At 42.4% G+C, this 144,179-nt stretch overlaps 1 pseudogene; it reads right to left on the bottom strand.

Moving 5' to 3' along the window:
• Positions 1–41,699: 41,699 nt before the first annotated feature.
• On the bottom strand, positions 41,700–119,681 carry LOC133385753 (eukaryotic peptide chain release factor GTP-binding subunit ERF3A-like; annotated as a pseudogene).
• Positions 119,682–144,179: the final 24,498 nt, after the last annotated feature.

Raw genomic sequence — 144,179 nt, 5'->3', positions numbered from 1 at the left:
ATCAAATTTTATTATTATTTATTATTATAAACGTTGATGATTGGCCCATTCTCCATGAATTTGTCAAATCCTTTTTAAATGCCATTTAACTAATAACCCCAATCTGCCTTGTTATAGTTTTGTAATTTAAAACATAATCATACTTTTTCACATTTGGGGTGGTGTTAAAATGGACCTGAAAATATAAATGCGACAACTATAAAAATTTGGAAAATAATTGTAGAGAGTTACTGAGAATCATGAGCACCATTTAATAAATTTTGGCAGATAATCTTCCATGCAGGGATACCATAAAGGACAACATATCATGATTTATCAATATTGCTGCCCACCTCACTGGTCCTACATTCTAAATGACTGTTTTTGAGCAATAAAGGTTGCACTCTTAAGCACACTTTCCTAGGAATAAACCCCCAGTGACCACAGTGAAACTTAATTCTGAGTGACACTAAAGTCAGGATCATTCAGACCATGGTATTCCAGATCTCTATGCATGGATGTGGAAGCTGGACAGTGAAAAAAGTGGATAAGAGAAAAAGCAACTCTTTTGAAATGTGGTGTTGGAGGAGAGCATTGCGCATACTATGGACTGCGAAAAAGACAAATAATTGGGTGTTAGCACAAATTAAATGAGAACTATCACTAATTATTATTTATTATTATTATTATTATTATTATTATTATTATTATTATTATTATTTCTTATATTTATATTCCACCCTTCCTCCAGTAGGAGCCCAGGGCAGCAAACAAAAACACTTTAAACATCATACAAACAGGCTTTAAAATGCATTAAAACAAAACATCTTTAAAACCTTTTTTTAAAAAGCTTTCAAGATTTTTTTTAAAAAAGGGTAAAAACATTGTGTGGTTTTTTTTAAAAAAAATTTTTTAAAATATATTAAAAAGCAATTCCAACACAGACTCAGACTGGAAGCTAAGAGCACTAGAAGCTAAAATGATGAAACTGAGGTTATCACACTTTGGACACATAATGAGGAGACATGATTCATTAGAAAAGACTATAATTTTGGGAAAAACAGAAGGGAGTAGAAAAAGAGGAAGGCTAAACAAGAAATGGACTGATTTCATGAAGGAAGCCACGTGTCATGCCAGCTTGCCAGCCTTGCCCTGGCCTGCATTCAAAATGGCTGAACACCAAAGCCTTTTGGGGATTTTTCCCCTTGACATCTTTTTTGTTAACCTGCTAGCAAGCAGTTAAACATTTGATTTTCCTTCATCACTGTGACTTGGTGATTTTACAACACAGCTGTATCAGCTTACAGTTAGCTTCGCACCTTCTTATCAGTGGAAGGGGCCTGGTTCCGTCAAGGCCGTAAAACTCCTTGCTTTGTTATGGAGGCACCAGGTGCTGTGGGAACATCATGTTTTCATCCCTTTGATGAAAACGTTAATTGGTTAATTGTCTCCGGCTGGGAGGGAGATTTCATCCATAAGAAGATGCTCAGAACTCTGGGTTAGTGTCTCACTTCGGAGCACCACCTTGTCTCTTTGGTGATGTTCTGTTGTGGCTCCATTTCCATCCTGACTAGGGTTGCCAGGTCTCCGGTTTTCTGCCAGAGTCTCCGGCAAAAGGGGGCTGTCTCCGGCCTCCGGCAATACTTTGTTTAAACTGGAGGATCTCCGGCTTTTCATTGGCCCCCTCAGCCACGTATGCGTGATTGACACACGCATACTGTTGGGCTGTAGCTGGCCGCCTTCCCGCTTTTTCTCAGTCAGGCAGCAGGGACTGCAGTGCAGACAGACAGCAGGACTTGAGCAGCCGCCGCCCCTGCAGGGACCCCCCCAGCAGTAAAAAGTAAAATCGCTCACTCTCCCTGCCCCCACCCCATTCCCTTCCCCCGCCCGCCTGCCCTCCTAAATGGTTTAAAAGTAAGAGATCGCTCACTCTCCCTGCCGTCCACACCCATTCCCTCCCCCTGCCTGCCCTCCTAAATGGTTTAAAAGTAAGATCGCTCACTCTCCCTGCCGTCCACCCCCATTCCCTCCCCCCCGCCTGCCCTCCTAAATGGTTTAAAAGTAAGAGATCGCTCACTCTCCCTGCCCCCACCCCATTCCCTTCCCCCACCCACCTGCCCTCCTAAATGGTTTAAAAGTAAGAGATCGCTCACTCTTCCTGCCCCCACCCCATTCCCTCCCCCGCCTGCCCTCCTAAATGGTTTAAAAGTAAGAGATCGCTCACTCTCCCTGCTGTCCACCCCATTCCCTCCCCCCGCCTGCCCTCCTAAATGGTTTAAAAGTAAGATCGCTCACTCTCCCTGCCGTCCACCCCCATTCCCTCCCCCCGCCTGCCCTCCTAAATGGTTTAAAAGTAAGAGATCACTCGCTCTCCCTGCCCCTACCCCATTCTCTCCCTTCGCCTGCCCTCCTAAATGGTTTAAAAGTAAGATCGCTCACTCTCCCTGCCGTCCACCCCATTCCCTCCCCCCGCCTGCCCTCCTAAATGGTTTAAAAGTAAGAGATCGCTCACTCTCCCTGCTGTCCACCCCCATTCCCTCCCCCGGCCTGCCCTCCTAAATGGTTTAAAAGTAAGATCGATCACTCTCCCTGCTGTCCACCCCCATTCCCTCCCCCCGCCTGCCCTCCTAAATGGTTTAAAAGTAAGATCGCTCACTCTCCCTGCCGTCCACCCCCATTCCCTCCCCCCGCCTGCCCTCCTAAATGGTTTAAAAGTAAGAGATCGCTCACTCTCCCTGCCCCCACCCCATTCCCTCCCCCCGCCTGCCCTCCTAAATGGTTTAAAAGTAAAATAGCTCACTTTTACATGTTTAATGTTTTGCTTTTTTAAAAAAAAGAAATGAAATCCTGCCTAGCCTAAATGAAGTTATTTATTTTAAAAACAATATCAATCGTTATTTTATTTTGGCGATTTTTCCCGTCAGTGAGAGGGCACTTCCGGTGCTCTTCCGGATCACACGACGCCTCAGCTGAGGCTTCCCAGCAGGCGGGTGGGAGACTCAGCGCGCTCTTTCCTCCCTACCTGGGAGAAATGGGAACGGGGGCGATTTGGGGGAGCAGTGAGTAACCTAGCAAGAAAAGCCGGCGGAAGAAAATAATCGTTACACGTTCCTCTTTTGCGTAGATGGAGCCTGTACTAATTGACAGGTTGCCTGCCCGTTTATTATTATTGAGACGGGAGTTAGAGCAAAGCCACACACCTTTTCCTCAGTCCAAACCAGCGGTACTGGTTTTTTTAAAAAGGCAAGCAGCAAAGAAAATGCATGTACCAAAATATAGAAAATAGAGTGGGAAGGAACAAGACCTTTTAAAAAGGGGGATTGACTGGAGAGACTATGGAGGTTAGAGGAAATGAAAGGCAGGTGGAGGATCTGTAGGGTAGAACCAGGACAATAAATAGCCACTGTACTTGTATCAGCTAGAAAGTATTTGGACAGTAACCGGGATGATTTTTGTTCAAAGCTTCACACTGCTATAAAAGTTTCTTAATGATCTTGTGCCAGTCACTGTCTCTCTCTCAATTTAATGCACCTCAAAGGGTTGTGAGAATAAAATGGACATGAAGGAGAACTATTTATGCCTTCTGGAGTTCCTTGGATGAAAGTGAGCCAATAAATATATAGATTTGGTAAATGTCTGTTGCAACAGAAACATATTGTTATTAATGCAAATATGGAAACGTGCAAATTATTATTATGCAAATACAAAGCAGCTGTAGCATAGAAAATATTTTTTTTAATTGCATGATCTGTAGATGTGGTTGTAGCTTACTTTGCTAGGGTGGAATACAAAATAAATAATGGCAAATTCTTCTATATGTCTGCTTGTAAGTAAGTCCTAGGTAAGTGCATAAGATTGCATCCTAAGGCAGAAAATGTAAATAGGCAGGGAAGGTAATACATAGGTAGAGAGATGCAGATTAATAGTTTGTTTGAAAGGGGGGAAACAGTCTGAAAGAGGAGGTATCCAGCTACCAAAGGTAAGATGCATGATCTTGGAAAAGAACAGTCTGGATTGGAATGTTAAAGCCTCATTGCAAGGTACAGCAGGCACATAGTCAGTCTAAACATTTGGGAGGCACCAAAAAGCGTAGGGAAGCCAGAAAAAGTAATACATTTAATTATTTTTAATACATATTGTGGGCAGAAAAAAATTAGGGGGATGGGGACCAGTAACCTCCTCCAGCCGAAGCCCCTGGCTACTGGCCTGGGCTACAGTAACTTAGAAAGTCATAGGGTACAGTGATGTTCTATATAGCCCATTAAACTTAGTCGTCTTGTGGAGAAGGTATTGAAGAAGAAAGGCAGTGTACAAATGTTTTATGTAAGTAAATAAAAATACTAGCTCTTACGTCCAAATAAACAAACATGGGATTATTGTTTATATATATATAAACAGCACTGTAACACTGCTTCTGAGATTTGGCATCTGGGAAGAGGAGGCAGAAGTGATTATTTTACAAGCTGCTCTCCCCTTCCACTTCTACGTCTTTCACTACTTTCATCCCAGCCAGCAAAAAGTTAAAACACAGAGAAGAAAAGAAATGCTGGCTGTTACTCATTCGCATTTGGTAAATTGCCTGTTAACTAATAGTAAATGTTGGAGTTAAAAGCAAGTGAAAATGGGGATAGGGAGGAAGAAAAAACAAACAAGACTTGGCATTTCCTTGCTGCTGTAAATGCATGCTTATTACATTTATAGTTTCCACCAATAAGATCAGAGCAGGATTATAGCTTCACATCAACCCTGTGAAGTATTGTTAGGCTGTGAGAGAGCATGTGACTTGCCTATCAGAGTGAGCTGCACAACTGAATGGGATTTAATGTTTGGATTTCCAATCCCATCCTGCTAGCAGGAAAGCACTCCTGAGGTATAGAGCCTGATCTGTCATTTTGGGATGGGTGGCTCGGTGGGATTGTTATATGAAATCCTTTGCTCACTGTCTCCCTGTATATAACATGCTGCCTCCCACTTACCTTTGCCTCTCTTCTCTTTTGTACCTTCCTCTGCTTGTGCGGTGTTCCTGTTGTTCAGATCTTGTAAGTTCAGGTCTGTGGCTTCCTTGATGTCAGAGAGCCCACTACCTACCTAGCTCTCTAAGGTAATTGGTTCCATTGCTGTATGGCTCTAATAGTTAGGAAGTTTTGCTGATGTTTAGTCGAAATCTGGCTTCCAGCGTTATTGAGCCCATTATACCATGTCCTGCACTCTGAGACGATCAAGAAGAGATCCCGGCCCTACTCTGTGTGACAACCTTTCATGTATTTGAAGAGTGCTATCATATCTCCCCTTAGTCTGCTCTTCTCCAGGCTAAACATGCCCAGTTCTTTCAGTCTCTCCTCATAGGACTTTGTTTCCTGTCTCCTGATTATCCTCGTTACCCTCCTCTGAACCCATTCTAGTTTGCTGTATCTTTCTTAAAGTGTGGTGTCAAGAACTGGACGCAGTACTCAAGATGAAGCCTAACCAGTGCTGAATAAAGGAGAACTAGTACTTCACTCACTTTGTTAATGCAGCCTAAAATAGCATTTGCTTTTTTTGCAGCCACATCACACTGTTGGCTCATATTCAGTTTGTGATCAACAACAATCCCAAGATCCTTCTTGCATGTAGTATTGCTGAGCCAAGTATCCCCCATCTTAATAACTACATTTGGTTTCTTTTTACTAGGTGTAGAACTTTGCACTTATCCCTGTTAAATTTCATTCTGCTGTTTTTAGCCCAATGCTCCAGCCTATTAAGATCCCTTTGAATTTTGTTTCTGTCTTCCAGGGAATTAGGCATTCCTCCCAATTTTGCATCATCTACACGTTTGATAAGCATTCCCTGCCCCTCCTCATCCAAGTCATTAATAAAAATGTTGAAGAGCACTGGGTCCAAGACCAAGCCCTATAGTAGCCAGCTAGTTACCCCCCCCAGGTTGAGAAGAAACCATTGATTAGCACTCTGAATATGATTGTGTAGCCAACTGTGGATCCACCCAATAGCTGTTCCATCCAGGCCACATTCAGCTAGCTTGCTAATCAGAATATCATGTGGCATTTTGTCAAAAGCTTTGCTAAAGTTGAAATATATTGTGTCCACAGCATTCCCACAGTCTATCAGGGAGGTTTGTTGTTGTTGTTATGTGCCTTCAAGTCGATTATAACTTATGGTGACCCTATGAATCAGTGACCTCCAAGAGCATCTGTCATGAACCACCCTGTCCAGATCCTGTAAGTTCAGGTGTGTGGCTTCCTTTATGGAATTAATCCATCTCTTGTTTGGCCTTCCTCTTTTTCTATTCCCTTCTGTTTTTCGCAGCATTATTGTATTTTCTAGTGAATCATGTCTTGTCATGACGTGTCCAAAGTATGATAACCTCAGTTTCATCATTTTAGCTTCTAGTGATAGTTCTGGTTTAATTTGTTCTGACACCCAATTATTTGTCTGTTTTGCCTAGAAGGCCCTCCCTTGTCCTTAACATGGCTGCAAATGGAATCTACATTCAGAGGCTGTATACTTCTGGTTGGCACATCCTGATTTGCTTATGGGCATTTGAAGTAATTTGTTTGGCTGCTGTTGAAGACAGAGTAGTTATGTTCAGATGTAATGCTAAACCATGGTGGCATATTGTGTGAATGAACAGCTATAGGTCACATACTCTCTTGTCCCATGCAATCAGAAGCAAGGGACACATTTGGGAGCTATTTGGGAGCTATTTGTTGTTGTTATGTGTCGCCAAGTTGACTACGACTTATGGCGACCCTACGAATCAGTGACCTGCAAGAGCATCTGTCATGAACCACCCTGTTCAGATCTTGTAAGTTCAGGTCTGTGGCTTCCTTTATGGAATCAATCCATCTCTTGTTTGGCCTTCCTCTTTTTCTACTTCCTTCTGTTTTTCCCAGCATTATTATATTTTCTAGTGAATCCTGTCTTCTCATTATGTGTCCAAAGTATGATAACCTCAGTTTCATCATTTTAGCTTCTAGTGATAGTTCTGGTTTCATTTGTTCTGCCACCCAATTATTTGTCTGTTTTGCAGACCATGGTATCCGCAAAGCTCTCCTCCAACACCACATTTCAAATGAGTTGATTTTTCTCGGGGGGGAGAGGGCAGAGAGGTGCCGGGGCTGAAGCGCCCCTGAGATCACCAAGGTTGCCTGGCCCAGAAGGCGCTGGCGTCGAGGCTGGGTGGGGCGGCTTCGGGGGGAAACGGAGGCAGGTGCTCTGCACAGTGCAGATGCTTATTGCTTAGGAGGAGGCGCTCTCTTCCTTTATTTTTATTTTTTTTCTTTTTCTGGTCCTCCCCTCCCTCCTGCTGCCTGTCGGTCCTATGTAAGGCCTCGTAAAGTAGAAAGGCAATTGCTGCCTACACTCACCCTGCTCTTATGGCCATAAATATTAGGGGACACCCACTGCAGTAGCCAGCCAACACATAAAGTTGCAGTGCCTTATGGATAACTTTGTGGATGATCCCCAGTCAAGTCTTAGCAACAGCACAATGCTGACAGGCAGTTGCCAACTGCTTGCCTAGAATGCCCTCCCTTGTCCTTAACATGGCTGGAACCATATCTACTCAGAAGTAAGTCCTATTGAGTTCTATGGGGCTTAGTTCCTTAATAAGCATGTTTACAGTTGCTGCCTTCAGGGGCATCCATCTGTGCTCCCATCTAACATCTCTGCAACACTAAGCTCCTTTCTTCCAATAATGGCCTGGCCTGAGGGCACGTAAACCCTTCTTGCCAGAAGCAAGTAAGCTAGATTAAATGTTCCCTAAAGGCATTGAACTGTGACCTGGCAGACCAAGGTTGGAATCCCCACACAGCCATGAAGCTCCCTGGGTGACCTTGGGCCAGTCACTGCCTCTCAGACTCAGAGGAAGGCAATAGTAAACCACCTCTGTCTGAATACTGCTTACCATGAAGACCCTATCTGGGATCAACTTGAAGGCAGTCCATTTCCATTTTGCATCACCCTAAGCTTGTGAGAAAGAATGACTTTGTCACTTCAGATGGACCTAGGAACACCCTATTTTAGGTAAGATTTCTATTTTAATCTCCAGAGAATTTTTTTTGAATGGTATGCTCCAAGCAACTGTGGTTGATACAATGTATCATGTTTAATGACATCACTAGGGCCCGCCCCGTGACGTCACTAGGGCCCGCCCCCATTTTCTCAGGTTTTTGAATGGTTCTGACCTGGCAACCCTAATCCTGACTCGCAATTCCCTGAGGGGAGAAGACTATCCAGCTAGAGATCCCATGGTCTGTAAGTATAGCTTAGGCCAGAAAGCTTTGTTATTTTGATTTGTGCCAAGAACTTACTTTACCATTTTTCTTACCAAAACTTACCCATTTGGGCGTATGGTAACAGGATTCAATTTGCTGCTAAAACTTACTTTTGTGCACCTCTTTGTTCTTTGTAATATTTTTATGCTTTTCTTATTTTCCTTTTTAATAAACTTTAATTACTTTAACCAACGTGTGTTCATTCCAGAGAGAGGGGTCAGTTCCTAAATTCAGTCCTTGCCATTCGACTACAACTACTGTGTAACACAGAAATGTTTATACCTAAGACTTTAGAAGGGGCAAAGAGTATAGCTAGACTCTTGCCCTGAGAAGCTCGGGTGTTTAACTAGGCTCTGGAGTTCCCCTCGCCCCAGAGTAGCAAACCAGTCTGAGGGTGGTGGCAGTTACTACCTTGCAGGGTTGGTGTGTGCATGCACAACCTTGGCAAACCAGGATTTGCTGCGATCAATTGCCCAAGGCTGGGGATTGACTCCCTGGACAGTGAGAGCAGATGGGGAAAGGTTCCCCGCTTTCACTACACCACAGACCTGAACTTACAAGATCTGAACAGGGTGTTTCATGACAGATGCTATTGGAGATCACTGAGTCATAGGGTCACCATAAGTCGTAATCGACTTGAAGGCACATAACAACAACAAACATGTATAGGATTGCACTGCCAAGAGGCCATTATGCTAGGTATGCAGTATGTCAAAGGCAAAAGTCCATTTTAATAATAATAATAATAATAATTTAATTTGTGGGTCGCCTATCTGGCCAATGGCCACTCTAGGCGACGTACAATTTAACAACAATACATTACATCATAATAAAATACATCATAAAATACAATATAACAATAAAACAATAAAACAGTTCCAGTACAGAGTAGTAGGCTATTGGTCGTAAAAATTTAACCCTCCCCGTAAGTCCCAAAGGCCTGTCTGAAGAGCCAGGTCTTCAAAGCTTGGCGGAATACATTCAGGGAAGGGGCATGTCGAAGGTCATACGGGAGGGAGTTCCAGAGAGTGGGGGCCACCACTGAAAATGCCCTCTCTCTTGTCCCCGCCAACCTAGCTGTTTTAGTTGGCGGGATTGAGAGAAGGTCCTGTGTGGCTGATCTTGTTGGGCGGCATGGTTGGTGGCGCTGGAGGTGCTCCATCAGATAAACTGGGCCGAGACCGTATAGGGATTTAAAGGTTAATACCAACACCTTGAATTGGGCCCGGAAAATAACTGGGAGCCAGTGTAGGTCGAACAACACTGGGGTGATGTGTTCCCGGCGGCGACAGTTTGTAAGTAGTCGAGCCGCAGCATTTTCATTGATAAAAAGGTGACTTGCATTGATGATACTTCTGTAGTTATTAAAATATATAAAAAGTAACCATATAAAGTGCTTTTAAAGACCACTGCTTTTAATATATCCAGAAGAAAGCCTTAGAACCATGTAACCCTTGCTTTTCTCCTATGCACCGACGCTGAAATATTCCTTGTTGCCTCACCGCTGAAATCTGTAATTGTACAACTGCTTTCATGGGTTGCAGATAGTAGATCATTATGATCACTATGAAATCATTTAGGAGTTAAGATATTAGGATATAATCAGTGTGGGCTCAAAGGCAATAGTTCTATCAGCACAAGGATTTCTCCTTGCACGATGGAACAATCTCCCCTCTCCTCCCTCCATGTGCCCTCTAAATCTGTTCTGGGGGTTCCCCCAACCTTCCATAGCAGATTTGTGGATGGCTCAGGGCGCAGAAGGGGAACACCGATACACTATTGCTAACTATAGTGCTAGCACAAAAAGTTAGTTGAATATCACCCACTGACCACAAGTTCATTTTTATAGGTCCACAGTTGTGGCTCTATGTTAATGGTGAGTTGCCTGAATCACATTCCAGAGTTGTAATAGGAAATCAGATGATGCATTCATACAGCATTTGTCCTGATTTGTTTGCGGCAGGTTAGATGATGTCAGCTATTGAGCATTCATTCTGATTTATTTGCAGGGAGGTTAGATGTCATTGCATCAAGCAAATGTTATCCCACACTTTCCACTGCATTTTCCCATCACTCTCCTTATGGCAAAAAGTCAGATATGCGGGAGGAAGAGGGTTTATTGTTCAAGAGCTCCAAATCACCTTTAATTGCACAACCTGAATATGCCATTAGGTAGTTGAATCCTACTTTTGAGAAAGTGTATTAGGTCAAGCGGAGCATCTAGTATGTGTGTTGTTACCACATGTTTGTAGTTGAGTAGAAAGGATTTTTTGCTGGCCATTGTCAGCTCACGTGATTTCATAAGGGCATCCCACACACTTGCTTAGTATGAACCTGTTGTGAGACAAGGTTAAGTAACGGGAGGAGGGATGGAATGGAATGTTGAGTGAGAATGAGTGACAGGCAGAGAGGGTTGTTTCAAAAATCACACAATTTGGTTGTATGCAGAAATCAACTGGAGTGATTGCAGGGTATGAGAACCAACTCATCCCTTGCTAATATCACCTAATGAACTGGTTTTTTAGAGGCAGAGCAGCAGCAGCCAATCAAAGCTGGCAATCCCATTAAAGACACGAGCCTGGTTTAGAAAAAAGAAGACAACCCTTATTTCTAACCTTATTTTACTTAATAAATTAGCTGCTTAATATGCACAAGTTAAATTAGATGTGAATTCTTGCCCTTCTAAATGGTGTGTAATGGTTTTATTTATCAGAATTTTCCCCCTTCCTTATTTCCTTATTTATTTATTTACAGCATTTGTACTTGTTCTTCTGCCAAAAAGACTTCACAGTGGTTAACATACAGTCAGTTAAAATAAAGAGTCCCTATCTGCGGGCTTACAATCAACAAGGCACAACACATAAGGTAAGAGACAGGGAGGGAAAAGAAAAAGAGCAAATTCAGTTTTTATATTGACCAGATTTGCTGGTCTTGGACCGAAATAAATTTATTTATTTATTGACCAGGTGGAAACAGTTCAGGAGCAGGATATGCCTGATGGTCTTTCTGCAGCACTGATAGAACAAGCCCTGCTTCTCATCTTTCCCACTATGTTTTCCATTGAGTTTCCAATTTTCAATATCTTCTTTGCCTGATGAACAAGTTGTCGACATAGCCTTGTCAAAATGTGACCAAATTCAATTAACAACAACAAAAAATACCCTTTCACTTTAGCACCTTGGTACACACCTCGGTTGCGAGGTCTGAGACAGGAGGTGAGACAACTAGAGCGCCGGTGGCGGAAGTCTCACACTGAAGACGATCGGACACTGGTTAGAGTAGCAATAGTGGCCTACCATGTGGCAACAAAGGCAGCAAAGAGTGATTTCTTTGCTGCCTCTATTGCGTCGGCAGAATGTTGTCCCAGGAGGTTGTTCCAAGTGGTCCGAAGCCTGGTCGGTCCAGTTGTGCAGGAACCCATGGAACATTCTAAAGCCTCCTGTGACATATTTGCTAAGCACTTTGCCGATAAAATCGAGCGTCTGAAGTGCACGATTCCGCTCGCCGTGGGTACAAGTAGTGGGCCAGAATCGGCCAGTTGCATTCCGGTCCGATAGGAGCGGTTTCAGCCTCTTCTCGCTGAGGAAGTGGACAAGGTGTTCTCTACTGTGAAGCCAACCACTTGTCTGCTCGATCCTTGCCCCTCGTGGCTCATTGTGAGCTGCAAGGAGAAACTGGGCGAAGGGATCAAGGTGGTGGTAAATGCATCCTTGGAAGAGGGTGCAATGCCATCAGCCCTCAAGAAGGCAGTGATAAGGCCCATCCTGAAAAACCCCTCCTTGGATCCCCAAGAGTTGAAGAACTTTTGCCCAGTTTCTAATTTACCATTCTTAGGCAAGGTGATAGAGCGAGTGGTGGCTAAACAGCTACAGACGCACTTGGATGAAGCGGATTATTTAGATCCATTCCAATCAGGCTTCAGGACTGGACATGGAACTGAAACAGCCTTGGTCGCCCTGGTAGATGATATGAGGAGGGAGTTGGATAGGGGAGAATATACCTTCCTCGTCCTCCTGGATCTGTCAGCGGCTTTTGATACCGTCGACCACGGTATCTTGTTAAACCGCCTAGAGGGATTAGGGATGGGGGGGCACTGTTTTACGGTGGTTCCATTCCTAACTCTCAGGCAGGTACCAACGGGTAGCATTGGGGGATGAGGTTTCAGACCCTTGGCCTCTTACTTGTGGAGTGGCACAGGGTTCTATCCTCTCCCCCATGCTATTTAACATCTATGTGAAGCCGCTGGGGGCCATCATCAGGAGGTTTGGGCTGCAGTGTCACCAATATGCAGATGACACTCAGCTCTATCTCTCATTTAAGTCCTCACCAGAGTTGGCTGTGGATACCATGTCCAAGTGCCTGGAGTCCGTTAGTGGACTGATGGGCGAGAACAGGCTGAAGCTAAATCCCGATAAGACCGAGGTGTTACTCGTGAGTGATAAGAGAAGGTTGGAAGACATCGACTTGGTGTTTAACGGGGTGAGATTACCCCTGAAGGATCAGGTCCGCAGCCTCGGGGTCATTCTTGACTCCCAGCTGTCCATGGAAGCTCACGTTTCGGCAGTGAGCCGGGCAGCTTGGTATCAATTACATCTGATACAGAGGCTGCAACCCTACCTTCCTGTACAGCTACTCCCACAAGTGATACATGCCCTGGTCTCCTCTTGCTTAGACTATTGTAATGCACTCTATGTGGGGTTACCCTTGAAGACGGTCCGGAAACTCCAGCTGGTGGAGAATGCGGCAGCACGCTTGATTACGCATAGCCGTCGCCGGGAACATATCACCCCGGTGTTGATAGATCTTCATTGGCTACCAGTGGTTTACGGGGCCCAATTCAAGGTGTTGGTATTGACCTTTAAAACTGTATACGGTTTCGGCCTGGTTTATCTAAAGGACCGCCTCCAGTATCACCAATTAAGCCGCCTCACAAGATCAGCCACGCAGGATCTCCTCTCTGTCCCACCGGCCAAAACAGCTCAGCTGGTGCGGACCAGAGAGAGGGCATTCTTGGTAGTGGCTCCCACCCTCTGGAATTCTCTCCCCTACGATCTTCTCCTCCCTGATGAGTTTTCGCCGAGCTTTAAAGACCTGGCTATTCAGGCAGGCCTACAGGAACTTCGAGCTAGATTAGTTTGTAATGTATGATGTTAGTTTTAATTGATGAATGTGGTTGTATTTTATTGTATTGTGTATTGTATTTTGTTGCTGCTGTAAGTCGCCTAGGGTGTCCGTTAATTCGGACAGATAGGCGACTAACAAATAAAATTTTATTATTTATTTTATATAGCATGTGTTAAGGGCTTTACATGTTCTCTCAAGCTCCAGCTAATGAACCAGCACTGCAATGAACCAGAACTACTCGGCCCATACTCCAGTCCAGGTATATGGCTCACATTTGATTAAGTTTGCATATGCAATAAGTTACAATGTAATTCAATAACCTAAGTTATTGAATAAGTCCAAAGCTTACACATTTTCTGTGTCATAAACTCAGTTTGTTTAAGTAAGACACGGTATTTCTTTCTGAGTTTTTATGCTGATTCTCCACTATGTTGAAATATTCACTAATGGGCAAAAAACCCTTGTAGTTTAAGAATGTACCTACAGCCAACAGATATTTCTATCAAACTTTAAAAATCAGGGAAATTGGGCAGCTTTAGTGAATGTACCAGGGGAGCAGGAGACCTGACCTCCTTTCTGAGATAGTTTACTACCCTACAAATTTGTCAAACTGCAAACACAATTTGGGTTGGTCTTTCACAGTCCAATCCACTTCCTGTGTAGCTTGGAAGAATTTGGTAACATGTGCCTCTGAGCATATGGTGAGTGGTGGCAAAACCTGCAATCAGGACCACATCTACAAAGATGGAGAATTACATTTTTGTATGTTGGTTGGTGTTCATGTTTTGCTTCTTTCCTGTGTTACTAATGTTTCTACAAAGAATCTAACCTAGAAAATTGTATTTCTCTCATTATTCATCCTAGAAATCTGTGTAAAATTTATTTGTATTAATTTTAATGCAATTGTTAATGTCATATGATGGTGAAGACAGCCTTTTGTGCTTCAAACTGGTGGTTATGCTCTATTTCTATTTTGGGTACATTAACAGTTGAATCTGAAACTGCACTTTCATGTAAAATCAGACTGCTTACAGTATGTTCCTACTTAAGCAATGAATCTAGTTGAAAAAAACAAACTTGGCCTGCCCAAGATGAATGTTTCCAGCCTGCTATGTTTATACTACTCCACTTAATGAAAGGTGAGCATGGTCAATTGAAAACATAGAGTACACCTAGAAATTTGCTAGAATATATTGCACCTCCCACTGTTTCATCTTGCGCAAACTGAGACAATCTTCATGTCCATTGGAGACTATTCTACAGAAGTCACTGCCATTATTCCACAATGGTTTTTGGAGTTTTTTTAGTTTAAATTATGTAAAGTGTTGCTGTACTTCACATATTCACAGAAACAAAAGCAAAAGAAAATGATTTAGTATAGGAAACGTCACTAAAATTGCAAAGTAAATCAAGCATATTTAAAGTGATTATCTGAACTATATCAACTGTCTTAATGTTGTTGCTTCCTCCCTGCTAAAACAAGATAAGCACAGCACATGTCTTGTTTCTGTTCTTTGGCCTGATGGCAGGTATTGCCACCACTAACCATATGCTCAGAGGCACATGTTAACAAATTCTTCCAAGCTACATAGGAAGTGGATTGGTCTGTGAAAGACCAACCCAAATTGTGTTTGCATTTTGACAGATTTGTAGGGTAGTACAATATCTCAGAGAGGAGGTCAGGTCTCCTGCTCCCCTGGTGCTTTCACTATAGCTTCCCAATTTCCCTGATTTTTAGAGTTTAATAGAAATGACTATAGGTATGTTATTAAACCACAAGGTGTTTTTATTTTGCCTATTTGTGAATTTTGCTGCTTTTTAATCTGGGAGGTAAGCAATGGGATTCTGTGCAAGTTTGCTGAGGATGGATTGATTGTTTGCATGATTATTTAGTTCAACAGGATTTACTCCCCTGTAATCATGCTTAGGATAAATTAAACTGACCATGGGAAGGAAGGGCTGAAGTGGCCAGGGGAGGAAGAAGAAGAAAGAGGGGAAGGGAGGAGGAAGGGAGAGGAGATGAGAAGGACGGCAGGTAAACGAGAGAGGGGAAAGAGAGGAAAGGGGAGGGGAAAGGCATGTCCGGTCATTTTCATGCTTATTGAGTTCAGTGAATTTACTACCTGTGTAACCATGCTTAGAATAGTTAAAAATGACCATGGAGGAAGGGGAGGGGACAGGAGAGGGAAGGAGGAAGGGAGAGGGAAGGAGGAAGGGAGAGGGAAGGAGGGGGAGCGGATTGGAAGGGAATAGGGAGGAGGGAGGGAGCAAAAGGGAGGGTACAGGAGGGAGGAGGAGGGGAGGGCAGGTGTGATAATTTGCATGCTTTTTAGTTCAATGCAATTTACTCCTGTACAATCATGCTTAGGACAGGTGAAGCTGACCTGGGGGAGGGGTGGGAAGGGGGAAAGAAGGGGAAGGAAGGGTAGGGATAGGGAGGAAGCTAGAGGGGAGAGGTAGGGGAAGGGAAGGAGATTGGGTGGGTAGGCACTGGTATAGGAATGCTTTCTATATAGAAAGTCCTTTTCCAAAAGGAAAACATTGTGAACAGTATCATTCTTTTCAGAGTTTCCCCCACCTTTTTGTTCTACAGCAGGCACATGTAGTTTCCCATCCAAAGTTAAACCAAAGCTATCGCTGGCCACATCCACACCAGACCTTTATTTCACTTTAGACAGTCCTGACTTCCCCAGAAGAATCCTGGGAAGTGCAGTTTGTAAAGGGTTGCTGTGAGTTGCTAGGAGACGCCCTTTTCCCCACAGAGATACAATCCCCAGAATAGGGCCTGACTGTTAATCCACTCTGGCCACTGGAGCTCTGTCAGGGGAATATGAGTCTCCTAGCAACTCTCAGCACCCTTCACAAACTACATTTCCCCGGATTCTTTGGGGGAAGCCATGACTGTCTAAAGTGAAATAAAGGTCTGGTGCGGGTATGGCCACTTGATTAGCCAAGCCAAACAGCTGTGAGTCTGGCTTTTAGAACACTGGCAGTTGGTTCTTACTGAGCATGCCCAATGCTACAATAGACTTCAATGTTAAATTTCTTAAATTAATTAAAAATGAGCCAGGCATTTTTAAAACTTTTAAACTGAAGAAGATGAAGGTCAGAGTATAGGGCAAGGTCAGTAACAGGATGCAGGTACTCTGTGGACATGGCTGATTTTTAATAAATTTCAACAGATTATGATACTCTGACAGAAAAAAGTCCAAAAGGGGTCTGGTTTTTCTTTCCCTCTTTTTACACTTTGAACTCTCGATTCTCTCTTACTGTTTTATGTATCACTGTGAAAATTTAGAGTGTTGTTAAGCAAGCTTTTCTGAGTTCAGGACTTTTATAAGGTTTTGTTTTGAAATGAGCTTATGGGACGCATCAGAATGGCATGGGGATATTTTCAATTTAACATTGCGGAATGCGAAAAATCCATGCTGGTTATAGTATACAGCCACTCTCGTCGCTATATAATTAATCCACCATACAGGATTTTTGTTTCAGGATTACGAAACTAACCAAACCCCTGTGTGGAAGAAGCGCAGGAGGAGTAAAGAGGAATGCTTCACCTGTAGCAATCCTACACTAAACAGGGAGCTGGACCAGGTGACCTTCATGGGTCCTTCCAATTCTGTCATTCTATGTGGATGGATGCCAGCTGGGTAATGGTGGAATGGTAGCTTCAGTTGCATAGACTTGTCCATGTACCTATTCCAGTGAACAGACAAATCCGGGACTTAGGTCCACCCCTCTGCCACTAACAGCCATCCACCTCCAAAGCAGTGGTGAAGCTGTAACTAACCACAGGACAGGAAACCATACTGTATCCATAGCTGTAATTTCCCTGCATTTTGGAGTTTAAGTGAACAGAGAAAGCCCTAGCATGACCTGTTAAACCAAAAGGTCATGTGTTAATTGAATTAATTACTTGGACAACAATTGGGATAATAGGAATAGAATTCTAAACAAATTTTTTTCCTAGCTCCATCTTTCTTTCTTCCTTTCTTTCTTTTCCCACTTCTGGTGTATGTTGAATGGGCTCTGTGGGCAAAGAATCTTCTGGGCCAATTCCCAAGAAACAAGACAAGTAATGTAAACCTCCAGTCTAAGTTATTGACTCAACATTTGATATGAACTGCCAGTGAAAGGATGCTGTATAACGGAGGCCTTTTTGGCTTTGGGAAAGAGGTCTTTGGACAGCATGTTAAACACCCTGAGGAATTTTTGATTGGCATTCTCTAATGTATGAGAAGAGTTTTCTAATGAAAAGCAGGAAATATAATATTTAAGAAACAGCACAGGAGATAGCAATTGAAATTCATCCCAAGCAACTAGTCTTTGTACTTAAATATAAAGGCTGGATGAACCACATAATAATAGCCATAATGAAATCTGCACTCATTGGTAAGGATGAATATAAAAAGCTAATGGAGCTGGACAAAGGTCAGCCTTGAAGGTCTTATTCTAGATACCCTCAGACTTCAAACATTTCTCCCAACAGAGCAGCCTTTCTTACGAGGAAAAGCAGGTTATGTAGGAGCTACACTAGCACTATTTGGTAGTAGATGCAAAATGCTCAGTCAATTATTATCATTTATTTATTACATATGTATCCTACCCTCCTCCAAAGGAGCCCAGGGTGGTATGTCAGAATGCAGCAGTCAACCATCCATTCCCTATTTTCTTTCAAAAACCATACCCCATCTTTCCACTAAAAATAGTGCCAAAGGTTATTAAAAATTAAAGTGACAATACAAAAACACCACCATCAGAAACTTAGATAAGTAGTAGCTTAAAAACCAATAAATCAATTTTAGCAGCATTGTTATGTGATATTAAAAGCAAACTTTGGTCTGCTACCTAAATGGTGGTCATGATGGCACCAGGTGAATGTAGGCCTTTACACATGGGTTTCTTTGTAAGAATTGTGTTTTCAGTCTTAAGTTCTGTATTAAGGACCAAACTACATGTTACACTAAATGCATGGTTTATACATCTGACTATTCATATAGACAGGTGTCATGAAGAGGCAAGTTTGATCAGGAGCAGAGCAGAGTGGAAGGGGTTTAATCCTTTTCTGCAGACCACTGTCCAAACAGAAATTCCCTACCTCCTCAAGCCACTATTTTCCCTGGAAGAGATGCTTCTGTTGGCATCTCTCCCTTTGGGATAAAAGGGAAGCACTTCACATTGATACAGCTGAGATTTGCAGTGTCCCTGAGGAAGACTATTATTAAACATGCCAGACAATTTTCTTTTAACAAATTACAACTTTTGAGCACCAATTTGAGGCTGTGACGTTCCTTTGTTTCCCCAGATTTGAACAGAGGCCTCATTCCCTGTGGAGTAGGCACATATTTTTTTCTTGGGGAAAAAATCTGAAATATGCATTACAAGAAACATGGGGCTGTTGCCAAAAATGGCAGCTCCCACACTCCCCTTAGTAATATGTAGCATGACTTCAATCGTGTTCTGATGTTATTATACTACATCAACCTTTCCCAACCTTTGGGTGCCCAGATGTTCTTGGGCTACAACTCCAATCTGCCCCAGCCAGCATGGCCAATAGTCAGGAATGATGAGAATTGTTGTAGCAATTCTGGGGACCAAAGGTTGGGAAAGGCTGCACTATTTGTTTCCCAGCCAATACACCACATGATTGAATAATGTTCTTGTTTTTATGTGTTTATAGTTGTAGTATTTTGTCTGTTTGCAATGGTCTGTAGACTTTGCAATAAAGATTTGTGATTTAATAATGGATATGGAAAGCATGAAGACGACTCAATGCAGCCCAGTCATTTTCCAACGCAAATCTATATGTCTTATAACAAATAATTAGGACCAAAGAAAGTAATGAGATAAATGTGCACATCTTTGGCATCAGCATTGCTTCGTTGACTGTCCCGTATTTACATTTAGGTCCTACCCTTCCTTCAAAGAGCTTAGTGGGGCATACCAGGTTCTGCCACCATTTTCTCCTCACAGCAACTCTGTGAGGTAGGTTAAACTGAGAGATGGTTAGTTAGTTATTTTATTGCACTTATAAATCGCTTCCCACAACAGCAAGCTGCACACAAGTGAGTTTTCTAGTGAGCTGAGCTTCAGAACTGAGTGAAGTATTGGAAACAAGGTATCCCCAATCCTAATATGATACTTTAACCACTTCACTATGCTGGTTCTTGCATGCCACCTTCAGTTCTCTGGGTCATCTCTCTCCAGCCAAGAAAATATTATTTAGGTTCACTTCAAAGTTACATAGGTACACATGTGCAGCAGAATTATTTTCACAACCAATCCACTAGGAAGATTATTTGCATGCCTCAAAGAGCTGAAAGGGAACTGCATAAGAGCATATTGCAGTGTTCAGCTTCCATTCATTTCAATGATGCCTGCATGGGAGAATTTTACAGGGCATTATACTCGAGACATCTAAACGAGCAATACATATTGAGCAGATTTTGAAAAATCCAGAGCCTTTTTTGATCCCAGACAATTTCAGTTTATATTTCTAAATGGTATAAAATTAAAACAGACCTCTATTATTTCCTATAATGTACTATTCTCTGTGAATATATTATTTCTGTGAGCAATTATCTTTTTTTAAAAAAATAACTTTTTGATTGTAAATCAATGGCAAAATTCTGCTGAAACCTATCTTGTAGGTCTTATTTCATGTTTCACTACAGAATACTTACAGTGGGACATCTGTGTTATCAGCCAAGGCTGTTAAATGTCATTTAATAGTATGAAAGAGCAAGAAGTTTTCAAGGGTTTGGATTGCCTAGTTAATCTTTGAAAAGCTATGCAATTTATTCATTTGAGAGCTGACTCTTACAAAACTATAAACCTGGGCTACCTTGAATCCAAATTTTGGATTCTTTTTTGTGTGTTTTCAGTGTTGTCACGTCTCAAAAACTAGGGTAACGTTCAGCTGCAGTTTGTTTTTGGGCTACAAAAGTCTAATTCAATATCCCAAAATGTATTTTGAAGAGATAAAATACTGATTCTGGTCTGTCACATTATTCCCTGAATCCTTTAGCATTTGATGGCATTTCATTTGAAGGTTTTCTTTACAGAATGTCCCTCACTATTAAAATTCAATTTTAGAGCACTACTATGAATGAAAGTCCAGTTTAATATCTCACAAAGGACACTTGAAAGCTGGATCTTGAAAGATGCCACTGCCATCCAGTGAAATTTGTAAGATTTAGCAGGAAAAAGCAGAAGATTAAAATCATTATATAGCTCTGTTCTGACTTACATTTTGGGTTTTGGGGTATAGGAAACTGAATTCTGGGTAAATACTGCAAGAAATACTCTAGATATATAGCTTTAAACCTAAAATACATTTAACTAAGGTTTACTTATGCAAATAGTCTACTATTGTCTTTTACTTGCAGAAGTGCTTTGTTGGATTCCAGAGACACCAACTCAGACAAATCCTTTTCATGCAACTTAGTTGCTCTTTAAGAGTGTCATGCTTTTTAAATCCAGTGCTAGGTGCTCTTATTATCATTACTGTACATGGAAGTAACCGAACAGCTCACAGTTTAAACTACTGTTCCCAATCACCATAACCACCTTTAAGGAAAAGGAAGTGTAATCTCCATCGCAGAATGCCAGAATCATAGCTGCAATAATGAGACTATAACAATCTTCAAAACAGGAGGAAAGCATTCACACCCATTTTCCTTTAGAAGAAAAGTCTAGAGGTATCGATTGACTGTTCCTGTTAAAGAGGGCAGAATGGAAATGCAGAACAGAGACACTTGGAGCCCTTATTTTTTTCCAGGCTTCTATGGCTTTCCCTCCAGGAATTCTTTATTTGAATGTTTTCATTCCTTTCAATGCAGCCATACAAATTCAAAAGTGAGCCTGAGCCAGAAGTGCAAGATGCTTTACAAGCCCAGGATGCAGATTGTTAGTGTGAAAACTTGACTCATGGGTTCTCTATCTAAAACCGCCACTGTGGAAATGAATGTAAAATGTCTGCCCAGATTGAAGTTGGTTATTCAAAGGGGAATAAACAACATAAATAGACAAACAAAATTTGGCCCTGATTCAACTGTGTATGTCTCAAATCCTTTTTTAAAAAGCACCAGTAATGCCAATCAACTGCTCCGCAGGGAAAAGGAACAGCGGAGCTAATTCCAGCCTCCTTCTTTTCTTTCCTAAACGGCTGATAGGTGAGGCTCAAAGTAGGCATGACATTAATTGGAGATGTGATTTTTTTACAGGACTATGGCAGGAAGAGAAAAAAACCCCTCCCCACAGTCCCAAGGCTGCTCAGACTTCCCCACGGCTACTATTTACATAACAAAAAATGTACACCTTTAATGGTATCTATGTAATTAATGTCATGTCTAGTCTAGCTCAGACATTACTGATGTTTTTTCAAGAGCACTTTGAATGTACAGTCCAAGCAAGCAGGCTAGGACGATGAATGGCATGTGCAGCACCTATTTGCTTACATACTTCCTCATCTCCCTAGGGATCTGAGTGAGGAAGCCTTCATCCATTTGTGATAGGGTCAGGGCCGGATTAAGCTGAGGAGGGCCCCTAGGCTGATTGGTGTTTGGGCCCCCCTATCTCCACGCTTCACCTACCTTTCCATTGTTTTTTGCGGCGCGCGCAGGTTTGCCATCAATAAAGATGGCAGCCGAGGTTTCCCTAAGGAGCTGAAGCCTATGCAGCCATCTTGGTTGATGGCAGCAACGTGTGCGTGTAGCATGCATGCCATCAGCCAAGATGCCGGCAGAGGCTTCAGACCCTTAAGGAAACGTCGGCCGCCATCTTTATTGATGGCAAATCTGTGCACCGCAAAAAACAACGGAAAGGTAGGTAAAGCAGGGGGGATAGCGGGGGGATGGCAGTCCATGGATGCTTCCGCAGATCACGGAAGGAGAGTGGAAGGCCCGCTGCAGCTCCAGGGCCATTGGGCCAGTGCCCCACAGGCCCCCAATAGCTCCGGGCCCCTAGGCTTCAGCCTACTAAGCCTAATGGATAATCTGGCCCTGGATAGGGTGACTGTTTCTAGTTGGATCACAACACATTATACTTATTTACATCATCCCTGAATAAACTATTGTGGTTTGATTCTGTAATCAGGGCAAAGCTAGGGTCCCCCCCCTTATCCATGTTGTTCTTATTTCACTTTAGATGAGGGCTGGCTACCTTTTTTTGGTCCGAGGGGCTCATTGCCTCATTGTAACCCATCTAAGGGCTACATTCTAGTGGTGGATGTGACCAAAAGGTGGCCACACTCACACACACATCAAAGCACAGATACATCAGAGGACACATGCACCCAAATCAGCAAAGCAGAAAATAATACTCTGGTGGCAGCGGAAGCTAGGCCCTTTGCTGCTATGGAAATGGGTGAAACCAGCGACCACTGAGAAAGACAAAGGTTATAGGAGTGGTGCTTGAGATGCAAGTGATCCAGCTGTTTTTTGTGTTGTTATAAAAATATAGAAATGCTGACAATACATGTAGAAGGATGACAATGACCTTTGGTAAGTTGGCAACATTAGGTCATTGACCATTTGCTAGAAGTCAGCAAACTGAAAAGTATCAAACAAATGAACAAGCCAGTAGCTTCATTTCTTATCTGTAGTACAGAGTATGACCACCCCCACCTTTGGAATGTATGCGAAACAGCCTGGAAACAAGAAACTATATCTGTGTTGCTATGTTACTGTAACTTTCAGAACTCACAAGACTGACACGAGTCTATGTGAGTTCTCCACTTGCAAGTGACAATAAAGCCTTGGTTTGCATTTTTTATGAGTCTCCCGTTGAATGATTATTGGGGCCTTCATCCAGCGGAACGAACCTTAAATTCTAGTGTAACAGTTCTGGCGAGCTTAGCAGCCAGGAGTCCTTTTGGTTGTCCTTGCAAGTGCTTGCGCCACGCCGGAGAGCTGGGGAAGTGCGCACCAGGCCGTTTTGGCCTGCCCTAGGGCCGGGCAGATGGAGAGCAAGCACTACGCAAGTAGTAATCGAGGGCTCCCATAAAGACTCAGACGAACCAACGCTTATCTAGACGTGGATTTCCTCCTCTCCTGTTAGAAGTATTGCCAGTATATGTGGAGAGGGAAGTGTGGATGGCAGCCTGCTGAAAAGCTCAGGGGATCCTGGGGAATGTGGAACCTCCCAATTAACTCTGAGTGGTGAACACAAGATGAGTCAGATTTTTCTTGAGGAAACAGGTGAAAAACCCAAAAAAACTGAGAGCAGGCGCCATGTTGAAATGGGCTTTAGTTAAATTTTGTAACTAAGAAAACTGTGTGAGCTTTGAAATGACCTGAGTGGGGAAACCCTGGATACATGGGATAAAGTTGTTGTAAATGTTTGTATGAAATGGTCCTGCGCTTGCGAGAAAAAGAGAAAAAGGATGGTTGGGCATAAGAAATGGAATGGAATGGAATGGAGTCAGTTGTCTGGCTGCCGTGTGTGTAGCATTTTCCCGGGAAGTGAGAATGATATTTGTTTAAACAGATGTGTATGAATTGAGTGTCTGTGGGAATGGTAGAAGGGAAATGTTTCCACCCTGTATTGTCACTTCCTAAAATATGTTGTTGTTGTTTTTTCTTGCTGTGTGGATCGGCTGTGCCGTTCAGGCGTTCTATTTCTGTTTGATGCCCTTGTTTGACACAGGATTCAAAGAATTTAATTTGTTCCTTAAGTAGCGTTTAGTAATCTTTTAAGTTGGTATGAAGAGATTTGCTTTGTTTAAAGCAAGGCTTGAAGAGAGGAAAAGGAACAAGAGATTTTTGCCAGACTTTCATGCCCTCCTTGGCAGGAGAGGGAGAGGGGAAAAAAGTATTTTAAAACTGAGGCTTGAAGAGAGATAGAGGAAGTTTTGAGCTTCCTTAAAGCAGGCAAAAGCATAGTGACATCACCCCTTTAATGAAGGGTGGTATGTGGAAGGAACCCATAGTTTTATGGGGCCAGTTGTAAGATTGAGGCATACAGGATGTAGGTAGCAGGTTTTGAGATACATAGAAAGACAGTGAACAGGTTCAAGAGTCAGTGACTATTTGTGATGTTTTGAGCAAATTAGTGAGTTGTTTTTAGGGAGAAAAAAAAAGGAGAGAATAAGGTTAAAGTCTTTTTTCCTTTGATCCACTATGGGGTTTAGTTCTAACACTGAAGCTCGTTCTTTGGGTATGTGTGTGTCTACAACCCCTCCTCTTTCCCCCACTTGGTGGGCATGCAGCCAAGAGAGCAAAGCAGCTCCATGCAACCTGATATAATTTTGTTATATCTTTTATATGCATTTGTATATGATCAAGAAGTTTTTTTTATTGTTTGGTTTAAAGTATAAGTATATTTTAGTAATTTAAGAAAGTTTTATAAAGCTGTTTTCTCCAGTCTGTGTAAGAAGATACAAAGCCCACCTTCTCCTTTTAAAGTAACACAGTGGATTGATTTTTATTCTGCAGCTGTTGAGAAATTAAAAACAATTGCTTTGTGTAGAATAACATATAATGTTTATATTCAGGTGTGTTCCTTGTTTGTCTTGTAAAGAGAACTTGTGTTTTGTATGACTTTTGAGAACACTTTTTTTAAAGGCTGGCAACATTTTCCTTTGTAATGCAGTCTTTGATCTGATGCCATCTGTATGCAAATGGACAAGTTGCAAAGCCCTGATTCTAACAGGGAGTTGCTTTTTTTTCATTATCACACTTTGTGTGTGCAAAATTTTGGCACTGATGTAAATGTGTTATTGCATGCAGTCCTTGATAAGTTGAGTAACAAGGAACCCAGAGCAATTACTTTGCAAACAGGATGTTCACTGGTGAAACTCCCTGACATGATGCAAATGGAGCACAATTGTATTTGGAATGTTATTTACTAACTGTGCTTTGTTTTGCATCTGCAGTAAGAGAAATCTAAAAGAGAAAGATCCCATACGTATTAGAATTAAGCACAAAATTAGGGAATGGAATTTTAGATTCAAATGGATTACACAAAAGGATGCTTGTAGAACTAAGTATTTTCTTTGAGCCTCACTGAAGGTACAAGTTCTTGTAGTCAAGCAGTGGAAGGACAAACCACCTGATGTGCTTTCTTCCTCCAGTCTTAGTTGTGTGCATGCATCCCAAATTCAGGACTTCATTGCCCAAGATGTACAGTAATATGGTATTCTTCAATGGGCACAGTTTAAATGGTGTGATAGGCATGTTTTGTTTTAACTATGCCAATTCTTTTCAGCCAAGTCATGACCAACGGACAGTCCAATTGTTTCGTCCAGAAGCCTCAGCTGTGGCCATAAATGTGTGTTGTTTTTATATTTTCCTTCCTGCACGCAATGATTTGTAAAGAAAGCATTTTCTCTCAAAGCAATGTTTTCTTTTTGCATGTGTGTCACAGGAGATTTTATTACAGGCGTTTTGACTGGAGCCTCACAAATTATTGATATCCTTGCCAAAAATATTTAGCGGTAAGGGAAAAGTGGTGGTGTTTGGCCATCTGGCAGGTGGTACATTGCAATGGGTATTATTCTTTTTATGTATATATGTATACCCCCTATGAGTTTTGTGCTTGAGTATGCTGTTTTGCCATAGAAAAAGGGTAGGCAGGCATATATGGTATGTACAGATGTATGTAGAATATTAATGATGTGGAAAAACAACATTATAACTTAGTGTTTGGCTATCTATGTGAGAACATGCATGAATCAGACACATGTTTCCATATCTCATTCAAATAATGAGTGATTCTATATCGGGTCTTATAATGTGAGAGAATGTTACAGATGCCATACAAGATTTCACCCAGATCAACTATAAAAGAGTGTTTGAAATAGGGTTTGCCTTTAATTATGACCAAATGGATATGTATATCTCTGAGGCTAAAGAAAAAGGTCCTCAGGGAAAGATATCAAGGTTATTTATATTGTGCATTGTATTATATTTTATGAACTTTATGAATAGCATTGTAATCAGTTAAAGCAAAGAAACACAGATGCTCTCTCAATCATGGGACCTTGATGCTTTGTTTTCATCAGAAGGACTGTTTTTAAAGGATTTGATGAATTCCCACCCCAATACACCAGTGGGACTTGGAGATTTTTCCAGGAGCAGCAAACCAGGCTGTTATTATGCCAATGGGAGAAAAGGCATTTTTAAAAGTCACACGGGGAAAGGTGGGTTCTGAGAAATACAATCTCCGTACTTTTCCTTCCAGAAAGTAAGCTGCTGCAATAAACTGTTTTCCTCATCATTTGAATTTCTGATTAAGCATCAGCAACCCACAGACTGATCAATTAAGCTATCTGATTTTTTGAAGATGAACTTTGTACAAACCTGCAGTGTGTTTAAAGACCATGATTGTTATATGCATTGTGTTTTATGTGACTATTTAATCATTGGCTGTTTTTCCTTACATAGTTTAAGTGTTAAGAATGTTTTGCTCCTAAGATTTTTTGCTTTGAGATTGTTTTTCTCTCAAAATGATTACTGTATCTTATTGCTCTTTTATGCTAAGAAATGAATCAAGTTCAACTATTGTATATTTTGGACATGAGTGTGTGTGCCTTAGAACATTTTGTGATTATGTTGTTATTGATAAGTACTATATACAACCTATGCTAAGATATATCAATGGATGCTTTGTGGTATTGAGGAAATAGTAGGATGTGATTTTTCATTTAAAGTCCCTGTATGGACCATCCAGAGAATAGATCTGTTTCAACATCTCAAACCCATTGCATTAGGTTATGGCCTAGCTGATCTCCAGAAGTTACTTTCTCATCCTATGTTACAGAAACAATTAGAAGCAGTTAAACAAATGAGAGAACAAGCTACATGTCAGATAGCACGATTGCCATACAGTCACTTACATTATAGATAAGTTCTTACAGATAGAGACACACAGATGGTGGAATTCTCTCTTTGGTTGGGGTAAAGACGCCAAAGGAGGTTTAATTCTTATAGTGCACCCCATTGTGGTGATTTTGATGTTTTAAATAATTCTGGTCTTCGTTTTAAGAGCCCTTATGATATGGATTTAAACTCAAAGGCACAATTACACCGAATGGAAGTCAGCATTGGAGTCTAGGGGCAAGATAAGTGACTGAGAGGTGAAAGGACATCTGTATGAGTATGCCCTTCACCGGGGGAAGTGTAATAGCTTGGCTAACCCTATTTTGGTTCAAGTGGAATCTAGGAGGTGCAAGGCCAAGAGCTATAGCTTCCACCCCAACTCTCATACATACCCCCACTTGATGACTGGTAATGCGTTCCAGAGGTTTTGTGCAAAGAAAACAAGGCCAGAGTTAAATGCTGTTGCATAAATGTTATCTTATCCTTGGCGTGTACACTCTTTACCTACAGTGAATCCCATTGTTCGTTAGAAAGAGCCTTAGTTGTTTTAGTGCCAATTAAAAGCATACATGCAGATATACTTGCACGCATATGAAGTTTTCTGGCCTAAATTAATGGAAAAAGCATTCAGGACAGTGAAACAATTCAGAAGTAACCTTCCTGTGTTAGCCATTTAAGCTAAAAGGTGGTTCAAGCATTTAGTGTAGCAAAGCTCTCCACAAGAGGAAATTAACGGTTTCACTGCCCTGAATGCTTTTTGAGGGAGGAATTGTTATAAAAATATAGAAATGCTGACAATACATGTAGAAGGATGACAATGACCTTTGGTAAGTTGGCAACATTAGGTCATTGACCATTTGCTAGAAGTCAGCAAACTGAAAAGTATCAAACAAATGAACAAGCTAGTAGCTTCATTTCTTATCTGTAGTACAGAGTATGACCACCCCCACCTTTGGAATGTATGTGAAACAGCCTGGAAACAAGAAACTATATCTGTGTTGCTGTGCTGCTGTAACTTTCAGAACTCACAGGACTGACACGAGTCTATGTGAGTTCTCCACTTGCAAGTGACAATAAAGCCTTGGTTTGCATTTTTTATGAGTCTCCCGTTGAATGATTATTGGGGCCTTCATCCAGTGGAACGAACCTTAAATTCTAGTGTAACAGTGTCACTGCTACCACTGTCACAGCCTTTGACAGCATGGTATGGTCTACAAGCAGAAAGCCCTCAACTTTCACTTCTGATATAATTGATTGATTTTCCTTCCTTACCTACTGCAGATTCCACCACCACTGTAAGGCAAAATCAGTACATTTGGGGGAGGGGGAACCAGAAAAAATTGCTGGGGAGGGACTAGACCCAGCCTGTAGGCCAACCAATCACCACTCCTGAGGGGATATACATATTTTGCCTAAGGAAATAGGCATCGTTTGAGCTATTATCTGCCCCTGCAATACAGAAAACTGTTGGATGACCCCCTAGGCCAGCAAAGAACTCTGAGGTTAGCCTCTTGGCTCCACTGCCAGAACTACATTGAACTTCACCCCCTGACTCTGAAGACTCTCAGGCCCTATTTAGGTACCAGATTTTTTGTTTGTTTCAAGAGGTGGCCACACTATCTGCAATGATTTACAATTAAGTAATTCTACATAATTAATGAGTCTTTGAAAACAAAATAGTCACTTGTAAGTTTGCTAAAAATGCTTTTCAGTTGTCTGTAGAAAGGATTATCATGAGCATGTAAGGATTACACCTAAATGTTGAACCTTGAAGAACATTTGATATCATAGTGCATATTATGGTACCATTGTTACTAATTTAGATTTTTTTTATTGAGCTACATATATTCAGTGAGAATTGAGATGAAAAAACCTAGATAACTGAGAAATAAAATGCAAAGTTTAACATGGGAGGAAAGTATCATGTCTTACGTATTACCTTATAATAATGATCTAGGTATGAAATTTTAATTCAAATTTGATATTTCAAGACTTCCAGGCTGTAGTTTACCACAGTATATCTCACTATTCAGCAGCTGCTGAACATCTCACTAGTGAAGCATGGTTATTACGTTTCTGTCATGAAGGTGAAAGAACCATAACTCAGAAATCCCCAGACACAAGAGTTACCAAGGTCTTTCATGCAAGCGAAAGAAATATCATTATCACTCTTCACAGGTGAGATAAAATTTATTTTTGGTGATGGAAAGAAGGCTTGAATCATTGTTTTGAAATACATATTATGAATTCTCTCCAACTTCTAAGAATGCCTATATAATTAATTAGAATGTCAACCTGGAATTAACACAAACTGCCGCCCCCAAAAGACAAACTGGAATTAAACTTTTTTATATAGAACAAATGTGTGAAAATCTGAGTAAAATGTATTTCTTATAGATAAAGATATTACTAAGATGTAGGGCTGAAATAGCTGCGACATGGGAGATCCACGAGCATATGGATCCTCCTGTTTATTTTCACTGAAAATCAGTTGTGGGTGTCTGATTTTGATTGGACCTGTGACACTGGAGGAGGGGTGGGTTTAACACTTCCCCACACACGCACACACAATTTTCTGGATCCAAATCATCCTCAAAACTGCTATAAGCCCCTCAGTGGAAAAAAAACACTGTATAGTGTCTGCATTTTTATTTTATTTTTATTGGGAGGCTCACAGCAGTTTCAAGGGGCAATACAGATCTAGAAACTGGCTGAAAAGAAGGGTTAAAATCCCTTTCCCCCAGTCCCACTGCTCTGATGAAACATCAAAGACCCTCATGGTTGATCCAATCACTGATTTCAGAAGCCACATCTGCTTTGGCCCCCAGTGTTCTAGGAATATTAGGTATGGGTGGTATAAGATAAGTTCATGTATTTGCCACTTGGTGGCCAAAAAGGTAAAGTATTTGCAGCTCAGGGGTGAAATAAGACACAGACACAATATATATTGGGTTAAATAACGGGCCACTTTATTTTAGCCAATTCACATTGTATAATGAACCTGCAGAGGGGAACATAAATGTGGGATTCTCTTGGTGAGTCAGGCAAAGCCTGCTTGCAGCTATTGGGGCAATTCTACCCCTGCCAGGCAAGGGGGTGCCAATCTGCCATATGGTGTTTAGTGAGGCCAACCTGCGTCACCGCCTCCCCCCGGTGCCCTGAAACTCCGACTGGGTGAGACATGTTGGCCCCAAAGGCAATCCGTATCCTGCCCTTGGGCCGTATAACCCTGAGCTGCAGGCCTCCGGAACTGCCTATCACCTCCAAAGGTGCCTAAAGGTGTCACCTAGCTGCCCTTCACCTTTAACCTTTCCTGCATTTCCTTGCCACCAAAGTGGGGGCAAACCTCAGTTTAGTCCCCACTTACCCCACATCTGAGCAACAACTCACGCAGACCCCCTTGCAGGTCCCCTAAAAGGATGTCATTACCCATATCTGTCATATGAACTCCATCTGACCTATATAGTTCTATCCTACTGCGTCTTATCTCTGGATGGTGAATAGTAGAACCACCAGAGCCCAAAAGAGCCAGCCTGAGCTGTCTATTAACTTTCTTGCGGGTCCTATTTATGCCCCTAGGGTCACCCATGCAATTCCATTGCCTACGGGGTAAAATATCTGACCACACCAAGTGCACTCCTGGCCAGCGTCCTTCGACGGCCTGGAAGTCAGCACACGCCTGCTCAGGTGGGCAGGGGTGAATGGTGATTGCCTGGCCAGAAGGTGGCCACTATCAGTCCTGTCACCGGGCGATGGCCTCAAATGAGACATAAACTGTAACCACAGGTCAGTCTCCTTCTTGTCCCAGGGGAGGGAAGTGTCATACGCCGCCCTCATACGAAAAACTTCATCGTATGAAAGCCAAGCCATACCCTGGAACCAGAGCTTGGAAAAGTTACTTTTTTGAACTACAACTCCCATCAGCCCCAGGTAGCATGGTGTTGGCTGGGGCTGATGGGAGTTGTAGTTCAAAAAAGTAACTTTTCCAAGCTCTGCCTGGAACTCCGTGTATGCTCTATAGATAATGCCAAGATATTTAATCATGACAGAGCACATAAGTCAAAAACGCAGGGAGCCAGTTGGCCCAAGTACGCTCAATCCTGCGTCTCTTGGGCCTCTCCCTGTCCTTGTCATCCCCTTTATCCTTGTCTTTCTTGACCGGTTCCCTATACAACAGGGAAAAGAGGTCAATGTATTCGCCTTTCCATATCCTTTCCCTCGTTGTCAGCAGTAGGTGAAATCCTAAAGCGGCAGAGGTTTCCCCAAAAGGAATAGCTCCTCCGTTAATATGCCCTAGAGGGTCAGCTGTGGCCACCATTGGAGGGACCCCAGATGATGTAGCGGGATGTGGGAAAACTGAGTCCCCCGCTGTGGTGTCTGTCTGAGCAGATCCCCAAATGTGGTCACAAGCCTGTAGTGATGTGGGTTGCTGGCCCTGAGAGTCAACCCCCACAGGTTCAGATGCCACCTGGCCCTCCTCATCAGCCCCAATCGGTGCTGAGAAGGGCCAAGCCTGCCCCAGCCCCCAATACGGATAACGCCATGGCGGCCAGCCCCATGCTGGACCCGTCCCTTGAGAGCCAGCCTTGGCACACTCACCCGAGCCACCCCCAGATGCTGTACCCGGTGATGACTGCTGAATCGAAGTCCCTGCCTGTTCCAAGGCAGACGCTGCTCCAGGCGACCTCCAGAGCATCCAGCCAAGCTAGAATCAGAGTCAAAGCAGCATGGTTAGCAGTATCTGAAACAGGAGCCAGTTGGTCCTTGGCTCCTGAGGTCGCCTGTGGCGTACCCCTCCCCATAACCAGCTGAGCGGCGGGATTATTAGCCATAACAGCAACAATCGGATCCGGGGTGGATTGGCAAGAGGAAGATGCAATAGCTGTGTGGACAGCCACAGCAGGTTGGCCAACAACTTCAGAGGTCGCCTTCTGCTGGTGCCTGCCCCTAAACTGCTTAGCATAGGGATTGCTAGCTGTGGCAGCAACAACCCGAGTGGGGGTGGATTGTTGAGATGAAGAGGCAACAGCTGCATGGTTATTAAATCCCACACTGGACACCTGCCGACCCCTCCCCCTGGTTCACCATCCTGTGGCCTGGAAGCATTGGGAGGAGGAATCTCCCTCACCAATCTAGGAGCCCTACCCTTTCCCTTAGGCCCCCCTTGCCCTTTCTTGGGCGGCATTGTAAATTTTAGTGTATGCTATGCACACCCTTAAAGACAAAAACTCCCCACCTGGCCTGACTAGGCCTGAGAATCCCAGGACCAGCCTCCACCAAGGCCAATGGCCCCACTAACACCCTTGTTGGGGGGGGATGCAAGGCCCAACTGCCCACTGGTCACTCCCTGTGAAGGGAAACACCAGGACTTGGCCTAAGGGCCTGAAAGTGGGCCTCTTGAATATTTTCAAAGATGTCTTAATATATTTTAAAGTCTGTTTTTATGATGTTTTAAAGTGCTTTTAGTGCTTTTGTTTGCCGCCCTGGGCTCCTACTGGGAGGAAGGGCGAGATATAAATCAAATAATAAATAAATAAACTTCATTCACTCAACCCAAAATTCAGAATCATGCCTCTTTAGGCTGTTTTCCAACTCTTTATTCTTGCTTTATGGTTATTGGATTTTAAATGGCTTTATTTCTTGTTGTGAGCTGTCTTGGTTTCCAACCCTACCTCACAGGGTTGTTGGAAAGACTACACACACACACACACTGCAGATGTATAAATACATATAGCCCATATAATAGTTTATTGTCAAACCAGTTGGTCATTGCAAAAAAATCAGTATTAGTTTAAAAAAAATTCAGTATTAGTTTCCTACAGAATAAAAATTGTAATACCTAAGTAAGCCCTGCCTACTTGTTTTAAAATAGGACTGGAGAGGGGGGAGGGCAGAAAGAGAACACAAACACAATTTTTTACATTCACTCCAAAGTCCCATTGATTTTCAGCACATTCATAACCATGTCTACTCAAAAGTAAATCCTATTGAATTCAATGGGATTTACTCTGGAGATACAGAATTAGCAATGCTTTTACCCCCACAAAAGCAAGTATTGGGAAGGTTTTGAAAACACTGCCCAGGATCTGACTCCTACACACAAGAGGGGGGAAAACTGAAATATATACACTTACCCAATTTATGAGATTTTCAGATAAACAGGGGGGGCACCATTTTCTGGCCTTGCAATGAGGTTTACTAGACACTGCCACAGGTCAAACAAACACTTCACTGATTGGCTGCAATCCTGAACAGGCGGGGTTAAAGCTACGAAGTGCTATACAGTAGTTTAAAAAAAGATTTAACGGGTGGGCTGACGTTTTTATGTATATCTCGAGAACCGGACCACCTAGAAACTTAATTTTTTAAAAAAATTAAAGCTGAGAATCACCCCCCTCTGATGGTGTCACCTGGTGTGGTCCACACACCCCACACACTCCTAGTAACACCACTGATTTCAGGGTGTGGTTCCAAGATGGATTCAAAACTGAGAACTGTGTGAAAGAACCTAAGAAATAAACTCAGTTATTGTTTGCATCTTACTGGTGTAGCCTACATATATTATAGGTGGGTTATGATGTATTCAGGGATTCCTAAGGGAGTTCTTACCTCTCTCTGTACTCTGACACCTCCTAGCAGTCACTACAAAGACCAGTTTCCCTGGAAATCTAAATGCCCCACTTGATATTGGGATTAAACCAATTATCGAGATTCAGAAACCACCAACCCACTGTGCCTCATTGTGCCAGGATTCAGAGTCAGTTTATTGGCCCTCATCCAGTCCACCACTGAGTCCAGGCACGGGTTCAGGGCTTGCATGGCCTCTCCTGATTCAGATGTTCTGACAAATAGAGGGGGGTATCAATGTACTGCTGACACTCTAATAACCATTCCCAATGACTTCATATAGATATTAAGCAGCATTGGGAAGGTGAAACCCACCCTAGTGATAGGATCAGAACCTCTGTAAAACAGTGCCTCCAGTACCCATCTCACCAATTATACCCCTGAACACGTCAGCAATTTCCCCTAATATAATGCATTTTGCATGTTATTTTCACATATATATGCATTTTTATCATATATTTGTTTGGAAAAATATATCATACAATTCAGAGAAGTACAAGTTTCAAAGTATAGTTGAGGGATAGGGAGATATTTGATTCAGTTTGACCTGTCAATATGCAAATGACACCCAGCTCTACTCTGTTCCATCTGAATCAGGAGAAGCAGTGAGGTGTTGAACCAATGCTTGGATTGACTGGATGTGGGCCAATAAATTAAGGCTGAATCCTGAAAACAGAGGTGTTATGTGTCCAGAGATCTCATGTCCAGGAGTGGAAAGATAGCCTGTTCTGGATGAGGTTGCTCTTTTCCTGAAGGAGCAGGTCTGCAGCCTGGAGGTACTCCTTGATCCAACACTGTCACTGGAGGTTCAGGTGGCCTCAGTGGCCAAGAGTGCCCTTTTCCAGCTCTGGTTGGTTCACCTGCTTCAGCCCCTTATGGGCAGAGATGACTTGACCACAGTGCTCCATGCTCTGGTAACTTCCAGAGTGGATTATTGCAATGCACTCTACTTGGGGATGCCCTTGAAGACGACTTGGAAACCTCAACTGGTCCAAAATGCAGCAGCCAGATTACTGACTGGAGTTCCCTTTAGAACTCATATAACCGCTATTTTAAAACAGCTGCATTGGTTGCCAGTTCGTTCTCGTCCCAGTTGAAGTTGCTCATGTTAGTGTTTAAAACCCTAAATGACTTAGGTCCCAAATATCTGAAATACCACCTCCTTCCCTACAGACCCTCTCGTGTTGAGATCAGCAGAGGGGCCCCTTGCGGTAGTTCTGCCACCCTCAGAAGCTCAGGGGGTGGCCTGGAAGAACGCTGTAGAACGTCCTCCCCATAAAGCTGCATCTGGCAACTTCATTGTACAACTTTTGGTGAATGCTGAAGATGCACCTCTTTACCCTGGCCTTCAACACCTGAGGTGTATCTTTTTAAGACCCACCCTTTTTTCTGTGATGTTGTTTAGGTTGCTTTTAATTATGTGTTTTGAAATTGTTTTAACCCACCCTGGGACCTTTGGGCAGGTAATAAATGCTGCTGCTGCTGCTGCTGCTGATGATGATGATGATGACGATGATGATGATGAAGATGACGATTTAAACTCAAATGTATCAAATCTACACTACACTTTCCAAAACCATATGACAACCAAAACACAGCCATCCTTTGAAATTAGCATTCAGCCAAATTTTATGATAGAGTTCTCCAACAAAGTAGTGTTTACAGAAATGCATATTGTTGCGCACCACCCCAATCTCTGAGTGGTGAGAGATCTCCAGGGGTCCCTGCGCTTACCCAGGGTTTGGTTTCCTTGGAAAGAAGGTCAGTGGAGACTGTGGTGTCTTTATGAAATATGGTTTATTTACACACATTCCAACCTGAGTTTAAGATGGAGGGGTTCAAAGCATCAGCTGTCCATTAGATCTTGCTTTTCCATCAGGCTTGCAGGAGGCACCCTAAAGCCATGGTGCAAGGAGCCAGCCTCTCTCCCTGTCTCCAGTTCTCAGCCTTTCCTCAGACTCAACTAAAAACACAAGCCTCTCTAAGGTCCCAGGAGGGGGGAGGCTCTCCTGAAGAGTTTCAGTAACAATGGGGTCTCCCTGGCCCAGTTAATGGGCACTTCATAGACCTCACCTGGCCACTCTATTAGACTAACTAAGGGGACTCATCTGACCAGCGGAGCCCACCTCCAGGTGCAGAGTTCCAAATGAGAGGCTGGAAGAGGACTCAGAAATCATCCATCTCAACCCCCAAACCCATAACAATATATTAGAGAAAAGTGTGCACAATATGAATATAGGTGAAAATAACATACAAAATATGCATTATATTAGGAAAAAATGTTTGCAAAAAATGTGCAAAACTGCATACAAGAATGTGTTTATTAGGATAAATTTCCACTAAAATTCTGAAGAATTTTCTTGAGAATTTTTGTTTAAAAAAATCTCACATTGGTGTAGAAATGTGGAGAACCAAATTTAGAAAAATGAGAAACTGAGAGAACAGAAATTGACAGATCATTCCATCCCTAGTATAGCTGTATCGCAGGAAATATGGATTAGGTAAATTTGCATTAAAAATGTGAATTGGACCACATTTTTCCTCCATCCCTAGTCCCAGTTCATCAGTTTTGCCTTCTGTATGGAAAGGTTGTCATCCAACGTCCGAGTCCCAGAAGGACATTCAGAGCTGAAGACAAAGAGGATAACATCCACAGCCCAGATTCACTAACAGCCTTTATTAGTATTTTCTGGCAGTCCATGTGCTATTCACCTGAAAAACACTATTCATCTCATCAAAACTTCTTTTTGCATCCCTTGAAACTTCTGAATGTTTCATCTGAGATGTTAAATGAATGCTAGTGACTACAGTGGATAAACAGTAACCCTTTTATTGCATAAAGTAACTACAGAAAAACCCTTACAAACTCACGAATGCATCAGTCCTTGCATTCATATAAGACCATTAGGGACTGTGCTCCACTCATCAACCCCCTGACACTCCCCCATTAACCCTCCAGAGCTTCCCCTTCCCCCCCAGTGCAACTATTAAACTCCCTTTTCACATTCCCAACCCCATTTCTGAAGCCACTTCTATTCTGCAGCCACAATTTACCCTCCTCTTTTCACTTTCATCCCCATATCCGTGTCTCCTCCTCCCTCTCCTTTTATGCAGTGCCCACTTGCACACAGACCACCCCCATGGTAACCTCCTGCATCTTCCTCCTCTCAAACATTGCAACTACTAAGCATCCTTTTCACCTCCCACCCAATTATGAAGCCACTATCCTCTCCTATTCTGCAGCTGGTTTTGTATGCCCACTTTCATCTTTACCCCTATCTCTCATTTTTGCAACCCCCTTTGCACCCCAGTTTTCACCTTCTCCCCCTCCTCGTCTTCCTCCTCCCGTTTCTCAGCCCACTTGCACATGTTGTTGTTGTTATGTGCCTTCAAGTCGACTACGACTTATGGTGACCCTATGAATCAGTGACCTCCAATAGCATCTGTCATGAACCACCCTGTTCAGATCTAGTAAGTTCAGGTCTGTACCTTCCTTTATGGAATCAATCCATCTCTTGTTTGGTCTTCCTCTTTTTCTGCTCCCTTCTGTTTTTCCCAGCATTATTGTCTTTTCCAGTGAATCATGTCTTCTCATGATGTGTCCAAAGTATGATAACCTCAGTTTCATCATTTTAGCTTCTAGTGACAGTTCTGGTTTAATTTGTTCTAACACCCAATTATTTGTCTTTTTTGCGGCCCATGATATGCGCAAAGCTCTCCTCCAACACCACATTTCAAATGAGTTGATCTTTCTCTTATCTGCTTTTTTAACGGTCCAACTTTCACTTCAATATGAGATCGGGAATACAATGATCTGAATGATCCTGACTTTAGTGTTCAGTGATACATATTTGCATTTGAGGACCTTTTCTAGTTCTCGCATAGCTGCCCTCCCCAGTCCTAGCCTTCTTCTGATTTCTTGACTATTGACTCCATTTTGGTTAATGACTGTGCCAAGGTATTGATAATCCTTGACAAATTCAATGTCCTCATTGTCGACTGTAAAGTTACATAAATCTTCTGTTGTCATTACTTTGGTCTTTTTTACGTTCAGCTGTAGTCCTACTTTTGTGCTTTCCTCTTGAACTTTCATCAGCATTCTTTTCAAATCGTTACTGGTTTCTGCTAGTAGTATGGTATCTTCTGCATATCTTAATTATTGATATTTCTCCCTCCAATTTTCACACCTCCTTCGTCTTGGTCCAATTCTGCTTTCCGTATATGTTCTGCATACATATTAAACAAATAGGGTGATAAAATACACCCCTGTCTCACACCCTTTCCGATGGGGAACCAATCGGTTTCTCCATATTCTGTCCTTACAGTAGCCTCTTGTCCAGAGTTTAGGTTGTGCATCAGGACAATCAGATGCTGTGGCACCCCAATTTCTTTTAAAGCATTCCATAGTTTTTCATGATCTACAGCAGTGATTCTCAAACGGTGCGCCCAGGCACACTGGTGCGCCCGAAGAGGTGGCTATGTGTGCCTCAAATATTATGAAAGTACATTTTAAAAATGAGAAGAAACCCATTTGTATAGGGTAAGTAATAGTTTTCTATAGTTTATTTTTATTCATAGTTTAAAATATATTGATATATTTTTAATTTTGTACACTAAGTGCACCAGAAAAATTTTATGTTTTACAGTGCGCCACGAACAAAAAAAGTTTGAGAACCACTGATCTACATAGTCAAAGGCTTTGCTGTAATCTATAAAGCAGAGGGTGATTTTCTTCTGAAATTCTCATTTCCTGCATAAAATATTTTGTAGTTGCCTGACTGAAAATGTCCCATTCCCATCCATTTTAATTCACTCACGCCAACTATTCTAATGTTGATAAGTTCCATTTCTTGCTTGACAATTTCTAATTTTCACTGGTTCATGCTTCTCACATTCCATGTTCCTATTGTGTGTGTCATATAACTCTGGACTCTCCTTTCGCATCTGTGCACATCAGCCTCTGGGCTTCCTTTTGGTTTTGGCCCAACTGCGTCATTACTCACAGCGCTACTCGTACTTGTCCTTTGTTCTACCCCAGTAGCTCATTGAATGCCTTCTGACCTGAGGGTCTCGTCTTCCAGCACTATCTCGTGTTGCATTTTGGATACTCTGTTCATAGGGTTTTCATGGTAAGAGGTATTCAGAGGTGGTTTACCACTGCCTTCCTCTGAGTTTGGATGCATCTTAGTCTGGTGTCTCAGCTTTGACCATTCCGCCTTGGGTGCCCCTGCTAGGAGTCTAGCCTCTTGGTCTAGACTCCTGACGGCATTGCTCTCAGCTTCTTCAACACTCTCAAACCCCCTCACTACGTTAAGATGTACATCCTAGAGAGGGCTCCTTGCACATTTACCACTCCTATTTCCATGCCTCCTCCCCTCTCCTATTCTGTAGCCCCCTTTGCACACACACACCATGATGATGTATGTTACTGTATGTTTAAGATTAATAGAATCTTAAGAGAAATCCTCTCTGCTTGCTCAGTTAGAAAAGGTTAAGTTCAGTTGATGAATGTTGTACATATATGGGTGTTTGTTAATAAAATACCAGATCTAAATTACTACATTGAATTTGAAATTTCATGTTGAAGTGAAGGTGCTGTGAAACATTTGAGGGCTCCACATCCTTTCTCACACAGCTGACGAATAGAAGAGGGAGAAGTTTGAGTATGTGGAGAAAGGAGGGGTACTAAAAGTGAAAAAGTGGCTGTTTTAAACAATGGCAGAGTTTTGACTGAAGCAGAAATTAAGGGACACTGAGGAAAATGGCAGTTTTAAATAATGGCAGGTCTGTGAAGCAGGGATTGAGGAACACTGAGGAAAATGGTGGTTGTAAACTATGGCAGAAGTTTGAGTACAGTAAGAAGGGAGTTGGGAAAGGCTATGTTGTGTTAGCTTCTGTATTCTATCCATCTCTGCTTTTTCTTCTTTTTAAAGCTTAAAAAAACCCTCAATGTTCCTCCCTTCCCAATCTATTCAGACCTTCCTCGTTGTTTTAAACCACCGCTTTCCCCTTCCCAGTTTTCCTTCCTTCTAATTGCTTTAAAAATAGGATTCGAGGGGAAGAGAAAGATATACAACACAAACACAATTCTTTCCTATGTTCACGCAAAAGTCCCATCAATTTGCAGCACAATCCTAACCATGTCTACTCAGAAGGAAGTCCTATTGAATTCAATGGGGTTTACTCTGGGTATGTGTACTCTAGAAAAGCAAGTACTGGATTAAAGCTTCAATTTGGGAAGTTTGCAAAACACTGCCCTCTTCAAAATTTAAACCTGTCTGACTCCTACACATAAGAGAGAAAAATACAGAAAGCTTACTTATTCAATCTGTGAGATGTTCAGAAAAGGAGGAAAAAGCATGTTTCTGAGCCTTGGGCCAGTCACTGCCTCTCAGCCTCAGAGGGAGGCAATGGTAAACCCCCTCTGAATACCACTTACCATGAAAACGCTGTTCATAGGATCACCATAAATTGGAACCGACTTGAAGGCAGACAATTCAATTTGACTCTACATTTTTGGCTCTATAATTCCTTGTCAATCACAACCCTGATTTCTTATTGGTTAAAAATCTGAAAGGGCAGGGATTAGAGCAGAATTTAGAGCAACTAAGAAGTTGTGGAGGAGGCTGATGTTTTGGTGTATATCTCTGGAACCAGACCACCTAGAAACATAATTTGTTTTAAATGAAAGCTGAAAGTCCAGAGATTAAGGTGAGTCACCTGGAGACCCGGAGGGGACCCCCCAAAAACTGGAGTCCCCGGCTCAAAAACAGAGGTCTGGTAACCCTACTTGCAAAAATGTGTATATTTATCACAACTGTCTACAAAAATGTGTTTATTAGGAGAAATTATGCTGGATAATGTTCACGCAGATTTTTTAAAACACACACACATATTGCTGCAGAAATGTAGAGAACTGAATTTAAGATTAGAAAAATTAGAAACTGAGAAAACTGAAATTGACAGATATTTCCATCCCTACTTTAAATGAAGGTAAGTCACTCCTTTCCCGTATTCTGTATTCCTTTTTGACTTCAGAAAAGTGTTGTGTAAAGAATCATGGAACAGTAAAGTTAGAAGGGGCCTATAAGGCCATAAAGTCCAACCCCCTGCTCAATGCAGGAATCCAAGTTAGAGCATACCCAATAGGGGCTGTCCAACTGCCTCTTGAATGCCTCCAATGTAAAGGCTTCTCTGATGCGATAGTGATAGGTTATTCAATATTTTACTCATTTATTTCTCTCTTTTTAAAATAAATCATATTTCCTGTCTCCAAAAAAAAAGCCATTTTTTTCCTCTAACTGATCTGCCTCTGGCAGGCCAAAGCTGTGTCAGCTGTGATGCAAATGTAAACACAATTGCTTTCCTTTGATCATGCCATTGGCTCAACAGATGAATGTGTTTGTTCTATGTCTGAAAGCTCTTCCTGCCTAGACAAATCACCACTCCAGCCTAATAAATGATCTCTCATAGATTATTTTCCACAGAGCAAATTTATCTTGTCTAGCATTCATTGTCACCTATCTGCATGTTAATTATGTTCTTTCTTCCAGAAGGAAATTAAGTAAGGTCCACACATAAACTATGGGAAAGGTATTCTGAATGCCCAGGGACACAATTTATTCTGGCATATATTACACTGGCTTCCTATAGTTCAGATTGCTCTGCCCTAGACATACCTTGTGTCTACAATCCCTTCCTTTCTCCATCTTGAGATTAGGATAGCAAATATTAAGAACTGTACTTTTGTGATTATTTCTCATTTGCTTCTTTATGAGTGCCCTGTTTGTTTCTAAAAGAAATGGGTAAGTGAACCTTTTTGACCTGGAAATTCCAAAACTCTGAAGCTCTATTTGAGCATTCAAACATGAAGCTATAGTAATTGCTTGAGGGGCATCATCACAAGCTACTGTCCTTTGCAGATAGAGCCCGATTCCAGTTTTCCCAGAACTACCGTGCCCATATCCTTATATTTATCAACAATTGGCAGCCTGATTGGTCCATCAACTGATCTGTTGAAGTTTGGCAAGTTATCCAGATATGGAATAAATGGTAGCCCAATATACCAAGGACAGAAGTCCGATTGCTCCTTGAGGTTTGCTCCAGTCAGTCCAGAGCAGGGCATGAAGTGAATATCTTTTTTAGGATTGAAGCCAACTTTTTTCAAAAATGGCACCAATTTCTCTTTACATTCTTCATACCTTTCATTGCTCCAGTTCACAGTTGGATCATCCATTTTATTAATAAGAACTATTAAATGTTTCACGCTTGCTGTTTTCGCTAGCATGGCATGCTCTCTTGTTTGCCCCCCTTTCTCAAAACCAGTTTCAAATTCTCCTTTCCTTGCAGAGATAACCAATACAGCTAGATCAGCTTGTGAAGCACCACCAATCATATTTGGAACAAAGCTCTTATGCCCTGGAGCATCTAAAATTGTGAAGTGTTTCTTCTCTGTTTCAAAATAGGCACGGCCCACTTCCACTGTTTTACCTTTGTCTCGTTCTTCCTGGTTTGTGTCTAAGGCCCAGGAGAGGTACCAGGTTTCTCTGTTTTTTTCTTTAGCTTCTCTTTCGTATTTTTCAAGCGTTCTTTTATCAACCATGCCTGTCAAGTACATTATTTGTCCTCCAGTTGTTGATTTGCCAGCATCTACATGCCCAGTGAATACTACATTTACATGTTCTTTTTTGGGAGCACCTGGTGGCGCTACCATGGATTTAGGTTTTGGTAGCTCCTCTTCCTCCTCCATCATTTCTGGGGTACCTTCCTCAATAGGTCCTGCATCTCCAGAAGGCCCACTCGCTAATTCAGGTTCAATAGCTTCCTCTTTATGGTCCCATGATTCTTCAGGGGACATCTCCATTTCTCCGTTTTCTACAACTGGTTCCGAGATTTCCATACTGACTGCAGCATTTGACCCTTCACAAGATGATGGCTCTTCCTCTTGTGAAGATTCTACTGATGCCCCGTGTGGCGGCAAGGACGACGACATCAGGGGCGGCAGGCCCGGCGGGGGCGAAGGCGGAGGCAGCGGGAGTCCCGGCGCGGAAGAAAACGACGAAGACAAAGAGGAGGAGGAAGAGGCAGGAGCCGTGCCTGGGCTTCCCCTCAGGAAGGCCGGCACGAACTCGGCGGCGTGGACATTGGGCACGAAGGGCTTGGCGTTGACATTGAGGTGCCGGCTGAAGGCCGCACCCAGCAGCTGCTCCTGCTCCGCGGCATCGAGCTGGGCCGGGTTGGGCACAGCCACGTCATCAGAGGAAGGTGCGGCGGCAGCAGAAGGAGGAGGGCAGTTCCCGGGCTCGATATCCGCCTGGTCCCAGCAGTTGGGTGCCAAGTTGCTGCTGCTGCCGCTGCCGTTCGCCTCCGTTTTGTGTGCCTGCCTGTCCCCACAAGCCTCTGCGCTTCCTGAAGCGTCTCTCTCCCCCCCTCCCGACGGCTTGAGGGGAAGAGGGACTCTTTGGGCTCATCTACACAGTGGTTTAGTTTGTGTTTGGTACTACTTACATTTCCTTTTAATTCTCATGGTTCACATGACGTTACTGGCAAACAGAAGTTATCACCAATTTTCCCCTTGTGAATCCATACTAACCCAATCCACTGATAATATGAAAAGTTTAGAACAATAGAGCTGCACTCCACTCCAGACGTCTTTGAAGATGTTTTGCTTCAATGGTTTTTAGTGGGCAGGTGAATAATCACTTTTAGCTATTTTCCTTTCTCCACCTACTAACTCTCCCATGAATTCTATTTTGTTTCCAGCAGTTTATCCAGCAACTTCCAACTGCTCTGTCCTCCCCCCTTCACAGTTTGCTGCAGCCCTCCCTTCTTTCCTCTCTTTCTCCCTGAGTAAACTTCCTTCACTCCTTGTAACTAGTGATGGGAATTGCCATTGGATTTTAACATTCTTTCTCATATCCTCTATCTTTGCAGAGAGAATTTTGAAGTAACATCACTCGGTGCCTGGTTTTCAATTTTTTTTCCTTAAAAAATCTAAAGTGGATTTTTTAAAAAAAGTTTCCTCAAAAATATCAATATTAATATCCATATTCTCAAAATATCATTATTGATATTGATATTTTGATAAAATATTGATATTGATATTTTCTCAAAATATTGATATTGATATATTTAAAATATTAATATTATATTGATTTGTTTTTCCAGTGGGGAAAATAACTCAGAAAAAGCAAGGGGCAGCAGAAAAAGGGGGTCAGATGACCCCTCTTCTTTTCAACTGCCAAGCTTCAGGAAGCAGTGGGGTAGGAGGGAGTGGAAATATTGTGCAGGCCAAAAATATTTGCCCAGTAACTGAGCAACAGGAGGGAGTAAAAATGTAAAATTAGATGGCAGGGCCACAAGGAATCAGCAACACTAATCCTTCCCAGGGGAACGCCTACTTGTGTGAATGGAAAATAATGGATTTGAAGATACCACTGAGCACACTGGTAAAAGCAGTGCACTTGCTATGAAGAAATGCTTCCATGTAGATAAGCCCTTTGTTGTCTCACTCCTGCCATCACATTCTCACCTGCTCTGCCCCACTGCCACCCACACATTGAGGCCTGAGCCTAATTGGCACATGTAGCCTCCCCATATGATTTAGATTGGTTCAAAATTGTGAAGGGAGCCTCCACGTGGAATGCAGACATTATGCCGATGTAATTTACCCTTATTCCTAACTCCTTTCAGGAGGGCTGGCCCTCCAAGCCTGGCAGAGGGGAAACAAGCCTGTAAAACAGAGTTTGACTTACACACCCTTTTGCCAGTGCAACTTCTACTGAGTTGCTAGATCATGTGACTGAGATGAACAGAGGTTGCAACAGGTGTAAGTCCTCACTGCTCCATCCCACCTCCAGAATGCCCCTTTCAGCTGTGCCCTGGCTTAGCTGGGATGGAGGACTGGCATATCTCCAGCTGAGCAGGGATAAGGAACTTCAGCCAGTCCGGTCAGGGATATGTCTATTCCAAACTCCACTCATCCCAGCAGATCTTGGGTTTGGATTGTTCCCATAAAGAAGTGGTGGGTGGTGACAGTAAAACTTTGCTTTGGAACACCCTCCTCCATTCCCTTCTGGCATATTTATTTATTTATTTATTAAATTTATTAATCGCCCATCTGACTGGCTGTCCAGCCACTCTGGGCGACATACAAAATAAAAACATACAAATACATTAAAACATTAAACATCTCAACAACAATAATAAAACCTAACCCACCTCAAAAGCCTACCTGAAGAGCCAGGTCTTCAAGGCCCAGTGGAAGCTCATCATAGAGGGGGCATGGTGGGGATCATTTGGGAGGGAATTCCACAAAGTGGGGGCCACAATTGAAAAAGCCCTCTCCCTAGTTCTCACCAGTCTAGCTGTTTTAACTGGTGGGATAGAGAGAAGGCCTTTTGAGGCTGATCTTGTTGGGCGGCATCCCTGATGATGTTGGAGGCGCTCCTTCAGATTGACTGGGCCGAAACCGTATAGGGTTTTAAAGGTCAGAACCAACACCTTGAATTGGGCCCGGAAAACAACCGGTAACCAGTGCAACTCCTTCAGCAATGGAGTGATGTGATCTCACCGGTGGCTGCCATTAATCACGCAAGCCACCGCATTCTGTACCAGTTGCAGCTTCCAGACAATTTTCAAGGGTAACCCCATGTAGAGCGCATTACAGTAGTCTAGGCAAGAGGAGACCAGGGCATGTACCACAGATGGGAGCAGATGGTTGGGAAGGTAGGGGCGCAGCCTCCGTATCAGATGGAGTTGATACAGCACCGCCCGGCTCACAGCCGAGACCTGAGCCTCCATGTACAGCTGGGAGTCAAGAATGACCCCCAGGCTGTGGACCTGGTCTTTCAGGGGCAATTGTACCCCATTGAGCACCAGGTCAACATCCTCCCATTTGTCTCCCACAAACAGTACCTCGGTTTTGTCAGGGTTCAGCTTCAGCTTATTCCTTCCCATCCAGCCACTCACTGACTCCAGGCACTTGGATAGGGTTTCTACAGCCAACCTCAGTGAAGATTTGAATGAGAGATAGAGCTGTGTGTCATCAGCATACTGGTGACACTGCAGCCCAAATCTTCTGATGATAGCCCCCAGCAGCTTTATATAGATGTTAAACAGTATTGGGAAGAGGATGAAGCCCTGTGGCACCCCACAAGTGAGAGGCCAAGGATCCGAAACCTCATCTGCCAATGCCACTCTCTGGTACCTACCAGAGAGGAAGGAACGGAACCACTGCAATACAGTGCCCCCTATGCCTAACCTCTTCAGGCGGTCCAGAAGGATACCGTGGTCAATGGTATCAAAAGCTGCTGAGAGATCCAGGAGGACAAGGAAGGTGCATTCGCCCCTATCCAACGCCCTCCTCATATCATCCACCAAGGCGACCAAGGCCATTTCAGTCCCATGTCCAGGACTGAAGCCTGATTGAAATGGATCCAGATAATCCGCTTCCTCCAAATGCGCTTGCAACTGCTTCGCCACCACCTGCTCAACCGCCTTGCCCAGGAATGGCAGATTTGAGACTGGGTGAAAGTTGTTCAGATCTTGGGGATCCAAGGAGGGCTTCTTTAGAATTGGTTTTATTACTGCCTCCTTGAGAGCTGATGGCATTACTCCCTCTTCCAGGGACGTGTTTACCACCATCTTGATCCCCTCACCCAGTCTGTCCTTGCAGCTCATAATGAGCCACAACGGGCAAGGGTCGAGTAAGCAAGTGGTTGGCTTTAAGGCTGAAAGCACCTTGTCCACTTCATCAGAAGGAAGAAGCTGGAACCGATCCCACACCACCAGAGCATCACTGGCCACCTCTGGATCGCTCACTGTGTCCACAGCGCACGGAATAGCACTCTTAATACAATTAATATGGCCAGGACTTGTTCTGAGTGGGAGAGTTTCCACTTAGTAGAGAGGGTTATGTATATTCATCTGTTACAGTTAGTATTTTCAAATATACTCCACAGATAGAAAGTGCACCCCAAAGTTTCATTGCTGGCCATTGTTGGCAATCACTACTGTAAGAAAGGTGAAAGAAAGCAGCAGTTCTGATATTCAGGCAACATATTATTCAGTAAACCCCATTCTCGGGCTAGTAAATATCAAACCATTCAGCTATCAACTTAATATGAATAGATTCAACCATAACAATAAATTGGAAGCAGAATTTAATCACTGCTTTTCTTTGCTTGGTTTGCTCTTTGGCACCTTTTAAAGCATTCTAGCACTTCTTTTCAATTCTTCCTTTATCCTTCATCATTTGATACTATTTGCATATTAGAATGTGATATGTTTACCAAACAATTAGAATAAATCATCACTTTAATTAAATACAATTCAGAAGCATTGCTTCCAGCTATATGTCTGCAATTACTGTGATCAATAGAAGGTTTGAATAAGGAAGACAAATGCATATTTGGGCAGGAGCGCATTCCCCCCATCCCCCGAATCACCTTCTCTCTTATTTTTTGTTTCTCATCTTGAGAAGATTAAATGTTCTGCCTTGTTTTACTCATTCTCCAGTACATACTGGAGAAGGTAAGGAGGGAAGCTAGTTACAATTGTCTTTTATTTGTGCTTAACTGTCAAACTATGTTTCATTCTGCAATTCATTATGAAAGTTCTATTTAGGAAAGACATTCTCTTGAATGAGACCTGGACTACTACATCCACATAGGCTGAGAACAGCACTGGAAATGAAAATATATATTTGAATCAGGAGTTCATGGCAGACCCACAGCTGCTACTGAAAGCAACAGCCCTATGTCTCTCCCAGTCCCATTGGTCACATGGTAGAGCAAAGAAAGGAGTTCATTCTGTCTTTCTAAATGATCATCCCCCATCTGCAGTGGTGCAGTCTTAGACACTTACCTACTTTCTACTTGCTCAGTAAGGAGGAGAAGTGATTGTTTAAAAATAAGTACAGAAGTTCTGTACACAGATGCCAAAGTCAGAAATCCCTTTTTTCCCTTGTTTTTTAGATAACTGCCCTATATGTTGCTGTACTTATTAAGTGGTATAAAATAAAATAAACATAACAAATGCTCTTAAAATGCATTGCTTTTTTTGTAGTTTAACCTTGAATGTATCTAAGACCAGGCTTTTATGGACCTTGCTATTACCCTCCCCTCAAGTGCCCCAATAGGCAGATAGATAGATAGGCAAAATATATTTGGAGCAGCAGTTCAATTACCAAGATTTCCCAAAGCAAATGTTAAGTGTCAAAACAACAGTGCTAACCAAGGATATGCTTTAGGGTCTCTTGGGGGGGGAATTGAGTCTGTAACAAAGACAGAATGATTCAGAATAAATGTGGAAATCACTTCTATCTGGCTGATGCCACTTAAATAGACGATAACTTTATCAATCAAAATGAAGGCTGAGCAAAAATATTTCATGACAAAAATATATTAACCAATTTTCACTGTTTGGAACCTTCATAAATCAATAATAGATACCATTTACTCACTCCTGCTGTGGTGGCTTTTTATGCTTTCAACAGAATACCCTGAATGAGGGTTGTCATAGTTACAGCAGAATTTCAGACTGAGTTTTGTTTTATCATAATTGCTGCATATTAGTTTATAAACAGCTGAGCTATATCTTCCACTTGTAGCACTAATTTGTGCCTAGAGACAATACTCTTCCCTCAGGAAACTCGACAACAATATCCAATATATTGCAAGTTTTTTGCTTTCCCCAGAGAAAGGAAACGTTTTTGCAATTCAAGCTGTTTTTCTCTCCCCCCCCTTTTTTTTTAAAAAAGAGACAGATTATGAACAGTAGAGGATCTGTGCGAAAAGAATCTACAGTAGGATAAGGAACAAAGACTGCAATAAGAGCAAAACAAAAAACTAAGAATGTTTCTAATTAAACATACCAAACTGTCTAGGCCTTTTCATTCATACATGTGAGTGAAAGTGTGCAGATTTAAAGTGGGAAGGGTTGGGCCACACATGTAAGCCCCACACCATCTCTGCGTGCATTGGCTGTACACTGCTTCTGACATTTGCATGTTGAGCACCAAGGTCCCCTTGTAACTGGCAACCCTGTTATAATCAGCATTCTTGATCATGAGGAGACTTCAAAGTGCACCCACCTGGCACATAATAGGATGCTGGGTCACAGCTTGTGCATGTGCCCAGTCCTTCCCTCTATAAGCTCACAAACATTCACTCCAAATACATGAATGTGAGCAGTGAACTCTTTTGCTTGCAGCCAAAGCAACCTTCTAAAGGCAATTCATATAATCGGTAGAACTGAGGAGTAAAGCTCTTTTCTGGAATGTATGGTTTCAAGCTGTAAGTGAAAGTTTGTGTGTGAGCACTACACTTGGTGGGTGATAGTGTTTGAATTATCACACTCTCAGAAGGATTCTGCTTTGCTTCCTCCCTGACATACTTGTTTTGTTTTTATTTGCAGGGAGATTTTTGGTTTGTTTTTTTTAATGGGAAGAATTGAGAATGCAGCCCTATTTATTGAACTCTGAAGTGGTACAGTCCAGGACATGCTTTATTGCTTAGTTCTGCTGATTATATAGTTTGGCCCTGAGCACAAATGGATTTGGTGGGAAACAACTACCAAGAGAATGACAAGAAAATTCTATCCAAATTGTTTCCAAAATAGTTAGTACAGTTTGCTCTAAACACCATCTTTTTTCTCTCATTTGGTAATCTGGTGCACATACGAAAGCCGGCAGTTCACCACAGCTATTTGGTCAGCAAATTTGCCTCACTGTGTGAATACAGTACTTTGCATGGGACAGTTTTTCTATCATTTATATTGTGATGCACCCAGGGTCAATCAGTAAGGTCAGTCCCTCACCTAGTCCACTGAGTCTACACTTTCCTCAAAATACATGCTGCTGTCACCTGCTGTACTGATTTACAGGGGTTAGATGTATATACAAACACATGTGATGAAAGATATATTTACCTTGGAATTCACAGGGACAAGAACAGCATGTTAGAACATAAACATATATTTAAGAAATTCAACATCCTAAAACCTAAAATAGCTGTCTATTCTATGCAGCATAACAGCTAGCTTAACTCCATACCTCCCCAACACAGCTCACTCTCTACCTCCCACACACACCACAAAACTACAATACCCAGGTTTTCCTTTAACATGGAAATGGTTGTCAAATGTTGCAATCCTAACACACTTATAAGGTAGTAAGACTCATAGGACTCAATAGGATTTACTCCTCAGTAACCTGTTTAGGACTGCACTTTGAGTTTTTAATCAGAATGTGCCCTTCTTTTCAAGTCTAGTTTTCAACCATATAGCCCCGTTTTCAGCAATCAGGAGGTATTCCCCCTTGCCCCCCTCACTGCATTCATTCTCCATTGCAAGACAAAGGAACAACTTGGATGGAACCTTCATAAAGTAAGAAACCCATAACACCAGTTGACCAAAAAAACAAACAAGCCACAAATTGTCTATTAAATGCAGAACCAATGAATTTCTTATTTTTATGGCTATAATTATGAATGATGACTCTGATGAATCATTGCTGGATGAGAAATAAAAGGCATGAAACAAGACAGTGAAATCTGCAGACAAGCTGAATTAGAGTAATTTGTGCATTATCTGCTCCAACAAATATTCCTCAAAATTGTACTCTGGAAGTGGTGATTGTTAATGTTCTCCAATGCGCTCTTGAAGTGTCATTATTCCCTATTCAGCATTTGATATCTGTCAGTTGTGGTAACAGCTGGCATGCAGTAGCAGTCAATATTCGTTGATAAATGAGTTTCAGTAGAATTTAGCAGTTTGATTAAATGAATTTGTATTCGATCAGGAAATATCTGCTTAAAGAGGTGAACAGCCGTAACAACCAGATTTGACATTTTGGCTCTAAAATTTGACTCCCATATTTTGAGGTCAGTTTTAGCATCCATTCAATTTCACTGAAATTTCAGTTTAAACTTACTTATTACCTCCTCCTCTTCCTTCATTTTATTTCCAGTCAAACATTTGGAAGTAATTATAGTGTTCTGAATGCCTTTATGTACATTATCACAGCATGAAAACTCCCAAAGAATCTAGAAATCTTGCACTTTGACTCAATATTTAAAATAGCCACCTTCAGGTCAAGACAAATCTGGGCAATTTATGCTTCAAAGTCAATGCATGATAATGCATGAGATGTCTCATTCTCTGTGCAAATACAGCCTAACTACAACAAAGCAGTTCATTACCAAGAAAATCTCTACTAGGCAGCACTTTACAGAAACATTAGCAGGTTGAAATAAAGACTTGCTAGTCCCCCTACTGTCCCAACCTGTGTGTTAAGGGTCCCTATTCCAGCTTCATGATGGTTTATGATTGGAAGGATCAATTGCTAAAATCCAAATATTCAATCTTAAATTGTTTGTGGATCTCTACCCAAACCTGTTAAGCTGTTGAAGACATTTCCCTATAATTTTCTTTCGAGCTGCAGTTTTCACACTCTCCACAAATTTATGAGATAGTTTTAGATCTACATTTGCTCCTTTTTGTTTTAATTTTTAATTCCACCTCAGAATTCCTCATAAATATGAAATTTGAAGAAGCATTTTGTCACAAAACCTTTCTGGAAATTCCTGATTTTAATCAACTCAGCTGTAAGGTGGAAAGTGTTCTGACTTGCTAAATATTTGACATACTCAAACTGCTTTGTTACCCACCCATGTTCACAACCCATTTATTTGCTTGGCCACACACATTCATAAACGAATTTTTTGTTCTTGTTTGCAGGAATGTCTAAGAAATGATTATTCTCCTCATGAATGCTTCTGTGGTAAGCTGCATGCTAACAAGGGCATTGTCGTTGTTGCTTTATATGTCAGTATGCTTGTCTTCCCATATGCTACTCCAAGTAACCATTCTCTTTGAAGATTAGATGCCAAGCACAGCAAAAAGAGTAGGCAACTCTCCCAATTGCCATCCAACCCTAGGGTCTCATTGTGCTGCTTTTGTCCCATGCAAGGGGAATTTATCAACAGTGAAAGTTGCTGTTTGAAAGGCGACACACAAAACAGGCTACATGAGATGGGGTACAAGCTCTGTTTCCAGGGAACTTTATTTGCATTGGTGAGAACAGACTTTACCTTGAGTGCCCAACTCTCTTAGGACCAAAATTGATGTAATAATTAGCAACTGCATGAATAATAATAATAATAATAATAATAATAATAATTTAATTTATGCGTCGCCTATCTGGCCAATGGCCACTCTAGGCGACGTACATCTCTGTTACAATAAAATACATCATAATAATACAATACAATGATAAAACTATAAAATTATAAACAATGACAGTTCAGAGTAATAGGCAATTTATCATAAAGATTAACCCTCCCCGGAAGTCCCAAAGGCCTGCCTGAAAAGCCAGGTCTTCAAGGCCTGGCGGAATACATTCAGGGAAGGGGCATGCCGAAGATCATACGGGAGGGAGTTCCAGAGAGTGGGGGCCACCACTGAAAAGGCCCTCTCTCTCGTCCCCACCAACCTAGCTGTTTTAGTTGGCGGGACAGAGAGAAGGCCCTGTGTGGCTGATCTTGTGGGGCGGCATAATTGGTGGCGTTGGAGGCGCTCCATCAGATAAACTGGGCCGAGACCGTGTAGGGATTTAAAGGTTAATACCAACACCTTGAATTGGGCCCGGAAAACAACTGGAAGCCAGTGCAGATCGAACAGCACTGGAGTGATATGCTCCCGGCGGCGACAATTTGTCGAGCCGCCGCATTTTGTATAAGTTGTAATTTCCGGACCGTTTTCAAGGGTAGCCCCACGTAGAGCGCATTACAGTAATCCAAACGAGAGGTGACCAGGGCATGTACTACCAATGGGAGCTGATGAACAGGAAGGTATGTTTGCAGTCTACGTATGAGGTGTAATTGATACCAAGCTGCCCGACTCACTGCCGAGATCTGAGCCTCCATGGACAGCTTGGAATCAAGAACAACCCCAAGGCTGCGGACCTGGTCCTTTAGGGGCAATCTCACCCCATCGAACATCAAGTCAATATCTCCCAACCTTCCTCTGTCTCCCACGAGTAGCACCTCGGTCTTATCAGGATTCAGCTTCAACCTGTTCCTTCCCATCCATCCACTCACGGATTCCAGGCACTTGGACATGGTCTCCACAGCCAACTCTGGTGAGGATTTAAACGAGAGATAGAGCTGAGTGTCATCCGCATATTGGTGACACTGCAGCCCAAATCTCCTAATGATTGTCCCCAGCAGCTTCATATAGATATTAAATAGCATGGGAGAGAGGATAGAGCCCTGTGGCACACCACAATTGAGAGGCTAAGGGTCTGAAACCTCTTCCCCCAATGCTAACTGTTGATGCCTATCGGAGAGGAAGGAACGGAACCACTGCAGTACAGTGCCTCCAATTCCCAACCCCTCCAGGTGATGTAAAAGGATACTGTGGTCAACAGTATCAAAAGCCGCTGAGAGATCGAGGAGGACAAGAAAGGTGAATTCTCTCCTATCTAGTGCCCTCCTCATATCATCCACCAGAGCGACCAAGGCTGTTTCAGTACCATGTCCAGTCCTGAAACCCGATTGGTATGGATCCAAACAATCCGTTTCATCCAAGTGTGTCGACAGCTGATTAGCCACCACTCGCTCAATGACCTTGCCCAAGAATGGTAAATTTGAAATTGGGTGAAAGTTGTTCAGAACTTGGGGATCCAAGGAGGGCTTCTTTAAGATGGGCTTTACAATTGCCTCCTTGAGGGCTAATGGCATTACACCCTCCTCCAGGGATGCATTAACCACCGCCTTAATCCCCTCGCCCAATATTTCAAAAGTAAATAATAGGCATGGGAACCCCATCTAGATTATGACCCTGGTCCAGATCCGGGCCCCTGCACCTTTTATTTGCTTTGGAAGGAAAGCTCCCATTTCTGAAAATAGGAGCTTCCTTCTAACGCAAAGAGCAGGTGATGGGGCCCTAATACGGATTGGGATTGCAGTGGGACAAAGAATTAAAGCTTCCTCTGCTAGGGTCCAGATCTGGATTGGTGCCTCCATGTCTGCTGTTTAGTTTTACAAAAACAGTGCTAACTGCATGAAGGTGCTTCTTCTAGTCTGGTCCTAAGAGAGTTGGGCACCCAAGGAAAGATCGGAGTCTATTTTCAGCATAGCAAATTTCCCCAGAAACAGAGCAATTCCAATTTTCCTTCTAAAATATGTTAAAACAGTAGCTGCACTTAGATAAAGGATGCTATTGCAACTCCATTTTTCTTTCAGAGTATGCTCCATTCCTCAAGACACTTATATTCAAGGCCTGTTAAAATCTGAGCCTAGCAGAGATCATAAAATCATAGAATAGTAGAGTTGGAAGGGGCCTATAAGGCCATCAAGTCCAACTTCCTGCTCAATGCAGGAATCCAAATCAAAGCATTCCCGACAGATGGCTGTCCAGCTGCCTCTTGATGTAGTTGAACTCTTGGTACCATGCAGTGATGTGCTTTCAGGACACTTGTAGCCATCACAACTTGAACACTATAGTTGGAAAAGGTGAACCCATGGGGTGTCCAAAGCATTTTATGGTCTTACATTGTTGGATTATTTTTGGTTTGTGGGGCCAGAAGACACAGGCAAGGGATTAAGTAAGGTTTGACCAGCCATATAGCAAGGAGGAGACAGCTGACTGGGTGCAGGAGGGAGCATTGCAGACTTCTTAAGGGAGGAGGTAATGAGAATGAGACTGCTCCTTAAGAAGACTTCATTAGACCTGGAAGATCTTAATAACTATAGGCCAGCAGCAAATGCCCCATTTTTGGCCAAGGTGCTCAGATGTGTGGTGGCTCAGCAGTTCCTGGCTCTCTAGGATGAGACTGATTTTTCTGCGTCAATTTCAAGTGGGGTTCACACCCAAACTAGCATGGTTGCCCTGTGACCTCTGTTGAGAGAAGAATGGGGAAATGTGACCCTATTGATTCTCTTTGACCTCTTTGTGGCTTTCAAAACCATTGGCCATGGTATTGTTGCACGCCACCCCAATCTCTGAGCACTGCAATAATAATAATAAAATAAAATAAAATTTTATTTAGCAGACGCCCATCTGTCCGACTGAACGGACACTCTGGGCGACATACAATATAAAATACAATATAAAATACAATCTGCTCATATACATAATCATCACATTATTATAAGACTTCCAGGGGTCCCTGCACTTGGCCAGGGTTTGGTTCCCTTAGAAAGAAGGTCAGCAGACTGTGGTGTCTTTTAGGAAATATGGTTTTTATTGACACACATTCCAACTTGAACTTAAGATGGAGGGGTTCAAAGCATCAGCAGTCCAACAGATCTTGCTTGTCCAGTAGGCTTATGGGAGGCATCCTGAAGCCATGGTGCAGGGAGCAGGGCTCTCTGCATGTCTCCAGTTCCCAACCTTTCGAATAGCTAAAAACACAAGCCTCTCTTTGGTCCCAGGAGGGAAGGGGCTCTCCTGAAGAGTTTCAGTAACAATAGGATCTCCCTGTCCCATTCACAGTTAATGGGCACTTCAGAGACCCATTAGCCCACCTGGCCACTCTATTAGAATAACAAAGAGACTCATCTTTTTTTAAAAAAAACATGTTTTTAACCTTTTTTTAAAAAAAAAAAGTCTTCAAAGCTTTTAAAAAAATGTTTTTAACATTATGTTGTTTTAATGTATTTTAATGTCTGTTTTTATGATGTTTTAAAATGGTTTTAGTGCTTTGTTTGCCGCCCTGGACTTCTGCTGGAAGGAAGGGCGGGGTATAAATCAAATAAATAAATAAATAAATAAATAAATAAATAAATAAATAAATAAAGAGACTCATCTGGCTGGAGGAGCAGGTTTCTCTGCTGCAAAGCCCATCTCCAGGTGCAGGGCTCCATATCGGAGGCTGGAAGCAGATTCATCTATCTCAACCCCCAAATCCATACCAGTATCCTTTTGGAGTGGCTATCAGAGTTGGATATGGATGGGTATACCTTGCAGTTGTTCTGCTCTTACCTGGATGGCCATTTCCAGAAGGTGGGGCTGAGGAATTTATGCTCATCCCAGTGGCATCTTCTCTTTGGGGTGCCACAAGGTTCCATCTTATCCCCCATGCTGCTGAGTGAGGTCATTCAAGGGTATGCCATTTGTTGTCATCAATATGCAGATGACATGCAGCTCTATTTCTCTGTCTCTTCAGAGCCAGATGAGGCTGTAGGAGCAGTGGACTAGTGCATAGCTGTAGTAATGGACTGGTTGAGGACTAAGAAACTGAGGCCTAATCAGAGGCACTTTGAGTAGGTGGTTTTGCAGGTCCAGATTAGTGGAATTCAACATTTTCTGGAGGTAACTAGACTCCCTCTGAAGGACCAGATGCATAGTTTGTGGGTGCTCTTGGATCCATCAGTGAATTTAGAGGCTGAAGTGGCCTCAGTAGTGCAGAGTGCCTTTTACCAACTCAGGCTAGAATCCCAGCTACAACCCTATCACAGGGATGGGGGTGGATTATCTAGTTGAAATGATCTGTGCTTTGGTAATCTTCTGTTTTAATTCCTGTAATGCAGGGATGGGAATCTCCAGACCAGGGGTCTAATTAGGCCCTGCACATGTCCCAATTTGGTCCATGAGACCATTTTCCATAAACCATACCCACCTGCCCCATACCTGACATCATATGTGGGATGAAGCTAGAAAGGAGTAATTGGGAGATGAAAGGGAGCTCCCCATCAGGAACTTCCTAGTACAGCCAAGGAGGCGGGGGAAAGTGGTTTGGATTTAATGAATCCACTACAATGAATCCAAACCACTTCCTCTATAGAGGGTAAAACGCTCTGCTGAAAAACATCATTTTCCTTCAGCAGAGGAAGCTGTGTGGATTCAAAGCACAGAGTTTTTCTCTGAATCCAAACTGTTTCCTCTGCTGAGGGGGAAAATGCTCCATTTAAAAAACAGAACATTGTTTCCTCTGCAAAGACTTCAAAGTAGTGGCTCTTTGAAGGAGTGCTTCCTATGCCAATCAGTTGTTTAGCACTGAAAGTGCATCTTCAAAGGACATTGCTGTAACTGCAGCTGATCAGTGGTTGTATCAGACTCCTTTGACTATTGACAGGCATCAATCATCTGATGTCATTACATCAGATGATTGTGAGATGGGTGGCCTGCCCACCTGTCAAAATTTCAAAATTTTGGAATCTGGCCCACTGGTTGGATCCAGTTCCCTACCCCTACTATAATATGTTGCATGTGAAGATGGTCTGGAAACCTCAGCTGGTGCACAATATGGCACTGAGGGTGTTACCAGAACCAGGCATTATGAACACATCATGCTGGTCCTTTCTAACCTGCACTAGCTTCTAATTAATTTCTAGACCCAGTTCAAGGTGCTGATTTTGACCTATAAAGCCCTGCACAGCCTGGGACTATGAGATCTAATGGGATGCCTCCTCCTGTATGTAATTATCTTTAGGTCAGCAGCAAGGCTCTTCAGTGTGTGTCTTGCTCTGAAGCTCAATTGTTGGCCACAAGAGAGGGAGATTATTGGTGGTAATCCCCTGACAATGATATGCTCTGAAGTTTACTCACACTCACTTTGTCCTTTAGGTGCCTGGCTTTTATGTTTGCCTAGGCTTTTGAAGGTCTCATTTTTAAGTCCGTATGGTTTTAGCAATACATATTTGATGGGTTGTTTCAGATCTGTTCTGTCTGTATGATATTTTATTGTCCTGGTTGTTTGTATCTGGCTTTTATTATGATTTGTATTTTTAAACTTTGGGTAGACTTTTATTGAAGTATGGTTTTATTGTTATGTTTTTATCTCTTATACAATACCTAGAGGTGGCCCCCGAATTATGGAACAGTCTCCCCGATGAGGTGCGCCTGGCGCCTACTCTTTTATCTTTTCAGCGCCAGGTTAAAACCTTTTTATTCTCCCAGGCATTTTAATGCTTATTGTTATTTCTTCTATATTAGTTGTTAAATGCTCAAGTTGTATGTTTTTAATGATTTTATCTGATTTTTTACTGTATTGTATTTTATTCCTTGCTGTGAACCGCCCAGAGAGCCATAGGCTAAGGGCGGTATAGAAATGGAATGAAATAAAATAAATAAATAAAATAAAATAGAGAGGATTTATTTTATGAGGCTTCTCATTCATAGAAAGCCAATATATGTTTTTACCTGACCCACCAAGCCACAAGCAGCTCACCAGCCATGTACTGTGGTCTGCCAGGTGGCTAATTACCCCCTCCACATTGTTGAGGATTCGTGTGCCACTGGTGGGCTGCCATACATGACTGGCGGATAGCGTTCAGCTTGGTTAGCTATATGTCATGTGGGCCTTCTCTAGATTGTGCTATGGCTGTCCCTTAGGCACAAGTGTGAAGTGCCATGAAGTGTGTAAGCATGCTGGAATTTCAGTAAACCTATTGACTGTGACCACTAGCAGATGGGTAAACTAAGGGAGATGAGTCTTGAAGAGAGGCAGCGGCTCACAGGAGACTCATTGCTCCCAACAATTGCATTGGGAATTGACAGTTCTCCTTATCTCAGAAACTTCTTGTAATTTCATACTCAGAGCATGTGTGACATTCTCCTCTTCTTCTTTTTAATGCCTTCATAGGAGTTTTACCCTGACATTTCATGCCTTGTGTATTTTTATAAGCAGGGAACATCAATAGGCTATTGACTGCTTATTTTCCTCTGTTTTGCAATTGTGCCAAAGGAGTAGCAGAGAAACAAAGAAACAGACATTGATAAGTAAAGAGGCACAAACATGCCTTGCAGGCATTGTTTAAATGAAGGGAGGGCTTTAAGAGGAATTGAACTACTGACCTCAAATGTTTTATGTTGCAGTCTAATGTGGAAGTACTAAACTACCTCGCCACAGGGAAGAAATGAGACATTTTGAGGGCTATTGAACCCTGTGAATTCTTACAGCAGAGCAGTGGAAAGTTACTTAGCACAGGTGTTCCATAACTGTGATGCACTGAGAAAGTTTATGGTGTTCAGTGGCCCTTAAACTTACCAAATCCTTGGGTTAGTATATTTAGTTTTCAAATAAAGCACACAATGAAAGTGCTTCATTTGTGACACAGTACAGATGGTACAGTATAGATTAAAATGGTGGATATGTTGTTTGTTAGTTGTAAGGAACTTATTTCATAGCCAGTTTTGCTGATAAGCCCACTGCGATGTTCATGCCAGTCTTCCACTTGACCCTGGCCTCTAAGCACTTCATTTAAATCCTGAATCATTCCCCTTTAGCACAAGAAGCTGTTTTGCTTTCAGATGAACAACTAGTTAATGTAGTCCACTATTATAGTCACCTACTGGTAACATCCCTGTAAGGTCTCAGAAGGTGGTCTTTTCCAGCGTGATGGTAATGATGACATGTTTAAGTGGAGATGACAGGGATTAAACCTGTCTGGCTCTGTCATGTCTACAAATATGCTCTGTGGCAGCATCCCTTACAATGAATCAGATTGTGTCAAATTACATCCCTCTGATGTCATATTTAGTTTATTTGTATACTAATACTTAGCATTTATATAGCACAATTCATCCCATGACTTATCTCAGTAACCCCAATAACACGTCTGTAGGGAATGTATCTCTAAGGTAGATCAATATTATTACCACCATAATGCAAACGAGGGAGGGGGTGCTAAAGCTGAGACCTAGCTGTTTGCCTATGGTTACGTAGAGTTTGTGTGCCCAAGATGAGCTTTGAACCAGAGACTTTCTGACCTAAGTCACATATAATTATGTTTTGTAATTTTATGGATTTGTAAACTGCTTCACAGCCAGACATTATAGAATATTATGTTATTGGACAGTATACAGAGGAAGTACAACATGGGCACAATCTGGCTGGAAATGCTCCTGCATAAACCCCAGTGAAATTAATAAAGAGTCGTGCAAAAGCACTGCTAAGATGTTTATTTAGCTCCTGTTCATTTTAATGGACCTTGCACAGGAGAACTTCCTGCTGGAATATTTCCTGCATCTCAAAGACATACATAGTATTAGAATCCAGGGATATCAGGATGCAGATAGCAGTTGTAGGAAAATGTATATATCCACAGGAACCATTGCACACAAGCCTGAGTTATACCTTACCATAGGGCTGTGGTTGCTGCTGCAAACCTGCTCTTTGTTGTGGGCCTCCACCCATCTCCAGCAAAACATGGGTGTTTCTATCATGTGGGTACTTCTTATGATAGCATGTGCACACGTACATGTGAAATTAATCACCCATGTGATCCAGCCTAGGGCAGCAGTTTTGTGAGGCAAAACACAAACACAATGGCATGCTGTATAGGATGAATCCTGAATGTTGGGCTTTGTTCACATAGAACTCTACATAAAGCCTACGCATGGTGAAAAGTCAACTGCAGCAGTTATTGATTCTGACAGCTGATATAGACTCTTGCCCTATCTCAGTGGCACTCGCATCACCCACTTCAATCACTTGCACTTGTAATTCTTTCTATCAGCAGCAGTAACAACAAAAAAGGAGGTTGTGATGTTTTGTTGTGGCTTCCTTGTTCCTTTCTCCTATTGCTAGAAGAAGCCTGGCACTGCTGGAGGGTGAGCAAGCAACTGGCTAGCTGGCAACTGAGCAGCAGCAATAGGCTGGAACCTGGAGGGGGACTCGCCACATGTGGCTATAGCAGCTGTCACAACTGATAACTGCTACAGTCACACTGGGACTTCTCACCCTTCATGCGTCAACTGGGTCTTGCTTGACTTGAGCTATTGGCCAGGCAATCAAGTTCAAGGGTACAGATTGCTATTTTTTTTTAGCATCAAGAATCTAGAGTGGAGGGGTGGTGATGTCATCAACCCAAGATGGCATGCTAGCCTAATGCTCCCGCAACCCCCTCACCAAATTCAGGAATAAGACCTATTTATCTAACCTTAGCGATCCCAAAACAGCATCTTCTTTTGAAGGAGTCTTGTAAGGTCAGGAAGGGAATGAGTCAGCCGGGCTATCTTGCTGAAAATCACAAGGGAAACACTTGCTCACCCAGTGGAGGCCGACAGCAAAAACGGACCATTAGGGTTGCCTCGCAAGATCAGATGGCACAAAAAAAAGGAACAGCAGGAATAAGGGGGAGAAAAACCAGGATGTCAAGAGGCAAATGTGGGTGAATCAAAGTCTGGAGATTTATTGTAAAAATATTTTTTAAAAGTTATGCCCAATGTGTTTCGGCTGGAAAAACTCCTGCTTTCATCAGGGGCTAAAATACATAAATGAACACACTCATTAATAAACCAGACACAAAAGGTAAAGGTTAAACAAGCATGAACTACAAAGAACCATCTGTGTACTTACATACCAAATAATGTGGAAAGTCAGATCACGTACAACAATTTGCACAAGTTGCTAATTAGAATAATGCATAAACAATAAAGCTCTCTTGTTTGAAATATTCTGGTACAGTATAAATAGAAAAAACCCAATGACCCTAATTGCTCAGGGAAAAGGTTAATAAAAAGATTCCTTACACTTACGCATAAGGGATCCTGTCAAAATATCAAACCCTATGGACACTCGGCCAAAGTCTTCAAAGGGAGATTAATGGTAAGGTTAGATGCATTTATCCCAAGGGATTATGTTGAAATGTCGAATCTTACAGAAGGAAAAGAACTTTTAAGTACCCATTCAACTATACAGAGAAAGTAAATATATATTAATGCATATGCCTTCAGTTTTTTCTATTTATACTGTACCAGAATGTTTCAAACAAGAGAACTTTATTGTTTATGCATTGTTCTAATTAGCAACTTGTGCAAATCTAAAAGCCTTTCCCCACATGGCTGAATTCCTTGCTCCTAAATATCCATATAAAGTCAGAGGACTTTGAGAGGGCTCAAAGAGCTTCATATAGAAAACCAAAAGAAGGAGGAAGAGCAAGAGTAAAAGTAAAAGTAAGGAATTAAAGTTGATGTAGCAGTATAAATCCTGAGAGTATTTAATATAATAAAATAACATAAAACACAAAATTGACTGTATAACAAAATATATCTGGAGTCAAACAAATAAAGTTTTTGATAAAAGTATATAGCAAGAACAATTAGAAGTATGAAAGTTGTTTCTGATGTAGGTCAAAAATAGTTGAAGTGTTCAGTTTCTTATGCTGTGAAGGTATTTTCAAGAAGGTCCAGTCAGACGCGTTTTGACACAGAGTGTCTTTTTCAATGGCTATACAGATGGCTCTCAACATAAGTCAAATATACTATAATATCCAATGAATTATTACAATCAATCCTTTTTGCACATTGTCCTTATCCACAAGTTTTTTTTATATATAAAAAAAATCTTTTGCAAGAGACATAATAGCAAGGTTTCAACAAAGAACCAAAAGACTTAGAGACCTGGGACAGATTGAATTTGAGGGGCAAAAAATTGAAATATTCCAGGACCTAACCAAAGAAACTCTGGAACGGAACAACTGCGATAAAATAATAATAATTACAAATGGGGGTTTCCTTTTCATTTAATAATATGGCATGAAAACATGCAACACTCAGTTTCAACACACAAAGAGCCACAGGATCTAATGAGATATTTAAAACTGGAACCAGGGAAACCAGCAAATCATCAGACTCAGAAATGGAGGGTGGTGAAGAGAGGGAGAGAGGGGAAGGGAGGGAATGGTTTACTCTAGGGAAAAAGAACAAATGCTATAGTAAAAGCTATAAGGGCTCAAGTGGTAAAGATTACTAGCAATTAAAGGGAAGTATCTTTACAATAACAAATACAATGAGCAAATCTTTTAATCTATTTAGTGTAAATATTGAAACCAGATATCCTGTTGATTCAGTTAAAGGGGGGAGAATGAAGGGGGGAAAGAAGGATTTTATTAATGTTGTTGTTGTTGTTGTTCTTGTTACTTCTTGATTGGCTAAACTGAGTTAATGAATTATCCAGATGAATTTACAACAAAAAACACAATATATAAATCTTTTTAACTCTACCTTGAATAAATATTTTAAAAGGGAAGGGGAGAATTTTAAATTGACTAAATAATATTAATTAATTATCCCAATGAATTATCCTAATGATATGGATAAAAAAAACTGAGAGGGAAAATGAGCAGAATTAATTGTGTAAAGTCTGATAATCAATATACTACAGTAATATAAGTTGATAACGATCAGTTTAAAGATTAAATATTGTCTTCTGTATAATGAAAGGAACTGCTGAACTGATCTGTATAGTTATTCTGCTGCTCAAATATAAGGTTTTTTTAACCAATTAATTCATAAATTGCTACAAACAGACTAACTACACAACTCTGGGTGGGCATGCCACAATCTAAAGGCTTTACAAGACTGGATGTGATAAAAATGGAACTTGAACATTAAAAATGACTTTCACAGAAACTAGCTAAACACAACATACTGCCTTTCAGTATGTGAATTTATTGGAAACTAAAAGAATTTATAACAGGAAGAAAATATTGCATCGCACACCTTCGGATGCCAATGACAGAAGAGTTCTGTAGTTGAATTCTAATGAATGATAAGTACCCTGGTTATAGTTATTATGATGATGATTTAACAATATTATCAAACTATTAGGGAAAATGGAGGGAAATAGTAAATGACAGTTGAGAGGGTTATATGGATATTTTGAACTATTTAAGCTTTGAGATTTGGTGACAGGTAGGGAAGGGCTAGGGATACACCTACCTGAGTGGACATCCTACATAATGGAGATCGTGGTCAATCTCCATTTGAGGCTTCTTCCTGGTAAGATGTCTCAAGGATGGGTCATTTGTTCCTTAGTGTTAAGTTAAGTAAATGCTTATTTTTTCTTATTTTACTTTTCATTTCTAATTTAATTACTCTGGTTTTATTTGTGAACCCTTTTTGGAGCAAGTTACTGAGATAATTGCTAAACATTGCCAGTATGGTTACAACTTACTACTTTTACAAAATATTTCTGATAGCTTGGATTTTCTAAATCATAACTGATGGCATGTTCTGAACTGACAGTTACAACATGGAATGTAAGGGGGTCTAGGAACAGTGATAAAAAGGAAAAAAAGCATGGAATGCCTTAAAACATGCTAATAGTAAAGTCATCTTTCTGCAGGAGACACACCAGAAGAGAATAAGACACTGCTCCATACTGCCATCAGCGAATGGCCAATGGTATGAGGCTCCTGGATCCTCTAAATCAAGAGGAGTGGCTGTGTGTGTTAGTAATGATCTGGGCTTTATTTTGAAAGATACACTAAGAAATGACCAAGACAGGAACCTTTTCCTTAAAGGCACTCTAGGACAGGGGAGCCTTGCTCTAACCTTGGGAACAACTTCTAAACACTAATCAAATTGGTTTCTTGTCACAAACTCTTGAGACACTATGGCTTTAAGGAAGGCTCAGTTACTGGGGGGGGTTAAATTTAGTTGCTAATCCAAATATAGACAAAACAGGGCAAAAATCCAGGATATCCTTTACATCAGGTAAGAAGTTAAAAGATCTCTTCCTTAAGTACAATTTTCTGGATGTCTGGCTTCTAAATCATCCAGTTAGTAGAGACTATACATGTTTCACATGTAAAAATAGGATTTTTACTAGAATTGATTATATCCTAATTTCCTTCTCACTTTCCTCTCATTTGAAGTCCACCAATATTGGTCACATATTAATATCAGATCATGCACCTGTAACATATGACGTTGGAACTGGCACCATCAAAACCTTGTTCATACACTTGTCATTTAAATCCATTACTCTTGGAAAATAAGAAGTTAGAGATGAAACGCTGGAAACAATCAAAATGTTCTTTGAGATACATGATTCTACTCAATCACCACCTGCTCTGCTTTGGGAAACCTTAAATGCAGTTCTCAGAGGACAACTCATTTTAGAAAATAGTAGACTCAGGAAAGCTAGGGAACACTCAAGGAAATTACTTCTTGATGAAATAATTTCTCTGGAAAATATGTATAAGAGGAACAGCAGCATGAGCGTATATCACATTTTGACAAGGAAAAATGCAGAATATGATGGCTTAAGTACAAGTACAGTACGTACTACTTTGCAATATGTTAATCAGACTTTCTATGAATTTGATAATAAAAACTCAAGACTCTTGGCGAATAGGCTTAAAAAAAGAAACAGGAATTTTGTCTCCTCCATTCTACTTGAGGGGGGAATTAGAACTTTTATATTAAAGCCAGATAAAAATGGTGAAGTAGTAGAGTCATACTGCCCAATATCTTTAATTAATATTGATGCAAAAATATTCACCTCAATATTAGCGGACATGTTGGCAAATGTGATGCCAACTTACCTGCACCAAGATCAAGTAGGTTTTGTAAAGGGTAGGACTATAGTGGACCTTATACGCAGGTTATTTAATGCAGTACACTATAGTAACCATACAAACAGGCCATTGGCAATCATTTTGCTTGATACAACCAAGACTTTTGATAAGGTTCTTTGGAAGTTCCTTTTTTCAAGTTTTGTTTAAAATGAATCTTGGTGAGAATTTGATAAGCACAATACAGAGTCTGTATGAGGGCTCAGAGAGTGTGTTCAGGTAAATGGAACAGATTCTCAGATATTTGAAATTGGGAGAGGTACAAAACAGGGCTGCCCACTCAGCTTTACTCTTTGCTTTAGCAATGGAGCCATTAGCTCAGCTTTTGAGGGCTGATAATGTGATTATGGGATTATGCTTAAAGGGTAAATCGCATCTGTTAAATCTCTTTGCAGATGATGCTGCTGTTCTGGTAACAAATCCTATGCAAGCTGTTTCTAGGCTAATTGAAATTATAAAGGAATATGGATTTCTGGCTGGCTTAAAAATTAATTTTGATAAATCAGAAATGTTATGTTTTAATTTGGCTCCCAAACTACAAGCAATTCTACAACGGGAAACTCAATTAAAACTTTGCATTTCTACACTCAAATATCTTGGGGTTTTCATTCCTAAAAAAATAAGCAAAACTGAATTACTTAATTACACTCCTTTGATAAAGAAGATAAGAAAATTGTTGCTGGATTGGAAACAGTTGTCTCTTTCTTGGATGGGCTGAGTTGCCTCAGTGAAAATGATGGTTGTCCCAAAGCTATTGTTTCTCTTTAGGACAATCCTAATTGCCATCACCACCCAGAAATTAAGAAGTTGGCAAAATTTGTTACTGAGGTTCATTCATCAAGGGAAAAGGCCTAGACTTTGTTTATCTATTTTATATAAGAGGGCAGCACGGGTGTGTGTGTAGGAATACCCAATTTGAAACTATCATGATGCTGCTCACGTGAAACATTTGTTGCCAGTAATTCAGAAAGATATGAATCGTTCATGGTTGTCTATGGAATGTCCAGCCTGCTGGGAATTCAAAATTAGAATTTTACCTTTTTTAGCATACAGGGAAAAAGACCTTCATTTCCTAGATAACCCCTTCTTATTAGCAGACTTGTCTGTCTGGAGGTTGTGGAGGAATCGTTTGATATCTCAGCCAACTCCTATTATTCCATTTCTTAACCATCCATTATTTTACTATCATAATAAGCTCTCAGACTTTGCTTGTTGGGAGGTGAAGGGGCTTTACACATTACATGACTTATTCATGAATGGAGTTCCACAAATTCAGGAAAAATTATATCCACATCAATGTACTTGGTATCAGATACTTCAGGTTCAGCACTTCTTAACAATACCTTCTGTGGAGGAGAGGCACAGAAACAATTGACTTCATTTGAAAAGTATTTGGTGGGAACATCATTCACTAATAAGGGTACTTTATCATCTTTATATACAATATTACTAGATCTAACTACTGGGACTTTACATAGTCTACGACAACAATGGGAGGAAGATGTTGGTATAGAGATTGATTCTGTAAAATGGGAAAATTTATGGGATAAATTCCCATTTCATTCAATATCAGCAGAACTGCAAGAAAATTCATATAACATTATTCAAAGGTGGTATTTAACTCCATTAGTTTTGCATAGAATCAATAATACTGCTACACAGAGGTGTTAGAGGGGGTGTGGAGGGCTTGGAAGTTATTTTCATATGTGGTGGACATGTGCTGCTGTTTAGGCATTTTGGGAAAAAGTGTTTCATGAAATTGGGATGATTACAGGGCAGAACATCAAGTCTGATCCTGTAATGGCTCTCTTGTCAATTTTACAAGGAGATAATCTACCACCGCACTCTGGATCTAATAGTAACATTACTAGTGGCAGCAAGAATTGTAATTGCTCATCATTGTAAAAAGATTGATTATAATTTAATAGAGTTATGGTACTCTCAGGTATGGAACATAGCTTTAATGGAAAAATTAACACAACAAAGACTGGCGAGGCAGGATCCAAATAAAAAAGATAACTTTCATATTAAATGGTTTATGTTTATAAGATATGTAGCAGTGGGGGAGCATGATTTCTATAAGGCATCAACTCATGCCTCATTATGGAGGGATGTCTTCGGGTAGTCTATTTTATTGCACTAAATCCATCTACAAAAAGGAAATTCCTAAATCTCTGTGGCGTTCCATGTATAAAATGTTATGCTTTTTAAAGCTTACATTAAAACTTACATCTCAGTAACTCTCTTCTCCATCTCTTTTTTATTTATTGATTTCTTATTTTTATTATTATAATTTTAAAACTTTTATTTTATTTTTTAAATTTATTTATGTATATATGTTTTGATTGTATAAGCTATATGTCAGCACATTGTAATAGGCATTTAAATTGTTACAAAGTTTTTGATTTATACACTTAAGAAGTTGATTTAAAAAAGACAAAAATGTCCTTTGATTTTAGCAAAGCATTTGACAAAGTCTCCCATTATAATCCTTGTTGACACAATGGTAAAATGTGGGCTGGATGATATTATTGTGAGGTCAATCCACAGCTGGTTGCACCACTATAAAGAAATGCTCATTAATGGTTCTGCATCAACCTGGGGGGATGCCTTGAATGGACTGTCATTCAACATTTTTATAAATGACTAGAATCAAGGAGTAGAGGGGACTCTTATCAAATTGCAGATGACAAGAAGCCTGAGGAACCGCTAATCCTGTAGAAGACAGAATCAAGATTCAAAATTATCTTGACAAAGCTGGAACACTGAGCTGTGGTAACCAAAAAGATGAAATTCAACAGAGATAAATGTAAAGTCCAGGATTTAGGTACAAAGAACTAAAGGCGTAAGTATACGATTCTGGGAGACGTGGCTGGGAAATAGTGCATGTGTAAAAGATCTAGGTATCTTGGATGATCACAAACTAAAGACAAGCCAGCAGTCTGATGCAGCTGCTAAAACAACTAATGCCATTTAGTTGCCAATTAATGCCAAATAGTGTCCAGATCACAAGAAATAACAAGCTGTATTTATGGGTTACTAATATATAAGGCATTTCTGTGCTGAAGCAGGAATGGTGCAGTAATTTTAGTCCCATCCCCAACATCGCATCTCCTTCCCTCAACACTCACACATTGAGCATGGTCATCTGTAAAGGAACCCCATTATGCTCACAACTACTCACATGTCAGGGCTCCATACTATCAGGACACCTGTGCAATGATAATCGGATGCTGGAATGGAACTGGCTGCACACCACTCCCACTGTTACCTCCTCTGCTGCCCTCTCTCCATGGTTCTCCACTTGTTGAGAGCATGTGTGCAGCAGGGATGGTGGCTGGAATTGTGTAGGCTGTCTGCATGAGCTGGAGCCCTGAACATTCATGAGAGTATCTTGTGTGCATTAGGCAGACTTCCCCACTGGAGACATGCCCTCAACCCATGGATAGCCATGGAGAGGGGCTGGCGTAGGGCGCAATAGCAGGCTTTCATAAACATTGGGAAAGTTCTGGAAATGGTATCCTTGCTGATTGGTTTTGAAACTGGCATTTATGTGCCGGACAGGTTCTGTTTGAATCCATTGCTTCCTTTAACAAGGTGAATCACTGCTACAGATGCATGGCTTTGTTCTGTTTCGTTTCCAACAAGAAATGCAACAAACCATGAGTATGCTTCATCAGATGACTATTTATACTAAAACTTCCATCCCATGAATGACAGAGAGCCACCATATGGCTCCATCACAACAGCATCACAGTTTTGCAAAACATTACTTTTTATTACTATTAAATGGAAATTTAATTTTGCAGAATCAATTCTGAAAGGTCTGGCTTATTCATTTCAGCTATTCAGGCAACCTTTGGCTTCCCTGAGATTTCCCCTTCAATATTAATGTTCTAGTGGGCAGAAAGGTCTTTGTTCATATTCCAGCTGTTCTCCCGTTATTCTCAGTCGTATGATATATTTTACGCCATAGCAATCTTGCATGATTCCATAAGGAGAAAGTTTTTCTTTCTGTCCATTTAATTGTTTCTCACTATCTATACTCTACTGAATGGTAAACTGTGTCTTTTAAAAAATAAAATAAAGCTGCAATCCCTCCATATCAGTGGGGATCAGTTTATTGATAACTTAGCTGTATTAGAAGCAAAATGAATTTCTCTTACCTGGCTATTTGAGGAAATATCCTAATGTAGAAGTAGCACATGGCAGTGATGAATTAACTTTTATCTTATGATATGGAACAGGGAAGAGATTATCAGGGTGTTCTGTTATAGTATATTATTGTATAATCCTATGAGAGGGCTTCTGGTTGGAGAGAGAGAAATATATATGCCAAAAATGTTTCCTACACTTCTTTTGTAGAAAATGGCTGCAGAGCCAGTTGGAGTAGGATCTGGAACACACACCAGGGTTCAAATCCCCATTCGCTCACAAGGAACCATGGTTCAGTCATCGTCTCCCACCCCAACCTATCAGACAGGGTTCTTGCGAATGTAAAATAGGGAGTGGGAGAACTGTATACACCACCCTGAGCTTCTTGGAGGAAAGATGAGCTATAAATGTAATAGTAAGTCTGAGAAAAAATAAAAATGGTACATGGTCACTTATTGCATAAGTAAGGGAGTATTGGCCATATGGCAAATTGTGGGAAAATTTAAAATGCTCAGAGCTTCCCACCCCTTTCCTTCTCAAGAAGAGCACCATGTCAGGGCTCACTCCTTTACCTTACTTAGTAAATCTCCTATACCTTACTTACTTTACTTAGAATTAAGTCCACTGTGTTCAATGGGGCTTACTCACAACTAAGTATGCACACACAGGTGAGTTCTCAATAAGCTGACCACTGGATACAGAAAGATTGCAGGTGTTTGTTTTTAAAAAGGAGCCTATAGTGATTTCCAAATATGTCAGCTTTCAGGTGAGAGTGCCCCAACATTTTAAAAATGTGAGATGCCATCCTGAATCTACTCAGTCACAAGTAGCATCCCTAATGTCATACATGTGAGCGTCCCTCCCTCCTGCCTTGTGCCTCGCCTCTCTTTAAATTGCAGAGCATGTGGAAGAAGACCACAATGATATTTCAGTGGGGATAAAATTCATAACAAGGTTCAAAAGCCTGCTGTTGAATTAACAATGGAAAGATCTGTCAGTTTTGGTGCTCTCGGATTCTCATTTTTTCAATCTTAAATTCAGTTTCTGAAGCAATTTGTATGTGTGTTTTTTTAAAAAAAATCCCATTGAAAATTCTCCAGCATTTTAAGCAAATTTCTCCTAACAAACACTTTTTCACAAGCAATTTCTCATTATACGATGCATGTTATTTTCACTCATATATTTGTTTTTAAGCCCTCTCTCTGATAGGTACCAACAGGTGGCATTGGGGGAGGAGGTTTCAGACCCTTGGCCTCTCAATTGTGGTGTGCCACAGGGTTCTATCCTCTCTCCCATGCTATTTAACATCTATATGAAGCCGCTGGGGGCAATCATCAGGAGATTTGGGCTGCAGTGTCACCAATATGCAGATGGCACTCAGCTCTATCTCTCATTTAAATCTTCACCAGAGTTGGCTGTGGAGACCGTGTCCAAGTGCCTGGAGTCCGTGAGTGGATGGATGGGAAGGAATAGGCTGAAACTGAACCCCGACAAGACCAAGGTACTGCTCGTGGGGGACAAGAGAAGGTTGGGAACCGCTGACCTGAAGTTCAATGGGGTGAGTTTACCCCTAAAGAACCAGGTCCGCAGCCTTGGGGTTGTACTTGATTCCAAGCTGTCCATGGAGGCTCAGATTTCGGCTGTGAGCCGGGCAGCTTGGTACCAACTACACCTTATACATAGGCTGCAACCCTACCTTCCTGTTCATCAGCTCCCACTGGTAGTACATGCCCTGGTCACCTCTCGATTAGATTACTGTAATGTGCTCTACGTGGGGTTACCCTTGAAAACGGTCCGGAAACTACAACTTATTCAAAATGCGGCGGCTCGATTACTCACAAACAGTCGTCGCCGGGACCACATCACGCCAGTGTTGTTCGATCTACACTGGCTTCCAGTTGTTTTCCGGGCCCAATTCAAGGTGTTGGTTTTAACCTTTAAATCCCTACACGGTCTCGGCCCAGTTTATCTAAAGGAGCGCCTACAACGCCACCAATCATGCCGCCTGACAAGATCGGCCACACAAGGCCTTCTCTCAGTCCCACCAACCAAAGCAGCTAGGTTGGCGGGCACTAGAGAGAGGGCCTTTTCAGTGGTGGCCCCCACCCTCTGGAACTCCCTCCCACAAGATCTTCGGCACATCTCTTCCCTGAATATGTTCCACAAGGCCTTAAAGACCTGGCTTTTTCAGCAGGCTTTCGGGACTTCTGGGGAGGCTTAATATTCTTCTGTTTTAAATGCCTCCTATTATGTATTGTTTGCTCTTATAATTTATATTATTTCACTGTATTTTTGTATTGTATTTTGCCATATTTATTGTATGTACGTCGCCTAGAGTGGCCACTGGCCAGATAGGCGACACATAAATTAAATTTATTATTATTATTATTATTATTTCCCCTAATATATGCATTTTTGTAAATATTGGTTGGTTGGCAAACTGCATTGCAAAATTTGAATAAGTATAAATTTCAAAGGATGGCTATGTGTCAGTTCTCTTTTTTTTTTTGGTTTGAAATGTGAACTGAATCAAATTTGTCTCCCATCCTATCTTGAATATATCTAGTTTTGGATATATTAAATTGTAAAACACAAATTTTCAGAACATTCATTGTAGTTACTTTTTCATATCTCAAAATAAACAGAAATACTATATTTCTGAGGAATATACAGCTAGACGCAAAGGATGAATATCTTTGCCCTCCCTCCAATTGGTCTCAGAGCCACCCTTTTTTTTTAGTCTATGTACAGCACTTAGCAATATTAGGTTCCTTTGAATGACTGATTAATTGACTGAATTGACAGATGATGTGTGCAAGTGATTTTAGTACTGCAACATTTTGAGGATTTCTCAGTTGCTTAAAATTTGTCAAACATTTCATTTATTTTAATTCCTTGCTAGGTACTGTGGTCAAAGATGGCTATTTTAATTAAGAAGCTGTAAGGTCCATTGTAGTTATACTTAATTTTCCAGAACACTTCACCAATGAATGCATAATCTTCCTGATTATGTTGGGCCTGAAAGGTTTTCTTTAACTAATGTTTAATTAAACACACACACGAAGACAAATCTGTACCTGTTTTCTGAAGAGAAACATATATGCATAGGGAGATGTGTTTATGCACTTTCAGTTAACACATTCTGTTCTCAGCGAACTAAAGATTTTTTCCCCTCAATGAATGTAAAATTCACAACAAAATGGGAAATGCACAGGGTGTATGTACTAAAGGTGTGCCTCTGCTCAGTGTACAGCCTGAATTATGAGGCAAATAGTAGTGACTTGGCTGAGATTTTCACATGCCTAACTCCCCAGTCTTGTGACTGAAAGGATTGCACTGTTACCAAGTAAGTCATCTTGAGCTGAATCAGGGACTCCCTAAAGTCCTCCTAAGTCGCTCTGTGGACTCAGGTGCATTTTGCCTTTTAAAATAAAGCACCTGCTGCATTTTTATTTTTTTAAAAAGAAAAACCAAGCTGACCAGGATAACACCCTGAGCTCAAAGGGGGGAAGTGAAAAAGGGAGGAAAAGGGTGGAGAGGGGGAGGGAGTAATTCATTTTGATGAACAGGTGCATGTTTCAATCCCAGTGAATAATTTTCCCAGGGCATTTTAATCTCAGTGATTTGGGGAAGGGATGCTGAAGTAAATAAAATATTTTCCCCACTTTGTTCTACACGTTCTACCTGGGACGAGTCAGGGACTATTGGACTCCTGCTTGCTTTCTGCTTCTTCAGTTCAGTAGTAGGGCTTTTTGCGTGATTTCTTTGTTCCTTTTTATTCTAATTCCTTTCTTTTTTCCAAGGAACTGCACTGAAAAAAGAAAGGAATTAGAATAAAAATAAATTTATTGGTTTTTAATTTCATTTGTTTTCTCTTATTTTTTCCTTAGGCTTGCGCACATTTCTCTCAGAGGGTTCACCCCCCGCTGCCTCTGCATGTGAGTGTGTTTCTTCATTTCCCTTCCTTTTTTTATCCCAGTTTTAATTTGCTTGTTCAAAGTTGTATCCTTCTCTCAAGTACCTGCAATTTCATGTCATTCACTTCTTATGTTCCAGTATTATTAATATTTTTGTTAGCTTTGTCCCCTCCCCCCCCCTCCGGTTAGGTTCTTCCCCCTTCCCAGCTAAGCTTGCTTATCCCTTAAGTAAGTTTCCTTGTTGGGTTGCTCATTGCCAAGTAGTCTATTATTACCTACTTAGTCAGAGGCACCTCCTTCATCTCACCAGTTTTCAGACCGATTGTCCCTAAAACACTATGGGAGATTGAGGCTGTCTCCACACAGAACTGTTATCCTACAAACGGGCCATTAAGATCTGAACTTTGCATCCACACAGTCCTGTTTTTTTAGTCAGCATATTCATTGCTCTTCTGCCACTTGCCAATCACACCAGTGGGCAGAACTCAGTGGGATGTATCCGGGCTGGATTTCTTTGTTCCTCCCCTCAACCACTCATGGGAGCTGCAGCATTATTTCCCCAATCTTGTGACTTAAGAAGAGGAGAGAGCCTGTGACATTTGGATGCTCCCAAGCCCTGGTTGACATTTATTTATTTATTTATTGCATTTGTATACTGCCCCATAGCTGAAGCTCTCTGGGCAGTTTACAGCAATTAATATATTAAAAACAAATATACAAATTTAAAAACACATTTTTAAAAAGCAATTTAAAAACACATGCTAAAATGCCTGCCAGAAGAGGAAAATCTTGACCTGGTGCCGAAAAGATAGCAGTATTGGTGCCAGGCGCACCTCGTCAGGTAGATCATTCCATAATTCAGGGGCCACCACTGAGAAGGCCCTCTCCCTTGTTGCCAGACTCCCAGCTTCCCTCCAAGTAGGCACTCAGAGGAGGGCCTCAGATGTTGAGCGTACTGTACAGGTGGGTTTGTGTCGGGAGAGGCGTTCCAACAGGTATTGTGGTCCCAAGCCGTGTAAGGCTTTATAGGTTAAAACCAGCACCTTGAATCGAGCTCGGAAACATACAGGCAGCCAATGCAAGCAGGCCAGAATTGGTTTTATAGGTTCGAACTGTCTGGTCCCTGTTACCAATCTGGCCACTGCATTTTGCACAAGCTGCAGTTTCCGAACCATCTACCAAGGCAGCCCCACATAGAGTGCATTGCAGTAATCTAACTTGGAGGCTGCCAGAGCATGGACCATTAAAGCCAGGTTATCCCTGTCCAGATAAGGGCATAGCTGGGCCACCAACTGAAGTTGGCAGAAGGCACTCCGTGCCACCGAGGCTACCTGAGCCTCAAGTGACAGAGATGGTTCTAGGAGAATCCCTAAGCTACGAACCTGCTCCTTCAGGGGGAGTGCAACCCCATCCAGTACAGATTGGACATCCACCATCCGGTCAGAAGAACCACCCACTAGCAGCATCTCAGTCTTGTCTGGATTGAGCCTCAGTTTATTAGCCCTTATCCAGTCCATTGTCACAGCCAGGCATTGGTTCAGCACATTGACAGCCTCGTCTGAAGAAGTTGAAAAGGAGAAATAGAGCTGTGTGTCATCAGCATAGTGATGGCAACACACTCCAAAGCTCTGGATGACCGCACCCAACGGTTTCATATAGATGTTGAACAGCATGGGGGACAGAACTGACCCCTGCGGAATCCCATACTGGAGAGTCCAGGGTGCCAAGCAATGTTCCCCAAGCACCATCTTCTGGAACCAAACCGCCAAGTAGGAGCAGAACCACCACCATGCAGTCCCTCCACTCTCAACTCAGCCAGTCTTCCCAGAAGGATACCATGGTCGATGGTATTGAAAGCTGCTGAGAGATCAAGGAGAATCAATGGAGTCACACTCCTCCTGTCTCTCTCCCAACAGAGGTCATCATACAGGGCAACCAAGGCTGTTTCCATGCCAAAACCAGGCCTGAAACCCAACTGAAATGGATCCAGGTAATTGGACTCATCCAAGAGTGTCTGGAGCTGGCCTGCCATGGTGAATGAATGTTAATTCTGTTGATTATTCCTTGGCTTATGTTTTGGGTTTTGAGGAGATGGGGAAATGTTGGCCATGCCTTCCTGCTCCTTGAGTCCAAGAGCTTCTTCATTTTAAAAATAAATAAATCCATCAGTGAAGAGGCAGATTGGAAAATGGCAGCCACCGCTGTCCTAAAAATCGGTGCTATCTGCTCATGGGTGAAGGCAGGGAGATTTGTTTCTTCATGAACAGATCCTCTGGCTTCCGTTCTCACCACAAAGCACAGAAACATTCTCCTCCCAAACTTTATTCTTCCTTCCCCCTTCAAGACTATAGTCTCAGTCTTCCCTTCTCTCATGAGTCCCAAGGAGAAGCCCTGGCAAGGTTGGGAGAATGGAACGTGGGGTACAGACAATGGGGAGAACATTTCCAGCATTGATGATGGAAATGAGGGGGTTACAGAGGGGGTGTCTCCTGAAGCCTTAAAGCTGCCTGCTAGAGTTGCTAAGGAAGGTTCAGCCAGCCTTTCCTCGTCTCAGCTGGCTGCTGGGAACATTCTGCTGGCATCAAGGCTAGGCACTACAGTTGAAGAGATAAGCCCTAACAAACACTTCGGAAAGTCTCTGGCAATGGAAAAGAAGAGTAATTCCGCACAGGCAGAGACTGTCCCCACCCCATCATAGCCCCTGCCTTGCAGCTCATGTTGAGAAGAGCCTGAATTAATTCATAGAGTTAAGTATAAGAAAGTGTAAGAAATAGCTCTGCTTGTATTTGCTGTTGCTTCCAACATCTAGTATGCTTGTTCCTGTTTGACTCCTGGTTTAGGCCTAGCATGAGATGCTAGATCCCTGTTCCGATTTCTGGAATAAAGCTTTATGCAAAAAAAACCCAGTCTCTGAGTCTGTTTCTCCGGTTGGGAGCCAGGACACCTTCTCCTTAATGATGCGTGAGCGCATGCATGGGAGAGAAAGAGAGAGAAAATGTCATGAGTGTGTGCCCTTGTCAGGTAAGAGAGAGGAAGAGGTGAGTGAGTGAGTGAGTGGGGAGTGTGTGCCTGCTTTAAATGTGGCTAGTGTGTGTGGGGGGGGTGCACGCATGTGAAGGGTGTGTGATTGTTTGTGTTTGCCATTCCAGATTAAATGGCCACCAACCACCTTTGCTCATCCCACACAAAAATGTTAGATTTTATTCTACTGGGTTTGAAGAATGATTGTTCATGCAGCATAGCATTTAGCCCACCAAAGTGCTAGTAAAAATGGCCCTTTTGGAATCTACCAGAAATATTAGGTCATTTCTTCTGCTGCCAGAGTAACCCTGAGTTAATGAGATCTTCAGTCCCTCAGAAAGGGTCGACAGTGGAGAAGCAGCCCTACAGCCCAAACAATATTCCTCAAAGAGCAATGAAGTCAGCCTGTGAAGAAATGGAGATTTGAAACTGTAAACCACACTGCATCTTCTGCTACAAAGTTTTTAAAATAGATGCCATTCCAGTATACATACATAGACATTAATATGTTAATAAAAAGGCAGGGGGGGGTCAAGGAGTGTATAATTTTGTGAAATATATTCACTTCATTCAACAGTCTTAGCAATCCAGAGATGGCAGAAACTGATATAATGGGAACAACATAAACTTAATGCGATGAACTTGAGTAACTCAATCCAAAGATGTGCTGTCACACATCCTTAAGGCCAGTGAAAGGAACAATTGAATTCTCAGCTGTACAGTTGAATAGTTCCATTTGCAGGTGGAAAGTGCTTTTTCTTCTGGATTAGAGCCTACATGAGAAAAGGTAGTTTGCAGAGGAATCTGACATCTGCACACCGGAAAAGGGGACTTTTTTCAGCATTCAGATTGCCTGCAAATAGTGGAACACAAAGCCTCAGTCTCAACATACATTTCCTAGCTTGCCGAGCCATAGGTTAGCAGCCTGGAACACACACTGGGACCTGTGATGAATTTCTGATGAAGTGTGCATGGAAGTCTTTTCCAACTGGCAGATTCCCTTTCTTGTAAGGGTTCCCTCAAAAAAGAATTATGATAGGCAGCCACCACAACCTGAATGTAGCCTGAAAACCCCCCGTCTAACCAGGTTTTGGAGTGGGGGTGGGGATTAGTTATATACTGCCAAGGATCCTGTCCTCCAGTTCAGCTGTAAAAAGAATGAAAGGGAGCTTTAGAAGATATACTTTCCCAAAGCCCAGAGACACAAAATTTAACAAAGCCTAATGTCACAAATTATCCTTCATTCTCAAGGCGTACCTTAACACATGCTTTCTAGCACATGGTCCAAAATGTTAGTCCAAAATTCCAGAAATATACCCATGTTAAATCCATGAAGCCAATCTTCAATGTATATTTATACAGTCAATTTGGGAATGGGGTTTCGGCACAGTGGAAAAAAGGTAAAAGGAAGGAAGGCAACAAAATTCGACACAAACTTTCAAATGAAAAGCACAAAGTCAATCTAATTTGTTACATTTTACTTGTTTGAACAGAGCCTTGGGTTTCAGAGCATGTACAGAGTTCCTTGCAGAGAAAATGGTCCAATATCATCCCTGTTGGGATCCCTTAGGTCTTTTCTGTCAGCTTCAGCCACTCATGTGCAATATGGGGACAGCAGTACAACTTGCTTACATCATAGTCTTCTTATAAGGATTACGGCAATCTAATGCATGTGATAAAAGTTGAACACTTGTGATGAAACACCACACTAATGCTAAATATTATGAATTTCAAGTATTATGACCTGCTTTTCATACAGAAAGGGATCTTAAATCAACTACTGTCTTTAGGGTTTGGAGAGACACCTGCTTATGTGAATTACAACACAATCATAGGTTATTTTTTACTCAAAAGTCAGGCCCACTGTGTTCAGTGGGCTTTTTCTCCAGCAGAGGTGTTTTGGATTGCAGCCCACATATGTTAAAAGTGCACACTTTAAAAGTTAATCGTTTTGGAGTATATAAGAGTTAGAAACAGAAGCTGTGGTGCAGAAAGTAATGTTTACATCCTGTGAAATCAATGAAACAAATGAATCATGGCATACTTGTCCCATTGATTTTAACCTAGCCAACACAAAACTGATGGAATTACAGCACAAATAGGCTAAGTAAAATGGTGGATGAGATCCATTTCATCCTCAATAAAGTGTTTGCTCAAGAGTCTCATGAAATTTCCATGGATTTAAGATATGCTACTACATTGCTTGAATGGCCAGACACAAAGAATATTGAAGCAGTACGTAAAGAGTGATTTGTATAAAAAGTCTCACCACAAAACTATTGTTAAATTCAGTATTTTTAAAAATGTCACTCCTAGGAACATGAACATAACACTACATAATTGCACTCATAGAATGACAATGTAAGCAGGAGAAGTAAATAAAATTGGCTCCTATACAAGGAGTATGCAGTGACATAATAATGCTTCTGAAGGCATGAAAATGCAACTCTTCACTCTCAAAAAGGCTTATTTTTTTCTGTCGTCTTATCTTGTGCTTGTTTAGTTCTCCTTCCTTTTAAAAAGAGACACATTCCTTCCTCTCATCATACATCCTTCTAAGGCACTTCAAGCTTTTCTGTTCTTAGGTGTACAGGGGTGTAGTCGCCCAGGGTTTCAGGGGAGAGGGGTCTTAGACCCCTTACTTTTGGGGGAGCAAGGTCCCAGCAGGCTCTTTCTGTCTCCAGCATCCTGCAAGCCAATCAGCATGAAAGGGGAATGTGTTAGCCACTGAGAAGAGCCTTCTAACATGCTTCCTTGTCTTTGCATGCTGATTGGAGCCAATCAGCATGAAAGGAGGTGAGTCAGCCACTGAGAAGACTCCACTTTCATATTGATTGGCTCCTAGGGACGTCTGTTATTGTGGAAAAAGGCATTAACAAGGATCTCATTCCCAACCCAGCAGCAAAAAGGGGAGGGGTGGGGTATGGTTGTGACGATCATGAAGGAGCCTTGCACTTCTGAATTTGCCAGTTCACTACTGTGTGTGGACCAGACAAGCAAGCCAAACATCACCTCTGAGAAGCCTCTCCTAGTCTCCCAACACAGCAGATAAAGAGAAGTAGAGATTGTCCAATTGCTCAATTGGCAGATGAGAAGATGCAATGTTTGGTGCAAGAAAACAATATGAATGGCTCTCCTGAATACAATCTGGCAATTTTTCACCTTTGATGCAAGTTCACAATCACACCAATAATTTTGGTGAAATATATTTTTCAGCAATGAAACCTGCCACAAAATCAAAAGTATCTTAGTACCAACATGAAATTTTAGAATAGCAATTTGATTTGGTATTAATAGCTACTAATAATGAGCTTAGAGTGCAGAATCCCACAGAAATAACTGATTTTGGAACAAGATATTTTCAAATAAAATGTGTGTATTTCTATTCCAAATGACTGACACATAAGCCCAACAAACTATGTTTGGCAAGCTCAAGTTGCCCACAGGCATGATCATTTAGACAATGCTCCTTTTGTCAGATGTGGGTAGAGGATTTTCTGTTTTTTAATATCATTCCAGTCCTTCAGTATTTAAGTCAACATCATCACTGACAGATTCCAAATGTCATACATCAAGATGTGATGACTTCACCACTTTATACTCTTTAATCCTCATTTGTACTGTGATACTTGAAATCTTTGTAAAGGCCCAATTCTATAAAGGACTGAGAACAAAAAAGCACCCAATTACCCGCTGACTTGCTGTACACACACGAGTATCATCATCAAAATGCCTGCAATGATGAGAGGGTTGTGCATATGTGAGTGGCAAGTTTTCAGGACCTTTGGGAATATGCCCTGCACATTGCCCCTCTCTGCAAGGAGGTTAATGAGGGCTGGGCCATCCAGTGTCTGGAATGTAAGATTTTTTTTAAGTAGTTTTCCACATATAGAATATGAAATACCTGCATATGTAAACTATACAATGTGCATATTTCTCTTGCAAAATGGCAGATAAAGTTAGAGAATTGTTTTGATAAAAGTGTGTTGGTTTATTCACTGCTATGTAGGAGAGGGGCCTAATGATACAGGAGCAAGCTGCGGTGTGGGTCTAAAATATTGGCTAGCCAGCCAGCCATCTGGTGTTGGCGGGATTGTCCTGCATACGTTTCTCAGCTGGAACATTTGGAAAATGAATGTGCCGTCACTGAAATCTAGTGCCTTAGCTATCATGCTGGCAATAATGTAGTTGATTTACCAGATGTCACACTTGAGTTCCTGGCATGGTGATGACTTTCCTGTTCCTACAGAAAACTATATTATTCGGTGGTAACGTTTTCATTGGTACATTGATGGAATCATTTTCTATCACCATAAGGGAATTGCTGTGAACAGATCTAAAAACATGGCCTTCTTCCAGACACTCTCCATTCAGTTTTAGGAAGGGAGTACATTAAAACATATTTCTCTGTGTCGCTCCTTCAGCTTGGAAAAGCAATGCACAGCTGGGCTTCTTCTGGGAGGAAGGGCAGGATATAAATTTAATAAATAAATTTAAATTAAATTAAATTAAAACTGCATGGAACCATCTGACCTGTCACATTGATCACTTTTTCTAAATAATTTGGCATTTTGTTATGATGCTAAACCTTCTTTTCTTGGATACAATACGCCTGTTCCTTGAACAAAAGCTCTAGGTGGTAGGCAGTAACATGCTGGTCATCAGATATGCTGTACTGATATATCGGAAGCCAAGGTGGGTGCAAGTTGCCAAACTTTTCCCCTTTAACTAAAAGCAGATGAGTGAAATAAATGTAAGAGATATAACCCAAGCTGAAATTCAGAAAATGTTTGCTGCCCCTTTATAATGTTAAATGAACATTTTAAAAGCACTGTTGGACTGGTTATGATTTATACATACATGCACAGACACAAATGTTTTTGTTTCTGCTACTGCTGTAATAACTAGGGATGTGCAGACCCTTCCCTATAATTTCCCTGTCAAAAATTGACATTATTTGTTTGGGGCACTTATCCATGAATATAGGTATGTGTCTCGTCCAGAGACGAAAGAATGAGGCTGGAGTGTGTGTGCAAGTAAATCTCATTTTATTAGAGTAATGGATACATCAACGGCATTGCGCTTCATAGGAAACCCTACGCTAACTCACTAGAGTCCCTAACTATACTCTAGACATGCTCTGCAGCATGTGAAGGAAGTTGACTCAACAACCCCCCACTGGGAGCAGCAGGCTTATATAGGAAATGTTTTCAAACGTAATCTCTGACTCCTTCGTAATTCCTGTCTTTGCCCTGTCCGTTTCTCGCGGCGATGGGAACGAGGAGACGGGACGCGCATCCAACGGCTCATCTGAAGACACCTGCTCCCGAGCAACGGGCTCGAGGTCAGGGGGCGGTGCCACAGTGGAATCCTCCTGGGAACTGCTTGGCAAGGGAGGAGCTGGCACTGTCTCTGAAGCTTCCCCCCACAAGTCCTCTGCATCAACTGGGGGCGGTGCGCTCGGCTCCTCAGAAAGGGCGTTACTCGTGGGAACTGGCTGGAGAGCAGGCTGCCCCCCTCCCGCACGATCCTGCTCAGACACAACAATCCCCAACTCTGTTTCTTCTGGCTGCAGAGGCGCCTGAAACTCATGCCTCCCCCCTTCCTGTCCCTTCTGAGTTGGCTGCAGCGCAACAGTATGCAATTTTCACATAAGTAGTATTCAAACTGTAATTTTGCATGTTAGTTCAGATGGCAAGTTTGGATCCTAACATTATTGCACTTTGGTTCCCTTTTAATTTTTCCATTGATATATTCCACCTATAACTTTTTTAAAATATCCAGAGTGGCACACAATAAAGGCATAATTATGAAAAGTGTGTGTGTGTGTGTGTGTGTACACACATACCTAAACACACACACCTTTATTTGCTTTTCTTCAATACAATGTAATAAAGACAAAACACAAACATAACACATAACGAAAACTCTGGCAGAATTCAGTTGTATGAAGATGTACAGTATCAGGGGGTAATAAGTGCAATGACAGCAAACCAGAATGCAGGTTATGACCCCTGAAGTGTGCTATGACAACCTTTTCTGTATGCAGACATAAGGAAAGGCCACCATGTTCCCTCAAGCCTATCTGCACATGATATCCCACTGCCATGTCTTTCCTTCTGGTCTGCTATGTCAGTTTTTCCACTAACACTAGCTGCCATACTTATCTCCACCATCGTAACTGAAGCACAAAATTGCCAGCGGTGGGCAATCTCTAGTTTGACAGCTGCTGTTAAAAAGAGAATCAGGTCTATCTCAGAAAGGCTTAATTTTGAATATTTCCACTGCCACCTGCTCAGTGCTTATTGCATCACCTTATCAATATCACTGTATTGGCTCAGCTTTAAGAACAATATCTGCCAATGCAAGCATAGAAGGCCCTCACAAGGTTAGGAGAAGCAGAGATATGCAACCATCTTGCATGGCGGCAAGCCACACCACCATTATGCAGGGGTTTTTTTAATGAAAATTGGAAGAAATTCCACTAGCTAGTGTGTATCCATTCAGTCTAAAAAGTGTTGTTCATTAATCTAAAAAGATATGTAAGTTGCTTTGAATTTCACTTTTCTGAAAAAACTAACATAAATATAAATGATAATTTGTGTTATTTATTTTTATTATAACTTTTTTCAGAAAAATGAAACACAAAGTGACTTACAAAGCAACTTACCAATCTTGTTTTGTCAATAAAAGTATTAAAAAGTGTTTTCATTATTCCACATTCAAATCACAGCCTGGCAAGCTATTGTGAATCCATCCATTTTTATTTAATTACTTATTTATTATTAATTGAATTTATATTGTGCCCTTCCTCCCAAAGGGACCCCATGATAATTAGAATTTATCATGTTCCCTATTCACACAGCAAAGACCAGCAAGGAACAGAGGAAGTTGCCTACAACTGATTGGTCTGTCCAGTTCATTCTTCTCTACGTTGCCCGGCTCTTTTCCTACCCTGATGCCTGAAATCCTTTTAGCTAGAGATAACTTTTATGTACAAAGCATGTGCTCTACCATGAAGCTATAATCCTTCTTTAATGTCCAGTTATTATTTCTCATTAATAACTAGTGCTCATAATACTTTTCTATATGAAACACAGGCCAGCTAGCTACTGTTCATGGTTTTATATTTTTACTGCCTACCTTGTGATCTTCAAATGAAGGATGGTTTAGAAATATGATGGTGGTGGTGATAACAGGTCTAATAATGCTCATCATAGTTTTCTATTCAATTGGCTTAGTTGCACGACAAGTTACTATTTGATATTTGCTGCTTCTTTTGCAATAATTTTCATAAATTAGTGCCTTTGAAGTTCTCAGCAAGGGGCACAATTCTGTGCAAAGTTATGCACTGGTAACAGCATGTGCATAACTGAGCACATGATAAACAGTTGTAATTAAAAAATCAATTCTATGTATGTTTACTCAGAGGTAAACCCCACTGAGTTCAATGCAATTCACTCTCCAGTAAATGTGTTTAGGAAAGATTGTAGCCTTCAGCAATTGAGAGATTAATCTTATTTGTGTTAAATTCATTGTTGCCAATTAATGAGGTAAAAATAGTTATTAATTTATCTTCCTTTCCAACTTCTCTTGAGTTCATACTACGTGCTGATTCACTATTCACAAAAATATCAGGAAAGATTCAGCAAGCATAGGACCTCATAGGGTTATTACAAACCCTAAATAGAACATCATATTGGATTGTATTCAATTCACTAATAGGCAAAAAACCTTGCGGTTTAAGAACGTACCTATATCCCACAGATATTTCTATCAAACTTTAAAAAGCAGGGAAATTGGGCAGCTATAGTGAATGCACCAGGGGAGAAGGAAACCTGACTTCCTCTCTGAAATATTGGACTGCCCTTCAAATTTGTCAAAATGCAAACACCATTTGGGTCGCTCTTTCACAGTCCAATCCACTTACTGGGCAATACCTGCCATCTCCAAAGATGGAGAATTATATTTTTGTATGTTTGTTGGTGTTCTTCTTACTTTGCTTCCTTCTTGTGTTACTAATGTTTCTACAGAGAATCTAATCTAGAAAATTTTATTTCCCTCATTATTCATGCTAGAAATCTGTGTCAAATCTATTGTTATTAATTTCAAAGCCTTTTTATTGGTCAGTGTCATGTGATGGTGAAGACAGCCTTTTGTGTTTCAACCTGGAGGTTATGTTCTATTTCTATTTTCGGTGCATTAACAATTGAATCTGAAACTGCAGTTTGATGTAACATCTGACAGAATATGTTGCTGCTTCAGCAATGACTCCAGCTGTTGGAAAAAAGAGGATGCATGTTTTCAGCCTGCTATGTTTAAACCATTTCATTTAAGGCAAGATGGGCACGGTCAATTAAAAACATAGAGCACACCTAGAATTTTGCTAGAATATATTTCACCTCCCACTGTTTTATCTTGTGCAAATTGAGACACTTCTGAGGTCCACTGGAGACTATTATGCAGAAGTCAGTGCCATTATTCCACAATTATTTTTGGAGTTTTTTAGTGTAAATTTTGCAAAGTGTTGCTGTCCTTCACATATTCTTAGAAATAGAAGCAAAAGAAAATGATTTCCTATAGGAAACTTCACTAAAATCAGACATATTTAAAGTGACCGTCTGAACTATATCAACTGCCTTAATAATGTTGCTTCCTCCCTGCTAAAACAAGATCAGCACAGCACATGTCTTGTTTCTATTATTTGGGCTGATTGCAGGTGTTGCCACCACTCACCATATGCTCAGAGGTACGTTACCAAATTCTTCCAAGCTACACAGCAAGTGGATTGGACTGTGAAAGAGCAACCCAAATTGTGTTTGCATTTGACCAATTTGTAGGGCAGTACAATATGTCAGAGAGGAAGTCAGGTCTCCTGCTCCCCTGGTGCATTCACTATAGCTGCCCAATTTCCCTGCTTTTTAAAGTTTGATATAAATATCTGTGGGCTATAGGTATGTTTTTAAACCGCAAGGCTTTTTGCCTATTAGTGAATTTCTCTGCTTTTTAATCGGGGAGGTAAGAAATGGGATCCTGTGCAAGTTTGCTGAGAATGGATTTATCATTTGCATGCGTATTGAGTTCAGTGGGATTTACTCCCATGCTTAGGATAAGTGAAACTGACCGGGGGGAAGGAGGGAGGGCTGGAGTGGGCAGGGGAGGAAGGAGGAGGAGGAGGGGAGGGGAGGAAGGAGGGAGAGGAGAGGGGAAGGAGGGGAAAAGCAGGTCTGATCATTTGCATGCTTATTGAGTTCAATGGGATTTACTCCTTTGCAATCTTGGTTAGGATAGGAAAAACTGACCATGGGGAGGAGAAAGGGGAGGGGGAGGAGGGGGAATGTTAAGGAGGGGATTGGAAGGGGATGGGGATGGATAGGGTGTGGCAAAGGAAGGGGGAGGGGAAAGAGAAAGGGGATAGGAGTGAGAAGGGAGGGTGTTTGATCATTTGCAAACTTTTTGAGTTCAATGGGATTTATTTCTGTGCAATCATGTTTGAAAATGGAAATGGACTGCCTTCAAGTTGATCCCGACTTATGGTGACGCTATGAATAGGGTTTCCATGGTAAACAGTATTCAGAGGTGGTTTTACCACGGCCTTCCTCTGAGTCTGAGAGGCAGTGACTGGTTCAAAGTCACCCAATCAGTTTCATGGCTGTGTGGGGATTTGAACCCTAGTCTTCCAGGTCATAGTCCAACACTGACCTGGGGGAGGGGCAGGGAGGGAAGAAGGAGGGGAGGAGATTGGGTGGGTGGCCACTGGGCAGAGGGGAAGCCCCTTTCCTTTCCAAAAGAAAAACATTGTGAACAGTATCATTGCTTTTCAGGGTTTCCCCCACCTTTTTATTCTACAGTAGGTACATGTAGCCTCCCAGTCAAATTTATACCAAAGCTGTCCCTGGCCACATCCACACCAAGCCTTTATTTCATTTTGGACAGTCATGGCTTCTCTTAAAAAATCCTGGGAAGCGTAGTTAGTGAAGGGTGCTGAGAGTTGCTAGGAGATACTCTGTTCCCCTCACAGACCTTCAATCAGAGTGGCTGACTGTTAAACCAGTCTGACCACTGGAGCTCTGTCAGTGGAATAGGAGTCTCCTCTCAGCACCCTTCACAAACTACACTTCCCAGGATTATTTGGGGGAAGCCATGGCTGTCTCAAGTGAAATCAAAGTCTGGTGTGGGTGTGGTCCACTGATTAGCTGAGCCCATCAACTGGGAGTCTGGGTTTTAGAACAGTGACAGTTGGTTCTTACTGAGCATGCCAGACATTATCATAGAGTTCCAGCCAAACTTTCTTAATTAAAAATCAGCCAGGCATTTTTTTAACTTTTAAACTGCAGAAGATGAAGGTCAGAGTAAGATTACAGGTATTCTGTGAACATGGCTGATTTTTCATGAATTTCAACATATTATGAGAACTCTGACAGAAAAAAGTCCAAAAGGGGTCTGGGTTTTTTTTCTCTCTTTTTAGACATTGAACTCTCAATTCTCTCTGTTTTGTGTATTGCTATGAACATTTAGAGGGTTGTTAAGCAAGTGTTTCTGAGTTCAGGACTATAAGTTCTGTAAGATTATGTTTTGAAATGAGCTTATGGGAAGCATCAGAATGGCATGGGGGTATTTTCAATTTAACATTGTGGAATGTGAAAAATCCACACTGGCTATAGTATACAGCCACTCACGTGGCTCTATAATATAGCACTAAGTTGAACATTCTGTCAGCACAAGGATTTTTCCTTACAGAACATTCTCCCACTCTCCTCCCATATGGACCTCTCTAAAACTGTTTTGGGAGTTCACCCAAGCCTCCAGAGCAGATCTCTGGGGCATCCTGTGTGCTAGTTGAAGTCATTCCATTAACACAAGAATTTAGGTGAATACCACCCATTGGGCCATGAGCACCTCAGCAGCATGTGGAGCTGCTGCTTGGCTTGTAACTGGGTTGAGCACACACAAAGATGGCAACTGTATGAACCAAGACCTTGTGGACAATATTTGCAGCTATTATGATTTCTGATTGCAGCCATTTGAGAAAGCACCACCACGACCACAGAAATCCTGTGATTGCATACCCATCTCCCATTTGGAGGCACCAGTTCAAATCAATGGCATCTCTGTATGAGCACAGTGCACATCAAGAACCCACATACTTCTAAAGTGCTTGTGTGGAGGCTTCATTGTTAAATATGAACAGACTAGGGTCTTTGCGCACCATCCCTCCTACACAGGGACTCCCAAACACATACACACCAGGCACTCCCAAACACACGCATCCAGGCAAGTCCCAAAACCACCACCCCAGGCAACTCCCAAAATGTCCCCCCAGCAACTCATCACCAGCCCATTTAGGCAGCTTACTGGCTTCCCACCTGTCCAGGTTGCTGTTGCCCTGCCTCAACCATTTACTGGCCTTCCACATTATCGCTGCTGACTCACCCACTCTCCCCCTGCTCACTTGCCTGCCCCTTCACTCCTCTGCCCAGCCCTGTTCACCAGCCAGCCCCACTTGCTTGCCCCCTTCTCACTCACTCGCTCACCCACCGACCTTGCTTCACTCACTCGCTCCCTTGCCTCATTTACCTGCCATCCTGCCACTGCACGTCACCCCCATGTGTGAAGGCACGAGGGCTTACAAAAATACTATATAGTTAGATAGACAGAAAATGAAGAACAGATTATCGATAGTCATAAACAGTGATAAACCTCTCTTGTTTCTCTAAAAATGCACATGCTGGATTTTAGCATTATGGATAGAAACAGGGCTCAAATCTATTGTTTTTAAAAGAACTTCCCTTTCTACTTTCTCCTCTGTGAATGTTAGGGCCCTGATATTTGCCTTTGTCCTGTCTGTACTTCAGGTCAGTCCTTGCTTTATTTGACTTGCCGTTTGTTCCTTAATTCAAAAGTCATGAATTTTGTGCATATTTCCCTCAGGAAATATTTTCATCGCAGAAGCTGCATGTACAACAAACGGACCATAATATATCCTTAGTAGTACTTGAGCTGTTAAAATATGATCAAGCTTTAAGTTTAATCATTTTGCATAATTGCAGGTTGTACATTCTCCTTTGGGAGCATGGACTTTGGAATAAATCATGTTCTCACTCGCTCTCAGCTGCTGCAGTTGGCTGCTTTTCCTTTGCTGCTAAGTAATGGAGGCTGTTGAAGATCAGCTGCTGCACATTGTAAATGGCTAGTGTTCTCTCACCTGTTCTGCTTCACTACTGAACTGGGCTATGTTGTGACAGAATGTCTTTTCTCTCCTATTCAGATTAATGAATACAGCTCTAACTGTTAATCCGAAACCAGTGGAGCTTATATCCAACAATTAGACTACAATTTTTAAATTCGGAGAGTGTGCACACAATTTGGCATGCTTTCCCAGATCTGTCTTTGGGGTAAAACTGTAGCCTGCACTGAAAAATATCTCTTTAATCGTTGCATCTGAACCCAAGTCCGATCATATTGCCAGGCCTAAGTAGTGACTCGGGCATGGACCAAAGGGTGCAGGGAGAGAGATGGGTTAAGGAAATGCATAAATTCCAAGTTACATCCATTTGAAGAAGAGCGGATAATAGACATATGTGTTAACAAAGACCTACTGCAAAACACAGGAATACAGACCTCTTAAATGAGTGACTCAAGTTTTCCAAAGAATCTATACACTAGTTGCCCAGGACTCTGTTCTCTCTCTCTCTCTCTCTCTCTCTCCGCCCCAACTCTTTACTTGAGGTATCAACAGAGCTGTCCAGAACTGACAGATCACCATAGGAATGCATAATTATTTATTTAGTTAATTAGTTGATATTTTATCCCCCACTTCACAAGCCGGCTTGCAGTATAGCTAATAAATTATAAGACAGCATAAATGCAATTGTAAAATGATTAAAATTCAATTTAAAAAACCCAAAGAAATCCCTGAGTCTCTTCCCATGCCATTAATGAATAAGAAATGTTTAGGAAATGGGGGGGGGGTCTGATTCAGAGCAAATATTTGAACTTGGAATCAAGGAGATTCGAACATGGTCCCTTTAAGTCTTGTTCATTCATTCTCCACTGAAAATTAGTCTAGAAACATTTTTGATCGTAAATATTTTTTCACAATATAAATCTGCTCCAAGATATTAGTTGAGCTCTCAAGGCATTTATACACTTGACATGCAAATGTAACAAACACCCGTTACCTGGTTTTTCCTAGGGAAAAGCAGCATTGGGAGGGGGCTTGGAGTAGAGAAATGAGAGAAGGGGATACTTCACCCTTTCCTTGATCACTGTTCTCCGCTTCCAGTTGTACCCTGAGTGACTTTTCCCAAAATCAGGTTCCAAATTAGTTCTTTTTTTCTCTAAAAGGATCTATCCAAAACCCTAGGGGCAGTGGTAGGGGGCCATCTGGAGTGTAGAAGTGGACCAAGAAAGGGTTAAGTGCCTCCTCCCTTCTTGCTTCTCCTTCTAAATCCTCCTGAAGCTGCATTTCCCTCAGAAAGTCAATCACTGGGCCTTTGTTGCACACACATGCATGCCATATATTTCTGTTCTCACTAGAATAATGCACTGCCCTCAGAACTCGCCATGGTCAGGCAGATTCTGAGACTGAGGCTGTGAGCACACAAGTCACCTACAGCAAAGCTTTTCCATTGGCCACACCTGGAGAGGGAAACAGGTTGATCTGCCAATCAGTTGTGAAATTCCTTTGAAGCAAATTTTTAAAAATGCACTCAAGCTGATCCCACCAGGTTTTATAGTAGAAAGGGGCAGGGACTGACTAGCATTGTGTGCCCCCATTTTCAGAAAAGAGAGATGGAGATGCACTGGAATGGGCAAAACAGTGTGTCTCTACCCTGACTTGAAACTGTCAGTATTACCTGCTCTTTTTGTAACCTCTGCCCTGCCCGCGGCCCCCTGCTGTTGTCTGCTCCTGCCCTCACTGTTAATTTCTGCTGACATTCCCAGTCAAGACTCAGTGGCCATGCTCAGCAAGCAAAGCCCATCTTCAAATTCATATTTGGAACTAGAATATAGCCACAATACTAGCAGCTACTGCCTGGTACTGGTGTCAGAGGAAATCCTGCAAAAGGAAGTAGGAAAAAGATACAGGTGGACATTCCAATAGCTTCTTCTTTGAGCATATGACTGTGCTTTTCTCTGAAAGCCTAGGGTGCTTCCAGCCAACCAATTTATTGAGCATTCATCCTGATAGATTTGCAGTCAGATAAGGAAATGTTGGCTATTTAATGAGTATTCTTTCTAATTTTATTTATTTATATTTGTTTGCAAGGAGGTTAGATGATGTTGCATTACAGCAAGTGTTATTCCACATTTTCTGGTGCATTTTCCTATCACTTTCCTTATCCCAAAATGTCTGATCTTTTGGGGAAGCAGTTGTGTTCCACAAGCGCTCCTAATCAACATAAGTGTGTACCTGGAATTTGCCTGTATGTGATTGAATTAAGCATCCCTAATCCCAAAGGCCAAAAGCCTTGAGGCTAGCCTGTCTGTTAGGAGATTGCCTGACTGGTGATTTCTCCTCACTTTCCATTATTCTCTCCCTGTCTGATACTGCGGCCTCTGCCTGGTCCTGCCTTGACTTTCTCTTCTTCAACCAGATCCCACCAAAGCAGTATTAACCCTCTTTCCTAGATCTGTAAGTTCTGTGGGTCAGCTAGTGCCTGTTATGCTACTGAGATTTATAGAAGAATGATGGCCATTATACCAAGGAGTGTGGGGATTCAAACAGGGATTCTGGTAGTCTGATGTAAACAAAGAAAAAGTGCTGTTAGAAGAAAATCTAAACAAAAAATGTGAGAAGTCTTCTGATTGCAAGATTGTTACATTGATATCACCCCCATTCCAAAATATTGCCTATTTTGAAAAAATATTGTCCCCCCAACTCCCTCTAGCTGGCATATTTAATTTGATTTAAAAAAAAAGAATCAACACTAAAGTTGGCCCATGCCTTTCTGGTAGGAAGGTTTTAACTATGCAATCATCCAGGTGCTCACATGAACCACAGAAAGGGCACCAATTTTTCTGTCGCTCTGTTCCCACCAGTGCTTCAGTTAAGTCAGCTATTCTTAGTCGTAGCTTTCAGTAGAAACCAACACTGTCATTTAAAACCAGTGCCTTCTCCTTTATGGAAGCCTGCATGAACCTTACATCCAGCATAGTGTAGGTGAAAAGGTGACTGTCATGTATTCTAAAGGCAGGTTTACATTTGGAACTCAACAACCAGACCTTGTCCTTGCTCATGTATTCTTTCCCCAGCCATGACTGTTTAATGCTGCTTCCCTTCCTGCAGGTTTTCAAAAGAAAGAGAAGAGGGAAAATGGGAGTCTATTAGAAATTAATAGTCCACTTCTCCAACTACACGGGAATTCAGTGTAATCTCTTTCCTGTGTGACAGCCTTTTCTTTGTGCTTGAGATTGGAATGGACTGTCCAATACCATGCTGACAGATTGACTTTGTAAACAAAGCCCAAGATAGTGAGAGTCCCGGGGCATCCCCTGAATGAGGCCAGCGCTTGTTTGAACAAAGGTACTGTCAACGTTTAATCAGGTCAAGTCACCCTGAATTTCATCTTTGAACTACTGTAATAGATCTGAGTTAGGCAGCTTGGCATTCACTTCAGGGATGCTTCCCAAACAGCTTTCATTATAGACCTTTTTGAGGAGCCACAAAGGAAGCTGCCCTCATTCTTTTTTCACCCACAGCAGCTGTGCCATCTCTACTCCATTGGCTGCCATGACAGAGCCTTTAATAAAGCCTATTGAGTCTCCTGCTTTCATGTTGCGTGGAAGGCGTCTCTTCAGAGGGGGACCTACTACTACTGGGAAAAAGACTTTTTTGTTATTATGTTTATTTATTTATTTATTATTTATTAATTAATTAAATTTATTAGTCGCCCATCTGGCTGGTTTACCAGCCACTCTGGGCGACGTACAACATAAAAACATATAATTCACATGAAAACCTTAAAATTCCAACAATAACACTAAAACCTAACCCGCCCCAAACGCCTGCCTGAAGAGCCAGGATTTCAAGGTCCAGTGGAAGCTCATCATGGAGGGGGCACGGCGGATGTCATTTGGAAGGGAGTTCCACAGAGTGGGTGCCACAATTGAAAAAGCCCTCTCCCTAGTTCTCACCAGTCTAGCTGTTTTAACTGGTGGGATAGAGAGAAGGTCTTTTGAGGCTGATCTTGTTGGGTGGCAACATTGATGATGCTGGAGGCTCTCTTTCAGATTGACTGGGCTGAAACTGTGCAGGGTTTTAAAGGTCAAAACCAAGACCTTGAATTGGGCCCGGAAAGCAACTGGTAACCAGTGCAACTCCTTCAGCACTGCAGTGATGTGGTCTCACCGGCAGCTACCCTTAATCAGGCGAGCTGCCACATTCTGTACCAGTTGCAGCTTCCGGACTGTTTTCAAGGGTAACCCCATGTAGAGCGCATTACCTTAGTCTAGGCGAGAGGAGACCAGGGCATGTACCACCAATGGGAGCAGATAGTTTGGAAGGTAGGGGCGCAGCCTTCGTATTAGATGGAGTTGATACAATGCCACTCAGCTCACAGCCAAGACCTGAGCCTCCATGGACAGCTGGGAGTCAAGAATGACCCTCAGGCTGCGGACTTGGTGTTTCAGGGGCAATTGTACCCCATTAAGCACCAAGTTAACATCCCCCAACCTTCTCTTGTCTCCCACGAACAGTACCTCGGTTTTGTCAGGGTTCAGCTTCAGCTTATTCCTTTCCATCCAGCCACTCACCGACTCCAGGCACATGGACATGGTTTCCACAGCCAACCCGGGTGAAGACTTAAACGAGAGATAGAGCTGCATGTCATCTGCATACTGATGGCATTGCAGCCCACATCTCCTGATGATAGCTCCCAGCGGCTTTACGTAGATGTTAAATAGCATCGGGGACAGGATGGAACCCTGTGACACCCCACAAGTGAGAGGCCATGCGTCTGAAACCTCATCCTCCAATGCCACCCTCTGGTACCTATCAGAGAGGAAGGAGCAGAACCACTGCAGTACAGTGCCCCCAATGCCCAGCCTCTCCAGGCGGTCCAGGAGGATGCCGTGGTCAACGGTATCAAAAGCCGCTGAGAGATCCAGGAGGACGAGGAAGGTATATTTGCCCCATCCAACACCCTCCTCATATCATCCACCAAGGCGACCAAGGCTGTTTCAGTCCCATGTCCAGGCCTGAAGCCGGATTGAAATGGATCAAGATAACCTGCTTCCTCCAAGTGCACTTGCAACTGCTTTACCACCACCCGCTCCACCACCTTGCCCAGAAATGGTAAATTCAAGACTGAGCAAAAGTTGTTCAAGACTTGGGGATCCAAGGAGGGCTTCTTTAGAATTGGTTTTATTACTGCCTCCTTGAGACCTGATGGCATTATTCCCTCTTCCAGGAACATATTTACCACCACCTTGATCCCCTCGCTCAGTCTATCTTTGCAGCTCATAATGAGCCCTGACGGGCAAGGGTCAAGTAAGCAGGTGGTAGGGTTTAAGGTTGAAAGCACCTTGTCCACTTCCTCGGATGGAAGAAGCTGGAACCGATCCCAACCCACCGAGATGCCCCTGGCCCACTCTGGCTCATTCACTGTATCCACAGTGCATGGAATAGCACTCTTTATACAATTGATTTTATCCACAAAGTGCCTTGCCGATTTGTCACAGGAGGCCTTAGACTGTTCCATCAGCTCCAGGGCAACTGGACCGACCAGGCTCCGGACCACTTGGAACAACCTCCTGGGACAACACCCTGCAGACTCAATAGAGGCAGCATAAAAATCCTTTTTTGCTGCCCCTATCGCCACATGGTAGGTTGCTGCCGCCGCTCTAACCTGTGTTTGAGCGTGATTTCTGCCACCGGCACTCAAGCCATCTCACCTCCCGCCTCAGAGTTCACAGCCGTGGGGTATACCACAGTGCCATCTGAGCTCTATTCGGGGGAGAGGGCATTTCGGAGCCACCCAGTCTATTGCCCTGGTGATTGCAGCATTCCACCTCTCCACCAGAGCCTCAACCGAGTGCCCGTGTGCATGCTCCAAGGATTCCCCAAGCGCTTTCATGAATCCATCTGGATCCATCAGACGCCTGGGGTGGACCACCCTAATGGGTCCTCTACCCCTGCAGAGGGTTTGTGGCATCGAGAGGTCCACAGGAAGACAAAGAGAGATCATGAAGTATGCAAAAGATTATATAGCTTTGCAGTTATATAGGAAAAAAGGAAAGTTAGGTCTTTCTCAGTGAGAGAAAAAGAGAAAGAAACATTGCTTCCATATTATTGATTAGATTTATTAGTCGCTTGTTTCCCAAAGGTCTTTAAGCGACTTTATTTATTTATTTATTTATAAAAATATTTGTATACTGCTATTTCATTAAAAACATCAAAGGGTTTACAACACATTAAAAACAACCATCACCTTGGAATAAAAAACACTAAAAATACAATAAAAACAAAGGTCAATTGTTGCAAAAAATGCATCTTCTTAATTGCCTGCATAAGCCTGGCGAAACAGAAAGTTTTCACCAGGTGCTTAAAAGTTAAAATAGAAGGTGCCTGCTGTAACTCTGTTGGCAGAGCGTTCCAGAGAACTGGGCTGATAACACTGAAGGCTCGATTTCGTGTCAATGTTAAATGAGCCTTGTCAACTCGGGGGACGACCAAAGCTGCTCCTGCACGTGATCTCAGTGACTGAGTTGGGATATAAGGACTCAGGCGGTCCCTGGACCTAAGTTGTTCAGGGCTTTGTAAATTAATACAAGGACCTTGAACCTGACTCACTAGCAGATGACCAGCCAGTGCAGATGTTTTAAAGTGGTTTCACATGTTGCTTGCCATGTGCTCCCATCAGCAATTTGGCTGCTGCATTTTGCACCACCTGGAGCTTCCCAACCAGGGCCAAGGGCAGCCCCACATAGATCATGCTGCAGTAATCCAGCCTCGAGGTTACCAACACATGGACCACAGAGGTCACGCTATCCCTGTCCAGGAAAGGCTGTAGCCGATGAACCAGAAAAAGCTGGTGAAAGGCAATCTTAGTCACAGAGGATACTTGAGCCTCTAGTGACAAAGATGAATCCAGGAGTACACCTAAGTTACAGACCTGGTCCTTCAGAGGGAGTGTGCCCCCATCCAGAACAGGTAACCTGCCTATCTCCTGGACATGGGAACCACCTACCCAAAGAGCCATCTTCTCAGGATTCAAGCACATTCTGGGCAGAATAATTTTACTAGTCTACACTTAAGAAGCAGTCTGATTTCTGGATTTGGGGGGCATTGGAGTGCTTAAATTCCTCACAAATCTCTGCTGGGGAAAATGCTACATTTTGTCAATGCTTTTCCCTTGGGAAAATAATCATAAGTAAGTGACTGCAAAGTTTTTGAGCTGTCGGAAAGGGTACTATCATTGCCCATACATCTTTCATCAAGAATAAAAGCATCCAGAGAGTACAAACTGCATCTCCTGAAGGAAGCCGAGAAAGAGTTGAGCTTCATTTTGTCTGTTACTGCCCCCCCACAAGTACTGAAATTAAACTAACAGAATAGTCTGCCAACAGTGAGCAGATAAAACAAAAAATAAGAAAATGTCGCTTTTACTGCAGGGTACAAATCCTTTGTAAACTGATTGATGTAATGGTGTCAACTGACAGCCAGTTTTGCACTGACTGGCTTGATGCATAAAAGGCAATGATTCCAAAGCTGTCATTTAAGGTGCATTGGTTCTGAATGAACAGCAGTGTTCATCCACTCCCTATCAGAGTGTCTGTTCTGAAAACACATGCCAGATGAAGAAAATGAGAAGTGAACCTGTCATTCTAAGAGGTAAATATGCTGATTTATTTGATGGTGGATATTTTAGATATTAGTGCCAAAATTGAGGGAGAGGGAAACAGACAAAGAAAAAAATATTCACAGGTTATGGAACAATTACTCAGATTTCCATACAAAGAACAAACAAATTAAAACCAGGAAAATAAGAATAGCCCTGCTGGATCAAGCCAAAATACATTCCAGTTTAGCATTCTGCTTCCAGCAATGGCAAGCCAGATGCCTCTGGAAGTTCAAAAGATTATGATCACATGGTTATCAGGGGCAGCAGTGCACCTTGTCCTCCCATCAGCCATATTACTGTGCTTACCAGGAAGGGGAGGGACAAAGCCTCAAAGCCTCAGCAAAGCCTCAAAGCCAATCTGGCACTCCTGCCATTGCACCTGCACCATACTGTCCTCCCCACTGCCTTGCCCCTCACCCTCTCCCTCCTGGCAAGCAAAGCAACATGGCTAATGGGAGGACTGGTGCATGGCATCACCCCTTCCCACTGGCCACCCCGATGGTTATGCAGGAGGAGCTACAGAAGGAGGAATAGCAGGCTGGTTAGAAGCAGAAAAGAGCCAGTAGCAAGGAACACCTGGCCCCTCTGCTCCTGAGAAGCAGGCACTGCTGCCTAGAGCAAGAGGAACAGAGCTGTGCCAGAGGAGTGAGAGAGTTGTGGAGGCATGGGTAAGTGACAAGAAGCACGTGACCCCGGTTCCCAGTGACTGCCAGTTGTGGCAGCCATGGCCAGCGGGGCGGTATCTCATGGGCCAATTCCAGTGGAGGCAACTCCGAAGGGACTACACCAAATGGGAGATCCCCTTCAGGAGGGGCAATAAGAGTGAATGTGTGGATCCCTGGCATGTGTTTGTGATAGTCAGCCTTAATGAGAGAAGGTGGAGGTGGACCAGAGTGAGACTCTGGAACGGCTTTTGGGTGAGACAGAACCTGAATGAAGGTGGAAAGGTTTCCCGGTTGAGAGATGGGAAGATGGTTTGGAATGAAGGTCGTGGCTGTCTCTAGGCGATTTAATCCCTTTGGATTGGATTCTTTGCACTCTGAGCACAGTATACTCCTAAATGGGATAACTACTATTTTATCTCTAACATCACCTCCTAATTTGGGGAGTATGGAATGGGGGTAGGCAATATCATCAGAGGAGATGGGGGGCAGACACATGATGTCTGTCACATGTGCTCAGACACCTCCCCTCTTCTGTAGCCATAGTGACCTGCCCTCCCATCTGGTGCTGCTGTTACTGAATGCTAGGTCAGTCTATAATAAAAAAATCCTCACCCATGATCTGAGCTGGGAGCCCTGACCGTAGCCAGATTTGTCCATCTGGATATTCAGTGCAGCAGCAGTTGTGCTCAGAGGGGCAGGGAGGGTGCATGGATGCCATCCATAGAGATGTAAGAAAGAAGCAACTTCTGTTCAAACCAGTATTCATCACCATCAGCATTATTTCTGTTTCGCTGCAATTCCATTTCCTTCCAGTAGGATGCTATTTGTCTTGCTGTCAGTTATTTAACATAACTCAAGTGTTTTTATTTATTACTTATTTATTAGATTTTCTCCCAGTAGGAGCCTTAATGTAACTTATGTAACTTACATTCATTTCAATGCAAAGGAAATATTAAAACATTTTTGAATAGTTAATTATGTATTGTTTGCGGACTTTTAAAAAAAACAATGTGAGCGAATACCAATCGTATTTTCTTGACTGATAGCTGCTCCTGGCCATTCACAAACAGATGGACTGCAGCAACTTCTTCCTCCTTTCCTGTTTTCATAAACATTCTCTGACCTCCTAGCTGGCCCTGAAAGTACCATCATTCTCACTAAGAAACCAATCCATCTCGGAGCTGGGTGGAAGGACTTGTATGTGACATTGGGCTGCAGAGACAGGACAGGGATCTTGTTGGTGACTGAGCTGGCAGAGTTGGCTTCAGATGTACTGCTTCAATATCAATGCCTATTATGCTTGGTGGGTGCTGACTTCTGACAAGGCAGACATGCGACAGCCCTCCTTGGTGAGGTGCATTTGTCTCCCTCATTAACAACATTTAGGAAAAATGTTAAAACATTCCTCTTCGCTCAGGCATTTGATGGCTGAAAGATACTGTTCCCAGTACACTTGAAAATATTAGTTGTGAGGGTCTGTGTCTGTTTCTAATTTTTTTATGCTCTTAATCCTTTTAAAATGATTTAAACATGTTTATTATTTTTATTTGTAGGGTGTTTTTTTTGCTACTTTGTTGTTTGCCACCGTGAACTCCTTTGGGAGAGAGGGTGGGATAGAAATGTAAATAATACTAATACTAAAAGCCACCTGTTATTGCCGGAGTGGAGAACCTGTGGCCCTCCACATATTGCTGGACTCACAGCCCAATGGTCTGGGATGGCTGGAGCTGTACAACTGGAGGACGACAACTTGTTTGCCCCTAGCAGTAGTTTCTTGGAAGAGCTCTATCCATGCAATGGAGGCTCCCAACTTTCCTACAGGATGCCTCCTTTTGTCTATCCTAAACCTACTAGCAGAGCTTGGAAAAGTTACTTTTTTGAACTACAACTCCCATCAGCCCAATCCAGTGGCCATGCTGGCTGGGGCTGATGGGAGTTGTAGTTTAAAAAAGTAACTTTTCCGGACTTCCGGGAAGGGTGACTTAGCCTGTGCCTGCTTTTGGGACGGGCTCCCGCCGCAAAAGAAGCTTATTCAGATATAAATCAGTCAAAACATTTTTTTTTTTGACTGATGAAACTTCTCCCGGGCAGGGAGAAACGAAGAGATTAACCTCAAAGCCTATTTTTGTTGGGAGGACTAGATTTCATTGATTTATGAGACGAGGTCCAGCCAACAAGGAAGGACGGATTTTCAACAAGCTCTATCTGATAAAGCGACACGTTCATCTTTTCTTTAGAGAGAGAACGGACTAACAGGCAAGCACCCTTCTTTCTATATTTTTTTACTTGACTTAAACTGTTGCAGTAAAAGGAGATTTGCCAGATGGATCGGCTTTGGACATCTTTTCGGTGAGCTATAACTCTTCTCTGCTATGCACTAATTAACAGCTTATCTCTGTTTTTGTTGCAAAAAGCTGTCCTGGATTTGCATTCTAAAGATATACACAGAAGAGAGATTTCTATTCCTGATTTCTATTCTGAAGAATATTATATTGTCTGAGATTACTCTCTTTTTGGTTTATTTTATTTTGACGAATCTGTTTCCTGACGACGCCATTAATTGTTTCGATCCTGGGAACTACATTTTGTTTTCCTAAGCATAGTGAGATAAGGCTGGCTGTTCTGTTTATACTGTGATGTCATCAAGTTTGGAGTATTAACCCAATTGTTGCTGAAATAAGAAGTGGTTCTCTTATATTTTTCTTTTAAAATGGCAATCAAGAAAGTGGCTGAGAATCTGGAAGTAACTAGGTTTCAGAAAATAATGGATGAGATTGAGATAACGAAACGAACCCTGCGACAGGGTTGTAAGGAGCTGAAAATTGAATTGTGCAAAATGATCCAGGAGTTTAAAGAAATAGGGGTCCCTGTGAGAGAGGAGACCCTGGAGCCTGGAACAAACGTGGAACAGGAAAAAGATTTGGAATTTATGGTTTTTAGAAATAAAATCTACTGTTTGGAATTCAATGTTATCTCTGAAGAAATTAATGAAGATATTGGAGATAAGGTTGTCAATGGCATGGATAATCTTCTGGACTGGAATGATGTGATGGAGCCTAATATGGAGAAGACCTATGGAATTAACTGCAGCCATGTGACAAGGGAAAAACTTTCAAGAGATGAGCCAGTACATTTTGTAAAAAAGAACAGAGATATGTTTTTACTGCAGTATTCCAGCAACCTATTCAGAATGGATGGCAAGAAAATATTTGGGATAGAGGAAATTCCCATTAGACTCTTACTATATGACTATGGTTATGACAGCAAGATTATTACGGAATACTGATAATGGAAGATTGGACACTGAAATTACTGGAGTTAACAAGACTATTGAAGATGGAAGATGGAAGATGGAACTAATAGGGATAATAGAATAATGGCTATTGAAATTATTGAACCTAATAGACTCTGATGAGATGGATTAATCGAAATGTTTATTTTGACTATGGTTATGACAATAAGATTATTATAATTATTAATGAGATGGATTAATCGACATGCTTATCTGGAGAAAAATTGATAGATATATTTCTTAAAGAATTGAAACCTCTCTTTGACTTTTTGTGGAAAGAATAAAGTAATGTTTATGAGATTTGATGATTAAGTAAGATAACTACTGGAGGAAAGTGATTTTATAATATGATTTAAGAGACAGGATTGTTATACATTGTAGACCTATAACTGATTTGATCTGTGACAAATGGGAAGTTAATATTTCTATGGTTATGACAGCAAGATTATTACGGAATTCTGATAATGGAAGATTGGACACTGAAATTACTGGACTTAACAAGACTATTGAAGATGGAAGATGGAAGATGGAACTAATAGGGATAATAGAATAATGGCTATTGAAATTATTGAACCTAACAGATTCTGATGAGATGGATTAATCGAAATGTTTATTTTGACTATGGTTATGACAATAAGATTATTATAATTATTAATGAGATGGATTAATCGACATGCTTTTCTGGAGAAAAATTGATAGATATATTTCTTAAAGAATTGAAACCTCTCTTTGACTTTTTGTGGAAAGAATAAAGTAATGTTTATGAGATTTGATGATTAAGTAAGATAACTACTGGAGGAAAGTGATTTTATAATATGATTTAAGAGACAGGATTGTTATACATTGTAGACCTATAACTGATTTGATCTGTGACAAATGGGAAGTCAATATTTTACTTTTTATTTTTTTTTGTCTAACTATTTTTGATTTTGTTTTTTGTCTTTGAATGTTTTATGGTTTTGTTTTGTATGTTTTATGAAAATCTGAATAAAAATTATTGTAAAAAAAAAAATAAAAAAGTAACTTTTCCAAGCTCTGCCTACTAGTAATCACCTTCATTAGGTTATCCTGAGTTGAATATTATGAAAAAGAGAGACATTTCTCACTCTCCCTTCATTCCTTCTCATCATCTTATAAATCTCTGTCATATCTCTCCTAAGCTACCATTCCCTTAGTATCCACCGCAGCACTTATCAGCCTTCACACTAAGAAGGAGGTTGGCTGGCCTGACTGCAGCTGTCAAAGCATGAAAGTGACATCCCCAGGAGGCTGCAGCTGGCCATGGAGCACTGCAAAGTAGGCAAGTGTGAGCAGGAGGGGCAACTGAGACAGAGGGGACAGAGAGGAGGAGAGAAGAGTTGGAGAGAGAGGAAGCAGGATATGGGCAGGGAAAGAGGAAGGGCAAAAATAGAGGCCAAAGAGAGAGGGCCACATCTGGCCTTGTAGGCTGAGAGGCACTTGGGTCTCTGATGATAAGGTGTCATGGGTCCCCACCTATACCCTGTGAGGAATATTGCAACCCGCAGACATAAAACATCAGAAAAGTTCACTTTTTCATGAATCCCTCTGCAGACTAAACTGCCCGCAATGCACACTTTACCTCATTAATTTGTAACTACCATTGACTCTAGGGAGCAAATTAAGCCCATAATTCCCAAACCAAACTATATACAAGATGTTTGTTTCTTTTTAAACAGTCCAAATCCCTCACACAAGCCCTGCCTTAAGAAGGGAAGACTAGTTCAGATAGGGGCTGAGGGCAGGGGAAACAGGAGTGCAGGGCCCTGCAACCTCTACCTCTATAAGCAACCCCACAATAATTGATTGTTAACACCAGTCCTGCACCATGGCCTCATTGGGGTTAGCACCCACCTCCACCAGCAAAGGAGAACAAGCACAAACCATCTACCCAGGTAGAAAGTGAGTAGTGCACTTTAACACCTGTTGCCTGCTTGTCTCTACCTGTCATGCTCTTGCAAGGCAGTTTGTTTCTGCAAGAGAAACTGGCTTTCTAGAGGAGCCAGCCAGGCCTGACTCAGCAGTTCCTGATAGTAGATACCTGTGCTTGCCTTTACCATCAGCTCTACAGTGGCTTATAAGGAACACTGTCTTGGCACTGGGCCTGCTGCAGATGGAGTTGCCACTGAATGGGTGACACCAAAGGGGGTTTCCCCTTCCGGAGCCCTGTGGGCACTACTGTGTGACCCTGAACCCCCTAAACCCCATTCTTTTTTATTGGCTTATGTTTGATTGTCCAAGGGATTGTGGGTAGAAATAACTCCGTGTTTGCTTGTAATAGAAAGAGCTGGATTTTTCTAAACAGCTGCTTTTAGGCTTAAAGGAGAAGTGAGAAAGGATCAGGAACCCAGAATAAGCTAGACATCTGGAAACATCCTGGTACAGCGAGTGGGAAAACATAGGCTAAAGCTATCTGTACATATATACATACATAAAGGTTAGATGAAGATGAGTTGACACAGTAGGACCTGAGGAAAGGGGAACCATTTGGTTTAGGAATAGCTCATGCAAGGGAAAACTTGTGGTGCCAATTCCTTTCCTCAGAGGTGCAGGTCATGTTAAGATGAAGACTTATGGAATCTGAAGGATTCCTAAATGCTTTGGGGGATTTTCCAAAAGCCAGAGCCAGTGGTACTGTTGAGACCTTAGCCTTGCTATGGAATAGTAACATGCACCAGGCTGTTGACACGATTGCTCCTGAGTGTCCTCTCCAACAGAAATAGGTTGGACAAAGTGACTGAAGAGTCAATTTGAAGCTGATCAGAAACATACTAGAGTGCACAGATGCACTGACTGTCTGGCAGTGAAGGTGACAAAGAAGGCTTACTTTGCCACCTCCATTGTATCCTTGCGGAGTGGTAACAGGACTGTTGACACCTGCCTTGGGAACAGTGTTGAAACCATCAGAGGTCTTCTGTGACAAGTTTGCCAGGCACTTTGAGGATAAAATCACTTGTCTCCATGTTGAATTGAATGCTACTGTTATTACAGAGCCAGGTGAGTTGTCTAACACAACATTTTGCCTGATCTTGTGGAACCGATTTCAGTTGATGAGATGTGAAGATGTGGATAAGATGCTTAGTTTGGCTCACAACATGGTCCCTCAACTCCTGCCCATCATGGCTAATTCAAACTAGCCAAGAGGGGTTGGCTGGTTAGCACATCTTTGCATGGGGTGGGTTGTCTTGTGCCTTGAAGGAGATACTGTGGCTGCAAGAAGCCTCCCCTGGACCCAGAGGTACTTGGCAACTACTGCCTGGTCACAAATGCCCCTTTTGGGGGGTAAGGTGCTTGACAGAGTAGTAGCAGTCCAACTACAGGCACTCTTGGAGGAAACCTATTGTCCAGATCCATTTCAGTCTGGGTTCAGGCCTAGTTTAGGGATATAATCGGCCTTCATCACCCTGACAGATGACCTCCTTTAAGAGAGGGATAAGGGGAGTGCAATCTTATTGCTGTTGCTTAATCTTTCAGCAGCTGTAGATATGGTTGACCACAGTATCCTCCAGGACCATCTCCATGAGAAGAGTTGGTGGTACTGTGGTGCGGTGGTTCTGCTCCTACTTTGGTTCAGAGAACAGTGTTGGGGGATTATGAGTCCACTCCCTGGCAGTTATGCTGTGAGATATCACAGGGCACTATTTTAGCACCAGTGCCTTTGAATATCTACATAAGGCTACTGGAATGGTCATTAAAAAATGTGGGGCATGCGCCATCAATATGCTGATGACACTTAGCTCTATTTCTCTGTTACATATGACCCAGGAGAGGCTGTGTGTTCTGGCCAACCCCTTTGGATCCATACTCAGACTCACTGGTATGTTTTTTCTCAGTTACGTTTAATGTGGTATTTCAGTTTAGAGCATTTCATAGATCAGCTTACAAGTTACATAGGATTCTGCATCTCTACACAGCATACCAAGGCATGACTACTCAAGCTAAGACATTGTCACAGCCATTGGGCATACTCCTTGAGACCCTTTAAGTAGGCTTGGGATGGGCTTTCTATTTCCGTGGGGAAGGTTTCTCTGAATGGGACTAGGTTAGCAAGTAGGCACTCCTACAAACAGGTTAAAAAGCTGGCACTATCTGCTCGTGCCTGTGCATCTGCCAGTGTGTCCTTCGCAACAGAAATGGAGACACTTCAGCCAAGTCCTCCTCTGACACAGCCTATCGTTGGGCCTCTGATTCCTCCTCTTCTGGGGGAGGCCTGAGTGGCAGCAGGGTTTGGTGAGGCAGGGCAAGGCGTGGTTCATTGCCAGGCAGCACTTCTTCAGTTGCAACTGGAACTAAGGGGGCAGAGCTGTCACTGTCTAACTGCTGAAGCCTTCTCCTGTTTCAGTCCCCTCCCATTGCAGCCAATCCTCTTCCTGATCATTCCACCAAGAACTCTCCATGGGAGAGTGCCTGGATAAAGACCAAAAAACAGAAACTGAATCCTGGTAAGATAGAGACTCTGGGCTTATCTACATGGGAGCATTACTTTGTACTAAATATGCTGTTTTTATCTCTGTTTTCTATTTGCACTGTCCATAGCAAGGGCTCAATGCCAGCTGCAAACACAGTGTTTTCTATTCACACTGAGGGGAAGGATCAATGACACAGTTTCCTAATGACCACACCCTCTAATTTAACATTTCCACTCCCTCTGGTTACCTGGCATGTTCAATTTGTTCTACCAGTTAGTTTCATTTTTTTAAAAAACAACAACCTGGAAGTGTTATTTGTATTTTCACTGGTACAATGAAGCCGAAATACAAATCTTTCTTTGAGCAGTATTATGCTTGTGCGCATAAGTTAGGGAGAAAATAAAATAAAGATACTGTATGCAGCAACATAAAAATGCCAGCAGAAAGGGAGAAAGCAGCTGGAAGTTTCTCTTCAGCCTGCAGAAAATGAAATGAAAGAAAGGAGGAGGAGGGAACGATTGACTCACCCACCTAAAAGCATCGGATCAAAGCATCTGCAAGCACTAGAGATATGGAGTGAAGACATTTTTCCTTCCCTTTTCATATTATCAGAGGATTGGGTTAGTATGGATTACTGGGGGGAAACTGCATGATACACCTTCTGTTTGCCAGTAATGTCATGTGAACCATGTGAATTAAAAGGGGATGTGAGCAGCAGCACACACACACTAAACTGCGTAGATGAGCCCTCTGTGGGTGAGTGGTTCCCAAGTCCAGGAGTTGGAGAACTCATCTGTTCTGGATAGTGTTTCACTCTCTCTGAAGGAACAGTTACATAGTTTGGGGGCTTAGGTGATCTCTGTGGGGAGGAGTGTCTATTATGGACAGCAACAGGTTGGCTACTGTGATTCATGCATTGGTAACTTCACAATCAAACTACTGTAATGCACTCTGTGGGCCTTCCCTTGGGACTGATGCAGAGTGCTGCAGCCAGGTTGTTGAGTGGAGCACCTGAACTTGCACATATTATACATGTGCTGAGGTCCAATGGACACATTTGCAAAGCTGTGTCCCACCTTACCAGGGTTGGCATGCTATTGCTTGTATATGAAGAATCACTTTAAAAGGAAAAAAAGTGATGACTGTTTGATTAATCACAACCTGAAATGTTCCTTTCACTGTTTGGCTATATTTTTCAAGCTTCCCTCAACAGCACCCACTATATTTGCTTTAGAGTCTGCAATTTTATCTCCAATGTATTGTGTTGTACCTTCTCCCTCCTACACCAGATTTACTCTGAATAGTCATTAACAGGGCACTTAAAACTATTCATATATCACTTTACATTTTCAAAGTATTCATGCATACATTAATTAAATTACATGCTGAGATGAACAAAAAAGGAGAAACAAAGGCATTTTTAAACAGGCAGTCAGATTATCAAGTTCTGGTACATCAGAAATAAATTAATAACTGGTTTGGATTACTATTCAAATAGCTTCACTTCTCATTCAAATAAGTAGGGTTGCATGAAACTGCCACTTTGTATCTATGGATTTTCTCAGTTTTCTGCCTCATTGTTTTGGCTATCAATGGGAATTCCATGGCTTTTAGATATAAACTGGATCACATTAGAACAGGTATCCAAATTCAGAAGCTGTCTATTGCTTTCAATGGGATGCTGAGATTCTCAGCAGCACACTGAGGAATGCATTTGGGAGCCTTTCCCACAGTGTAGGAGGGAAGAAAAATCAGTGGGAAAGGACTGAGTGAGGTGGGAGAGAAATAATAAGAAAACTGTGAGTGACCCAACTTCACAGCTCTGGGGAGAGGGGAGGATAAAGAGAGGGACAACAGAGAATTCTTAAGACGTTATTAGACTGGAACACAAAAAATACTATTTGAATCTGCGTGATCCTGGTGATGAGACAAGCCCTGGACTTCTTAAAGAAGGGGATTCTGCAGCTAAGAAGAAGGAAGAGCTTACCAGATCTCTAAATCACAGTCAGACTTGAGGCTCTTAAAGAACCTAAGCTGTTGCAATTCACTGCCCACCTCTGTTAGCAGTTGGTAATTTATCACAGGCCCTACCACTTCTCCTGTACCATTTCTTCTCAATTTATTCAGTTTCAGCACTTGGAAAGTAACTGAACTTGTGCCAACCTAGAAAGTCCCTCACAATTAAAGGCATTATGATCAAGACCCCTCAAGGAGACCAGAACATGTATGTACCAAAGAAGAACAACTGTTGCAAATGAAACCTATCCTCTAATGGTCACATTTTGGGCTGATTCATATGTTCCATCAGCAATAACAATTGCTGCCAAAATCGCTTTTGCACTGTTGGCATTCCTTTTAGCTGTAAGACTCACTGTTGCTGCAGTACATCTTTCAGTCCTCCGGAGGGTGCAGGCATGCTGGTAGGCAGAGCAGCTGCATTCTGCTGGGTCCTCCTTAGCAGTGATGCTACCACTTCCCCTGGGTGATTGTCAAGAAGCAGGCCAAACTATACCAAGAGCACCCTCTTACACTGTCCAGCTCCCTGACATAATCCACCATATTGGGAGCACTTGGCTTGTAGGTCTGTATTGAGGGGAGACAAAAAGCCTGTCTAGAATAAAGAAAGATCCAGGTTTAAAAGCTTCTTATAAGAGATGGTTGATTGCATTCTCTATGTATATGCTACCAGTCCTTCAACATTCTATGTACTTGCTCATCATTAGCATTTTGTTAGAGAAATGACTGCATCCTGATATTTCTGATGTGCAAAAAACATAGCCATTATTCACAGCCTGTTTTCCCCAATGGCAATTTGGGAAAGGGTAGCATTTACAGAGAGAAGAATCCATACAGATTTCTTCTTTCTTCCCATTTTATTTCTCTCGGTCCCTGTCTCTCCCACCCCTCCCCAACCGGCTGCCTCTCTTTTTCTGTCTGTAAAAAAATATCTAACCATCCTTGCTCAAGGAGCTGCTCAAAGTCAGAAGTGTAACCTTTTGAGGATGAGCTAATTAGTGGGCTTTGCTTGGAAACAGAAAAAAATGGTGGAAAGGATAAGTGCAGGCAATGACATGGGTTGGGCTGTCAACCCAGAGAACTTCTTGGTATCATGAATTCCATTGAAGCCACCTTTCAATTTTGTCTTTGAATCAAGGATCAAGTAATGTCAGCAGCACAGATCTTTTTCCTTTTTCCCCTCCCTATTGCCTAAGTACAGCTTGTGAGTCTTCAGTCAGTGTAACTACAGCTGCCTGTATTTCAAATGATGTGCACATTTCATTCAAAATGTACTCTGTGTTATCTTTTATGGAGCTCTCGCATTCAGCAATGTAACATGAGCATAATAGCTAAGAATGCACTAAGAATAAAAATCTCTTGAGGAGACACATACTTTCTGTAAGAGATTGTGTTCATTGAGATTGTCAAGAAAACAATGTCATGTTGACTTACAAAAGTTACACCCTGCCTTCAGGAAAACAGTATCATTTTATTTAGCAGATTTACATCCTACTTTCTGACCAGTGTCCTCAAGACAGCTTTCAAACCAAATGTATGTTTTTAAAAATAAGTAAATCACACACCAAATTAAACCCCAATTAAAACTACAAAAGATAAAACACTTTAAACATATCACCACACGTTTACATCAGCCTTGGGTAACTTAGCCAACCAAACCATATGCAGTTCAACAGCCATGGACTACATGGTAGGTCACAACATGAAACGATAGTAGGGACACAGCACATGAAAGGAAGTCATTCTAAAGAATTCCAGTAGAGAACTGAACCCTTTGACAGTAGCCATGCTGAGATCAGTTGTTGTAAGAAGTAGACAGAGTGAAATAAAAAGTGTTTCTTCCACACTTCAGTCTAGTATTATTTTATAAAATTTGAAGAAGCAACTATTGCACCAGGGGCTCAATAAGCTTCCTGTTTTCGTTGTCCCCCCTCCCCATGACTGCAGAAGTAAGAGGTTGTCAAACATGTTGCAGCCTATACTATATGGCTGATGGACAGCAATTTAGTCTGGCGGTTCACAAGTTATGCAGAATGGGGATGAGTAGAAGGTAGCTTGGAATCTGTTGGTAGAGATCTAGATTATTTGCAGTACATCAGCATTTCTGATTCCCAATAGTTTTAAAAAAGGATGCAGTCCTAGGCGTGCATGTTTGCCTGATTCAAGGGCATGTTGCATATCTGTGGGCTCCAAAGTTTCACAGCTGTAAAATGGAAGCTTATGCAATTTTCTATTGCTTCAAATTGCAAATAAAAAAAATGTTCTGCTGTTGCTGGCCATTTGTCTCTCAGCCTCTGCATTCTTTACCTGCAAAATATGAGTATTAATTAGTTGCTGGCCAGCTTTAAAGTGTTATGTTAGAATCCGACATGTAGTAACTCTGATGTAGATTTGTACTTGCATATGCAGGCTACTCCAGTGTATGACTCGTGGATATGGGAGAAAATTTGCTCTATCCCCTGAGAAGGGATGAGGGAGAAATTTGATTCAGTTCTCATTTAAAGCCTAATTGATCATTCTTTCTGAAACAATATGAGAACCGGAACACAAACATCCTTCAAAATGTGCAGTTTTTATGATGCTAACAAAAATGCATCTATTAGAGGGAAATTGGCATAAAAAAGAATAAGTGAAAATAACAGAAAAAAACATTACATTAGGAGAAATTACTTGCAAAAATGTGCACATTAATCAAAACTACATACAAAAACATGTTTATTGGGAGAAATTTGCATTAAAATATTAAAGAATTTTGATGAGAATTTTTTTGAAAAAAATCACAAATTGCTGCAGAAATGTGGAGAAGTGAATTTAAGATTGGAAAAATGAGAAACGGAGAGAACAGAACCTGAGATCTTTCCCTCCCTACGCCTAAGCCATCTTTTTGCATTTGGCTCTGCCTCCCAGCCACTGTTTTGCATCTGCCCCTGTGTGGTGGACCTGGGGGTTCTGGTTAAAAGTGTAACAGAACCTAGCCAGCTGCTATGGGAAATATGTTGCACTGGCTGAATTTAGGTTGATCTAGAAAGGTTCTTCTTATATTCTTAGTAGGGGAATGACTAGATGCCTGTCAATTAAAAAACACACATAGAAAACTAGATGTCAAGGAGAAAGGTTCCAAACAACCCTCTCTCTGACATGCTAGTTTTCCATGTTCAGGATATTGTTGTTTATTTAAGAAGCCCAACAGTCCTGTGGTTGTGGCTCTTTGAGTGCTGGAAAAGGGGAACCGGGACCTTGTGATGTTCCCCTACCCATGAAGGCCCAACAGATGATATCTGAAATGGGGCCTTCCTAGTACACAATTAAATATCTTTGCCACTACAGTTATATTCATATTCCTCTCCCCTTCCTGACTTTTCCTTTTTGGATTTTTAAAGTATTGTCGTGAGTTTGGGGGGTTGAGATAGATAATTCCTATGAGTCCCCTTCCAGCCTCTGATTTGGAGACTTGTGCCTGGGGTGAGAAACGCTCTGCTGGTCAGATGAGTTTCTTTTGTTAATCTGATAGAGTGGCCAGGTGGGTTAATGGGTCTATCAGGTGCCCATCAACTGGTGAATGGGCCAGGGAGATCCTATTGTCACTCAAACTCTTCAGGAGAGCCCCCCCTCTCCTGGGGCCTAGGAGATGCTTGTGTATTTAGTTGTGTCTGAGAAAGGCTGGGGACTGGAGGCAGGCAGAGAGACTGGCTCTCTGCGCCATGGCTTTGGGGTGCCTCCTGTAACCCCAATGGAAAAGCTGGATATTGGACTCCTGATGCCTTGAACCCCTCCATCCTAAGCTCAGGTTGGAATGTGTGTAAATAAATAAAACGTATTTCATAAAGACACCACAGTCTCCGCTGACCTTCTTTCCAAGGAAACCAAACGCTGGGTGAGCACAAGGACCCCTGGAAATCTCACCGCTCAGAGTTTGGGGTGGCGCACAACAGTATATTGGTTGGCCTTTTAAATCTGTTTCCCGTATTCACACTGAAACCTCCTGCCCAGTGCCCATCCTAGACCGATATCGGCTGCATTTTCATTTCCCCTCTTCCTCCAGATCACCAGAATCAGTAATATACAATACAATTCAGTGCATACTATGAATAGGGATGATTTTTTTGCAAAGTGAATTATCTACTGCTCACTGAAACATAACAACACCTCTATCAATAACTAGGCATAACTTAATAACCACGCGTACAAATCTTGGCACCCATTTGCAACTTTCATATATTTACTGGGAGATTCTTTTTGACAGTGTATACTTCAGGGCAGGAAGTAATTCTTGTTAAGTCACTATTATCACCCTTAAAAACCTTCAATAGCAAGCTTAGTAAAATAAATTATAAAACTATATTTCCATCCAAAAAATCAGTCTGCTGGTTTATGTTGAAGCTTACAGGGAAGGTTGTGATTTCAGGGCACTCTGCTGAAATCCTCAAGAAAACTGAGAGCACAAAAGCATGACTTGAGCATGAAGAACCAGCGAGACAATACATGCATTCTAAGGCAATGATTTCCTAATGATGAGCTGTGGGAGACCCTTTGCCACCAAGCATGGAGGTCAAGGAAGGATCTTCTGTGGCATAAGAGGCAAAGGGCTGGATGTAGTGATGAAAAGATCAGATGCACATCCCAGATCAGCCATTGGCCCTAGGCAAGACGTGTCTCTCCACCTGTAAAATGGGAATTACATTGACAGGCCACACAAAGTCATTATAAGGAAAAATGATGGAAATGCATGCTTCCTGAGGAGCAAGGTAGCAGTAAACAAGGACAGCTTTAAGAGAGGCAATTCCAAGTCAAAGTTTAGTGACAGCTGTGTTGTTCCCCTTAAAGGAAAAAACAACACTGTGCAAGCAAGGCAATATCTTTTTAAACCCGTGAAAGGCTCAAAACTGTAAATGTGCCATGCAGAGAGACCAGGTCACATAATTATCTTGCATTAATTTAGCCAAACTGCTTTCTAACTCTGTCACATGATCCAAAGCCTCTTTGACTTTGTGTCTACTTAAAAACCCCCATTTTAGGGTTGAAAGTCTACAGAGTAGTATAAGGGATACACACTTTTTTTGTTTTTCCTTAATATTATCAACCTAAAGAAGGATTTTGTGGAACTCAAATGTTTGCATTTTAAATGCAAGTTTCTATTGTGTATACTTTGGACATTATTTGTCTATTCTTGCTTACAAACAACCCTGATTTATATATATATATACTGTTTCATTGTGACAGGAATAATTTGAGATGTGTTCCCAGTTAAAAATAGTGGTGTAGAAGGAAAACCAGATTAACCACACTAGGTTTCTTGAAGAAAAATGTATAAGCTCTGTGCAGGAGCTTAATATAGTCTGATGTTTATTTCTGTGTGCAGAAATCATGTGTAACACATGCCTAAATACATCCTGATGCATATGCATGTACTAAATGTAAAAAAGGAAAGCAACAGTGTTATACAACAGCTCAATGTTCAGAATAATGAGAAAAATACAGAATTCTGTATTACTGTTTTATGCCCCTATTCATTATTAATGAGCTGATTCCTGAGAAGAGTCAACATCAATGCTGGTTGCCGTTGCTCATTACTTCTAAGGATGTGGCCCATGATGTAAGTGTTGTTGAACCGATTGGGAGCAGTGAACACAGTGCTATTAAATTAAACATACATGTAACTGGCCAATTGCCAAGAAAATCCAACACGGTCACATTTGACTTCCAAAGAGGAAACTTCACAAAAATGAGGGGATTGAAAGCTGAAAAACAAAGTCCAGAGGGTCACATCACTCGAAAATGCTTGGAAGTTGTTTAAAAACACTATATTAGAAGCTCAACTGGAGTGCATACCGCAGATCAGAAAAGGTACCGCCAGGGCCAAGAAGATGCCAGCATGGTTAACGAGCAAAGTCAAGGAAACTCTTAGAGGCAAAAAGTCTTCCTTCAGAAAATGGAAGTCTTGTCCGAATGAAGAAAATAAAAAAGAACACAAACTCTGGCAAAAGAAATGCAAGAAGACAATAAGGGATGCTAAAAAAGAATTTGAGGAGCACATTGCTAAGAACATAAAAACCAACAACAAAAAATTCTATAAATACATTCAAAGCAGGAGACCATCTAGGGAGGCGATTGGACCCTTGGATGATAAGGGAGTCAAAGGTGTACTAAAGAACGATAAGGAGATTGCAGAGAAGCTAAATGAATTCTTTGCATCTGTCTTCACAGTGGAAGATATAGGGCAGATCCCTGAACCTGAACTAACATTTGCAGGAAGGGATTCTGAGGAACTGAGACAAATAGTGGTAACGAGAGAGGAAGTTCTAGGCTTAATGGACAATATAAAAACTGACAAATCACCAGGCCCAGATGGCATCCACCCGAGAGTTCTCAAAGAATTCAAATGTGAAATTGCTGATTTGCTAACTAAAATATGTAACTTGTCCCTCGGGTCCTCCTCCGTGCCTGAGGACTGGAAAGTGGCAAATGTAATGCCAATATTCAAAAAGGGATCCAGAGGGGATCCCGGAAATTACAGGCCAGTTAGCTTAACTTCTGTCCCTGGAAAACTGGTAGAAAGTATTAAAGCTAGATTAACTAAGCACATAGAAGAGCAAGCCTTGCTGAAGCAGAGCCAGCATGGCTTCTGCAAGGGAAAGTCCTGTCTCAGTAACCTATTAGAATTCTTTGAGAGTGTCAACAAGCATATAGATAGAGGTGATCCAGTGGACACAGTGTACTTAGACTTTCAAAAAGCGTTTGACAAGGTACCTCACCAAAGACTTCTGAGGAAGCTTAGCAGTCATGGAATAAGAGGAGAGGTCCTCTTGTGGATAAGGAATTGGTTAAGAAGCAGAAAGCAGAGAGTAGGAATAAACGGACAGTTCTCCCAATGGAGGGCTGTAGAAAGTGGAGTCCCTCAAGGATCGGTATTGGGACCTGTACTTTTCAACTTGTTCATTAATGACCTAGAATTAGGAGTGAGCAGTGAAGTGGCCAAGTTTGCTGACGACACTAAATTGTTCAGGGTTGTTAAAACAAAAAGGGATTGCAAAGAGCTCCAAAAAGACCTCTCCAAACTGAGTGAATGGGCGGAAAAATGGCAAATGCAATTCAATATAAACAAGTGTAAAATTATGCATATTGGAGCAAAAAATCTGAATTTCACAGATACGCTCATGGGGTCTGAACTGGCGGTGACCGATCAGGAGAGAGACCTCGGGGTTGTAGTGGACAGCACGATGAAAATGTCGACCCAGTGTGCGGCAGCTGTGAAAAAGGCAAATTCCATGCTAGGGATAATTAGGAAAGGTATTGAAAATAAAACAGCCGATATCATAATGCCGTTGTATAAATCTATGGTGCGGCCGCATTTGGAATACTGTGTACAGTTCTGGTCGCCTCATCTCAAAAAGGATATTATAGAGTTGGAAAAGGTTCAGAAGAGGGCAATCAGAATGATCAAGGGGATGGAGCGACTCCCTTACGAGGAAAGGTTGCAGCATTGGGGGCTTTTTAGTTTAGAGAAAAGGCGGGTCAGAGGAGACATGATAGAAGTGTATAAAATTATGCATGGCATTGAGAAAGTGGATAGAGAAAAGTTCTTCTCCCTCTCTCATAATACTAGAACTCATGGACATTCAAAGAAGCTGAATGTTGGAAGATTCAGGACAGACAAAAGGAAGTACTTCTTTACTCAGCGCATAGTTAAACTATGGAATTTGCTCCCACAAGATGCAGTAATGGCCACCAGCTTGGATGGCTTTAAAAGAAGATTAGACAAATTCATGGAGGACAGGGCTATCAATGGCTACTAGCTGTGATGGCTGTGTTCTGCCACCCTAGTCAGAGGCAGCATGCTTCTGAAAACCAGTTGCCGGAAGCCTCAGGAGGGGAGAGTGTTCTTGCACTCGGGTCCTGCTTGCGGGCTTCCCCCAGGCACCTGGTTGGCCACTGTGAGAACAGGATGCTGGACTAGATGGGCCACTGGCCTGATCCATCAGGCTCTTCTTATTTTCTTTTGTTCTTAATTATTGCTCTTCTACCACATCAGCAGTGTGTTCATTGCACACGATAGCTGCAACCAGTGAAACTGTGGTCCCATTAGATTGATGGCAATTTCCACATTGATGTGGGCCACTTTATGCTTAGACACTGTCAATTAGGTCTCCCTGACAAATGTACCTATATTATATAGATGTTTGCAAATGCATTTCTTTCATTCAGGCATTGCCATTTTGAGAGTATTCTTTTTAAAAAGTGTAAACCTAAAAAATGTGATAGGTGACATGGCCACCAATGATACTAGGGTGCCTTCCCCTTCCTCTGCAAAAAAGTAAATCTCTGTGGTTCCAGGTGTTTGTGGAGTTCAGTCTTCACAAATTCCCATGGGAAAATTCCCATAAATCTAATCTAATATGTAGAATAGAATTTGGCTATCCACCAGATTTTGCATTTCTCAACATTTTAAGCATATACACACTTATACACTTAAACAAGTGTTTTGAGAGAAAATATACATTTAAATATGTATTGAGATGTTTGTTTAAATATGTATTTTGAGAGGTTTTTAGTGGAGATTAATGTGAAAACTGAATGGAACAGAATTATGGGTGAAAAGATAAAAGTGACATGGACAAAAATAGATTTATCCACCTCAACCTGTGGCACACATCATAAAAGAGTGTGAATCACTAATTGATTTCTACATCTCCATTAATCTCCATTAAGAAGCCAGTTCACATATGATCCCACTGTGCAAATTCTATACACTGATAGTGAAGGGAGGGAATCTTGGGTTTACACACTCTGTGTATGGACCAAGGCTTATTATGTGCATACATTCATAGGAAGCTGCTTCATACTGACTCATATCATTGGTCTGTCTATTGTCCAAATAGTATTGTCCACACTGACTGGAAGTGGCTCTCCAGGCTTTCAGACTGGACTTTCTTCTAGCCCTACCTGGAGATGTTGGAGATTGAACCTGGGCCCTTCTGTATGCAAAGTAGATGCTCCATCACTGAGCTACAACCTTTCCCTAGCTGCAGCACTAGGTGACTGGAGAAGTTCTGCCCTGGGAATGCATACTTGAGCATCTGGGTGCTTGCTTGCTTGCTCCCCTGGGTTGCTGTCTCTCGCGACAGCTGAGATCCCTGCTAAGTGCTGTAAGGACTGGGACCCCCTACCTGACCCTGAATCCAGAAAGACAGGCTGCATTCTGTCTTTCAGCCTCTTGCATCAGCTCCTGGCTGGGTCAGTGGGCATAAAAGCCTGGCTGCCCTTCAGCAACAGGTCTGCCATCAGTGGGGTCACCTCCAAAGGGACGATACCAAAGTGAGGCATCCCTTGGGGAGTCCTGAGGGTGAGAGCACTACCCCCTTCTATTTTTTTAAACCAATCGAGAGGACATTGGGAGTGGGGAGGCATATGTGTCGTTCCTGCACAGGGTGAGATCCTGTGCAGTGAGCTGAATGATAAGAGAAAGTCACCAGATAATAAATAAATAAATAATAATAAATTTTATTTTTCAGCCGCCTATCTCTCCAGGTTAGGGACACTCTAGGCGACGAACAACAGAATAAAGCAATACATATACATCAACATAATCAAATTTTAAGCTAAAGAAACCATCCGTTAATTCAATTATAACATAAATTAATCTGTCCCAATCTTGTAGGCCTGCCTGAACAGCCAGGTCTTCAAGGCTCGGCAATAGCTTGACAAGGAGGGAGCATGTCTGAGATCAAAAGGGAGGGAGTTCCAGAGGGTGGGGGCCACAACAGAGAATGCCCTCTCTCTGGTCCGCACCAGCCTAGCTGTTCTCACCGGTGGGACCGAGAGAAGGTCTTGCGAGGCTGATCTCGTCAGGCGGCACAATCGGTGATTCTGGAGGCGTTCCTTCAGATATACTGGGCCGAAACCGTATAGGGTTTTAAAGGTCAACACCAACACCTTGAATTGGGCCCGGTAGACAACTGGTAACCAGTGAAGATCTAATAACACTGGGGTGATATGATCCCAGCGACGGCTATGCATAATCAAGCGTGCCACCGCATTCTGTACCAGCTGTAATTTCTGGACCGTTTTCAAGGGTAACCCCACGTACAGCGCATTGCAGTAGTCTAAGCGAGAGGAGACCAGGGCATGTATCACCTGAGGGAGCAGGTGAACAGGAAGATAGGCTCTTGTGCCCCGCCCCAGCAAGGCAGAATTAGCTTGCTGCACAGGACACAGAGGTTCACAGCCAAAACGGTGCAAGTAAGTCGGCGAACAGGAATAAAATGCTCCAACACAGTCCAGCTTCGTGCCAGTAACATAAATCTTTATCAAAGTGCAGTCAACAAATACAATCACCAACATAAGACGCTCCTACTACTTCCCCCCACACAGCCTGGCTCTATCTGTAGGTAATTTATAGCCAGCCCCTGTGATCTTGTGCAGCTGTGTGTCCTTCACTAATTGTTAACATTTTAACCCATTCCCAACCTGTGGAATGACTCAGCTAAACATGAGCTAACAGCCCCCACCTCATTTCACATGTTGGGTGTTGCTGTTGCTCTGCTGTTCCAGTTTTACATTTTGTTTATGTGTTTTACATTTTACATAATCCATTTCACATTGTACATTTTACATATATGATACATTATATTTACAGCAGTCTTGTTACTCATAAGTAATACAGTTTGAATACATGCAGTCTTCATTTCATGTCACATTTACTTCATAGTTTTACAGTTTCCAATCGTACTTAGTTTACTTATATACAGTCGATTATCAGGTCATCGAATTGTTCCATATCAGCCCTGCTTCCGTCTAGCATTGCAAACCACATTTTATAATCTTGTTCTGTCCAGTCATTTTCCCCATCCTGATTTACTGCTGGTGTTTTGGGTTTCTGTTTTGCTTTTACAGTCGTCACTTTAAATCTCTCTGGAGGTTGCCCCAGATTAGCTCTTTGTGATCTCCTTGGTATGGGTGTAGGTTCAACTATTGGTACTTCTGGACTCTCTGTCTGTGCTATGTTTTGATCTATCTCTTTAACATTCTGACATTCCTCTGTTCTATCCTCTGCCTCTTGTTTAACTTCAGTTTCTGCAGTTTCTACAATTCCCCCTCCCCTCTCTTCCTGGGGATCAGGTTTAATGTTTATTTCCTGTTGCTCATTTTGTGTGCTATCTATGTTTATTTCTACATGTTGTGTACTGTCTTCCCAGTCTTGCTCCTGCGTTTTAACACTTCTACACACAAGTAAATGTTTTTCTTTCATTAACCAGACTCTGTGATATGCCCCCTCAAAGCCGAGATAGTAACCCTTTAACGCTCTTGGACCTTGTTTGCCTTTACGTTGAGGTTTGGGAATATATGCCCAACATATTGCTCCAAATTTCTTTACATGATTGAGATAAGGCTTTCTGTTAAACATCTTTTCATAAGGTGTACAATCCACGGTACTTTTATATACCCTGTTCAACAGAAAATTAGCATAAATTGCACATTCACTCCAGAAATCCCTGGTAAGTTTAGAGTCTCCTAACATTGCTCTCACAGTGTTTTGCAAATATTTGTTATAAATCTCTGCCATCCCGTTCTGATGGGGTGAATCAGGAGCTGTTAATTCGTGTTTTACCCCTTTCCTGAAAAGATAATTTTGCAGAGTTGAGGAGAGAAATTCCTCTCCTCTATCTGATCTGAGTGTAGCTATCCTGGTTTTGAATCTCGCCTCTACCCATTCAACAAAATGTTGAAGCTTCCCTGCGGCTTCGGCTTTGTTTTTCAATAGGTAAACAAACACGTATTTCGAATAGTCATCGATCAACACAAAATAAAACTTTGCATTTCCTTTTGACTGTTTAAAGGGACCGGCCAGATCCATGTGGATTAACTGAAATGGCCGTTGCGTGCTAATTAGCCTTTCTTTGTGTATGGGAGCCGCTGTTGACTTCCATTCACTGCAAATATTACAGTCTACATACTGCGCACAAGGTTTGAACTGTAAGTCAGCACTATGCTTCATTGTTTTTAGTAGAGTAGCATAACTTACATGTCCCAATCTTCTATGATACGTGTATACATTTTTCATGCTTTTGTTTGTTTCTTACTGTGTTTACACATTGTGGGGCTTCATCATTTACTATGAACAATGCTTCTTTGAACTTTCCTATCACACAAATCTTATTCCCTTTAGATATTGTGCATTTCCCTTTGTCAAAGTGAACAACATAATTCATAGCATTTAACTTTGCTACAGACATAATATTTCTGTTCATGCTGGGAACATAAAGCACGTTTGTGATTAGCGTTTTCAAACATTTTAAATATATCACTCCTACCCCTTTAACTTCGCGACAGCTTCCATCCGCCAAGTAAACGTTCTGGTTCTTTGTTGGGGTTAGGTTTTTGAACTGTTTTTCATTATTTACTAGAAAATGACTTGCTCCCGAGTCGACAGCCCAGGATGTGTTATTTAGTTCATTGTCCTTGTCTTTTGTGCCATGCACTTTAAACGGGTCTTTCTCGCTTTGTTGCAATCTTCTTTTCATCTCGGCTTGGCATTGTCTGCGTAGATGGGTTGTGGAGCCGCATCTGTAGCAACGTTTAACTCCATATGCTATCGGTCCTTGCGCATTCCGCTCCGGGTTTTCTTTGTTGCTCTGTTTACTTTTCTCCTGTCGGCGTTCCGCTTCTTGAAGTAGTTTGTTTGTGATGTACGTCATACTGAGGTCCTCGTCCGGGAGACTTTCCAACGCACTTATCACTCCTTCCCAGGAATCATTAAGAGTAGACAGCGTAATATATGCCATCTGTTCCTGTGTATGCTGCATGTCCATTTCTTGCAGTTCGGCAAACAAACATTGTAAGTTCTGTAAATGCCTCTGCATGGACTCTCCCTCTTTGTAACGGGTCTGGTACAGTCTTTTAGCAAGTAAAACTTTAGAGCCTGCAGTTTTTCTCACATGTACAGCACGTAAAACATTCCAAACTTCCGTTGCTGTGTTTAAGCCTCTGACATGTATTAACTGTTCATTCTCCAGAGCTAGGATAAGCAGAGCTTTAGCTTTCTCTGCTGCTCTTATCCACTCTGCCGGTGGGGCTACTGGGGGGTCTTCCACAACTGTGTGCCACACGCCCTCCTTCACCAGTAACATTTCAGTCTTTACCTTCCAGTAGGAGTAGTTGGTGCTCCCCAGCCTCTCCAAGGGAAAAGACACACTTCCAAACGCTGCCATCCTTCTCACTCTTCTCAGCTGTTTAGTTCTGTTGCACTTTCTAATTCTCTGCCTGCTGCACAGCCTCACAAGATCATTGTTTCAGCTGCAATGTCTGGGCCCATAACCCTTTGTTGAGCTCTTGTGCCCCGCCCCAGCAAGGCAGAATTAGCTTGCTGCACAGGACACAGAGGTTCACAGCCAAAACGGTGCAAGTAAGTCAGCAAACAGGAATGAAATGCTCCAACACAGTCCAGCTTCATGCCAGTAACATAAATCTTTATCAAAGTGCAGTCAACAAATACAATAACCAACATAAGACACTCCTACTACTTCCCCACACACAGCCTGGCTCTATCTGTACGTAATTTATAGCCAGCCCCTGTGATCTTGTGCAGCTGTGTGTCCTTCACTAATTGTTAACATTTTAACCCATTCCCAACCTGTGGAATGACTCAGCTAAACATGAGCTAACAACGCAGTCTCCGTATCAGATGTAATTGATACCAAGCTGCCCGGCTCACTGCTGTAATCTGAGCCTCCATGGACAGCTGGGAGTCAAGTATGACCCCAAGACTGTGGACCTGGTCCTTCAGGGGTAAACTTACCCCATCAAGCATCGGGTCAGTAATTCCTAACTTCCTTTTATCTCCCACAAGTAATACCTCAGTCTTGTCAGGGTTCAGCTTCAGCCTATTCTCTCCCATCCATCCACTTATGGATTTCAGGCACTTGGACATGGTGTTCACAGCCAACTCTGGTGAGGATTTAAAGGAGAGATAGAGCTGAGTGTCATCTGCGTACTGATGGCACTGCAACCCAAATCTCCTGATGATTGCTCCCAGCGGTTTCACATAGATGTTGAATAGCATGGGAAAGAGGATAGAACCCTGTGGCACTCCACAATGAAGAGGCCAAGGGTCTGAAACCTCATCTCCCAATGCCACCCATTGCTGCCTATCCGAGAGATAGGAACGGAACCACTGCAGGACAGTGCCTCCTATTCCTAATCCCTCTAGGCGATTTAAAAGGATACCGTGGTCAACGGTATCAAAAGCCGCTGAGAGGTCCAGGAGGACAAGGAAGGTGTATTCACCCCTATCCAATGCCCTCCGCATATCATCTACCAGAGCGACCAAGGCTGTTTCCGTTCCATGACCAGTCCTGAAACCCAATTGGTATGGATCTAAATAATCTGTTTCCTCCAAGTGTGTCTGTAATTGCGCAGCCACCACTCTCTCAATCACCTTGCCCAAGAATGGTAAATTAGAGACTGGGCGAAAGTTGTTTAACTCTTGGGGATCCAAGGATGGTTTTTTTAAGATGGGCTTTATTACCGCTTCCTTGAGGGCTGATGGCATTGCACCCTCTTGCAAGGATGCATTCACCACTGCCTTGATCCCTTTGCCCAGTCTCTCTTTACAGCTCATGATGAGCCATGATGGGCAAGGATCAACCAGACAGGTGGTTGGCTTCACAGTACAGAGCACCTTGTCCACTTCCTCAGAGAGAAGAGGCTGAAACCGATCCCAACAGACCGGAATACAACTGGCCGACTCTGGCCCACTTCCTGTCTCCACGGCGAGCGGAAGCGTGCTCTTCAGACATTCGATTTTATCGGCAAAGTGTTTAGCAAAAGTATCACAGGAGATTTTAGAATGTTCCATGGGTTCCTGAGCAACTGGACCAACCAGGCTTCGGACCACTTGGAACAATCTCCTGGGACAACACTCTGCCGATGCAATAGAGGCAGCAAAGAAATTTCTCTTTGCTGCCTTTGTTGCCACCTGGTAGGCAGCTATTGCTTTCAAAGTGGGTCTGCAACTAGCAGAAGGCTGGCCCTACCTGGGTATGAGATGGGGGGAGTAGATGTGCCCTGTGTTAAAATATTGAGTGGGTCTGGTTGTTCCCAAATCTCTTAGGCATACTGGAATAACTGGTTCTAGTAGGTTTTGTTGGTGAGCCCTTGTTGTGTCCATGACATGTGCTGGGGAGGAGTCTTGCAAAGGAGGGACATGGGTGATAGCAACCCAGTTTCAGTGGTCATAGGTGGAAGGAGGTATAGCCATGAGGAGGTGATGGGCTATCATAGAAGATGATAGCAAGGCTATTTACACCTTGTTCCTTGCTCCCACTCTTCTCATGGACAGGTTCCTGGTTGCTCATCTGTGTCTGCTGTTGTTTAACACCAGATCAGTACATAATAAGACCACATTCATCAGTGATTTCATCATGGATAAGGATGCTGATTTTGTTGGAGTAAACAAATATTGCATGGTCACTTTAAGGGATATTTGGGGAATATCCCATGTACCTGTTTACCATGATGTAACTTCCTAATGGGTGGGGTTTAGTTACCTGACTTCCTCCTCCTTTGTCCTGGGGGATTTTTGAATATTCTCCATTGCTGATCTATCCACCATTGACAGAGGCCGCATGGCACAGATGCTCTCTCTGAGAGCATCCATTACTAAAGACCAAGATGGACTGAGACTATTTTTCTTTCATCTAAGCTATAGAGCCTATGTTCCTAACATATGAAAGGTCTTAAGTAAACATTCTTTTCTTCTACCTAAAGGATTGTGTCTGTTGTTATTTATATAGAGAAAGGTGGGGCTAGTTTATTCTCATTCTGCTGCTTGTATTTTTACAACTCTGCTAAGAAATAGGACCAGTCAAATTAGTTCCTATTTCTGTGTGTATTTTTTTATAATACCAAACAGATTTTGTGTGCATTACCAAGACCCGGGTGGGTGACCTGGGAGAAGTTGATCTGACCCAGTTTTGTCCACCTGGATATTTGGTGCAACACCAGGACAGGCTGCAGGGATGAAGGGCAGGGATTGCAGTAATCCATAGGACTTCCATCTCTATCACCAAGAAACCACTCTGTTTTGGAGCTGGCTGTGAGGTCCTGCACCTGGTGTGGGGCCAAGGAGACAGTGAACTGGGTGGGACAGGGAAGTGATTAATGCCTCTGTGCTAGAGGGGGTGGTCCCTGGCTGCCTGAAAGAGGCAGTAGTGAGACCACTCCTGAAGAGACCCTCCCTGAACCCAGAAAGTCTTAATAACTATAGGCTGGTAGCAAATGTTCCATTCCTGGGCAAGGTCCTTGAATGAGTGGTTGCAGGCCAGCTCCAGGCACTCTTGGATGAGAGCAATTATCTGGATCCATTTCGGTTGGGTTTTAGGCCTGGTTTTGGCACGGAAACAGCCTTGGTTGCCCTGTAAGATGACCTTTGTCAGGAGAGAGACAGGGGGGAGTGTGACTCTCTTGTTTCTCCTTGATCTCTCAGTGGCTTTCGATACCATTGACCACGGTATCTTCTGCAAAGACTGGCTGAGTTGGGAGTGGGAAGGACTGCATGGCGGTGGTTCTGCTGCTACTTGGCGGGTTGGCTCCAGAAGGTGGTGCTTGGGGAACATGGCTTGGCACCCTGGACTCTCCAGTATGGGGTTCTGCAGGAGTCAGTTCTGTCCCCCATGCTGTTCAACATTTACATGAAACTGTTGGGTGAGGTAATCTGGAGCTTTGGAGTGCATTGCCATCAGTATGCTGACGACACGCAGCTCTATTTCTCCTTTTCATCTTCTTCAGGTGAGGCTGTCAATGTGCTGAACCAGTGCCTGGCTGCGACGATGGACTGGATGAGGGCTAATAAAATGAGGCACAACCCAGACAAGACTGAGATGCTGCTAGTGGGTGGTTCTTCTGACCGGATGGTGGATGTCCAACCTGTCCTGGTTGGGGTTGCACTATCCCTGAAGGAGCAGGTTTGTAGCTTGGGAGTTCTCCTAGAACCATCTCTGTCACTTGAGGCTCAAGTAGCCTCGGTGGCACGGGGTGCCTTCTACCAACTTCAGTTGATGGCCCAGCTGCGCTCCTATCTGGACAGGGATAACTTGGCTTCAATGGTCCAGGCTCTGGTAACCTCAAGTTAGATTACTGCAATGCACTGTATGTGGGGCTGCCTTTGAAGACAGTTTGGAAACTGCAGCTTGTGCAAAATGCAGCAGCCAGATTGGTAACAGGGACCAGACGGTTTGAACATATAAAACCGATTCTGGCCCACTTGCATTGGCTGCCTGTATGTTTCTGAGCTCAATTCAAGGTGCTGGTTTTAACCTATAAAGCCTTTCAAGGCTTAGAACCACAATACCTGATGGAACGCCTCTCCCAACATAAACCCACCCATACACTACGCTCAACATCTAAGGCCCTCCTCCAGGTGCCTACTTGGAGGGAAGCTGGGAGTCTGGCAACAAGGGAGAGGGCCTTCTCAGTGGTGGCCCCCAAATGATGGAATGAGCTCCCTGATGAGGTGCGCCTGGCACCAACACTGTTATCTTTTCGGTGCCAGGTCAAGACTTTCATCTTCTGCCAGGCATTTTAGCATGTGTTTTTTTAAAAAAAAAAATAAAAAATTTAAATTGTGTTTTTAAATTGTTTTTGTGTTTTAAAATTTGTATATTTGTTTTTAATGCTTTTAATTGCTGTAAACTGCCCAGGGAGCTTTGGCTATGGGGCAGTATATAAATGTAATAAATAAATAAATAAATTAGGGTTGCTGAGTGGTGTACCATACACCCTGCTGCCCAGCAGCTTCTCTGAGCAAGCTGGTGCAGGCCGTTTCAGCTGTGGTATTGGAAGAGCCCAGAACAATAGTCCATAGAACATTGTCCATGCTGAAGCTGCCTGTAGTGTTCCAGCTCGGGACTTTATGGCCTCCATGATGACCATGGAGCTGACTTAAGTTGTCACCAGTTCGATACATAGGGCAGGGCACATCTTTGATTTGGTTTTTGTTCCAGATGAAGGAAGGGGTGGTCTGAAGATGGGGGGGGCGTCATCCCATTATTGTGGTAAGAGTACTTTCTAGTGAAGTTTACACTTACGGCTCCAATCCTCCCCTTCAGGGGTGGTGGATGGATTAAGATGGTCCACCCCCAGAGACTGATGGAATCCACTAGATTTCTGAATGCCCTGGGGAAGTTCCCAATAGATAGAGCAGGTGACTCTGTTTAAGCCCTTGTCACACTGTGGAACAAGAAGACACATTGAGCTCTTAACACAGTTGCCCCTGAGCGCCCTCTTCGGCATTGTGGAGTCCAATGAACTAAGGGCAATTAAACAGGCTGGATGATGGCTAGAGTGCAAGTAGTGAAAGATGTGTTGTCAGGCCTATAGCGTGGCGATGAGGGCAGTGAAGTAGGCCCACTTCTTTGCCTCCGTTGCATCCTCAAGTAGCCATGCAGTGGAGCTTTTCCATATTATTAGGGGTTTCTTGACATCAACTCCAGGACATGGAGTTTTAGACCCTTTGGAGGCCCACTGTGAATTGTTTGCAAGGCACTTTGAGGGTAAATTTGCTTGCCTCCATAGCAGTCGTGATGCCCCATCCACACCTATTGTTGTCTCTAGTAAGGTGTCCAGTGCAATGTCTGCTGCAACTTCTTGGGATCAGTTTCAGTTGATGTGGCCTGATGAAGTGGACAAGATGCCTGATGCAACCAGCAATGTATCTTCTTGACCCTCCTTTTTGGCTTCCTAAAGCTTGCCGAGGGGGTATGACCAAGTCGATTCAGGGTGTGGTCAATGAATCTTTGTGGGATGGAGTGGTCCCAGCCACCCTGAAAGAGGCAGTGATCCAACCGCTCCTGAAAAAGCCCACCCTGGATCCATTGGTTTGTGACAACTGCACTCCAGTCACAAATACCCGATCACTTTAGGGAAGGTGATTGAGAGGGTTGTGGTGCAGCAATTGCAAGTACTCTTGGATGGAACAGATTACCTTGACCTATTTCAGTCTGGATTCAGGCCAGGTTATGGCACTGAATCGGCCTTGGTTGTCCTGATGGATGACCTTTATCAGGAGAAGGAAAGGGGGAGTGCAACCCAGTTGCTCTTACTTGTTCTCTCAGCAGTTTTTGATACTCTTGACCATGGTATCCTTCTGAGCCAGCTTAGTGAGATGGATTTTACAGTGGTTCCCATCCTACCTCTAGGGTCATTCTCAGAGAATAGCATTGAGTGATTGTCTTTCAGCCCCCTGGTAATTGTGCTGTGGGGTGCCACAGGGTACCATCTTGCCCCCAGTGCTGTTTAACATCTATATGAAGCCCTTGGGAGCGGTCATAAAGAGATTTTGGGTGAGGTGTCAGCAGTACACTGGTGATACCAAGGTCTATTTCTCTGTAACATCTGAATCAGAAGAGGCTGTGTAAGCCTTGAACCAGTGCCTGGACTTGGTGGTGGGCTGGATGAGGGCCAATAAACTGAGTCTGAATCCTAGCAAGATGAAGGCGCTGTGGGCGAGTGGTTTCCAAGTTCAGATAATTGGACAATTGCCTTCTTTGGATGGAATTGTACTCCCTCTGAAAGAGCAGGTTTGTAGTCTGGGGGTGCTCTTGGATCCATCTTTGTCACTAGAGGCCCAGTGGACCACAGTGGCTAGGAGTGACTTTTACCAGCTTTGGCTGGTAAGACAACTGCAACTGTTTCTGGACTGGGATTGCCTAACCACTGCATGCACTGGTAACTTCCAGGCTGGATTACTGCAGTGTGCTCTATGTGGGGCTGCCCTTGAAGTTGGTATGGAAGCTGCAGCTGGTGCAAAAAGGGAAGGCGCAACTGCTCACTGGGTCAGGGTATCACCAACATGTCACCCCGATGCTGGAAGAATTGCCCTGGCTGCCCATTAGCAACCGGGCCAAGTTCAAGCTTCTGGTATTCGTGTATAAAGCCCTATGCAGTTTGAGACCAGGATACCTGAAATATTGTCTTGCCCTTTATATACCCAGTCGATCACTATGCTCTGCAGGTGAGGGCCTCTTACAGATACTATCTTATCAGGAAGTCTGTTCCACACAACATAGGATGTGGACTTTTAGTGTTGTGGCACCTACCCTTTGGAATTGCCTCCCCTTAAATATTAGGCAGGTACCATCTTTATTTATTTATTTCATTATTTATTTCATTAAACTTATAGACCGCCCCATAGCCGAAGCTCTCTGGGCGGTTCACAAGAACAAGAACAACATTAAAAATACATAAGCATATACAATATAAAAACACAATTTAAAAGTACAAAATATTAAGAATTAAAACACTTCCAATAAATGCAACATGATTAAAATAATTAAAATGCCTGGGCGAAGAGGAAAGTTTTAACCTGGCGCCGAAAAGATAGTAATGTTGGTGCCAGGTGTATCTCCTCTGGGAGGATGTTCCACAATTCGGGGGCCACCACTGAAAAAGCCCTTTTTCATGTTGCCGCCCTCCGAGCTTCCCTATGAGTAGGCACTCGGAGGAGGGTCTTCGATGTTGAGCGTAGTGTACGGGCAGTTTCATATCGGGGGAGGCGTTCCAACAGGTATTGTGGTCTTGTGCCATGTAAGGCTTTGTAGGTTAACACCAGCACTTTGAACCGGGCCCGGAAACATATAGGCAGCCAATGCAAGCGGGCCAGAATCGGTGTTATATGGTCGGACTGTCTGGTCCCTGTTAACAATCTGGCCGCTGCATTCTGCACAAGCTGCAGTTTCCGAACCGTCTTCAAAGGCAGTCCCACGTAGAGCGCATTGCAGTAATCTAATTTCGAGGTTACCAGCGCATGAACTACTGAAGTGAGGTTCTCTCTGTCCAGATAGGGCTGTAGCTGGGCCACCAGCCGAAGTTGGTAAAAAGCACCCCGTGCCACCGAGGCTATCTGAGCCTCCAGCGACAGGGATGGATCTAAGAGAACTCCCAAGCTACGAATCTGAGCATTCAGGGGGAGTGCAACCCCATCCAGAACAGGTCGAACATCCACCATCTGGTCAGGAGAACCACCCACCAGCAGCATCTCAGTCTTGTCTGGATTAAGCCTCAGTTTGTTAGCTCTCATCCAGTCCATTGTCACAGCCAGACATCGATTCAGCACGTCGACAGCCTCACCTGAAAAAGATGAAAAGGAGAAATAGAGTTGCGTGTCATCAGCATACTGATGGCAACGCACTCCAAAACTCCTGATGACTGCACCCAGTGGTTTCATGTAGATATTAAAAAGCATAGGGGACAGAACTGACCCCTGCGGAACCCCATATTGGAGGTCCCAGGGTGCCGAGCAATGTTCCCCAAGCACTACCCTCTGGAGACGGCCCGCCAAGTACGAGCGGAACCACTGCCACGCAGTACCGCCCACTCCCAAATCAGTGAGTCGTCCCAGAAGGATACCATGGTCGATGGTATCAAAAGCCGCTGAGAGATCAAGGAGAATCAGCAGGGTCACACTCCCCCTGTCTGTCTCCCAACAAAGGTCATCGTACAGGGCGACCAAGGCTGTCTCCGTGCCAAAACCGGGCCTAAAGCCCGACTGAAATGGATCCAGATAATCGGTTTCATCCAAGAGTGTCTGGAGCTGGTTGGCAACCACTCATTCCAGGACCTTGCCCAGGAATGGGACATTAGCTACCAGCCTATAGTTGTTAAAATTTTCCGGGTCCAGGGATGGTTTCTTCAGGAGTGGTCTTACTGTCACCTCTTTCAAGAGGCCAGGGACCACTCTCTCCCGCAAAGAAGCGTTAATCACCGCCCTGGCCCAGCCGGCTGTTCCAGTCCTGCTAGGTTTTATTAGCCAAGAAGGGCAAGGATCCAACCTAGAAGTGGTCGCACGCACCAGTCCAAGCACCTTGTCAACGTCCTCAAGCTGTACCAACTGAAACTCATCCAAAAAATCAGGACAAGACTGTGCGCTGGACACCTCAATCGATTCAACTGCTATAACATTGGAGTCCAAGTCCTGGCAGATGCACGAGATTTTATCCTGGAAGTGCCTAGCAAATTCGTTACAGCACGCCTGAGATGACTGCACCATGTCCGTAGGGCCAGAATGTAATACCCCTCGGACAATTTTAAAGAGCTCCGCTGGACGGCAGATAGATGATTTAATAGTGGCAGCAAAATATTGCTTCTTTGCTGCCCTCACTGCCACCAAGTACAGCTTAGTATAGGCACTCACCAGTGCATAATTGCATCCATCAGGAGTTCGCCTCCATCTGCACTCAAGCCATCTCCTATGCTGTTTCATCGCTCTCAGCTCCGAAGTATACCATGGAGCTGCATGAGCTCTACACCGAAGAGGGCGCACAGGAGCAATCGTGTCAACTGCCCGGGTCATTTCTGCTTTCCACAGTTCCACCAGGGCTTCGACAGGAGCACCAGCCCTATCAGCCGGAAAACTCCCCAGAGCCCTTTGAAAATCCTCAGGAATCATTAGTCTCTGGGGGCCGACCATCTTAATGGGTCCCCCACCCTTGCAGAGGGAAGAGGTCGCTGTAAGTCTAAACCTCAACAAGCGGTGATCTGTCCATGACAAAGGGACTGATGTAAAGCCCCCTATTTGCAGATCACCATCTCCCTGTCCAGTGGCGAAAATTAAATCCAGAGTGTGTCCTGCTATGTGTGTTGAGCCAACAACATGTTGTGACAGCCCCATGGTTGCCATGGAAACCATGAAGTCCTGAGCCATCCCAGATAAGGTGGCCTCGACATGGATGTTGACATCCCCCAGTACCAGCAGTCTAGGGGATCTCAACAGTACATCCGAGACCACCTCCGTCAGCTCAGTTAGGGAGTCCGTTGGGCAGCTGGGTGGGCGGTACACCAACAGAATCCCCAATCTGTTGCGTTGACCCAACATCAAATGCAAATACTCTAGACCAGTAACCACATGGACAGGGTGCTTGGAGAGGAAGATGGAACTCCTATAGACCACCGCCACCCCCCTCCCTGACCCTCAGATCTACCCTGATGCTGATCTACCCTGATCTTTGTTAACTTTTTGGCACTACTGAAGACCTTCCTCTTTCAACAAGCGTTTTAAGCAAAGACCTTATTCCAGTCTGCGTCTGTGTTAGAATTGCATTTTAAGAGGTTTTTACAGCTTTTTAAAAATATATGTTTGTTTTAATGTTTTTAAAGATGTTTGTTTTAATATATTTTAAAGTCTGTTTTTAACATGTTTTAGAGTGTTTTCAGGGTTTTCCTTGTTGCCCTGGACTCCTTTTGGGACAAAGGGTTGCTAGGTGTCTGGTTTTCGCCCAGAGACTTCGTATTTTTGGGATGCTATCCAGGTCTCTGGGTGAGTCACCTTAATCTCCAGACTCTCAGTGTCCAGGTTTTTTTTTTTTAAAAAAATAAGTTTCTAGGTGGTCTGGTTCCCGAGATATACACCAAAACGACAGCCACCCCACTGCAACTTCAGTTAAATGAGCTCGTAGCCGGCTGCTCTAATCCCACCCTTTCAGGTTTGTAGCCAATAAGTCAGGGTTGTGATTCACAAGGCAGTAACTAGAGCCCTTTGTAAGTCAGAAAACTTTTTTCCTGCTTTCCTGAAAATCTCATAAATTGAGTAAGTATATAGCTTTCAATCTTTTTCTCTCTTGTGTGCAGGAGTCAAACAAGTTCAAATTTTTCTGGGCAGTTGAAGATGGCATTATTTGACAACCTTCCCAATACGAAGCTTTAATCCAGTACTTGCTTTTCTGGGAGTAAAGCTGCAATGCTAATTCCACCTACCCAGAGTAAACCCCATTGAATTAATAGGACTTACTTTTGAGTAGGCATGATTAGGATTGTGCTGTAAATTGATGGGGCTTTTGAGTGAACATAGCGAAGAATTGTGTTTGTGTCAGAGCTTGGAAAAGTTACTTTTTTGAACTACAATGTTGGTTATGACTTGCAGTTTGTTATTTTTCAATCCCTGAGGAAAACAGGGGATTAAATGGTTAAATGAGCAGAGCCTGCCGTAATGGCTCAGCTGCAAGATATCACACGGCTGCAGGAGTTTTGTCTGTAATTGTTTTAGGGCCTATAATTGTGGGTGACAGGCAGCAGTCAGTGTGGGGGTGAAGGAGTCTATGTTGTTTGGTATTGCAACGTATGTTTGTGTGATCAGTCTATGCCTAGAATGTTATTTGTGTGCAGCAAATAAATGTTCTTCTTCTACAAAGTTCCTGGTTGGTGTCTATTCCTTATCTATGTGATTCTACACGCTGACTTTTACACCTACAACGGGTTATGGGCCCAGATTTGAACATCTGAACCAGTTGAACCTGCAAGCAGGCAAGCTGAGAGAAAGCAAATACCAGAAAGTTCCGGGTACGAGAGGCTAGGATGGCTGTTCCCTATGCATCTGGAATGCCTCTGGAGCGTCTCACCGACTCCAATTACAAAAGCTGGAAGGTAAAAATGCATATGCTTCTACTGAGAGAAGATTTATGGCACGTTATTGCATTAGATGCACCAGTAAACCCCACGGAGGAGTGGCAGCGCCAAGATCAAAGAGCCAAGGCCACAATAATATTGGGAGTGCAGGATGCTCAACTGTTGAATGTTAGAGATAAAGAAATAGCCAGAGCAGTCTGGGAAGCTCTCCAGAATGTGCATGTTAAAACCACTGCAGGAAGCAAGGTTTTGCTAGCGAGAAAACTTTTCCAAACCCGTCTGCAAGAAGGGGTGAGCATGCAAGATCACATAAAGACTGTACGTACTTTGTTTGCCCAGTTACAGGATAGAGGCGTCGATTACACAGACCAGCAACAGGTGTATGTGTTACTTTCTTCATTAAATCCAACATATGACGCAGTAATTTCTGCACTTGAAGCCATGCCAGACACTGAACTTAAAATGACATATGTTTCTGACAAACTTGTTCAAGAGTGGCAAAGAAGGACGGAAGCAAGAGCGTTGCAAGCAGCTGTAGTAAGCCCAGCTAGAAAGAAAGAAGAAATGAAAGTAAGCAAGTTGAAAAGATGCTATCGGTGTGGGTCCGAGCAACACCTACGGAAAGACTGTACAGAAAGAAGAAAACCTGAACGGGACAAAGACTTTATGTCTGTAAGAGTTGTCTCAAGCAATGCAATACAGGGAGACAAAACAGATGGGACGATATGGGTCATTGATTCCGTGGCGACACATTTTCTCATCAACTCTAAAGAACAATTCAGGACACTCTCCCCACTTTGTGAGGAAGTATCATTGGCGGATGGGTCAAAGAGAGAGGTACTGGGGAAAGGGACTTTATATTTAGAATGCCTTAAAACAGTTCTAACTAACGTTCTTTATGTCCCGACTATGGAGACTAATATTATGTCTGTGTCAAAGTGAAACAAAATGAATTATGATGTGTCATTTTCTAGAGGTGTGTGCACCATAAGCATGAGAGGGGTGGTTCAAGTAAAGGGGCATTTAAAGAAAGCACTTTTTGTAATAGAGCAAAACACAACAGCTGCAGCTAAGAGTGTACAAAATAAACCTATGCATGATGGATGTATACATGAATATCATAGAAAACTAGGGCATGCAAGTTTTTCTACATTACAAATGATGCCTCAACACAGTGCAGATGTAACGTTTAAATCATGTGTGCATTATGTGGACTGCTCCACATGCAAAGAAACAAAAGCAGAAACTGCTCCGTTAAAGAAAGACCGTGATTGCAAAACATGTAGACCATTTGAATTAATTAATATGGATTTGGCTGGACCATTTCGCAAAACAAAATGTGGTGCAAGGTTTTACTTAATTCTAGTGGATCACTTTACTAGATACGGTTTTGTTTTCTTGCTCAAGGCTAAAGCAGAGGCAGAACAAAACATACGTAACTTCATACAGTGGGTTGAAGCAAGTGTATGTATAAAACTGTAAAGTAAATTGTATTCCTCGGAAATTTAAAAAGGTGGGGGAATGTTGGTTATGACTTGCAGTTTGTTATTTTTCAATCCCCGAGGAAAACAGGGGATTAAATGGTTAAATGAGCAGAGCCTGCCGTAATGGCTCAGCTGCAAGATATCACACGGCTGCAGGAGTTTTGTCTGTAATTGTTTTAGGGCCTATAATTGTGGGTGACAGGCAGCAGTCAGTGTGGGGGTGAAGGAGTCTATGTTGTTTGGTATTGCAACGTATGTTTGTTTGATCAGTCTATGCCTAGAACGTTATTTGTGTGCAGCAAATAAATGTTCTTCTTCTACAAAGTTCCTGGTTGGTGTCTATTCCTTATCTATGTGATTCTACACGCTGACTTTTATACCTACATACAACTCCCATCAGCCCAATCCAGTGGCCATGCTGGCTGGGGCTGATGGGAGTTGTAGTTCAAAAAAGTAACTTTTCCAAGCTCTGGTTTGTGTTGTATATGTTTCTCTCCCCCTCCAATCCTATTTTTAAGGCAATTAGGCAGGGTTTACTGCTTTTATTATGTAGAAAACTAATACTGATTTTATTTTATTTTTAATGTTCTGCTATGACCAACTGGTTTTGACAATAAATTATTGTTGTTGTTCTTATGTGCCTTCAAGTTGATTACGACTTATGGCGACCCTATGAATCAGCAACCTCCAATAGCATATGGTAAATGAATTTTACTGCTTTTAAAAGTCGGATAGAAATATCTGTGGGTTATAGGTACGCTCTTAAACTGCAACATTTTTGCCTATTAGTGAATTTCTCTGCTTTTTCTCTGCTTTTTTATCTGGGAGGTAAGAAATGGGATCCTGTGTAAGTAGCTGAGAATGGATTGATCACTAGCATGCTTATTGAGTTCAGTGGGATTTACTCCCCTGCAATCATGCTTAGTTTAGGTGAAACTGACTACAGGGGATGGGGAGGGAAGGAGGAGGAGGGAGGAGGGGAGGAAGAGCAGAGGGGAGGAGGGGATCAGGCAGGACGGGGAGAGGAGGAGAAGGACATGTTTGATCATTTGCATGTTTATTAGGTTCAGTGGGATTTACTCCCGTGCAATCATGCTTAGGATAGGTAAAACTGACCAGGGGGAGGGAGGGAGGGCTGGAGTGGCAGAAGAGGAAGAAGGAAGAGGGGAGGGGAGGGGAGGAAGGAGGGAGAAGAGCGGGGAAGGAGGGGAAAAGCATGTCTGATCATTTGCATGCTTATTGAGTTCAATGGGATTTACTCCTATGCAATCATGGTTAGGATAGGTAAAAGTGACCATGGGGGAGGGGGAGGGAAAGGAAAAGGAGCAGATTGGAGGGGGGCAAAGGAAGGGGGAGGGCAGGTTTGATCATTTGCATGCTTATAGAGTTCAATGGTATTTATTCCCGTGCAATCATGCCTAAGGTAGGTAAAATTGACCATGGGGAGGAGGAAGGGGAGGGGGAGGGGAAACGAGGAGGAGGGGATTGGAAGGGGATGGGGAGGGAAGGGGCAAGAAGGAGGGGTTAGGAGGGAGGAGAAGGGAGAGTGGGTTTGATCATTTGCATACTTGAATTCAATGGGATTTATTTCTGTGCAATCATGTTTGGAAATGGAAATGGACTGCCTTCAAGTCGATCCTGACTTATGATGACCCAATGAATAAGATTTTCATATTAGGAGGTGGTTTTACCATTGCCTTCCTCTGAGGCTGAGCGGTAGTGACTGGCCCAAGGTCACCCAGTGAGCTTCATGGCTGTGTGGGGATTCAAACCCAGGTCTCTATGGTTGTAGCCCAACATTGACCTGGGGGAGGGGCAGGGAGGAGGGGAGGGGAGGAGATTGGGTGGGTGGGCACTGGGCAGAGGGGAAGCCCCTTTCCTTTCCAAAAGGAAAACATTGTAAACAGTATTGTTGCTTTTCATGGTTTCCGCCACTTTTTTATTCTACAGCAGGCACATGTAGCCTCCCACCCAAATTTAAACCAAAGCTGTCCCTGGCCACATCCACAACAGGCCTTTATTTCATTCAGTTCAATGCAAAAGTTCTTAAATTAATTAAAAATCAGCCAGGCACTTTTTAAACTTTTAAACTGCAGAAGATGAAGGTTAGAGTATGGGGCAACGTCAGTAGTAGGATTGCAGATATTCTGTGAACATGGCTGATTTTTAATGAATTTCAACACATTATGAGAACTCTGACAGAGTTCAAAAGGGCTCTGGGGTTTTTCTCTCTCCTTTTAGACTTTGAACTCTCTATTCTCTCTGAGTGTTTTGTGTATCGCCATGAACATTTAGAGGGTTGTTAAGCAAGCATTTCTGAGTTCAGGACTATAAGCTTTGTAAGTTTTTGTTTTGAAATGAGTTTATGGGAAGCATCAGAATGGCATGGGGTATTTTCAATTTAACATTGCGGAATGTGAAAAATCCACACTGGCTATAGTATACAGCCACTCTAGTGGCTGTATAATTATTATATGGGATGTATGTATTTTTACATCTCCAGTGTGTGTATACGTGGAGTCTTTCCAACAATCCCGTGAGGTAGTGTTGCAAACTGGAAACCAAGACAGCTCACAATAAGAAATAAATCTCTTTAAAATCCAATAACCATAGAATAAGTATAAACAGTTGCACGCAGCTTAATGTGGCATAATTCTGAATTTTGGGTTGCGTGAATGATGTTGCTTATCACATGAGGTTGCAGTTTTGTGCACGCTTCCCTGTTTGAGTAAGCCCCACTGAATACATTGGGACTTGATTCTGAGTAAACAAACAGGATTGCACTATAAATATATTTACAAGTTGTGTAAATAAATGACTTATTTGATAGTCATGCTTATATAAATATGTCTTCATACTATGTCTCGATAAGTATCTGATTTCACACTATAGTTGTACAGTATTACTTTCTCTACATTTTCAGTGTGCTCTTCTTCCTTGGGGTGTTCATGGTTCCCCTCTGTTGTTTTCATCATAAGGGGCAGATTAGGCTGAGAGATGGTGAGTAGCCCATGGTCATCCAGTAAACTTTATAGCTGATTTCCATTTTTAAAAAATTAATTAAAATGATTTACATGTAGGCAGAATTTATTAAGTAGATCCACACAATACATTTAAAGCACATCCAACTTGCAATTAAAGCACATGACTTCCCCCAAAGAATCCTGGGAAGTGTAGTTTCCCCCTCATAGTTGTAGTTCCCACCACCCTTAACAAACTAAACTTCCCATGATTCTGTGGTGCGATTCATGTGCTTCAAATATGTTTTGAATGTGCTTTAAATAAATGGTGTGGATCTTCACTAGGTATGATGTATATTTATTAGTGAATTGAAAAGAACAATTTAAAAAGATATATTTTAAAAACAAGGGAAGGGTTGTAGCTCACTGGTAAGGCATATGCTTTGCATACAAAGGTCCAAAATTCAATTTCTGGAAAAGACTATTGCCCAGAATCCTGGAGAGCCAATGCTAGTCCGTGTCATCAGTACTCAGCTAGATGGTACCAAATGGCCTGAGTGGTATAAGACAGATTCCTTTGTTCCTAAAAATGGAAAGAGACCCAAGGGCCACAGTGACTCCAGAATTTATTTATGTATTTTATTTACAACATTTATATACCACTTTGTTGTAAAAAAATCTCAAAGCAGTTTACAGAAAGAATTAAAACAAAAAAATTATTGGCAAAAACATTTACAACTTAGGTATGTTAAAGCATGGTCAGCTATGTCCCAACGCATAATGGACATAGAACTGCAAACCCAACTATCTGTGTCATCTAGCAAGCTCGATACCATCACCTTTTCCAGGGGCTTTGCCCCTGCTCAATACCTTAGTAACCTCCTTATTGCCAGATATAGAAGAGCTTTTACCATGGCAAGATTCAACGTGATGCCATCAGCTTTACTTGAGGGTAGGTTTCGTGGGGTCCCGCGCTCGGATAGGCTGTGCCCATGTGGAACTGGAGAAACTGAGACAATATCCCATGTTCTTTTATACTGTACTTTCTACCAAGATATCTGCACTTGCAGCATTACTCCTATCATTCAATCGATACCTGTCCACGACTCATTATACTATACAAGACATTTACTGCAAGATCACCACCCTCAGATTACATACATCGTTGCTAAGTTCTGCGCCACAGCAATTATAATTCGTAGAACACTGCTAAATCAAAAGTCCATATAAAGAGTATCGACACTGGTTTTAATTTGTTTTAAAAAATGGTTTTAACTGTATGATGATTTTGTATTGGCCATCGGCTGCAATAAATATATATATAGGTTAAAGACAGATATTTTAAAATATTCAAAATAATAAAACCAACAACGAGCTAAAAATAGATAAAAACATAATAGTTTCTACATGCCTGGGTAGGCTTGCCTAAACAAAAATGCTTTTAGCAGGTGCCAAACAGAGTACAATGAAGGCACCTGCTAATGTCAATAGGCAGGGAGTTCCAAAGTGTAGGTGCTGCCACACTAAAGGACAAGAGCAGAACAAGTACTATGTGGCACCCCTAACATGGAAAGCACACCTTGAACTTGGCCTGGTAGGAAATTGGCAACCAGTGCAGATTTCAAAGCAGAGGTATTATGAGCTGAGAGTCTCACTCATGTCAGGAATCGTGCCACAGCATTCTGCACTAACTGCAGCCCCCGGGTCAGGTTGTGTTGCATGGGGATTTCTGTGACCTTGGTTAACTTGGCTGCCAGGATTTTTTTAGTTTTGGTTTTTAGTTAGGAATCCTGTCTGGTTGTGGGATGCTGAGTTTTCTGCCTTACTCATAGGAATTTTGTTGTGGTTGGTATGGTATTGCATTTAGGAAATCATCATTGTCTTTTCTTTTTCTTTTTCTATTTGCATTTCATTTACTTTTATCCTCACTCTCTTTCATCCATAGAAGCAACAACAGTGGTTCCATGAGCTCTGCTCAACTCTCTTAAACCCACTGATGATGCACCTTGTTGTTTGTTTCTTGCCCAACAGTGGTAAAAAAGAATTCACATACTGGGAAGTGTGGCTGCAATTGTTGTTCCCAAGCTGCTACCTATGAAGGTAGACCAAACCATGTGTGTTTTCTCTCTGTCAATTATTATTCACTGGAATTGGGTTGGTTGTCAAAGTGAGTTTATAGCAGCCTACAGGAGAGACAGAAAAGGGTAGAGAATCTTCTTACTCATTTCTCAGACCTCTTTCTGAAGTGAAGGGTCAAATCTGTAAAGAAATTTGGAGGTTAAAATGTAGGGGCATTGCATTCCAGGCAGGGGGTTGCCAACCCGTCTTAGATATGGTTATCTTTGCAGAGGATTCCTAGTCAAGCTTTACCAACAACACAGTCCAAACTATATCTACTAAGAAGTCAGTCCTATTGAGTTCTATGGGGCTTTGTCCCTTAGTAAGTGTGTTTAGAATTGTAGCCTTCGGGGGCATCCATCTTTACTCCTGAGTAACATATCCACAACACTAGGCTCCTTCCTTCCTACAGTTGTGTTGTGGTGAGTGGCCTGGCCTGAGGGCATTTAAACCCTTTTTGCCAGAAGCAAGTTGGCTAGATTAAATGTTCCCTACTCAGCTCCATCTTTTAGCTAAGATTTTTATCTTAATTTCCAATCAGAGAAATATTTTTATTTGAATTGTATGCTCCAAGCAACTGTGATTGATGCTTAATGTATCATGCTTAATGACATCACTTGGGCCCACCCCATGACATCACTTAGGCACACCCCCATGGCATCACTAGGGCCCACCCCCACAATCTCAGGGTTTGGGACGCTTCTGACCTGGGAACCCTAGAAGGGTAGGATATAAATTTAATAAATAAATAAAAAATATGATCAATGATCATGTCATCCAAAAAAGAGGGGCGACTTGCATGAAAACGACCTTACGTACATTGTGGGGAGGGTTGTATACAACGTTGAGACAGATTCCTAGGCTCTACAGGATGCATACCAAATGCACATGGGTTTTCCATGGCTTCATTCCAAACTACAAGGCCTGTGCTTGTTTTGTACTGTGTAACAGTTATACTGTATAACTTCTCTATGCTCCCACCCTGCAAAAAATAAAAAATAAAATCCTGTGTTGCAGTTTGGTGAAGGTGCTAAAATTTTCAGGGTATCCTCCTCACAAAACTGGGGACAGGTGCTGCACAAGTGCCCTATGTTCAAGTACATGTGTGAATGGGGCTGTAGTGATGGGCAGTCAGCTCTAGACACTCTTGGATGAAACTAGTTATCTAGTATCATTCTTGTCCAAGCTCAGGCCTAGTTATAGAACCAACTCAGCATTGGTCATCCTGACAGAAAATCTTTATTGAGACAGGGACATGGAACTGTGACTCTGTTGAGTCTCCTTGATCTCTCTGGAGCAGCTCTCTTGAAAGGGGGTTGGGGGCACTCAGGGCCTGCACCAAAGGGCGGCCAGGTTGGGCCCTGGCTGAGGGCCCCTGTGGCCCAGAAGTGCCCCTGAAGAGTCCCTTGTTAGGGTGGGAGAGTAGCACCCTCCATCCACAGCAGGGAGCTTCCAGGCCGCCCACTCGTTTACTCGCTCTACCTATCTCTCTCCTGTCTTCTGCTGCTGTGCACACTGTGTGAACAGAGCTACCATCAACCAAGATGGCAGCAGAGGCTTCTTTAAGGGGCTGATACCCCTACCGCCATCTTGGTTGATGGCAGGCATGTGCATGCATGTAGCGTACCATGCATGGGTGCCATCAACCAAGATGGGAGGGCATCAGCCCCCTAGAGAAGCCTCCGCCGCCATCTTGGTTGATGGCAGCCCTGTGCATGCAGTGCGTGCAGCAGCAGGAGACAGGAGAGAGGCAGGTGGAACAGGCAGGAGCCATGTGCCCAGGAAAGTCTGGTGCCCAAGGGCCCAGTCATGCTTGGCATGGGCCTGGGGGCACTGTATTATAGTGGTTCTACTCCCACCTTCCAGGTCATTTCCAGATAATAGCACTGGCTAACTGTACATTGGCACTATGGCAGTTATGCTGTGGTGTACCATAGGGGTCTATTTCGTCCCCGATGCTATTTAACATCTAAATGAAGCTGCTGGGGGTGTATTTATCTGTATCATCTGAGTCAGGAGAGGCTGTGATGGTGAGCTGGAAGCCGTAGTGGGCTGAAGGGAAAAAGGAGGGGGGAAAGCACCAAGTGGTGATCTATGCATTTCAGAGAGCATACTATCTCCTTCTTGTGTTCAGCGTGGGACTTTGGTAAAAGATTTTTATTGTTCGGACAGAACAATGGAAATATACAGCCCCACTGCTCCTGAGGAAGGAGATATATTCTCCGAAACATTTAGAGCACTCAGATCACATTCATAGCAACTTCTCTTTTGGATCACAAGTTTTGAAGGACCAGGTCTGCACTGGATGCCAGTTTGGTACTTCAAGTTCAAGGTTTGTGTGTGTGTGTGTTTAGTCAGTGTGGTGTTCAAATCCCCACTCAGCGATGAGCTTTGGAGCAGCCAAGCTCTCTCAGCCTAACCTACATGGCTGTGGTGAGGATAAAATGGAGAATGTGGGTAACCAGAGATGCCACCTTGAGCTCCTTGTGGGAAGGAAAGCAAGCAAGCTCTACAGAGCTTAGCATCTAGATAATTGATGGATCTCCTGCTGCCATATATACCATCTTCTTAATTGTGCCACATCTGTTGAATATTTGCTATGCAGCAACACATGAGAGATGTTCTCTATAATGGCACCCCATTACAGAATGCCTTTCCCTACCAGGTTTGACTGGCACTGATCCTGCTGAGTTTTCAGCTGCAGTTAAAAGCATATTTATTTCCCCAGGCATGGAGATAGCTATGCTTGCCATCACTGGACCTGTCAATTGTTATTGTTTTAAGGTTTTAATTTGGTTTTATTGTGTACAGGAATACCCCGCATTAACGTACGCAATGGGTCCAGAGCGAGTACGTAAACCGAAAATGTACTTAAAGTGAAGCACTACCTTTTTCCACTTATCGATGCATGTACTGCACTGCAATCGTCATATACGGGCATAACTGATGTAAATAACACATTTATAACTAAAATACAGTAGGCCTTATTTTAACAGTACGTACTGTATGCAAGTTTGTAGTTGGAAACTGATCGGGCGGTGGCGTCATGCCGTTAAGTGTCCATTCTTGCAAAGCGAACGTACGTAAACAGGGGAATGGTGCGACTGTAAATATGTCCGTACTCGTGAATGTCCATAAAGTGAAGGTCCGTATAGCGGGGTATTCCTGTATTATGTTATTATATTGTATCCCACTCTGAGAATATTCTAATTAAGAGTGTTAGAAATAAATAATACTGCATAGCTAATCAGATTGGGCCATGTCATATAATCACAAAGTCCACTGAGAGCATAGGCAATTGTTCCCAGGTCAGCATTGCCCATACTCTGAATGCCCCGTTGACAATGGTTGTCAAAAACTGGGGGAAGTAGGACACTTTTGAAACTTCTGAAGGTTTTCCTGACAAGTACTAAAACTATAATACAGCCCTTTAATTAAATTAACTTAAGTCTGTAATGTAGATTATGCCCAAAATGATTGGAAGCCAGTCAGTGGCCACTTAAAAGCTTACGTTGGAATTGTAACCATGTCTGCTCAGAAGTAAGTCCTAGGATTGCAGCCTAAATTACTCCATGAGACCTGTAACTGAATAGGGGAGGAAGTAGGGAAGTGGGTGAAAAACTGGACAATACGTAAGACCTTGTGGGTTTTCTTGACTGTTAAAAGCAGCTACTGCCAGCGACTAAATGCTTGACATATAACTATTACTGGGCCTGAAGTATCTTCTAAGCTATGTTAACGCAACCACATTGGAGAGTGTTACTTTATTAAGACTGCAGTTCTATGAACATTTACTTAGGAATAAGCTCCACTGTACTCCGTGGGACTTGTTTTTGAGTAAACATGCATAGGATTGCACTGTAAAATGGAGAACAGAACAGAACTATTAGCAGATTTCATAAACTCCAGTGAAACGATTGTGTGTGGGCTCTCAGAAGTCTATTTCCCTATTTGCATTTTATTTAAGTTGTTCCTGAACAACTGAGAGACTTGGAAGTATTAAAAAGAGTTGTAGCCACAGTTCCAGCGTTGGACTTTGTCAGAGCCTGACGACACATTACACTTACCACATTGCACTAGACGGCTCTGGCTGTCTAAAATGCTAAAGATTCTCTCCTGTCAGAAAAACTGGAAAGGTCTGACTTTAACTCACATTGAGAGGGAAAGTATGGATGGTTATATAGGTTATTTTTGGGAACAACACCAACAGAGCAAAGCAAAACAAACTGTCAATCAATCATCTGTTTCAATAAGTTTTATCTCTTATGTACACCGCCCAGAGAGCCTTTTTGGCTTAGGGCGGTATATAAATTAAATTAAATTAAATAAATAAATAAATACACAGTTTTATTGACTATGTTTTTCTGATGTGGAATTCAGGGGAACAGTTATCTTGGATAACTGCCTTGTTGTTTAATGTGAAATTCACAATGCTAGTATGTTTTGGGTTTTTTTGTCTTCTATACTATGGAGTGTAGCATTTCAAAAGCAAAGCCCAACAATGTTTTCATTTCAAAGACAGATAATAAGTGGAATTATTACCATTTCTGAAAACCTCAAGAAGGAACTATTGGCTCGATGCATCCAGGCAACTGTCCTAAGGCTTTTTAAAAAAAGGGAAGAAAGGACATTTGCTTTATAGTCCATCTGAAGATCTGTAGGATTTGCAATCATGACACTGCCTATGCAGCAGCGATTGATTATGTAGCTAATAAATACAGGGACTGGAAATGGAGAAGAGAGTATATAATGGAAGTTAATGAAGACAGCATTAAGGTGAAAGAAAACAGTAACGCATTCCTTTAGATACCAGAACAAATAAGCTATTTTTAAATGTTTTATGGAGCATCTTATTCCTAAAATACTTTCTATAGAGAGAGATTAGGCAGATTATTCGAGCATTACTCATGTGAAAGGGGCAAATGTGGTAAAAGTGCGGGGTCACACATTTAGCTCCACCCCAAAAGTTACATAGTTCCTCTGTGCACGGCTGTCTGCAGAAGTTTTTCCGAGGTGGGGGATGGGGAGGACAAAGTAAACAGCCCAAATGCTGTAAATATATTAAATTAACTAGCATCTGAGAAAAGATTGTATCTATTGTAGATTTTATGATTTAGCAGCAAGACCTGGATAGATCTGGCCTCTGAGAAACTTGTATCGCAGGCCTATCCCCTTTGTTGTTTTCCCATAGTAGATCTAGTATCCAAACAATGCCTTTCAACCACCCTAACCCTAACCCTCAGTTCTTTACCTGGCTCTCTTTACCCTCTGCAGCTCTGAACCAATTCCATGGCTGCTACAATCAATCTCACAGCACCCCAGTGCATTTCCAAAAAAACTAATACACCAAAATAACACTTCAGGGGTGTCATCCATTCCCTCCCCTCCCCCTCCCACCAGCAAAATGCATAAAACAACTCTGCAATACTTTGCAGGGCTGGTGTAACTCTCTCAGCCACAGCCCTGCTACCTGCAATATGGGTATAACAACAAAGGGCTTTATCTGCACTGGCAAGGTAATTTTTGAAATGTTTACAGACTCAGGGTGGGGCGAGCCCCTGCCTTTTCTGCTCCCTTTTGTTTTGGGGTAGATACATTACTGCCCAATCACAGCTGCACTGAAATCCTGGGTGCCTGATTAACTGCCCCTTTGCCCCTTGCCCAGTGGGTGCCCATTCCTCCCTTCCAACCATCACTGTGCTGGGACAATGTGTTGTCTGAAGTGAGGATCTTGCTATACACCTGGAGGGTCCCCTCGCAATTTACACATATGCAACCCTGGAAGTTTTGTCATCTATAGAAGATGCTGGCAGGATGGTGTGCTTGATTCAGAATTGCTGACAATAGTTGCCATGGGGAGAACTGAACTGAAAGCTGTCTAATTAGGAAGTGAAATGCTTTTTCCATTACCACAGGCTGTAGATTACAATGTCGTGAGTATATGAGCTGCATAATTGGTGAGAAACCACGAACAGCTGGGTCAAAGTGCTAGTTGTGCTATTCATGCATTACTCGCATGTGGGGCATTTAGTTGTGTTGGCTTAGTGGTTAGAGTGTTGGACTATGACCTGGGAGACCAGGGTTCGAATCCCCACACAGCTATGAAGCTCACTGGGTGACCTTGGGCAACTAACTGCCTCTCAGCCTCAGAGGAAAGCAGTGGTAAAACACCTCTGAATACTGCTTACCATGAAAACCCTATTCATAGGGTCGCCTAAGTCAGAATTGACTTGAAGGCAGTCCATTTCATTTTCACCGTGGAGTGAGGCCACACTTTTAGCCCCACCCCTGATATCATATCTTTATCCTTCAACAACTGCATGAAGCATATAATTTAATTGTAGTAGTAGTAGTAGTAGTAGATCCCAGTTGGTCCACCTTGTATTAAGCCGTTCAACAGTGAACTGGCCTCCAAGGAGAGGCAGAGGAAAGCCATTTTGGTGTTCATTTACGAACCATGGGAATGTCATGGGAATGCTTTGGAGACTGCCAAGTCTGAGTGTTACCTTGGTGCTTGATGTAAAGACTAGTGCTGTGTATTCAACCAGCCAAATCATAACTCGAAAACCTAATCATACTGATTTGTGGTGAATCTGAATCAAGTCAATGCAACTACAAATCACTACAAAGTAGGTCGGTCTACTCAAGTCAATTTATAGCAATTTGTGCTGATCCAGAGGTCAAACCAGACTAGAAAAGCCCAACAGACTGTCTCCAAATTATTAATTACAACACCATATAAAGAGAAAGC

Source organism: Rhineura floridana, chromosome 5, assembly GCF_030035675.1.
Source record: "Rhineura floridana isolate rRhiFlo1 chromosome 5, rRhiFlo1.hap2, whole genome shotgun sequence".
NCBI lineage: Eukaryota > Metazoa > Chordata > Lepidosauria > Squamata > Rhineuridae > Rhineura > Rhineura floridana.
Note: the sequence above shows the minus strand (reverse complement) of the source record. Positions and strands in the feature narration are given on the sequence as shown.